This window comes from Microtus pennsylvanicus, chromosome 8 (assembly GCF_037038515.1).
Source record: "Microtus pennsylvanicus isolate mMicPen1 chromosome 8, mMicPen1.hap1, whole genome shotgun sequence".
Taxonomy (NCBI): Eukaryota; Metazoa; Chordata; class Mammalia; order Rodentia; family Cricetidae; genus Microtus; species Microtus pennsylvanicus.
The window spans coordinates 46,809,083-46,953,261 of NC_134586.1; the positions used below are offsets into that span (position 1 = coordinate 46,809,083).

At 45.5% G+C, this 144,179-nt stretch overlaps 1 protein-coding gene and 1 long non-coding RNA gene across 4 annotated transcripts; one reads left to right on the plus strand and one right to left on the minus strand.

Annotated features, from left to right (window-relative positions):
* Window positions 1-14,766: 14,766 nt before the first annotated feature.
* Window positions 14,767-23,757, minus strand: LOC142856220 (uncharacterized). Its single transcript, XR_012911603.1, has 3 exons — window positions 23,427-23,757; window positions 18,341-18,494; window positions 14,767-14,872 (listed from the first exon to the last, which is right to left on the minus strand). It is a non-coding gene; the product is annotated as an uncharacterized LOC142856220 (long non-coding RNA).
* On the plus strand, window positions 20,538-88,556 carry Eif4e3 (eukaryotic translation initiation factor 4E family member 3). Of its 3 annotated transcripts, XM_075983362.1 has the most exons (8): window positions 20,538-20,662; window positions 21,112-21,256; window positions 39,398-39,470; window positions 50,587-50,681; window positions 52,136-52,196; window positions 55,399-55,465; window positions 59,479-59,634; window positions 64,648-66,412. In XM_075983362.1, exons 4-8 carry the CDS (start codon window positions 50,656-50,658, stop codon window positions 64,692-64,694), a joined length of 357 nt encoding a protein of 118 aa, XP_075839477.1. In that variant the 5' UTR covers window positions 20,538-20,662; window positions 21,112-21,256; window positions 39,398-39,470; window positions 50,587-50,655; the 3' UTR covers window positions 64,695-66,412. The 3 variants fall into 3 exon arrangements, with proteins under 3 accessions (XP_075839477.1, XP_075839476.1, XP_075839475.1); XM_075983361.1 differs by lacking the exons at window positions 20,538-20,662; window positions 21,112-21,256; window positions 64,648-66,412 and adding exons at window positions 23,828-24,012; window positions 88,429-88,556; XM_075983360.1 differs by lacking the exons at window positions 20,538-20,662; window positions 21,112-21,256 and adding an exon at window positions 23,828-24,012.
* The last annotated feature ends 55,623 nt before the right edge of the window (window positions 88,557-144,179 follow it).

Consider the following 144,179-nt stretch of genomic DNA (forward strand, 5'->3'; position numbering starts at 1 on the left):
CCTAATGGAGAGAGCTAATCTTCAGAGAAGGTGTGGGAAAAGAATCCATAGTTCCCTCGTGCTTTATATTATATATAAAAATGTGTTTATAAAAATAGTTTTTTCTACTGCTGCCTATTTAGTCTGATGCGCTTCTCTTGGGGATCTGAGGTTTGGTTTAATCCTTTACACAGAATCAAGCAGCAGCAGGACATGTGAATCATGACGGGTAGCGTTCATTTGTCTGCAGCTTTCATTCTCAGCGTTTGTCCAATAGATTAATACTTACGGAAAAGCCATTAACATTTCATCGGCCAGGATCGACTTGTGTTCTTTTCACTTCAGGCAAGGCTTTTTAAATATTTTCTTATGCACCAAGTTGAATGTCTTATGTTAAAGGCAAATGAGATTTTTCTTCCAATAAAATTTTCCATTGTGTTTATAAGTAATTCTGCATATAGACAGGAGAGTTGGAACCCCCTCCATCAGTCATATCACCTCTTCGATGCACATGGTGTGACTGGCTTGGAACAAGCCAGCTTGTTCCAAGGGACTGATTGGCACAGTTTGACACATGCAGCTGTGGCCATGGGTCCTGTCATCATGGCAGCCATCTTGGCCACTGCTTCTGGTTTCTGTCTGGTCATTTGCCTGTGGGTGAGAAGGTTGCATTGACAGCCCCATCTTGACTCTTAGAAGCAGTGAGGCAGAGTCTGGTCCCATTGGATGTTGGGTCATCAGATCATAGCATGGGGCTGCTCTGTGGCAGACAGCCATAACTTCAAGAATGCAAATAGGCTTTGGAATTAGATATACCCTAGCTCACACCCAAATCAGCTGTTATCTATGTACCCCTGGGAAAGTTCTTTCTACTCTGAGCCTCTGAATCTCAAAGGCCTGTTGCGAGGAAGAGTCAGTTAAGGGAGACCTACTGATAGAAAGCAGAGCACGAGGTATGTACACGGATGGCGTGTAACTAATTAGTGGTCACTGAAGATGATGACTGGAGACAGATGTATCAGGTGCCTTGTACAGCTCAGATGCTCAGTCCGGCAAACAGCAATGACGGAAGACAAGAACAATTTGATCCCAGCTGACAAAACACCAGATAAGATAGCCTACATGCATGCACACACTAGCTTGAATGACCATGTATTGTAAAATACATGCACCAGATTTATGGCGCTCTTAAAGAAGCAAGGAGCTGCCATGAAACCTGGGGCCACATTACCCCACCAACAAGGCGAGACAGAAACATAGTCAGAAGTTAGGTTTCTAAGGAGCAGTTCTATCCCCCTTGATTTTATGGATTTACCTCTGTGTTTGTAATGCAAGTATCGGAAACATACTGTATGACAAGGTGCCTTGAGTTTGAGTTGGCATAGAGAATATATAAGTGGGCCAAGCTACAGTTAGTTAGGGCACCAGTCAGGTAATGTCACATGACCACATACAGTGGTCACTGGTTTCATGCCACGAGTGCACAAGCCTTGTTCTCTGCAAAGTCACAGAGACAAAGTTAGTTGAGGAGGAGATTGGAGCAGGGCTGGACATGGCTATAGCATTTGTTCAAAGAGTGGTGAAAATTTTCTGAAATCAAGTAATGCAGATAGTTATACAATCCCATGAATGGCCCAAGAAAAGAGAATTGCAAATAATACAATATAAGACCCAACTTGTATTAAAGTAAAACCAGCACTATGACCTGATTAAAAGCTAGATTGTTGTCCAAAAGTGATAACACACTTCTGCTCATAGCCTGGAGGATCTGACTCCTGGGACTGTCCCCGGTATAGCCACAGAAGTCAGTCACGTTTTCTGTATGGTCGCACGGACAGGCTTGCCTCTTATGCGGGCTTCAGGATTTGCAGCAGAAGGAGGATGCTCATGTAAGTTTGGGAGGACACAGAGGGTTTCAGTCAGTACCCTCCTATCAGCATACATACTCAGGATCAGGAAGCTGTTGTGTGTTTAGATGCAGTGATGCACTGGGGCCTTTTGTGTGCATCCTTTAGTTACTTCTCCAAGAATACCCAACTTCACAGAGTGGTAATTGTGTAAGAAAAAGTGGGCAGTTAAGGTGAATATCTCAATTCTTTTTTTTTTAAAAGATGCGGGGTGGGGGGTATATGTACTGTGTGTTGCAGGTGCCCTCAGAGGTCAAAGGCATGGGAACCCCAGGAACCGGAGTTATAGGCAGTTGTGAGCTGCCTGATGTGGGTGCTAGAAACTGAGCCTGAGTCCTCTGTAAGAGCATGTACTCTTAACCGCTGAACCATCTCTCTACTCCTCAATTATTAACAACGGACAGATAATTGTAGGAAGCCATCAACAGGTTGTGTGTGTCAAATACACCGTACCCCCGACTACAGTGTTGAGAAGGATAAAGAAACAGCACTGTATTCTACATATTTCTTAGATCACCTGAAAATGTTCAGAGACTCAAGGTCCCCGTCTACAGTTGCATGCAGTGTTTTGTAGCATTAGGGAGCAGATGCAAAGCACCCTCATGCACATGCATCTGAACAGATGAGAGCTGTTCTAAGAGGCACACTGCAGTGGGCAGCTACTTCCAGCATTGAAAGGGTCATGCAGGATCAACAGTGATGTGTCCTTGCCATTGAATTTCCACTGCTGATGCTTGTTTAATGTGTTAAATTCTCAAGTGACTTAAAGCCATGCCTCCACACGAGGAAGAATGGCTACAGTTTTAAAAACAGGTTTTTTTAAAATTATTATTTATGTTATTTTCACCTTCCCTTTTCTCCCTCTAAACTCTCTCATGTACCTGCCTTGTTCTCTTTTAAATTCATGTCCTCTTTTTCTTTAATTGTTTATATATACATCTGTTCAGACAAGATGTATCTTTCAGGGCTGTCCATTTCAAGGTTGAGGCCTCCCGAGCTTTCCCCATGCACATTAGCACGTCTGTCGGTATTGTCCTCATTCGGGTCATTGTTAGGCAGCCATGCTGGTGATACTTCATGGGTGTAGATTACCTGGCATTTCTAGGAGACACGATCTCACAGCAGACTTCCTGTTCCTCTGGCTATGACGATCTTTATACCTGCCTTTTCTACAGTGATCCCTGAGCCTTAGGTGCAAGGGTTGTGTTGTAGATGTATCAGTTGGGACTTGGTTCCAAAACTCTGCATTTTGGTTGTGATTTTGGTTTGTTATTTTTCTGTAATGGTTTTTATCAATTGCAAGGAGAAGTTTCCTTGATGAAGAGGGGTGAGAACTAGACTTATCTGTGAGTTTATACCAGGATAAATTTTTAGAATGTAGTTAGAGATTATATTGGCTTAGTAAAGTGGTGGTTGTAGATTCTTCTCCATGGTCCATGACATCTCTAGCCACAAATCAGTTGGCTAGGTTTCCAGTACAAGGCATGGTTTCCCTCTTGTTGAGCAGATCTTAAGTCCCACCAAAGAGCTGTTGGTTACCACCAAGTCACATGTACTACACTGTTAGTGTTATTTACATGCTGGTCATTGTTGTGGTTTTTAGGTGTCATCGGTGGGTAGGACTGCTGGTTGCTTCCTTCCTTTGGAAGCTTGCATGGTGCCCTCTAGTTCCTGAGAGCCAATACTCATGGAGGAGGCATTTGACTCAAAACCACCTTGGGTTACCAGGGCACTGTGTCTGAAGTATGTGGTGTCTTCAGCAATAGGGACTTATCTTCTACCTCTCGGGGATAACCAAAGGCAATATCCTATAATGTTTTGGGAGTCTCTTAGACAACCCTGACTAACAGCTCAAAAGAGGGCTTCACAAAAGAAGACTTTTCATGCCTCATGCTGGGATCTTTGTTAGTCTATGATCTTTGAAGAGAGTATTGCCAGCCAAGATGAGAACATTTCATTTAAATTATATTTATCTGTGTATTCATTGACTTTCATGTATTATGGATATTTTAGGTAGATAGTTAATTATATTCTTTCTTAGGGATTTTCAGACATCTTTACTGTTGTTTTACCCTCAATTTGTATTTAACTCCCTGCCCATCCCTAGTTAAAGCCCCACCCCATATTTTCATCCCTCCCATTAGATCACTTGTACCCTATTATTCCCTCTCTCACCCTTCTCATCCTGCTCCCCGACCTCCACAATGACCCCCTTTTACTTTCCTGGTTCCTACAATTACTTCAGGTTCCTTGCTCACATCTGAAGATCTGGAGCTTGGAGGCTCCTCTATTGTGACCCTTCCAGTTTCCATTCCACTCAAAAGCTGAGTGGACTCCCTCTAGTGGTTAAACTAGCTAGTGTTGTGATCCTTGCTTACTTCTGAAGACTCTAGCAGGTCAGAAGATTAACATAGCAAACTCCACCATCAGCCCTTGGATGCTTGGAACTAGCCATGGCTGAGACCTCAAGTCCTGCCACTTCATCTTCTCCTCCACTTCCTTTCTTCACTCATAAACCAGCTAGGAACTGGGAAGATAACATATTTGGTAAAGTCATTGCCTCGCAAGCAAGCAGACCTGAATTCAAGCTCAAGACCCATGTCAAAAAGACGGGCCTGGTGATATATGGTTATAGTCCCGTCACTGGCTGGCCAGCCTAACCTACAGTAACTTCGCAACTCAAAGCCAATGAGAGAAGATGTCTCAACAAACAAGGTAGGTAGTGCCTGAGGAATGACACCCAGGGTTGTCCTCTGGCCTCTACATTTATGCACACTCCCACATATAGATGTACCCTCCAACACACATACACACAATTAAATAGTGCACGGAATATGCAATCATCTATATTTTCTAAGGTGTAGCTTTTGTGGCACATTCTTTGAAAGCGTTTTAAGCTATGGGACCGAGAGGTCCATCATTCAGGATACTACTATTTGTGGATTTTTCTAGTTTGTTGCTGTGCTTTTAGATTTGGTTTGTGTGTCATCGTTCCTCCACTCCCAAGCCTTCCAGTGTTGGAAGCTTGGTCCATAGTGTGGTGGTACGGGAAATGGAGTGGAGGCTTTAGGAGGTAGAACATAGTGGGAACGACTCAGGTCGCTGATGGCATTAAGCTTTGGCATCTCTCAGAAAGCCTCCTGATGCCACCTTCCTTCCCTCCTCCTATCACTCCTGTCTAGTCTGGACCACTCTGCTGCTGTCTCATCCCTTCCCTAGTTGTGTATCGGAGCTCCCAGACAGTGTAGCTCACATCTTTCCTTTTTTCCTTTGACCTCATATTCATGTGTTCTGTGTATGCCAGGCGATTCCCGAAAAGATGCCTGGGAGGTCAACACTGAAAGACTTTAGATGTAGCTGATAGCATAGCTATATAGGCTGGAAATAACCAGTATAGGCAGTCTTTCTGATGCTTATCTGCCATTTTTATATATCCTTTACTGATGAACTTAATGCATTTTTTGCCCATATTGTGAACAAGACTGTGTGTTCTTACTGACTTTTGAGAGTTGGCATTCTTGAGGACCATCATGTTTTTGAATGTTATTTATGTCATGGATGTAGCTTTTGTGGCTTGAAATCGAACTGCCTTAGAGCTCCTTTTGTGTTGTAAGCAAAACCCAGTGGGTACTGTCATGGTGTCCTTTTTCTGCATAGTCACCCAATGCCCCTGACCTAGGACTAAGTGTGCGGACAATGATCCATGAGTCTTAGGAGTGTTTTTCCTAGTAAGCATAATTCATATAAGTGCATGTATTTTCTCGTTGTATGTATTTTGGTTCTTTGTTGACTTTTGACAAATGTCATTCGTGTGTGTGTGTGTGTGTGTGTATGTGTGTGTGTGTGTGTGTATACCGCAGGTGCCACAGCACGTGTGTGAAGGTCAGAGAACACCTTGTGGAAGTTGTTTCTCACCTTCTACCTTGTGCTTCCTGGTGAACAGACTCAGGTCGTCAGGCTTGGTAGCAAATGCCTTTACCCACTGAGCCATCATGCCAACCCCTTTAATGTATTTTAAATAGCAAAAGATTTTAATTTTTTTTCAGGTCTCATTTTTTTATTTTGACTATTAAAGGTTTCTGATTCCCAGGTGGGTCTATATATGTTTTTCTTTGGATTTTGGCTTTTTTTTATGTTCCACATTTAATTAATTTTACATATAGTCTGAAGTACAGATTAAAGGTTCTTCTCTTTCCAACCCTCACGGGTATTCAGTTGCTCTAGTATCTTTGGTTATTTAGTTGCTTTTATATCTTGGTCAAAAACTAATTGTCCATCATCTGTGAGTCTATTTCTGAACTCTCTTCTCTGTCCCAGCTATCTATTTCAGGATCTTAATGCCATATTGCATCGATTATTGTGGTTGTACAATGAACCTTAAAAAGGAGTGTTCTTTTTACTCAGTTTTCTTCTTTTTTCCAAAATTTGGTTATTTTTGAGTCATTACTATTTAAATATGTGTTTGAGAATAAAGTTATCAACTTCTGCAAAAATGCCTGCTGAGATTTTAATTGGGATCATGCAATGAATAATTAAAATCTTCAGAGCATTGTCTCCTCCTAAACAAGGAGGAGCTTCTCATTTACTTGGTGAGCTGCTTTGTTTTTTTGTTTTTGTTTTTGTTTTGTTTTGGAGACAGGATTTCTCTGTGTAACAGAACAGCCTTGGCTGTCCTGGAACTCACTCTGTATACCAAATTGGGCTCAAATTACAGAGATCCACCTGTTCTGCCTTGTTCCTGATTAAAGGTGTGGGATTAAAGGTGCGCACGAGCATTGCTGGTGAGCTACTTAGTTTTAACTCGACACAACCAAGAGTCACCTGAGGTGAGAGTATTAATAAGAATTACCTAGATCAGGTTGGTTTGTGGGTATGTCTGTGGGAAATCCTGCAGACTGTTGATAAGGTGGGAAGACATACCCTGAATGATGGCATCACTTCATGGTTGGCCCCTGGACTGTGTGGACATAAAGGAAGCTAGCTGAGCTACTGAAAGCAAGGGGCCATGCCTTTCCTGTCTCTGCTGGACTGTGTGTGAGACACTGAGTTCCTGCCTGGACTTCCTTGCAGCAATGGGCTGTAACTTAGAATTCTGAGCTGAAGAAACCCTTTCTCCCCTCTGTTGCCTTTTATCCACATATTTACCACAGCAACAAACGTGAACCCAGGACCTTTGAGTCTTTACAGATCTGTGCTTGTCCATGTTCAAACACAGATCTGTGTTGTTTGTCAGATTTACTTGTCAGAATTTCATGTTTTTCTTTATTTTTATTTTTTATTTTTCGAGACAGGGTTTCTCTTTAGCTTTGGAGCCTGTCCTGGAACTAGCTCTTGTAGACCAGGCTGGCCTTGAACTTGCAGAACTCCGCCTGCCTCTGCTCCCGAGTGCAGGGATTAAAGGCGTGCACCGCCACAGTTCCTGTTTTTAAACTACTATAAATAGCATTTCAAGAGCTGTCCCCTTCCAGTATATATATAAAAAATTGGATTGAATTTTGTAAATTATTCCTGGTTTTGAAACTTCCAAACTCACCCACTCTAGTAGCCCTTTGAGGAAGTCCCGTCAGGTTTCCTATGTATGGATTATTGTCTGTGGCTGAAGATGATTTTAACTTCTTTTCCAACCTAGAAATTATTTTCCTTTTTCTTAACCTCATTGCCTTGGGGATCGGCTCCCACATTCTGTTAAATAGGTGGTGAGAGCAGGCCTCAGTGGTCTCCCCCTTATTACTGGGGAAGGGTTTGGTCTGTCGCAGTTAAGAATAACATTAACTGCGAGATTTTGTAAATGCCTGGGTGTGAAGAAGCTCCCTCACTTTGCTGGGAGTTTCTCCATTTTTTAAAGTTTGGGTAGAAATGTTAGGTTATAACAGATCTCTCCTTTGCATCTATTAGTAGTGCTTTAGGAATATTACATTTATTTACTTTATGAGCGTTTTGCCTGCATGTATATATGTGCACTCTATGAAGGGGTCAGAATATAGTGTCTGATTCCCTGGAGCTAGAGTCATGGATGTTTGGAAGTCAGCATGTGGGTGCCGGGAATCGAACCCCTGTCCTATACAAGAAGCAACCGGTCCCGTAAACCACTGAGCCATCTCACTCACCCCACACTTACATTCCCAGTTTGTTGTCAGGTGTGTCGACTGACCCTTACATGGTATGTCAGTCACGGGTTTCCAAGATAAACTCCGCTTTGTAGTGAAGAATTGCCACTTACGAATTGCATGTGCATGCTTGTTAACGTTTGTTTAGGATTTTATATTCATCAGAGGTTTTTTATCCCCTTCAGGGTAAAGCTGACCTAATAGAGAAGTACTTATACTCTCTGTCTCTCTCTGTCTCTCTCTGTGTCTGTGTCTCTCTCTTCTAGAGTTCATATGAGGTTAGTGGTTTTTTTTTCTCTTCCTTATGTGCTGTGTAAAATAAGCCTGTGAAACCATTTGGGTTGGGAATATTCTTTTAGGAATGATTAGTTATATTCCAATTTTGTTTTTGCAAATACATCGCTGTTCTAAATATCTGTTTCTTTTTTATTAAATAATATAGCTTGTGTCTTTCAAGGAGTTGTTCCTGTCCTGTGTTTTACTAGCTCAGTGGCATTACCTTCTGTGTATCTATAAAAACAACATTGATGTTACTCACCTCAACTCTGACATCGGTAATTTGTGTCTTCTTGATTTTTCCAAGTGCTGTAACTAGAACGTAATCCATTGTTTAAAACCTTGAAGAATCACGTACTGGTTTCATTGATTTTTTTTTTCCTGGTGGTGTTCTTGTTTTATTGTTTTCTGCTCTGACCTTAGTTTCCTTTCTCCTTAATGTGTGTTCAGTTTTGTTTCCTAGTTTACATGGAAGCCGAATCCCTTGACTTGAGGCCTTTATTCTCATGACATAGGTGTGTCATGCCCTGTCCTTGATTGTTTAAGGAGCATCCCATGAATTGATCACCGCAGAATGCTTCTAATGTCCCTCTGATAATTCTACTCAGCAGAGAAAATACTTATGTGGCTGAAACTCTGTTAAATTTATTGGCGCCAGGTTTATGGCCTGGAATATGTTGTGTCTTGGTTAAAAAAATAAACTTCACTTGCATTTGACAATAATGTATTATGTGTATATTGAGTGGAATGCTGTATAAATGTCAGTCAGATCAAGGTGATTGACATTTTGTAAAATCTTTCTGTTTGTTTCTCTACTTTATTGATTAGTGCGAGAGGAGTGTTAAGTCTCTAACTCTGGATCACCATATTTCTTCTTGACTGATAACCGTTGGGTTGTGCATTCTAGAGAGCTTCTGTCAGGGCCCTGGTGCTTCTGTGTCACTGGTGAGCTTCATTGCTGGTATTAAAACAAACATCCTTAGTTCTCACACATTCTTATGTGGCATGACATGAGAAAAACTATGGCTAGAGCAAAATGACTGTGCATGTATTGGTCACACACGTATATACACGTGCACACACATGCACACGCATTGGTCACACACACACACCACACACACACACACATGCACACGCATTGGTCACTCACACACACACACACACACACACACACACACACATATGCAGAGAGAGAGGGAGGGGAGAGAGAGAGGAGATTGAGATCCCAGGCCTAAATTGCTGGCAAAAATAAAAGTTACATTGATTTGTTTCTTGTTTTTTGATCATATTCTGAGTGTTTTCCTGCTATAAAACTTTTACAATAAATAAAACTGAGAAAAGACTCATGTCTGTACAGTTGAAAACTATGGTAATTAATTTTTAACTGACTTTTTTTTTTCAAATGACATCTGGTAGGTAGCTTTCTACTGAGTCTTGTTTGTTATCCAGTTCACCAGTCACTACCATGCAGTTGGAATACGGTCTGTTTCCATTCATGAGAATACTGATACCATAACATTTAAATCCATCTTCTCGCTGTTTGTTTTCTGCCTGCTTTGCTTGCTCTCCTTTTCTGAACTTTGGTCTTCCTTTCGATTTCTTTTTAGAGCCTTGGTTGGATTATTTGCTATACTTGGCTGTGATGTTAGCATTTTCCTTAGGGTCACAGCATGCATCTGTAACTTATCACAGCCTCCCCTCGCACTGCGAAAGAACCCACAGCATCCCCAAGCGTCGCCTGTATGTGGCTGTCACAGGTTTCTATTATGAAACTCACAACTCACTGCTGTTCCAGAGAAGTTCTAGATACCACTTGTGGGCTTGTGTTTCCTCGGAAAGGCTCAGTGGCATTCTCATGGTGCTCTTCTCTTGGGGACGACACCTTTTAGCCTTTGGCATACTTCAAAGTAGCTTTCCTTGTTTCTCCTGGCTTTTTTAACTTGATTTCTTTTTTTTGAAATTTCTCTCTTAATTTCTCTGTGAATGCCACATTAAGTAAGTTTTGTTGCTTTTTCTTTATGTTTTTATGCTTTTGATTTTTTTTTCTTTTGTCTGCTTTGGGTTGACTCCCTCCCCCCTCTTCTCTCCCTTCCTCCTTCCATGCATCCTTATTTTTAGGAGACAGGGTCTGAGACTGGCCGAGTTACTCTGTATGGATTCCCCTGCCTATTGGGCTTCTGAGTGCTAGGATGATAGGTGTGAGCCACCATGCCCAGCCTTGAGTCCCTTGATGGAAGGATTTATGCTCTTGGTGGAGGTCTTTTCACTTCTGGTATAGGCATCTAATACTATGAATCCCCCTCAGCAGTGACTCAGCTGCTTTGACAGATTTTTCTCACCTTACGCTAATTCCGGTTTTTGTATATTTTCAATTTAATTGCTATTTTTCTCTGTGTGAAAGCTGTTTAATTTTCAAGCGTTTGGAAACATCCCGTCTGTCTGTCTGCCTGTCTGTCTGTCTGTGATCTATGCACATACTGATGTGGGAGTGTGGACATGTGGGAGGGGTGTACATGCCTGTGTGCACATGAAGGCGGGCAGCTGACATCCACTATCTTTCTCAGTTATTCTCCACTATTTGGGGAGACAGGAACTCTTAGTGAACCTGGAGTTCACTGAGTTGCCTGGGCTGGGAAGCCTATGGCTGTCAGGATCAGCTTGGGTTATTTATGGTCTGAACCCTGCTTTATGCTGTCCATCAGGTCCTTATGCCTGCACATCAGCCACCGACTGAACTGTCTCCCCAGGTCCCAAATTTTCTTACTGCCTTTCTGTTACTGTTTTTTTTTTTTAAATATCGTAAGGCTTGTTCTATTGTTTAATACATACTTTATCTTATTGAGCCATTGGAAATATTGTCTAGTCTGTAAAAATGCTGTGTATATCAGCTAGGTCGTACTGGCTGGTCTTGTTCTTTCCTTCAGTACCTTTGTTGGTTTCCTTCCTTCTTCCAGGAGTGGGAGGCCCACATCCTCGGTTGTAATTGTAGGTGGCTGTTTCCTCTCCTGCCCATCAGGCATAGCTTCATGTATCTTAAGGCTTTGGAGCCCAGTTGTTGAAGCACAGGTTGAGACATCGTCCTGCCAGGGGATGCTTCCCAGTGTGCTGTTCTTTTCCTCGTGGCCAATAAACTTTGCTCTGCATTCCCTGACATTAATGTAGCCACTTCCGTTGCTTTCCCTTTTACATTGTTGTGGGGGAAGAGTGTCTTGTAAACAGCCTTTTGTTGGGCTATGATTATTTTAATTTGTATGTGTTGTATATGATGTACGTGTGTGTGTGTACCTGTGGAAGTCAAATATCAACCTTGGGTGTTGTTATTCCTCAGGCACAGTCCACATGGTTTTTTGACATGGAGTCCCTTGCTGGCATGGAACTCACAGGTAGGCTAAGCTGGCTGTGTCAAGCTGTTTCCACCTCTAGAATGATTGACAGATATTCCAGATATCTGCCCATGCACCATCTCCCTGCTCGGGGATTACAAACATAGGCCACCGCTCCTATCTCTTTCTCGCCTGGGCTCTGGGGATTGAACTCACACTGGCCAGGCGAGCTCATTACCGCTTTACAGACTGCAGTTTCCTCAGCCCCGCTTTTTGGTTCGCTCATGCTGCTGCTTGCTGGGTTTCAGTATCTGAGCTCCCCGCTGGTGTTGCTGGCTCGGGTGGCTGCACAGTAGCAGCTGTGTCCTTTGTGTTCGGCTGGTGGTGTTGTCTGTAAGCTTCCTCTCTTGCCAGCTCCTCCCTTCCTGGTCCTCTGGCTAGAGAAAGCCCTTTCTTACAGCTCTTCTTTCTGTGCTCACGGGCATTTCTGGGTGCCAGTATCTCCAGCTCCAAGAGTGGGGAGTAGGAAGCAGAGGAAAACCCAGGGAGCATCCTGCCATATCAACCCGGGTGTCGAGGCTGCCTCCTGCCCAGCCTCACTGTCATCTTGTGGTTTACTTATGGCAGTTAGGGGCTCTGGTGTGCTGGACGAGAAGAACTGGGAAAGCGTGTTCACTGTCTTTCTGGTAAAGATTCCTCGCTTTTGCAATTGAACAGTGATTTGCTTGGTGCAGAGTCCCAGATGGGCAGTCTTGCTTTATCTTCTCATTAAGTTGCAGACGTTGTTCTTTTATTCCACTGTTTTTGCACCCGAATTATCTTCTCTGAAAAGAACTCTCTAACTTTGCTCGTGCTCTTTTCCACATAATTTTTCTGGTATTGAGCTACTTGATTATGTTTTGGTGTGATTTTTTTTTTCATTTGTTTGTGCTTGGGCTTCGTTGAGATTTTTAAAAATTAATTGATTGATTTTTTTTAATATGCTGAAAACATAATGTAATTTTTACACAAATCTATAGATGAACTCTGAATATATTTCCCCATTCCGCTTTTATGCCAGGCAAGCACTGAGCCATACCATCAAGTCCTACTAACTGAGATTGTATCTGTGGGCTTACGATGTGTAAACAATCCTTCTCCAACAGCAGATGACTCAACTGAGTCTATGATAAATAACAACTTTCTTTACCCTGTAGCCTGATGTGTCCTCTACTGTTTAGAGGGTGGGTATCCACGTTCATCAGGTATAGAGGAACTGTGTTCCTCCACCACACAGAAGACACAGAGTTACTTAAGGAAGGGAGGCGTGTGGAGGAATGGGCAGGTATTAGAGCACAGGCTTGGAAGCAGGGAGTTGAGTTTGAAGACCCCATCTGTTGCTACATGTCGGAAATGTTATTAAAATCTGGATAGTCCAGTGTATCAGACAGGGTAATGTTACTTGCCCAATAAGCTAATATGTGGATTATGTAAGTGAGTACAAGACATGGATGGCTAAGTCCTGGTGAAAATGGAGGTGTGTGTGTGTGTGTGTTCACACACCTGTGCATACTCATGGGAATGCAGAAGAGGGCATTGGGTGCCTTGCCATAATTCCTTGAGATTTGGTATCTTACTGATTCCTGATTTTTGAGGGGAGGAGGCTAGGCTTCCTAAACAACATGCTCCCACAATCTACTTGTCTGTGCCTGTCAGGGCTGGGGTAACAGTGCTCAAGTTATCCCAGAATTTACCAGGGACTCCAAACTCAGGTTTTCATGCTTGTGTGGCAAGTACTCTCTTACTCACTGTGGCATCTCGACAGCAGACCAGGCTGGCCTCTGATCCATGATCCTCCAGCCTCTGCTTCTTCAGAATATCCTCTGGCACACACTGTCGTGCTGACAATTTTACTTATTAAAATAATTTGAATTTCACAGCAAAATTTGGCGGGAAATACAGGGGTCTTCCTCCGCATGCATGTCACCCCTCCCCTTAATGCCTTGTCTCACACCAGAGTGCATCTGTAGAGCGGAGCTGCGGGCAGGCCTGCTTTTCGTCCCGCCCGGCTCCCGCATGGTTAGCTTTACACCCGAAATAACAACGCACAAATTGTATTCTTTTAAACACTGCCTGGCCCATTATATCTAGCCTCTTCTTGTCTGACTCTCATATCTTGATTAACCCATTTCTATTCATGTGTAGCACCACGAGGTGGTGGCTTACCAGGAAGATTCTAACCTGCGTCCATCTCGGCTCAGAGAATCACTGCGTCTGCCTTCTACCCAGCATCCTGTTCTGTTTACTCCACCTACCTAATTTTCTGTCCTATCAAAGGGCCAAGGCAGTTTCTTTATTAAACAATGGAAGTAACACATAGGCAGATGACCCTCCTCCATCATGCATCCTCTGAAATAACAGTTGTTGGACCATTGCCACACATCACCACCTTGAGCTCTGCTCTTAGTTTAACGTCTGCTAGTTTTGGCAGATACGTAATGACATGTGTCCACCGTTGTGGTAACATAGAGAATAGTTTCGTTGCTGTAAAAGTCCCCATGTACTACTTGCTCTTTCTTCCTTCCATGAGCCCGCTCATCTTTAACTGTCCCCATAGTTTCCTTTTCCAAAGTGTTACGGACTTGGGTTCACACAGTGTGTGGCCTTTTCAGATTGGTTTCTTTCAACAAATAAAGTGTGCTTCATGTTCTTCCATGTCTTTTAATGGTTTAAAAACAAGCACACTTCTCTTAGTGGTCAGTACTCTCAACTTACCCGCTGAAGGCCTCCTTTTCATCTGACTTATGGCAGTCACGAGTATAGCTGCTGTAAGCCTTTGTCCGTGGCTTCGTAACTCAAATAAAGAACTGGGGAGCCATTGCTGGGTCTTCTGAGAAGAGGACTCCTTGCTTCGTAGGGTGCTGAGGGTTCTTTCAAAGTGGTTGTACCATTCAGCAGGCCCAGGAATGAATGGGAGTCCCCGCTGCTCCGTATCTTGGCCAGCATTTGTTTGTATCAGGGGTCAGTTTTGAGGTTATAGTCATTCTAATAAATTATGTCATTGTTTAAATTTGTGGTTTCTTAGTGACATGGGATGTTGGGCATATTTCCATATGCTGCTTGCTGCCTGTATGTCTTCAGTGAGATGTCCACTGTTTGTTCTCTTTCTAGTCAGGTCATTCATGTTCGTGTTGATTTTAAAGTGTTCTTTATGTTTGTTGGTGCTGTTTCTATTTTTATTGTAATATGTTATTATTGTCCTGAGTGCCCGCACCAGGGATGCTTTGAGACCTGAGCATAGCTGAAAAAGAAAACCCACATATAAATATTTCTCTTTTTTTGTGAGAGAGATAGAGAAATTATTTTTCACCTGGAAAAGACAAAGAAAAGAAACATTGTTTTTCTCAGTTGCTTTGATCGAGAAAGATCTTCAGGCTGCCTTGTATAAACAGCCCGCACTCCATGTTTCCAGCCATGGATGACTAGTGAAACCAGCTCAGCATTCCCTCCCTTTTATAAATCCACTAGGAATTCAGGGCTGACATGCGACCTGTTAGCAAGTCACCTTAACTTCTAGACAGCTATTCAAACTAGCTGCTAATGCTACTGAAGAGGAGCTTGCCCTGTAGTGGTAGGAGGCTTTATATTTTACTCTCTGGCTCCCACTCTTCCAGCTTCAAAGTGATGGGTTTATATTACAGGGCTCATTTTCATTTTATGTCTTTTTATTTACACACCAATTCTTTTGGAAGTAATTTTAATTCTCTGTTTTATGAGAGAGGGGCTCTGTGTCTGTGCATTCCTATATAAAAGAAAGAAAATGATTGTTTTTAATGCAGATTTGAAGGGAATATAATGGATTTCAGCTACAACAATTTCTCCTCATTTAGAAGAGATGAACACCTAGTTAGATGAACAATGTCATTCCTCCTATAATCGGAATACGTCCTGTTTCCATGACAACCTGTACTTACCAGATTGCCTGGTAAAAGAAGTATTTTGATTCTGTCTTTGATAAAGGACTTGACCACTTTCTTCATTCTGACAATTTAATTCTATTCAGGTCTTTTTCCCCTACCTTTAACATGGGCTGCTTTTGAGAGTTAGGGCCTCGAGCCCATTTTAGAGGTGAATCTCCTCCAGAATGAAAGGAGAGGCCTCCCCAGGCAAATGCCGATGACCATAGGAAATGAGAATGCTGCCAACGGTCAAGTCATAGTCATTTTCTGGAATCTTCCCATTAAATTAAATCAACAGCCACAATGCCCCAACTTATTAAGATGCTGTTTGATCTGTGAAGGAATGAGTCTACTGTTCATTTCCATTTGGACTCTCTAAACGGGAAGCTCCTCTCTCTGCTACTAATTTATGTCTGTCTTTATGAATGGTCTGTGTCCTCTTACAGCTAAATTCTGTTCTTGAAAAGAACGTGCTGTTAATGATTTTCTCTCAAAATGAAAAATAGGGAATTATTTGCATCATTAACAATGCTTTTTCAAAATTTGAGAAATAACAGCCCTACATTTTATCGACAAGATTATGTTTAATGTAACATAAAATATTTAAGTTCAATATGGTAAGAAAACATGACCCTTGGGCATTTTAGTAATACAGGGAATTGAACAAAAATGTGGGAGTATTCAGTCTAGTTCTGAGGGGTCTATTGGGTTTGGGAGAACAAAGTGATTATTTGGTATCCCCAAATACCAACAATAGCAGTTCTTTATGGCCTGAAAAAGTCAATATGAAGTCACCAGAGGGCCACCAGGTATCTCATTGTCTATCAGACATGATGTTTTGTACAGACCTCCTTTGTTAATAGGTACAGGGTGATAGCCTCTGAGAGTTACTAAGAAACTTTTAAAGCAATGGTGCAACCCACAATGTAACAGTATGTGTATATTATGTAAGGAGGGAAATAAGAACAAGTGAGACATCATCAGGCCTCTCTCTATCTATCATTCTTGTTGATATTTGCCCCAGGTCAGGAGACTTCCTAACGTAGAGGTTCCCCCAGCTGAACTCTTTGTCAGCTTCTTCATGATTAGCACTTAGTAGGGAAGTTACAGGTCTGAAAATGTTGCACAGTTATATTATTTTTTTAAATGTTGCTTCATTTTAAATCCTGCTTTATTTTTTTTAACTTATTGATTGCCCATCAATGGTGAATCCTCAAGCTTTAGTGTACTCAACTCTTCAGAAGTAAATGACTGGTCTGGACAGATGGCTCAGACGTTGAGTACTTGCCCACACAAACAAACAAGTTCTGAATCCTCAGCATCTACATAAGCATATGAGCACAGACATCTGAGCAGAGACAGGAGGTCCCTGAATCTCTCTGGCCTCCCAACCTAGCTGAATCAGTGAGACCAGCTCCAGTGAGAGACCCTATCTCGAAAAGGTGGACTGGACTGGGACTGCATATGTGAACCTATATAAACACACACTAACATACACCCATGCCACCACCACCACCACCACCACCACACCAAGGGGAGAAAGAAGACACATGATATAACAGGATATTTAAACAGGTGCTTTGATGAAGGAAGGTATCCTTCTCCTGCAGGGGCACTATTCAGACATTTTCAAGCGCCTCGCCATAAATATTACTTTATAGTATTTTTTTTTTTGAGGTCTTCAGAGGCAAGCTCTCACTTCGACTAACTGACCTACAGGCTGCTTCTAGCTGATCAGCTACTTCAGTTTGTCGGGTTTTCCAGGGCAGGATACTAGGACATACCATTCAGTGCTCAAACCAGCACAGTCTTGGGCAAATAAGGTCAGAAGACTTAGTAACTCTAAAGTAACTAACAGTTCATAGAATAGCTATGAACTGTTATTCACGCTATGCGGCCTTTGCCAACGCCTCCAACTGGGCAAAGGAGAACATGTTTATCCCATCTACCAAGACTCTAAAAGACTGGCCCCAGCAGCAAGAATGACAATGTCAGACCACCATGCAGTCACAGCACAGGTTCCTTCCTTCCTTGAAGTTCCTAAGGCTAGGCAAATGACCCTTATTTCTACAGCAACAACTAAAACAGTGTTAATTCCCAACATCCAGTGTAAGTGTTTCTAAATTGAATACTTTGTGTCCCTGCTTGGCAATCCTCTGCATCTCTCTGTATCTCACACAATGAATGGAATTTTCCCAGACCCTCAGAGGGTGGTTAGAGATTGTGAATGGCAAAAAGGAACAGTCTCAGGTATGGAGGAGATGTCAGCACCGCATTGTGGGGACCAAGTATAGAGTGGGCAAACCAGACCAGTAGATCTGATTCTCCCATGAGCCAGACAGATGCTGGGAACTGGGCTGCAGGAGTGGGAAGGGGCCAGGCCTGTCCCCATGAGCTCTCTCGCATGTTAAGGCTAAGCTTAGACACACCAAGGGAATAGAGGCGGGTTTGCTTGGATTGTGTATATTTTCAAATATATTCAATATATGTTTACATATTTCCAAGAATATGTAAATAGAGGTATGTGTATGCACCTCTATTTATATACACACGAGTATATATCCACATACATTTAGAAATAAACTTCCAACTGTGTTTGGAAAGGTGGGAGGAGGTACGGAGGATTCGGATGCTGGACTGGAGAATTCAGATCTCAGCCAGGGAGAGAAGGCCAGTTGGGGCCTTGAACAAAGAAGGAATAAAACAAAGCACATTGAAGGAGGTGAAAATATTATCCATGGACAGGAGGAGGAGTGGTCACTGAGAACAAGACTGTCACCATCCTTTATATACCTCTTTCAATTCCTTACCAAATCTTGGTGGCGTGCCAGCAGGTGGCAGACCTGTGCAGTGTGCTGGGACAGACACAGGAAGAAGAGGGTCCCAGACTTCCCCTCGGGGTCCAGATACTCCAGTGTGGTCGATGCACACTGTAGTAGATTCAGGGAGCTTGTGGCATGGGCTCTGAAAGAAAAAAACCAACAGAAGGTGAAGTGAGAGACAGGGCAAGCTATGAGGAGCAGAGGGATGGTCAATAATGGGACAGATGCACAGGTATTGTGCAGCCCTGGAGAAGTTCTGAGCTCAGGAAAGAGGACAGCTCTGTCATGGAATCGGTGTTTGGAGGCTTGGACCTAGGCTGCTGTGTCTGTTGTTCAGAAGACATTTGGAGGTCAGAAGGCTGGCCAAGGGAGTGTAGTTAGTGCTCTTTCTGTTCTTTGCTGAAACTCAAGAAATTAGGAGCAGGAGTGGGTGGCATCCTCGAGAAGGAAGGAGCGCCAACTCAGAAGGTGTGGAGAAGACAGGACATGGCCCACAACTGGCACATGGGTGGCGATGGAGTTCAGAATGCCCTGGCTTCGTTGCCCCATTTTTCTAGGCTCAGTGATCAAAAGACCACATTCTTCAAGTCCAGTGCGATTTCCTTTACACCTCTTTTCATTTGCCGCTCAGAACCAGACCCTCGGGGGCCATTAGAACCTCTAACAGTGGTTGAGGTCCATAACACTGGTTGAGCTTTTACTGTGTGCAGCTTATAAAGAGGACACTCATACCAAAGGGAACTCATGTTAGCATCTCTTTTTCTTGGGTGAGACATATGGGCCTAGCAAGTTTAATGTCCGTGGAGTGCAGCTAAATCCTAGTTCAAACCCAGGTACAGCCTCTGCTGTTAAAGTGCACTGTAGTCTCTCCTCGCCCCATTAGAGTCCCCAACTAGTTCCATGCCCCCACCCCTCAAAGCTATGCCTTTAAAATCAAGCAACTGTGGTTTTGCTGGAGGCTCTTTGCAGGTCGATGCCCCAGGCTTGTGTCTTCTTTCACCTTGTGTCTGGAGAGTCTGGGGCCCGCCACCTAGTGGCCACAGACATCCTTTTTCTTTGGAGTTCCTAGGTGGAAGCAGGCCCAGGTATTTATAGCAAGCACCACAAGCTATAAACAGGAAACTTCTCAGCCTCAGAGAAGGAGCCCAGCAATGTAAACAGCATATCGCCAATGCAGGCTGATGTGGGATTCCCCTCTGTATGCTGTGAATACCATTGGTTAATAAGGAAACTGTCTTGGGCCTGCGCAGGGAATAGAGGTAGTCAAGGGAAGCTAAACTGAATGTTGGGAGAAAGGAGGCACAGTCAGAGAGAAGCCATGTAGCCCCACCGGACACAGATGCCGGAACTTTTCCCGGTAAGCCACAGCCTCATGGCGATACACAGATTAATAGTTAATTAAGTTAAATTAAGAAGTGTTAGCCAATAAGAAGCTAGAGCTAATGGGCTAAGCAGTGACTTAAATATAGTTTCTGTGTGATTATTTCAGTTCTTGGTGGCTGGGACAAACAAGCGGGCTCCTTACTACAGAGGGCCTGTACCCATCCAACAAACACTTAACCTGCGACTCCAGATCTAGCTGTATACTTGCATACACCCTGGTCGCTGGGACACAGGTTTCTCCTGTCTATATTGTTCACTGGTGATCTCAAGAGCCTAGGATGGTGGCATGTGCAGAGCAGACGTGCAAGCATTCTATTGGGTGGAATATTGGCGGCATCTTTGGGACTGCCCTGTGATGTGCACGTTTTCTCATTTAATGACGGCTTATGGGATCAATGGCTTAGAATGCCCATTGCTCACATGTGGAATCTCGGCACCCAGGACTCGGACTTTCTAGCCTCAGAGACTCCACGTTTAACTGCTGGGATCTACTCTGTGCTGAGTTTTGTGGGTAGCATTCCCATTATGTAGACGCACGGTAGAACTGTCTCCCATCAAAGAAACCACCAGACATTTACACTCGCTTTCTGACATTAGAGTAGAAGGCTTACCTCCTGGTGCTGTGACAGCATGTGTAAGTGAAGGGACTGTCACTAGTTTGCCCTCAACGGTATGACTTGCACAGTCTCTCCATGCAGCCTTCATTGTTCAAAGGATGGGACTGAGTTAGCATCCTTGCCTTTCCTTCCCTGCCAACTCCAGCATTCTACTGTTTCTGTGCCTCCCAGGGAGTCGGATATGAGTGGAAGAGAGAGGACCACTTGTTACTAGGCAACCAGCACTCGCCTCACCCATGTTGCCATGGTGATGATGAAAGTTGGGCTGATGGGATTACCAGCTCCTGCTAATTGCACATGAGCACTCAAGGTCTCTGTCTTTTTCTTGCTTGCTCACTGGCTTCGACTCTCTTGTTCTTCTAGGAACCATAAAAAGAGCTTCTCTCTCATCTGTAGTCCTCCTGGGGCATCCCTGGTACACTAGTGGAAAGCCACTGGAAATGGAGTTTGGCTGTGCCTCTGAGCAGCTGTGTGACCTTGGGCAAGTTACCCAGCTTCTCTGGGCCTCCATTTCCTCATTTGGAAAATGAAGGGGTTGGAAATGCTGAGCCCTGCTGAAGGTTCTTCCTAGCTCTGGAATCCTTTGATGCCTAGGGAGCATGTCAGGGGAACAGACCACACTGTTACCAGGCAACCAGCAGGCACCCTGCCCAAGTTGCCTTGGTGACTGGATACTGGAGGGGAGGGGAGTCACTGCCGCAGCTAATTGCTTAATTATTTATGAGTGCCTCAAGTCCTCTCTGTTGTTTTTGTTGCTAGGGGCTGTGGGGTCACCTTCTCCTCTCTTCTGCCACCCCAAGGCATCTGCATTGTGTGTTACGCAATGAGAGAGCACCTTGGCCTGGACCTCAAGCGACCCACGTCCTAGTTCTGCTTCTGTAATGTCCTAGAGCAGTGGCCTCAGGTAAGTCAGTTCACCTCCCCAGGCCTCGAGTTTCCTTTCCCGTAGCCGTGCGTTTGTTTAGGGGAACCCCAAGTGCCTCATCGACCCAGAGGTTCTGGCTCCTGCCATCTACTTGTGAAGCGAGGAATACAAGCAAAATGTTCCTGATTTGTTTTCAGCGAAGTATAATTTTGAAGCATGTCGAGAATCAACATGTGCTCGGTGGGAAGGGGACAGGAGTGCTCGCCGTCGCTTCTCCTTGCCTTGGTCGTGCTGCCTGAATTCCTTACTCACCTGAGGCCACTTATATTTTACTCATTATGTACCACCGACTTCCCGAACAGATTTTAGGCCTTCACAATATAAGATACAGTTAGGCCATTATAGGATAAGTAGAGACTAATGTAATTTTGAGCACCTTGGAAGCTAAGGCAAAAGAGTGATATATAATGCAGAAAAACTTTCAGACTTCTTCCAATCCTAGAAGGGGATTTATCATGTGACTTTTTATTTTATAGGAACTGCGCATAGACATTTAAAACTAGACCTTTCTGGCTGAGTGATTGTCACAGGGGGTGAGGAAGAACCAAACCGCGACAGTCTGGCTAGTTCCGATCATTAGAAAGCAGCCATCCTTCCTACTGACATCTTAGAATTTCATACAGATAAATGTCACTTAGTAAGTTTGAGTCCTCAGAGTCTGGAGCTATTTATATCTCACATGCATGGATATGTGCTTATCTTGTACGACTTGGCAACATGTATCAGATTTTTAAATGCAGGCAGCTGTCCCCATCCCCCGAACTCATTCTGAAGTAAGCCTGTACAGATGAGGTTGTAATTATGAAGATGCCCATGGTGAAGTGAACTTAGAAAAGAAAATGGCTAGCAAGTACATACTGTTGGAGGCTACGTCTTTACAATAAGTCCTGGTGACACCCTAGTGGTGAGGTAGATCTGTGTGTTTTGATATGGATAAATGTTCAGAGACATAATGTTGAATAAGAAAAGAAAGTGCAGCATTGATGATAAATGCATATTCTTCTCTATAAAAAGACTGGGAGATACAGTTTATAAATTGAGATGTATGTTTGTATGCACAGATGTGTATTTTTCCAGAAGCTGTGAGGAGCAGTTTCCTCTGGGAGGCAGATTGATCGCCTTGGGAGGGAAAAAGACCTCTCTCTTCTATGACTTATTTTTACTCTCTAGACCTTTATTTTTTATTTAGATGGGCAGGAGAGCCTGGCAGTGGAAACCCTGAACTCTAGAGTTCAAACCCCGGCTCTGCCATGTTCTAGTCATGTGACCGTAGGTTAACCTGCCTACTCTGTCTCGCATCTATAAGATGGGTGGACGGTACCCTCCACATCACATTATTGATGGGGTACACAAGCTAATAGGATAGAGCTCTCAGAAAGGCTCTAACAATGCTGTGTATGTGCTCTTGTGAAAAGGTTAAAGCGAGATCAGGCAACAGATGCATCTGGTTGGGTGGATCCTAGGACCTCAGTGATGGAAGACTCGATCAGATAGTCAAATTTTCAGAATCTTGCACTACCTGGAAGTTGCATTTCAAGAAGGGATGGCAAAGCACACATCATATTCTGTTGTCATTTGATCTTACCTTGGCGAGTTCATGCGGAAGACTGAGGTCCTGGGTTCAGAACAACCAGTCATGAACCTATAAAGCCCCTGTCCCATCATGTTCTCCCTCAAGCAGAACGCAAAATGAATGCTGTCAAGTAGAAAATGGACTGGGTGACCAACGCCGTGTCCCCAGCTATCGGAGGCCAGAAAGGTACTATCTTCAAATGTGTGTTAAAGAATTGTCCAGGGCTCCTAGCATGCCTCCAGGCCTTTGCCTTTCTCGTGGAGAGAGTAACAGAGGCCTAGGAGGAGCCTTGTTAGAGGGTTCCTCTTATTGTGAACTCAGGAGTCTGATGGCTACAGCGACTTCCTGGATTTTCACATGTGTAGGCTGTTATGTACAGAACAGCAGCTTCCTCCCCCTCCCTCTGCCATGCTTAGAGGCAGACCTGAAGAACTTTGACCGACTCTGAGGAGAGGGAAGGAAGATAGCCCTGGCCCCTTAAACACAGAGATAGGCAACTTTATTCTCACCACTATGTATGCAAAGCTTCAATACTCCACCGTCTCAGTGTTGCCAGATTCCATCTTTGTCTAATACCTTGTTTCTGCACTCTCAGACGCTGGAGCCTCTTTATCTGTTCGGTCATTGGTCCTCTCTCCATCTATCTGCCATTTCCAACTGTGCTTCCATCTGCCCTTCCATCCCTCTGTGCCTCCTCTAGCCATCTGCCAGCCTTCCCATCCATCCAGTCTTCAGATTGTTGGTATGTCAAGCCCACTCTCCTTCCTCGCTCGCAGTGTTGGACTCTGAGACTCCATCCGCACTGATCCATTGACCAGACCTTCCATCTGCCCTTGGTCCCAGCTGTGCGGCCAGCCGGGAGACTGTTCTTCTGCCCTTCTCCCTCTGGTCCCCGGCTCGGCCCGGGCGGGGTGGCCTTTGTTGGGCTGGGGCAGGGCCGAGGCCGGCCGGGGCGGGGCGGGGCGCGGGGCGGGGCTGGCGCCGGGAGACGACCAGGCTCTCGGGTCCTCGCGTCCGCGGCCTGGCCGGCGGAGAACATGGCGCTGCCCCCGGCCGCCGCGCCCCCCGGGGCTGGCGAGCCTCTCGGCCTGCCGCTGTCGGCTCTGCGGCCCGAGGCGGGCGGCGTTCCGCTGCACTCGCCCTGGACCTTCTGGCTGGACAGGTGAGGGCCGCGCCCCGCCGCTTTGTCTCGACCGCGTCCTCGCCCCACGCGCGCTGCTGCCGGGGGGGTCTCGCGCGGGCGCAGCCAGAGTTCCGCACGTCCCCGGATAGTATCCAGGCAGCCTGGCCCAGAGTCGCGGCGGGCCGCGAGAGGCTGACCCGCGTGTCCCCCGAAACGCTGGGCTTGCTGCGACCTTCGCGGCGACTGCAGTCAAAAGTCGTGCGGCCGGGCTGGGACCTCGCTGCGGGCACCTGCGCCTCTGGCCCAGGCGGGGGGTCTGGAGTAGTCAGGGGCTTCAGTGATTCAGGACAGCTTTGTGGGGGACAGCTCAGGTCCCCTCGCCTCCGAGAGGCCTCAGCGGCATCCCTGTCTAAAATAGAAACTTCTCTTACCGTCCTGAGTCTCCATCCTGCCTTGTTTTTCTTCACAGTGCTCAACGCCATCGCGTTCTTCCAGAGTGAAAATAAGTTCTTCCAACTTATTTTCAGTTTGTTCCCAGCCCTCCATTGCTTGCCCTGAGCGAAATGCACAGAGCAGGGGCAGACTTTTAATGTATGCAGAGTCCCGCACCTAGTACTGTGCCTGAGTGGTGGTAGGACACCTAGTCTTGATGCGTGGATAGATGCGTGGATATCCTGTCAGCTTAACACCTGTCATCTGTGTGAGTAATAATAGCTCAAGTTGTTTCCAAAAGTGTGTGGGAAGTTTTGGTAAAAACTGTGTCTACCATAGTTTCTGAGTTAGGAGGAAATGTATGTGACAGTTTCCGGAGAGACTTCGTCTTACAGTCTACACTGATATTTTTTTAATTAATTAATTTTTTTCAGCTTAGCACCAAATGCCAGCCAATTTCTTTTTAAACGATACTGCTGTTTTAAGTGAAGACATTTCTTTTCCTAATGGATTAGCACCTACCTCAAAGAATTGACACCTCGAGCCAGTTTGTTTTCCTGGGACCCAGAGAAGTTGGGGTTGGGGGGTGAGTCTCGTTTGCAAAACATTTTCACTTTCATTCTGAGATTCCAGCATTTTACTGTCATAACAAGAGTGATTTTGGGGTTTAGTAGTCACTAGCAAAGTGAAGTCATGTCTTTGTTTACAAATGAGTCCTTTTACAGTGCAGTTGTTACCTGGGCCTCTGGTCCAAACTTCAGACTGGCTGACCAGGGGAAAGATGACCAGGATGGAGAGAACTCCACCTTCGGTAGATTTAGTCAACTTAGAGTGGCACATTTTAGGACTAGTCTAAGGTATCGATGCTGTATTCCCAAATGTGCTATACAAAAGCATCTAATGTCTTTTAACACAAGAATATGTAGGCTGGCGGTGTATCTTGGTGGTGGGGCACATGTACATCACGAACCAGGCCCTGGGTTCCATTCCTAGCCCTGGGGCAGAGAGAGAATAGCCCTAAGAATAAGCTCTAATAAAAGCACAAATTATGTCTTATATTGATTTGTACTCCCCCACCCTCTAAAAAGTCAATAAATGAAATGTGTTCTTTCTGTAGTGCCTGAACCTTTAATAGAGACACCGCATTCATTTAGAAATTATAACTAGTTTCAACATTATGCCTGATCCATCATCTCATAATTTTTATTGAACTTTATTTTACTTCTCTGAGACTCTATGTATTTATAGATGCTCCACCCGCCTGCAGGCACACTCAGGGCTGTGAAAATCTCAAGTTCCAGAAGCTGGGATTTTCCCTCAGGGAAGTGACATTGCAGAGAGTGGGGTGAGAGCCCCACAGGAAACCCAGCCTTCCCCCAGTCTGGAGACGCACAGCATCCAAAGGCCCTGCTACCTGGAGCTTTCTTCTGGCGTCTACCTCTTAGCAAGTCCCACCATCACCTCGCCCAGGCTCACCTAGCTGCACGCCATTGTTAGGGAGTACGACTGTGGCAGTTGTCATACAGGGCTATTGTGAGCCATGGTGCCTGGCCTGGAGTAACAGCTTAGTAAGTGTCAGCTGATGGGGCAGAGGAGCTAGCAGGGCTGGTAAGATGCACGGGAGGTCCTGCATTCCCCTCCGCTCCCCAGGCATGGTGGTGTAGCACTCACAAGTACTCATCCAGTGCATACAGTCTCACAAGTACTCCTGCAGCACTGGGGAGGCAGAGACCAGTGGGTCACTAGCGCTCACTGGCCAGCCAGACTATCCTCACTTGGTTTATGCTCCTGGGAAAGACCAAGGCAGACAGCATTACTGAGGAAGGACACCTGGCGTTGACCCCAGGCCTCTATATGCATACACATGCATCACGGTCTACAGAACAGCTGATATGAATTCAGTATTAGGAAGCCAACATCCTACGTTCATTTCCTCACTAGGCAAATTGGAGGAGCCTTCAGAAGTTATATGCATGAAGCCCTTACTTGGTTGAAAACCAGTGGGCTATGTGACTAAAAGATGTCAGTATGTGGGTCAGGACACCCGATGAAGAGACTTCTTCCCTTCCGTAGGTGTTTAGATCCTCTGTCCCCTCTGTCCTTGCCTTCACTCCCACTAGTGTCTCTGTGTGTTTCCTGGTCATTGTATGGCGACCTCCTTCCTTGTGTTTCTCACAGGACCCAACCCTTGGGCCTGCCCTGCACACGGAGGGCTGCCACTCAGGCTCAAGGCCAGCTTGCAGCTCCTGCTGGGGCAGATGACAGAACACCACAGGTAGAGCCTGCAACCGTCTCCACTTCCCATGCACCATGCCACCTACTTAGCTGCTCGCACAGCTGTCCCCTGGGGTCTTCTGAGCTTAGATATGAGCAGTTAACAGTTAATGCCGTCTCTATCCTTCCAGCTTCTCAGCCCCCAAATCCTGGAGGCGCTGTCATTATCCTTGCCCAGCATAGAAACTGAAGAGTGACTTGGAGACTACGCTCTTTAGTTCCCACTGAGCACTCTTACTGCCCGGCTGCCCTCCCTCCTGCCTCTGCCCTGCACTCCTTGGCTGCCTCGCTCTTTCTCTGATATCCCAAGCACGGGCCTTTGCCAGTGTTGCCACTGCTCCTGCTGCTGTCGCTGTCTGGACTACCTTCCCAAGTCTGCTCTTGGTATCCTTCCAGTTTCTGCTCCTTTGTCGTCTTCTGAGTGAGACCTTCCCTGACCACTCACGTGGAAGGGCACACATGCCTCCCCATGTGTGTCCCTGATGTGTTACATTTTGTCTTTGTAATCACCACCAGTGGCTGGTCTGTCTCTAGAATGTGAGCCTATGAAGGCATAGCTCTGATCCTGTCGCTCACTTCTTGGCTTCTAGACCTGGCATAATGTTCACGGTGGCGTTGAATTCTTACCACAGCGACTGTGCTTTCCTATGGAGGCTCGTTGCACTCTTTCACATCTATGGGTAAACCTTAGTTCTCTTCTCAAGTCTAGACACATACAGCCAAGAACCAGGAGGTCCACAGTCTGGATGCTCTCCTGATTACTCCAAAGGGAGCTGATTTCTCTCCAGCGGCTTCCTCTTCTGCTCCCCCGTGTTGCTTCACATCCCCATCCTACTATCAGCATCTCAATGTTGTCTTCTGTCTGATCCTTAAATCTTCTTTTATAAGTATGCTGTTAGATCCATAGCTATAATTTTGTAGTCTTAACGTCCCTTAGCAAACTTACTAAAGTCTAAGACATCGCCTCTCACTCACTCTTTCTGCTGGCCCTGGTTATCTGTAGCTCCTGCCTAACCCTCTGGAGTGCTGGAATTTCAGGCATGAGCCACCACACCTGGCTTTAGACATGAGCTCGATATGAAAAAAAAATTTACGTGTTTTTGTTTTCTTTTGTTTTTAAGGAAACTCTTACTTACAAGTTATGGTACCAATTTGCGTTTTGCTGTTTTAAGTTCAAAACTCTCCTTTTGGCCTGGCCATTACCTTCTCCAGTTCCAAAGTACTGCCATTTATTTCCCCTGCCTCCCAGTAAGAGCAAACTTCTGGTGCTTGTCTTGCTAGGGACTTCACTGCTAATGACCTTTGTCTCTTAGGCTCCAGCTGTTTGGGATGCAGGATGACTCCTGGTGTACCTAGAGGGCCTGGCTGACACAGTGCTCCTTAGTCATGGTGCTTGCAGATTCTGTTACTCTTTGGTTCCTCCACAGCATTTCTTTCTAGGCAAGCATCTTATTATGGTTAGTTTATCTTTTGTCTCTTATTCTTGATGGTGAGATGCTAATATCTTCAGGTCTGTGACCAAAGGGAGTGCCTGGTACATAGCAGGTGTTTTATGTTTGTGGACTTACATTGTTGTTGTTGTTATGTTATTATTATTGCCGCCGTTGTTGTTGTTGTTGTGTATGAGCCTTTTACTTAATACATGTCTGTCTGTAGAGCACATGTATGTCTGGTGCCCACAGGGATCACAAGAGGTTAAAGCTGCGATGTGAGTGCTGGGACTTGAACCCAGGACCTCTGGAAGAACAGCCATTATTCTTAACTACTGAGCAGTCTCTTCAACCCTGAGCTTCTGTTTTGATCACAAACATGGACCATTATCTACATCTACCATCCTGTCTTAGCTGGACCAAATTTGTGTGTCTAAAGGTGTAATCCTCTCACTCTTACATCAGAATCCCCAGCCTGGGCTGTTAAAATATTAGTTTCTACCCTGCCCAGGACCACTTAGTATGACCTCTAGGTACAGAAGATGATGAACTTGTCACAAATGGTCCCTGTTTCTGAACTGGAATGTCACTTCTCTATGCATTGAGTCTCTGAACTGAACTGTCCCCAGGGGACAGCTGTGCGCGCAGCTAAGTAGGTGGCATGGTGCATGGGAAGTGGAGACGGTTGCAGGCTCTACCTGTGGTGTTCTGTCATCTGCCCCAGCAGGAGCTGCAAGCCGGCCTCGAGCCTGAGTGGCAGCCCCCCCCGTGCAGGGCAGGCCCAAGGGTTAGGTCCTGTGAGAATCACTGATCAATGAGAATGAAGCCATGGTCATGGTGTGGCCTTCCCCCTAGTGGGCCACCTTCATCGGGAGCATGAGTGAGAGTTCGGAAGGATGGCACTCTAAAAAACCTGCCTTAGAGTGTGTGACATGTCCCGATGACTTCTCATGGTGTGGACCATCACCATGAATTTGACACATGGAGGTGGGGCCAGGCTTGAAAAGGAGACCCCCACATAATCTCTCTTCATTGAGTGGCTTGTATGGATGAGGTCAGGAGAGGACACAGGAAGAGAGGGACTCACCCTCAAATATTCCGCCTTTCCCCTTCTTGCTCTTATATCTCCACAGACTCTGAGTGGCTGTGGGTTTTATTTTTGTAGAAGGTTTTGGTATTGATCTGTCTGGCAGTCGATGTCCTTTCCCTAGGGGATGCATGGCTTCTCCACATGTGGACAAGTGGATACTTCTTGCATAATAGCCCAGAGCCTTCAATATGAGCTTCATCCTCAACTTTGATAAGTTACTCATCCTTGGCTGGTAGTGACGGTTCATATAAAAACTGTCTTCCCACTTTGCATATCCTGGATGCTATTGACTTATTCTTAAACCCGAGGCAGTAGGCAAGAATAGCGATGCTGCCTGAGGATGTCTCAGGAGTCAGTCAGTCCTAGCGGGGTCCGTGAACTTGTGTTGTCTGCACCTGACTTCTGGCCCCAAAGGATTAATTGTAAGTCGAGATGAAAAGATCCCCATGGCTACTGTAGAACAGGAGTGACAGCATTTGGAGGGAGGGAGAAATCAAAGCCAGATAAACATGTAGAACGCTGGGCTTGCGCGGACAGCTTCAGCAGATGCATTGCTGTCAACAACAAGCTCAGCCCCTTTTTATGTGTGACTCTCAAACAGAAAACTGATGTAGCCGCAAGCCACAGATCTATCTAAAAGTGATTACAATGAATTCATCTTTAATGGGGTGAATGATGTACGAGGGGCATACTTAATCATGGTGCTGGGCCTGTGTGTGTTTTCTGACAGCTGAGCCCGATGTTGATGGAAATTGCTTGGGAAGGGTGGATTTCGGCGGATGCGTCCCTGGCTTTGAAGCCTTCCCCCTTCAGATTTGTTCTCTGGGCTAAAATGAAATAATCTCCTGTAGGACGTGGAATATTGTCATCATTCATGTTTTTCACCAAGTGTATGTGCAGTGGGCATATAATTGGAGACATCGTACTATACAAAGCTGGAAACTGTCTTTCCCCGTCTTAGCCTGTTAATATGACATACATAGTACTCCTAGATGTTAAACAGTGACCCAAGTGCTGTATAAACTTAAGTAGGAAATCCTCATGATACTGCACTCGATGTCCCAGTGACATCTTACAGATGAAATGCTGAGGTCCAGAGATGTGTCCTGCCCGAGGTCACGTAGCAGTACAGGAGAAACGCAGGACTGGAATAGAGGACTAGGTGGCCACTGGTGATGTGAGCCCCTGACCACTGATCCCTGGGATCAGGACTTCATTCCCTCATGTCTCCTGTCATGCAATGGCATGGGTTTAGAGGTAATTTTTTAATTTCAGCCATTTAAATTCAAAGATGGGAAACTGAGGCCTGCTGTCATGGGAGATAATTAAGCCAAGGACCCCCTGCATTAACATTTGCAGAGACAGCTGGGGGGCTAATTCACTGGATAAAACAATTGCTGTACAAGCATGAGGCCCTGAGTTTGAACTCCAGAGCTCACTCCATGCCAGCCATAAGAACATGTCTCTGTGATCCAGGCGCTCACACGGGGAGCCAGGAGGCAGGCAGAGACAGGAGAATCCCCAGAAACTTTCAGGCCAGCTAGGTTCAGAGTGGGACGCAAAGCCCAAATAGAGACCAACACGTAACCATCTCACATTTGAGTCTGTCCTCATCCCATGTATGTCACACGCATGCGCACGCATACATACACACGTGGGGGGGTTGGTTAATGCAGAGAATAAAGAGAACCCAGTCTGAAACCCCACATCTAAGCCCCCAGACAGGACCATCCTTCATAATTATTGGCCCCGTTGCCTTGGTGACGTCTTTGGGTGGTGCTGAGGGCTCTGTACGAGATTTTTCCATTTTGCTCATGATGCTGCTACTCACTGAACTTTATTACCATACAAGGTGTTTGAATCTTTTGTGATGCTTTATTCAGATGATAATGGCCCGCATGACTAGAAGGAGTATTGGAAACCACAATGACTAAGCATGTCTGGGACCTAGACTGTGCCTGCCTCTTAACAAGCTCCCTGGAAGTGGACTGGTCACACCTCAGGTCATCAAGGTGCATGTAGAGTATGGGAAACCTTGGAGGCACGTTTGCCTTGTGAGAAGATTCACTGAGTATCTTGATGGCTGAGGAGTGGTGCCAAGGCCATGGGTAAGTCAGTAAGAACTGGCTCCACTCCACCTGCTGTGGCCATATCTTTAAAGGTGCATTGTAGCTCTATTCTAATTGGTCTTAATAATAAAAACTTGGAGTCAGATATTGGGGTAAATGCTGAAAGATCAGAGAAGTAAAGGAGCCAGCCATTAAAGAGACCTTTTACCTCTTCCGAATCCTTAAACCAAAATGGGCAAGATCCTAGCTCTACAAATCCTCAGACTGAATGCACTGAACTCTGTCTCTGCCCAGCCATTTCACTCCTGTCTCCACCTCCCTAGTGCTAGCATAAAAGGTGTGAGCTCTGTTCCTCTTTTAGACTGATTCAATCTCTGTAGCCCAGGGTGGCCTTGAACTCACAGAGATCTGTCTGCCTCTGTCTCCTGAGTGCTGAAATTAAAAGTCTGTGCCACCACTGTCTGGCCTCTATGGCCAACTAGTGTGAGTAGCTCTGCACTCCGATCTTCAGAAAAGCTTCCCTTGTTAAGGACAAACAAAATATCACCACAGTGCACCTTCACGGAGAGTTTTCATCTGGAATGTCCAGGTCAGGATTGCAAGATGTGGCAGTTGGGTCCATGCTCGATGCAAGGTGGGTTCTTCAAGACTCATGATGTCAGCCAGCTGTGGCTCAAGTCTCAGTTCTGCCACTGCCAGCTGTGTGTCATTTAGTGAGCTCCTATACCAGCCCAACCTTAGTGATCTTATCTGCAAAGTGAAGGCGGAGCATGACGTGCATGTACAGAAGACATGTCATCATCTCCTCAGTGACTGGCACACGTAACTCGTAAAGAAATAAAGAGGACAACACGATTTCAGACATTGGAGATGTCAGTGAGGGGAGCGTATTCTTGTGAGGAGTCCTAGGCATCTGTTTTAATGAGTAAATGTGGTTTGTAAGTAGCTTATTAAAATCTTGTATACCAGTGGTGCTCTGGTGCCTGGGAACCATTTAAAAAGAACAGCTGATCCAGTCTTACTGAGTTCCCTGCATCTTCCTGGCTCCACGTGAGAAAAGGCTTTTACCAGTTTTATAAAACAGAATCTTAAGATCCCTCTGTGTTATCCTGCTAAATCAGAGACACGGGAATAATAGAAAAGGGAAACTTGAAATTTGGCCTTAAGTAACACAAACAGCTCCCTGACATCTTCACATTAATCATTGACTTGGCAGGCCCCAGGTCCCTTCTGCCTTAACCAATAGTTTCTTAATTAACTAAGTTCACAAGGGACAGCCATGGCTGCAGCCTAAGGCTGGGAGAGTCTGGTGGGTGTCCTCTCTGCCGGCGGACACAAGAGGCTCTCCGCTATTTGTGGGGCCTTTTCCCTCTTTTTGTTGGTATCTCTGAACTGGTGACTTTCTCATCATCTGTCATGTTCTGTCTCTATCTTTTCAGAGGGTGACATTGGTTAACTACTGCAGATTAGATGTATTTTAGACACACTGTGTAAGAGACTTCTACCAGCACTAACTCATGTATCCAGGCAGAAAAACAATAGGTACAGGCTATTTCTAGAGGGGAAAAGTGGAGGATGAGGCTAGTGGCAGAACTGGGCTCGACCTGGGAGCTGTTGATTATGGGGGTAACTAGTCTCTATAATTTTCCTCTCCGGGCCTTTGTTGGGTGTGTTGTCTTCCTCCTATGCCCGTCCCTTAGCAATGATCTAGAATGTTCTTCCTTCAAAGCTATGCTACTTGTATTGCCAGGCATCGATCTGTACGTTGCCTGCTTCAGTGCAGCAAAGGACAGAGAATAGGCAGAAGTAGTTACGTAGGAGGAGCGAGGGATTTGCCACACACCTGCTCTGCGGGTCACTGTGCTGTCAGTGATGCCTCAGTCTCTGTTGAGATAGTGTCCTAGGAGGAAGTCAGGAAGGCCGTGGCTTTAGAGACAGCAGATGAAGAATCCAGATCTGCTGCTTCAAAACGAGCGTGCAGAATCTCTGTTTCCTGCTTTGTAAGTGTAGGTTGTTATGCCAATCTAGCAGAATTGTGTTACGAATCAGAGCTCATACATGATCAATAAAAGGAGGCTGGGATTGCATCACAACTGTTACATAGAGGGCAAACAGATAGGACTTGGATAGAACAATTCAAAATCTGGAGTTTGATTCTAAGGGCATTTTCTCTCTATCCTGTAGATTCCAGAGAATTGGAATACAGGCCTGATCTTAGGTTGTATGATGACCCATATCTGTGGTCTGCTGGGAATGACCACAGTTGACATCCGTACTCCCTTGTCAGGTTTCTTTCCCCTTTTCTCTCCTGGGAAAATAAAACAGGTCTCTACTTTGTTCCTGTGCTTTTAGGAGCTTAGGGATGAGGATGGGGGATTCAGAAAACAAGTGCCCACCCACTGAGACAAGGGGGTTGATCTAGTGGGAGCTCACCAAGGCCAGCTGGACTGTGACTGAAAAAGCATGGGATAAAACCGGACTCTCTGAACATGGCAAACAATGAGGGCTGATGAGAAGCCAAGGACAATGGCACGGGGTTTTGACCCTACTTCATGTTCTGGCTTTGTGGGAGCCTAGCCAGTTTGGTTGTTCACCTTCCTAGACATGGACGGAAGGGGGCGGACCTTGGACTTTCCACAGGGCAGGGAACCCTGACTGCTCTATGGACTGGAGAGGGAGAAGGGTGGGAGGAGGGGGAGGGAAATGGGAGGCTGGGAGGAGGCGGATACTTTTTTCCTTTTCTCAATAAAAAAATAAAAATAAATAAATAAGAAAACAGAGGTGCCATTTGTAAAACGTATTTGCCATGGGACAAGGGCTTTGCCTAGAATGATCATCACTGTCCTCAGCTCCAAAAGAGGTAGTAATGAATCTTTGTAGTGTGATTAACTCTTAAATTCTCAGAGACTCTTCCATGTCTACATCAGGGCTTTCTACACTATGTATTTTGAGCCAGAAGCTTCTAGATTGTGGGACATTGTGTCTTGTGTGTTCTGGGAGGTTCACCTGTTTATTTATAGCAACACAAAATGCCTCCCAGTGTTGCCTTTGATCATCTGGGTCAGTGCTGTTCCAGATCAACACCCTGGTCTGCAGACAGAGGGCATTGATTAGTAGTATTATAGTATTCTGTATAGAGAAAGGGATCTTTGAATTGGTAAGGTAAAAGATACAATAAAGATGGATGTTGCATATGGGGTTGGTTTGGGTAAGAATGTCTGATTTGAAACCTATTATACATCTTTGCCCTTCAGTTGCTTGTGTGGCAGTAGCCTAACTCAGTCTGCACCGACAAACAAGACAGTGCTGAGGATGTAACCCAGTTGCCGAGTGTGCGTGAGACTCTGAGTTCAGTCCTCAGTAGTCACAGTGGACGACAGCAGATGAGACACCTTGAGTCAGCAAATCCAGTGCACATTGACCTGCTTACGAGGCAGGCCACTTGCAAACCTTGGCTGCTTTGCCCTTCTAAAATGGGCTCTGTGACTGTGGCTCAATCTTGCTTGCTAAGGAAGCCTTAGGTTCAGGGGTGAGGTTGAGACACAGCAGTTGTTTTAGTGACTATTGGGAGCAAGTTTGGTGACTAGAACAGCAAACCTGCACTGACCAACCAAGCTAACACAGCCCTGACAATGCTGTTGTATTAGTATGCAAGACAGATACTTATAAAACCACCCAGCAGCTAGATGAGACCCATCAGATGAGAGCCACAACTTCCTTCGTGAAGTAACCGGGAACCTGACTGTCTACTTTACAGTTGCTGAGGTCAAACACCATGATCAAGTGTAACCTGAGGGAGAAGGGGTTTGGTTTTTGCTTAGGGTTCCTGGGAAGCTAGAGTCCATCACAGCAGGGAAAGGCATTGCATGGAGACAGGAGTAAAAAGCTGGCCGATCCCATTCCATCTGTACACAGGGAACAGAGAGAACAGGAGATGGACAAGGCAATAAGCTTTCAAAGCCCACCCCCAGTGATGTACTTCTATCCAGCAAGGATCTACCTCCTCAAGGTCCCCTCACTTCACCCCCAAAGAGTGCCACCAGTTAGGTACATTTCTTCAAACAGGGATAGTTTTCATTGTAACTACCACACTGAGTTCCTGTGGATTCTGACATTTCCTCCTAGCCCTGATGCATTGGTATATAGCTCTTAGCCTATCAGAGGAAGGCTATGGCCATGGATGTTCCTGTTGAGTGTCATGAGGACCTTTCCTACCCCACTTCATTGGAAAGACTGTCTTAAACCATGTCTTCTAATTCAGACATACTTTTGAATTAAAAATAAGATTAAGCAAAAGTAATGGCCGTGTTGAGAACACACCGAGATCCCTTAGGAAATGACGCTGAATAGGGCCAAGGGGCTGGCTCAGTGGCTAAAGCGCTTGCTGTGCACCATGAGGATCTGAGCTTAGATCTTCAACACCTATGTGAATGCCAGGCACAGTGTGCTTGTAAGCCCCTGCCGCTAACCCCCCACCAGCACTGGGGAACTGAGACAGGAGAACTCTGGAGATTTGCTGACCAACTAATGTAGCCCCAACAGCAATCTCCAAGTTCAGTGAAGGACTCTGTTTCAGAAAAATAAATAATAAAAGTGGAGAAATATAGAGGAAGACATCTGACATCAGCTTCTGACCTCCATGCGTGCACAAATGGGCGAGCGTAGCCATGTGTGCGCACACACACACACCGCACATGCAAACAGAAGAAAGGTAGCTTTTTGTTTTTTTTTAGAAATGCATGTGTGGGTGAGAGAGTTAGCGCTTGCTATACAGGCGTGAGGAGTTGGGTGCTGGGGCCATGTAAGAGCCAAGTGTGATAACCATGTCTGCAACCCCAATGCAGTACACTGGACAAGTGTGGGTGAGAGAGTTAGTGCTTGCTATACAGGCGTGAGAAGTTGGGTGCTGGGCCCCAGCACCCATGTAAGAGCCAAGTGTGCTAACCATGTCTGCAACCCCAGTGCAGTACACTGGACACAGGAAGATCCCAGACACTTGCGGATCAGCCAGCCTAGTCAGTTGGCGAGCTCCAGGTTTAGTGAGAGACCCTGCCTTCAAAACTACAGTGGAGAGTGATTCATGGAGATACCCTGGTACACCCGTGCACACACAGTGTATACACTGAAATGGAAGTGTGGAGCTGGGTGCAGCCCAGTTGTAGAGCACATGCTTGGCATGTATGAAACCCACGTTTTGTAATTGCTGTGACGTGACCTGGCAGCTCTGTGATGTGGGATGAGGAGCAGCCATCAGAAGCACATCACCTGGTTTTGTTAAATGTTTGCATCCTTGGGACAGTTGCCATGCCTCCCTGAGCCCCATAGTGCTCACCGTAAAATGGTCACAAGCATCACTGTAAGCTATAGGGCCCCCGCAGGACTGAATCACTCAGCAGCGGGAGTCACCTCACACTGGCTGCCGACTCTGCTGTCTCCCACTGGTGAGTACAGCCTAATTACCTCCTTCCAGATGCTTCTCCTGAGCTCTGGAAACTCAGCATCTTCTACTTGGACAGAGAAATAGAGACCTTAAGTGACTTGTATAATTGTCTCTTTCCCCGGAGTATCAGGAGGAGACCAGACTAGAAACAAGGATTGTAAAAGAGCCCCAGAGACCAACAGTGACTATTGAAAGTTAAATGGTAGCTACCACCTGCATGTTTGATTTGTATAATTTGACATGATAATGTCCGAAGTGAATACTCACATAATATTCTAAGCTATTTTAAATTGAAGAGTAGCTTTGAAAACCAGTGAGAATTTCAAACATATAATTTTATTCTGCAGAGTAAAAAGCTGCAGAATTCATTCACTACCTTAGGCTCTCACCTGCTCGCTTCCTAAGTGCAGCTAAGGAAGGTGTCCTGTCTAACGTGCTTGCAGGATCTGAGAATAAATTTGCTGGATGTACTGGAGAGAGCAGTCATCCAGGCTGCACAAAGAAAGAAAAGCTAGCTGGATTAAGTGCCAGTTGATTTTTATATAAAAGCAATAGACTTTCAAATAGTCCATGCCTGGCAAAAAAAAAAAAAAAAGACTTTGAGTTCTTTCAGTTTTTTCCCCCTAATGTCTTTATAATCTGTGGTTGCAATAACCTGTTTTATGTAGCATGTTTATCTTTGTCCAAGTAGATGCTGTAGTGACCACAGTCCAGACCATCCATGCTGCCTGGTGGGTTTCTTTGAGGTCCAGGCAACTGCTGTTCTCACCAGTGTGTGCTGGTCCCTGTGTGCTCATTGTCCCCATTCACTCAGGTCAGCCTATGTGATACCTGATACAAAAAGACAATTATGTTTATGGTTGTGGTTTTGCTTTTCTTTCTTTTTCTTAAGTTTTTCAAACCAGGGTTTCTATGTGTAGTCCTGGTTGTCCTATAACTCACTCTGTAGACCAGATTGGCCTTGAACTCACAAAGATCTGCCTGCATCTGCCTCCCAAATGCTGGGATAAAAGGTGTGCACCACCACAGCTGGGCTCATGGTTTTACTCTGTTAAAAAAAAATTTGCAGTTAGGAAATAATTATACATTCATGAGTTGATTATTAGAATTTACCTGCCTCATGGGTAATAAGACATCCTTGCCCCTAAACCAGTTCATAATTGCTTCCTTACTGACCTCTAGACAAGGGAACTATGTTCAAAGATGTATTTCAATGTTTTTATTTGTGTGCGTGTGTGATGTATCTATGTGTATACCATTGTGCAAGCCCACATGTCCATGTGTGAAGGCCAGAGGTTGGTGTATTTCTTCCTCTGTTGCTCTCTACCTTATGTTTTGAGATAGGGTGGTCTCTCACTGAGCTTGGGGTTTGCCATTTCAGCAAGATGACTGACCATCAAGCCCTTGGGATGCACTTGTCCCCGCTCTCCCAGTACCAGAGTTACAGATGTCTGTCACTGCCACTGGCTTTCACATGGATGCTGAAGGTCTGGACTCTGGTCCTCATATTTAGAGGGCAAGCACTTCCCCTCAGCTCTGAAGTTTTCATTGGTCTTTTGTGGTCCAGAATGTGGGCAATGGAGCCCTGGCCCCAGGGTCTTTGCCATCTCATCACCTCTGCATCAGAGCTGCTGTGGGTTTTCTCAACATCTCTAGGATATGGTACATAACAAGTCTCTGGAAAGTGTCCCACGTTGACGACCCCTGGGACTGTATCCCTTAGGGTCATTATTAGGGTTAGTGCCTGGTGAAGGGTGTTCTTTTATAGATTCCAGATCCTATTATGTCAATTGTGAGCAGAGTGTTTCCCCTTTTAGCAACCCTTGACTCCTCACCCACAGCCAGACACGGGCTTTTGAGCATTGTTTGTGTGCTGAAGTAGCATCTTGGCCCTGATGCTGACAAGGATCCCAGTGCCTTTGAGCACAAACTGCTAAATCAGCAGGAAGAAAGAGAAACAGTGGTGCTAACAGAACGTCTGACTACATAAAGATAGGCACACCCCAATCCAGGAACTGTACTGGAAAGCCAGTCTAAGTGCATGTTTTTTCTCCCAGAGTATAAACCTGTAGTGTGTTGCCATCTAGTGGAACATATAGAAACTAGACATTAATGTATTATGGCCATACAGTTCACAAGAGCTACTTGCATGAGCTCAAGGGAAACTACAGAGTGTTTGGTTTTATTTTAGGCAAGAAATTCAGGGGTGAGGCCAAGGCTGATTGTTCATAGCATTCTCTAAAATAACTGAACAGTCCTCTGTTTCCCAGGGGTGTGTGGGTATTTACGACCAGGGGGTTATAGGGTTTTAAACCGATCACCCAGAAGAAAAGGATGCATTCTCATTGCCATTGGCAAAGCAGACAGTGTTTTTTTTTTATCTGAAGTCCTGAACAATGCCTTCATGGTCATAGGATATTTTCATACCTTTTACTATGTGGTTTAAAAGTGTCCAGTACCTTTCTTAATTTTTTTCACAGAATAAAAACCCTATTAGGAGAAGAAGCAAACACATGCCTTCACAACAACAACAACAACAACAACAAAGTTTTAACTCTAGCCAGCATCTTCAGATGTCCTGTTTGGAGGCTTTAGACATGTGGGATGCAAACCTGTGCGGTTATATTGGGGCATGTCTTCTGATCACTGACTGGATTTGTTTGCATCTCTGTTGTTTTGCTGGCGTTAGGTCACTGCCTGGTGCCACAGCAGCCGAGTGTGCCTCGAATCTGAAGAAACTCTACACTGTGCAAACAGTACAGGTGAGAGGGAAAAGGGACATCCTGGCTCACTCGGGGGTATAGTACTCCATCACCTACCGTGAAATTTGCTGCTGCTTTGGCAGCCCTTGCTTAGAGCTCCACCCTGGAGTTGTCCTTTAGGTCTATTTTCAGGGCAACTGTTTCTCCATCTACCCCAGAGGCAGGCTTTCTCCGACCCTAACTGAGACTCTGTCACCGAAATCTTTCAGCGATGCGCAGTGAGGCAGATAAGGGTGAAGGTTTTAGAAGGCCTTCATCCTTGCGCCCTGTAAACGTCTACGTGTCAGCCGCATTCGGCCTTTGTTCCTTTATGTTTCTGTATAACTGATTGACAGTGGCATCTACCTCCATTGGTCACTGTAAAGACTGAGTATGACCATGTCTTCGCTGTATTTGGTAGGATGTTTGATGTTCAAGAGACCGCCCCCCCCACAACAAGTCCGTAGTTCTATTTGACCTCTCTCAGTCTCTGACACTGGTGTGTGTCTCTGTGTATGTCTGTCTGTTCATCTCTGTCTTTCTCCTTCCTCCTCCCTCTGTCTTTTCCTGTGTAGTATGCATTCCTGTGCACGCGTGTGCACTCATGTGAAGGCCAGAGTCTAACCTTACATGTCATTCCTCAAGCAAAGGGTCTTTCATTGGCTTAGAACTTGCCAAGATTAGGCCACCTGGCAGAGACCCAGTTGTTTCAACCCCCAGCTCACCATTACTGCGAGTAGAGGTGGGCCCCACGACACCTGCCTTTTTAAATATTAGTGCTGGTGAGCCAGGCATGGTGGCGCATGCCTTGAGTCCCAACACTCAAGAGGCAGAGGCAGGCGGATCTCTGAGAGTTCAAGACCAGTCTGGTCTACAGAACAAGTTCCAAGATAGTCAGGGTTACACAGAGAAGCCTTGAAAAACAAACAAACAAAATATGAGTGCCGGGATCAAACCTTTCTAAGATTGGTTTAGCCGTTTCCCTAGACTTTTTCTTTCATTTTCTACCCCTAAAGACAGTTTTCAAAACCTGATTTACTCTGTTAATCCCATTTTCTGTTTATTCCTAAACAAATTCCACCAAGTTTCTTTCCCTTGGTGCCCTTTCTAGCTGCAGATACAAGGCTCTCAAGGCTACATCGAAGCCATGCTGGCTTAAATGTCCTGGATGTTCTACAAGGCACAGTTTAAAAGCATGTTTCCCCCTTGTGTCCTAAATTTCGTCACATCTTGTAATTCTATTGGATAGGCATACTGATTGTGTCCCGTGCAGAGCAGGCACAGACTTCCCTTTTCCTTTCAGCCCTTGCTGCCTGCATCGGGTTTAACAACTGCGCTTTCATACTCACACAGCCCCAGGTTCCGGGTAGTAAGCAGCGTGAGTGGGCCCTGTGAACACAGCAAAATGGTGTAAGGACACCCCCCAACCACAGACCATTTCTTATCTGCTTGGGAAAGTGGCGAATATGTGAAAAAGAAACTAACAGTGTTGCTCTCAGTGGTGGTGCTGAGTGCGATAATGTGGAGAGAGCCCCGCCCCCAGTCTCCCGGAGAACTTCCGCTTTGCTTCTGTTTGGTGAACTCTTCCCAGGAGCCTCTTTATAAACTGCAGAGCACTTGATTTTAAAGCCTGCCTGCCTGAGGAAGTTCTTCACCCCTGCTGGGATTTTGAGGGATTCCTCCTTTCTCCACTCTTTTGTGACGTGAGATCCTTAGAACAGGGTGTGGGATCTCCTAGAAAGTGGTCTTTCCACCACCGCAAGGTAGCAGTATATGCAGCAGGGTTCGGATCTGCCAGGGACCAATTTAAAGACCGGGGACTGACACACACCAGGGGACAATTTCCTGTGTAGTACTGAGATAGAATAGGCAGGATGCAGATTTTCCAAGTTTAGACTTTTAAAACGTAAGGTGCACGTGCTCCTCACCTGTACACCCTCTTCCCACCAGACTCTGCTCCAGCTGCAGCCAGCACTCCGGTTCTGCTAGTGTAAGGCCTTCCGCCTGAGCCCGGACTTGAGCCAGGTGGAAGCATGCAGTCCCGTTCATTCTCTGCTCTCTCTGACCTCTTTTCATGCGGCCAGTGCTGCAGGGTGGAATGAATGAATGAGGAATGAATGTACGCACGATTTTTCTCCTTTGTACACTGTTCTCATAAAGCTGTACCCAGGGGCGGCTGCACATTCTCAATGGGACACAATGTAGTTCTTGGGAGGTCCAGGGCTAACCCTTAATCTTTATGTGTATGAAGCACAGATGTGTGCAGCCTACAGATAAGCTCAGGGTTTCCCTGTGGTTTGAAAGTTTTCTCAGGGCTGATTTAGAAAGGGTTCCTTCGTGAGGGGACAACAGTGAAAAGGAGGTTGTGAAACACCTCAAGTTCCTTATTTGTACAACTAACATGAGACTGGTGTCTGTTCCTTGAGGATGACCGAGGGTGGGACCGGATGCAGCTCTCTGCAGGGCTTGGGTTTATAGGCCCCTCACAACATGTTGCCAGGTGTTACTAGGGTACTGGGATCTGCCCCTTTGCCAGCTAGGGTATGGGTTGCAGAGAAGTCAAATTGTCTGAGTGCCGTAGCTGACACTCAGCAACGTGTGCACATTTTTATTTCTTTTTTAAGCCTCTGTATATCTTATTTCCTCATCTCTAAAGCAAGACCAGTGGTGACAGATTTTATCATGCTGCAGTGAGCATGGAACTCTAAGGTGAAAATGCCCAATAAGTGGCCGAGGCCAGTAGCACACTGTGTTACCACCCATCTCCTGCGCCGCAGCCTCATGCAAACACCCCTCTGTTCATGTAGGAATATTATATGCACAGCTTCACAGTCACGCATGCCAGGTGGATACTCTTGGAAGACACCACTAAAGCCTTTTATTATTATTATTATTATTTATGAAAACAAATTTGACTTGTGCGTAACTTTTGGTAACTCAGCTGTGGTTGTCTTTAGCATCTCGGGAATGGTCCTTGGTGCTTAAGGAATAGCAGGGGCAAGAGCATTTGAGCACATGAGGACAGGCTTTCCTCTTGCCTTCTTTTTTCCCTGACTGTGTGTTTAAATTCCCATAGCATTTATTTAAACACTTGCCTAAGGATTTGGGTCCCCTCCCCATTATGTCTCGATGAAGTTTTAAGAACCACGTGCTATGAGTCATGACTTAACATCAGATATAATCTCTTTTATTATGTTGAGGATGTTCTGCAAATCCAACTTTCATAGCAGGGGGTGGGGGATAAGTAGTAGAAGATTACTATTCCAGGGAAACTGAGTCACATGATCCAGAATTGCCGTGGAAGCAGCTGCTCATGGACTCTGAGGCCGGAAGTCCCTCTGCTTCTGCGTCAGCTCTGTTTTCCTTTCCCTGTGTGAGAAAAGGAGTAGGAGAAACATCCAGAGGATCCCATGACCTCTGCCCGGAATACTCGCTGCAGCCACAGGACTTCTCTGCTGAGAGTTAAATTTATCAGCTGCTTTCCTGTCTTCCTTAGAACGTTCCGCTTTTCAGTTCAATGTGTTTCCCACTGTTTGAACCTAGACAGGTTTCTCTCATATCTCTGCATCCTCAGCGAGCAAATTCAGAACAGAACACGCCCTCTGAGCTTGCCCAGCCTACACTGGGGCAATGCCAGAGCTCCCCATCCAGTGTGATTGCACAGGAGGGCTGGCTTGGAGCACATGTTTCTCAGCATTGCCTGCCTATAGACTTTTGACTCCACCTCTGGAAGCAGTCTTTTACAGAATCCACCCCAGACCACGGTAGTTCGTGTTATCACCTTCATGAATCGCCCCTCTGGCCTCACCTCTCCTGTGTCCTACCCAGGACATCCCATAAATGACTTAGAACTGAAATCTTCAGAGAACAGGAACTGTGTGTTTCTTCTAAAAGTGGAATTTCTATATCATTCATCATAACCAGACATCTTTGTAAACTATATATATATATATATATGTATATATATTAAACTATGTGTGTGTATGTGTGTGTGTGTGTGTTTCCCACTAAAGTTGAAAAAATAGTGTAATAGCTGGAGTATATGTGCCTGGGAGATGGCTCAGCAGGTAAAGGCCCCTGTCACTAAGCCTGACCACCTAGGTTCAATCCCCAAAGCCCACATGGTGGAAAGAGAGAACCAACTCCCACAGTTGTCCTCTTACCTCCATACCTCCATATGAGGTGGCTGTGGGCACACACACACACACACGTGCATACAAACCCACACATACATGTATTAATTTTTATTAAGATAGCAGTGCAAGTCCCTTATCCGGAGGTCAGGCTACCTGATTGTGCTGTGCTATTGAAGGTCATTTAATCAGGGCAGCAGATTGCTTTCCAAAGCCCGAGGAACAAAGACTATTCCATTGCAGAGGTTTCCTAAGTCAGGGCTGATGGAGACTATGGGAGAGATTGGTTCATCACAGGGAAGCCAATGGTGCGTCCTGTCATAGGAGAGTCTCGAGCCCCCTTGAAGGAAGAGAAACACCTGACTGGGAAAACAGGACGCGGACTTGAAGCCGATTTTGCTTGTGGTACTGCTCATGCAAACTCAATGTCATTGTAAGAGGGTTCTTCACTCATCATTTCTTTATATTCTGTATGTCTGGTAAATCAACATCTGTAGGAACAACCCAGAACCAGAAACAAGTCAGCTTGCTCATGGTCCTGTGCTTGCTTCTGAGACTAGAGCTCATTGTGTGTGTTAAAGGGGTAGGGGCTAGGAAGTGAATGAGATTTTATATTACAAACTACAAATAATTTAGTCACTTCTGATGTAAAACGTGGAATATTCCAATGTTAAATCTTTTGGGGGGTGCCTGTCTGAATTTTCTCTTTTACCTCTGAGCTGTAGAAGCACCCTGGCATGGGTCAGCTACCCACTACCTTTGGCCCTGATGTGGCCTCAAGTCCTGATGGCCTCCATACATACATCCAGACTTTAGGTCCCACTGACTAGCATAGGTCCCATATGCTTTCTAGCAATCTCCTGCTCCAGAGTGTAGAGGGGTGGAGGGCAGTTAGGAATGTTGTCTACCTTCACTTTACCTTCCCAGAACAAGAGAAGATTTGAGGTTGTGGCAATCCCCTGAAACAAGAATACCCCTGGTCTAGAGAGATGTTCAGTGGGTAAGAACACTGGCTGCTCTTCCAGAGGACCTGGGTTCATTTCCTAGCACCTACATAGCAGCTCACAACTTTCTGTAACTCCAATTCCAAGGGGATCTGATGTTCTCTTCTGGCTTCTGTGGTCTTTACACTTGTGTGGTACATAGACATACATATAGGCAAAACACCAGCGCACATAAAATAAATCTTAAAGATTATTTTAATAATACAGTTCCCTAGCTGGTGTGCCGTCTTTGCGGTCCTTTTCACCTTCATCAGGAACTTCAGCATTGTGGACCGTGTCCAGAAAAGAGGTGTGCACTGCTACGCTTGGGGTTTCCCCAGACTCTGGCTTTCCCCCACCTCCTCAAGGCTCAGACTCCACTCTTCTCTCCTCAGCTCAGACTAAGTCAACAAAGCCTTCTGTCTGCAGTGTGATCTTTTACAAACCAGCAGCTCTCTGCTTTCAAGCCTGGGGTCTGCTGAGTTAAAAACATCCAGCCAAAGAGGCTGAGTTCCTAACCCTGGCTCTCTCCAGTGTCTTGGACTCGGGAGGTAGGGAGCGTGGTGACTAGAGATCCGTTTGTTCACTGTCTCCAAACACTTCCCACCATACACGCTGTGACATGGAAGAACGCCTCACTGATTCCCCTCTCCCCTTTCTCATTCTTTTCTCCTCTCCCCTTTTTTCTCTTCTTCCTTCTCTCCTTTCCTCCCTCCCCCTCCTCTCTCTTCCTCTCTCACTTGCTCCCTTCTCTACTGAACTTTCCCTTACTCCTCTTTTCCTCCCCTCCCTCTCTTCCTGTTTCCCCCTTTCCTTTATTTCCTCATTCCCTCCTGTATTAGTCAGAGTTCTCTAGAGTAACAGAACATATAAAATGAATCCCCCCCTGCTGTGTGTGTGTGTGTGTGTGTGTGTGTGTGTGTGTGTGTGTGTGCGCGCGTGCAGAGGATTTATTGGAATGACTTCCAGGCTGCAGTCCAGCTGTCCAATAATGACTGGCTGTGAATGGAAAATCCAAGAATCCGGTAGTTGCTCAGTCCACAAGGCCAGGTGTCTCAGCTGGTCTTCAGGATATGCTGGTATCCCAAAGAAGTAGATTCTAATGCCAGTGAAAAAATGGGCGAGCTCACAAGGCAAAGAGCAAAAACTTCCTTCTTCCATGCTCATATATGAACTTCTAGCAGAAGGTGTGGCCCAGATTAAATATGTGTCTTCCCACCTCAAAAGTCTGGACTAGAAGTAGATTCACATATTTCAAACCAAACAAAAAAAATCTCTCACAGGTCTGCCCTCCATATTTGATATCCGAACATGTCTTGCATTTTTATGTAGACCTCACACTTGCTTTTAGTGAACTGTTGTTGAATCACTCGAGGAGGTAGCTATGTGGAACTTCTACTGTGCGTGCATGGGGTGTGGGCTTTTGATGACTGTGTGGCCTTTTCTGAGAAGCATTATCTTAAATCCAAATGTTAGACTTTACTGGACAAGGGTCTGACCTGCCTCCCTTCCTCAAGGAGAGCAGCAGTGATGCTGAAAGCCAGTGAGGGACCTGCATGCCAGAGCTGTCCTTCCACATTAACTTAGTTCCATCCCAGTGCAGGACACATGCAGGCATACAGCTGGAGTCTCCAAATACTGACGGAATGAATGGTACCAGCAATCAACACCTGTGCTAGCCCTTGGGTAATCGTCGCGCTTTGTGGGGTCGGGGAGCACTTACCCATCATTAAGAAGCATTGTGCTTAGCTGTACTTTAGTGCCCTCTTAAAGGCTGAAGAGGATTAATTATAAACCTGGGGCCTCTGGAAATCTACTTGCAAAGTCGAACCTGTAGTAACATTTCGGTGTTACTGAGACAGTCATCGTGAATCATTAAACTTGCCCTGCGTCAGTCCTTTGCTTCCTGAAGGGAAGAGCAGGGTTCCAGGAGTGTGCATTGTTCGTTCCTCTCTCAAGCTCCTTCTCTAGCAGACATACCAACAAGTAGACAACAGAGGAGAGAAGTTTGCCACAACAGGAAGGCAGCTGTTCAGTGCCATGTGCTCTCTAAGTGGGTCCCTTCCCACAGGTGTACCTGGATTGTTTGCTCCCATTGTGCGTTCAAGGACAAACATACACAGCAATAAACAGCTTCCGAGTTCAGTCCACCATTGCATCTTGCTAGTCTGTCTTCTTCCTGCCAGATCTGCCAAAGTAAACAAGCTCAGGGATATTCTTGTTTTTATTCTCCCAAGGCTACAACCCTGAACAGGGTCCTTTGGCCTTTTCTCAGTTTTGAGATAAAAGAAATGTGTGCTGTGTGTTGCTCTCTAAGTACTTCAAATGCTATGCAAAAGGTCAGGGCTGTAGAAGACTGGCAGGGATGTCAGGGGAGGAGCTTTGGAAGGGTTGACCTTCAGAGCTGAAGTTTACTGTCAGCAGCATCCTCTTGACTTGTTCTTAGACAGGACTTTTTGGTTTTGCATCATTTTATCCATGGATTCTTCAGAGATCATTGCCGTGTCCTAGCAAGAGTCTTGGGCTAGAGTTATGCCCATCACCAAATTATGTGGAGGTAAGGGCATCTGACTGATGGGAAGACACTGTCAACAGGCATCCCTCCTCTACACATGACTTGTCTGTGACTCCTAAGACTGGAGAAGGATACGCACAAAACATATAGTAGTATCGTCAAAGAAGAGGGCTTAGTAGTTTTTAAAAATTAGGGCCTTGGGGATCAAGTTGCAGCTCTGCCTACTCATGGTACCAGCACGGGCAGAAGCCAAGGTGTTGAGGAGATTTTACTTTGCGGAAACAGAGAGGGCATCAGCCCCTCCACAGGGACACCAGTCTGGTAGAGGATCTACTGCCACACCATGCTAATTTTGTGATTGCCTAAATTAGCACCATTTAAGAAGAAGACTTTTGAAGTGGATTCCCTGCTGATCAGTCTCCCAACACATACTTTATATAAAGCCTTTGATTTTTTTTTCCGTCCATCATTACCATCACTGCCGTTCATCCACCTGTGTGTGTTTGTGCATGTGTATTTATGAAGGCCAGAGAACTGCCTTAGGAAAGACACAGACTTGAAGTCCATATATACTACATTTTGGTACCTTATGGCCTGGCAGCTGAGCTGTTCTCTGATCCCTCTAGGAAGAGCAAGGGAAAGGGGCAGGATCTGATATCCTTCCTCTCGCCTTCCTTTCCATCCTTAGCCCCAGGCAAAGGACTACAGACTTCTTCCTGGCAGAGTTTGCTGTAAGGGAAATGTGGTTTGGTAATCACTCTAAAGGCTCTGCTAAGTACCTGCCTGGAGAGTATCTTTAGCAAGACCCTTTCCTCTGAGAATGCATGTGTTTTAGAACTGTCTCCACTCTTGAACCTTTGGATCTGACAGAGGTTTATGTGGACATGGGTACATAGGAATATAAACTAAGTATGTGCATTTAAAAATTACTGATAATGGATCATAAGAATATTTATCTTAAAACAATTATTTGGCACATATGTGTGTATATCATTTAAGAGAAAGGCAAATATACATACTAATGAGATGGAAATGCTTAATTTTTATCTAAATGAATACATCTTTGCTGAATATTTGATATTGCAGAACAGAGTTTATTCAACATGTTTCAGAGTTGATAGACATTTGTTTTTAAAATAATGCTGAGAATGCCACTTTACATAAACATGTACTACAAAATGGAAAAAGTGTTGTTTTTTAAGATTTATTTGTTTATTATGCATACAGTTGGTGTGGGAGGTCCTTCTGTCTATGTGTTGCTTTTATTGGTTAATGAATAAAGAACTGCTTTGAGCCTGTGGCAGGGAAGAACAGAACTAGGCAGGGAAAGTTAGGCTGTATGCTGGGAGAAAGAAGGGCAAAGTCAGAGACACCATAGAACCACCACCAGAATCAGACATGCTGAAACTTTGCCGGCAAGCCACTGCCACGTGGCGATACACAGATTAATGGAGATAGCAGTGATTTAAATAATAAGGTTTCTGTATAATTATTTGGGGGCTGAGCAGCTGGGAACTAACTAGCGGCTTCCTTCAACATACGGTGTTCTGCCTGCAAGTATGCTTGCACTCCAGAAGAGAGCACCAGATCTCATTCTAGATGGTTGTGAACCACCCTGTGGTTGCTGGGAATTGAACTCAAAGACCTCTGGAAGAACAACCAGTACTCTTAGCCGCTGAGCCATTTCTCCAGCCTGGCAAAGGTGTTTTCACAACCATTTCAAAGTCATAGGAAATGCTGTCCTAATCCCAAGCCAAAATTCATTTTTTTTTTTCAGTGAAATGCAAGCAAGCAACTCAAACAGCAGTTTAAAAAAACAAAACATTCTAAAACATTTTTTATTTCTGTGTATGCATTGTTTTGTCTTTGTGTATATCTTATGTGTGCCTGGTGTCCACAGAGGTAAGAGGAGTGCTGTGGGATAATGCTCTTGTACACTATAAAGATTTGTCACTCATATTGGTTTAATAAGATGCTGTTTGGCCAGTAGCCAGACAGAAAGTATAGGCAGGGGAACCAGACTAGGGGAATTCTGGGAAGAGAGTCAGTCACCAGCCAGATGCAGAGGAAGCAAGATGAGAATGCTGCACTGAGAAAAGGTACCAAGCCATGTGCCTAAAGAAACAAGAAATATGGGTTAACTTAAGTTGTAAGAGCCAGTTAATAATAAGTCTGAGCTAATAGGCCAATCAGTATTTTATTAAATCAATACAAATGACAAATCTTTACAGTTTGTAAGAGCATTCTCCCACAGCAGAGGAGGGCATTGAATTTTCTAGATCTAAAGTTATAGATGGTTGTAAGCTGCCATGTAGGTGCTGGGAATTGAACCTGGGTCCTCCGTAAAATCAACAAGTCCTCTTAACTACTGAACTTTCTCTCTCTCTGTAGCCCTCAAACCAAACGTTCCAATACAATACAATCCTAATATCTACCAACTTGATACTTACATGCTGAGGAATAATGGTAGGGAAGGATTAAAAGTCATGATATTCTGTAATTGAACATTATGCTTCTACCGGAACAGAATAGTTCATATGTGATGGCATACAGTCTTCCCAAATCTGAGTGGAGGTAATCCAGGCTTGCTCATTAGTATTGCATTCTGTGACAGAAAGCCCAGTGCAGAGTGCACATGTCGTGTGTTCTGGAGTCACAGGTGGCTGTGAGCCACCTGATGTGAGTTCTGAGAGCAGAACCCAGGTCCTGTGCAAGAATAGCAAGTGTTCTTCACCACTGAGCCACCTCGCCAACCCCCGATGAAGGTCTTAGAGTAAGATCATGTTGAAATGGAGAGCACAAATTCTTTCTGTAATCTTTCTAATCAAATCTTCAAAAACAAAAGATCTAGGCTCCATATATTTTAAGGTTAGTGAATCAACATATCCATCTCACATGCTCTTGTTACAAGAGCAGCTGAAATCTACATTTTTAACACAAGAATTCCTACTAGAAAAGAACTTTTGTTAGTGTCAGTCCTTGAGGCTGTAGAGATGGTTCAATGATTAACAGCACTTGTTACTCCTGCAGTGGACCCAAGTTCTGTTCCTACACGCACATCATGGCTCACAACCATTCATAACTTCAGTCCCAGGAGATCTGACGTTGACTTCTGACCACTGCAGGCACCAGGAATGCACGTGGTGCACATACATACATGTGAGCAGAAGAGTCATAGCACATAAAATAAAAAAATCTGAGAAAAATAACTCCACTCCTGGCATTGTACATTGCTGTTTTCCTGGTTTTATGGTCCATGTTGCTTAGGAGTACTTCCTTCATAACTATAGCTTTCTAAAAAAAAATAGAACCTAGCCTGACATCTAGAAGGAACAACGTTTTAATGTTCTGCATTAAAAATTTCAAAGAGCTAATGAGAAAACGTCCACTCCAAATGGCTAGGACTTAATGAGAATCAATATTTTTCTTTAACACATTAATTATATAATGTACTGACATTGTTAATCAATACTAGGTATATTAAATGAAGTGTTTTTCTTTTAAAGATATTCTGGAGCGTATACAATAACATCCCTCCTGTGACCAGCTTGTCTTTGAGATGTAGTTATCACTTAATGAGAGGAGAGCGGCGACCACTTTGGTAAGTGTCAGTGGTTCACCTGGAGGTCAAGGTGGGCGGGAAACAGCTGGGCACCTCATGAGGACTCTTTTCCCCTGTGGCGTGCCTCATAACAGAAGTGTGCCCTGTTTATCAAGGCCCAGACTCTCAGAGGAGCCTGATGTAGCTTCCTTAATTGCTTGGTGGAGTAGTGAGGGCATTTGGACAGTTAATTCATCCAGACTGGGGCCTCTAATACCAGTAAATCTTTATATCCTTTAACCTTTCACAGTTACTTACTCATAAGTAACAAAATTCTGTTTCAGTTCATTTCTCAGTGAATGATAGAAATGTAAACCGAACAAAAGCAAAGTGGAATTTTGTGGGAGCCTGTGACTGAGAAGTCCACGGTTAGGGCTGCTGTTCCACACATCTGGCTTTCCATGTTTCATCCGGACTCTGACACTCTCCATGATGTCCCTTTGCTCTTTCAATGTTGGCTGCGTTTTCAGTCAGGCTTTCCTGCTTCTGGGAAAATAGATCTCTCAAGTTCCAGGCATTTTAAGCACTGGGGTTGAACCTAGAGCCTTGCAGCGTGTGTTAGGCAAGCACCCTACCATTGAAATACAGCCACATCCTTGCCCCCCCCCTCCGCCCCAGCCCCCTTTTTGAAGACAAGGTCTGACAGAGTTGCCCAAACTGGTCTTGAACTCACTTTGTAATAATGCTAAGCCTTGCACTTACCATTCTTCTCCTTCTAAATAGCTGGGGTGACAGACCTGTACCACAGTCCTGCTAGCGTGAGCTGTGATATATGTGCTTCAAGTTTATCAGTGTCCGCATTCTCCAAGCACAATAAAATCTAGGGCGCACCACCACTGGCTCCCCACTCACTGTGGATCAGCTCTCCATCCCTGGCCAATCATGAAATGAGGAAGAAACGGTCTCATGAGCAAACCTGGGATGCTAGTGTGTCTTTAAAGCTAACATATGGGATCAGTCCTACCAGAGGCCTCTTACAGGGAAATTGGGATGCTTTTCCTAGACAGGAAGTGTCTATCAAACCACGGTCCGCCACAGCAACACTTAGTAAAGCTGTGACGCAAGTTTCCATGTGAGTTAAATGAGACAATAATAGGAATGTGCTCTAGAATGTGTAGATCTTCACACCTGCAAAGCTGATACATCAGTTGTCAATCCCCAGGGAGTCAAGGAGGCCCTGGGTACCAACTCCTTGAGAATGAGAACCTTGTATCCCTGCACCAACCTTCGTCCCCGTCACAGTTCATTCCATGTAGCTCCCTCTCTTATCTCCATTCCCTTCCTTTTTCATTCTTCTGCTTTTGTTCTCAATCATAAGGCTGGTGAATATTTACTGAAAACTACCTGTGCACTTTTGATTTTCCTATCAGCTGTTGTTAAACTAAATGGAAAAGGCAATACCTCCCCCCCCCCCCGTCATGGAGTGAAACATTAACTGTTGTTCTTTGATGTAGGGAGGAGGAGAGTAATGCAAAGGGTGGCGTGTGGAAGATGAAAGTCCCCAAGGACGGCACGGTAGGTCTCTGCTGAGCATCTCCCAGAACTGTCTTGGCATGGGGTGGAGCATGTTGGGCTTCAGAGAACCTGTCCAGATGTCTCCTGGCAGCCCTAAGTTGAGAAATTCATTTCTAACATTGGTTATGGTCACTTAATAGTGTCACCTTAAAGATGTCTAATTGAAAAAGCCGATATTGTGGTGCACACCTTTAACCTCAGCACTTGGGAAGCAGAGGCAAGCAGATCTCTATGAGTTTGAGGCCAACCTGTCTAAGGAGTGAGATCTAGGACAGCCAGGATCCAGGACTACACAGAGAAACTCTGCCTGAAAAAAAAAAAAGAAAGAAAGAAAGAAAGAAAGAAAGAAAGAAAAAAAGAAAAGGAAAGAAAGAAAAGATAAAGATAAAAAAAGAAAGAAAATGTGTAATTGTGACTCTACAGAAATCATGCAATGGCATCCCTGTATTGTGTAGCCATCAGGGTCTAGAGCCTGTAAACTTTAGGGCAAAGCCAAAGGTCTTCATGGTAGCTGTTTCCTTATTAGGCATGCCTATATGCAAGATGGTCTTCCACAGGAGATCAGGATCCTTCCCACCAAAGGCTCTGTCTTCTTGCCTAGAGACAGAAACACCTCCAGAAGGACCATGGCATGAAAAATGGGGTACCTTAGGGGCTCCTCATTTCATGGGGATTCATGGAGCTGGACAAGCTTTGGCAGTTTAGTTTCCCCAGGAGTGGGCTTGGTACTGAAACGTGAGTATAGGCCTTAAAAATTAGCTTACACAGCCCTGGGAAAATACAAACTCCTTTGAAAAGAGACAAAATAAGTTATCTGGGCACAGAAGTGCATCCCTGTGATCCCAAAAGCTGAAAATAGAGGCAGGAGAATTATGAGTTCAGGTCTTACCTATGCTGTTCAGTGAGACTCTATGTAGAAAACAAACAAAAACATAAAAAGAAAAAATGGGTGGAGGGTTTGCAGGTCAGTTGGTACAGTGCTTGCCATGGAAGCATAGGGACCTGGGTTCCAATCCCCAGAAGCCATATGAAAAAGCTGGTTTGGCTATGAACAACTGATACCCAGTGCTAACAGGCAGAAACAGGAAGATCCTTGGGACTTTCCAGCCAGCTGGTCTAGCCAAAACAGTGACCTTCAGTTCAATGGAAAGATCCTTACTCAGTGCACCCCTTTAATCCCAGCACTCAGGAGGCAGAGGCAGGTGGATCTCTGAATTCGAGGCCAGCCTGGTCTATAAAGCAAGTAGGACAGCTATACAGAGAAACTCTGTCTCAAAAAAAAAAAGCAAAAAAACAACAAAAAAAAAGATCTTTATTCTCAAAAAATAAGGTGGAGACATGATTGAGGAAGACACCAGAAATCAACCTCTGGCTACCACATATCCCTACACACACACACACACACACACTCAATAAATACATAAGGAAGAACAATCATTAAAAATATGGACAGAAGGGCAATTTTTTTCTAGTTTCTTCCATGTGATTATGTTCAAAGAATTACAGTGCTTCTGCGAGACCCCTCACATGTACAGGAGTCATCTCCCCATGAGCGCACAATTGAAGTTACAACCAAACTTGCTGGGCGGGGCTGCAGACCTGGTTGTTACACGACAAACATGAAATACACCAGAGCGGCTAAGCAGGAGCCAGACAAGGTGTATGAACCTCTCTGCCCTGCTAAGAGAGAGCAGGCAGAAAATAGGAAGGAGCGAGATGCTCTTAGATGTTCTTCAGTTTCACTAAGAATGGTTCCCGCCTTTCATGTGTGTTACTGCACTTATTTTCTTGTTTATTTTTGAGGCAATGGAGAGCCACCCTGGGGCTTTACATGTATGTGTCTTATTTAGAATTAGACTAGGAATCACCCTAGACTTGGAACTCTAGTGGAAGCCATCATGATGCCCACACCCATAGAATAGTCCTGTTCCCTCTTGCCAGCTCACTAGGCTAAATTTAGGCATCGATGCACTTTCTTGCCTTGGCTCTTATGTTTCAGTCCCCCACTGGAAGTCTGGAAGGCTACAGCTGCCTTTATTCAAAACAGAAGCATGAAGGCTCCCTTGCCTTGCTCTCCTCTCTCACTCCAGCTTCATCACCCATGGAGCTCAAGATCAAAGTTGGACAGATGGGAGAAGGGAAGGGTTAGGAAAGAAGACATAAGCCTTTCTAGGAGTAAGGGTTCACCTTCAGCTCCCTAGTTAAATGCTGTTGCCTCGATTAAAATATAAGCAGCTGCTGCAAGCTCATTAGAATGTAATAATAAGCATTGTTACAGTTAATGAGTCCTGTGCGCCTGGCATATGATGCATGCAGCTGTTTATGGTGCAGTTTTAAATCCTGAGCCCTCTTGATGCAGTTATTGATGTGTTATACTTGCAACAGCCTTATGAGGTCAATCCTGTTGCTATTCCCTCCAAGATGAAAGCTAGAGAAGCTAATGGCCTGCCCAGGTCACAAGGAGTAAAGTGAGCAGTTTCTCCATTCAGACTGGACTCTGGGAGGCCTCCAAGTCTAGGAGCCATGGCAAGGGGGAACCTAGGTTTTTTTCCAGGGAAAATTTAGGAAAGCCATTGTACCTCCAACATCCTGTGAGTGCATTCTATCTACTTGACAGCATTAGTACATATCCCATAGAAGGAGCTCTGGTGCTTCTTACTGGCAGGAGGCAGAAAGGCATGCAGGCTAAGCATCACTTCCAGGGAAATTGTGTGTGTACAATAGTACATAAATTTATCACTCTGTGCAAACAACCTGTCAGCATGAAATGGAATTGTTCACATCTCTAGCATTCAGTAAGTAACAATGTTTCTTAACATTCTTGACTTGAGTAACATCTTAAGTGGTAACATTTTAAGTACTCCATCAACTGAAATCCAGAAACAAAGAGAAGGATTTTACTAATGGTTCTCAAATGTAATGGGTTGGTGCACTGAATGAGTAAGAGTTAAAGACTTCAGAAAATGAGGTGAGTCGAAGGTTTATGCCCCCCCCCCAGTTCTTTTGGAGTTTATGGGGGCTTCACTAGCAGTTAAGGCCCTGGGCCACTTCGGCTCCCGTACCTGTATGATGGCACATACTCACTTTGATCTGAGGGTGTCTGTAGGTTCCAACTGTGGGTGGGGAACCTGTGTTTCTTTAGCACCTGATGATAACTGCCTAAATATTGTCTTGTTTTTATTTTTGTTCTCTCCTACCTCAGTCCACAGTTTGGAAAGAGTTGTTGTTAGCGACCATTGGGGAGCAATTCACAGACTGCGTGGCAGCAGGTAAGAAGGCCACAGCCCAGTTAACCCACACTCTGGTATGCTTGGTGCATGTTTGTTACTCACAGACCTTTGTCTTTCTACCTGCCTGCAAGGTGTTGGTTTTGTAGCTGTGATGTCATTTAGACTTGTTCCTGTGGCGTGGTGTTTGGTGTGAGATGTGTGTATTTAAGCACCTTGTGCATGTTTACATGTGTGTACAGTCAACCCTCCCTATCCTCAGATCTTGCATCCGTGGAGTCACAGATCAGAAATAGTATAGAGCATGAAGAGGGTCTGAACTAAACACACACATACATTTGCCCTTATTCAAGGAACAGTACAGTGCAAGCAACTTGCACAGCATTTGTGTTAAGGGTTACAAGTAAAAGAGAAATGTTTGAAAATCAGTGTGAGCTGGTGGTATAGCTCTGTGGTAGAACACCCACCTGGTGTGCAAAAAACAAACTGTTGTGAAATAAATACCTAAATAAATACTTTGTGAAAATATTATGTGCAAATATAAGGGACTTAAGCATCCATGGTATGGAGGGGCTCTAGAACTTATTGTTCATAAATACCAAGGGCTGAATATATATTACATCTATAAAAACACATGTGAATATATGTACATATATATATGAAATATGACAGTTACAGACATTCATCCCATATAAATAGGCAGAAAGAAAAGAGAAATCTTTGTCAGTGGGGCAGCATGAGTAGTAGATTTCCTGTAGCTGCCTCATCTCCTGGAGGGGAAAAGTGTCTGCCATGCCCAGTGGGATCTGTGGGTGGATAGGAACAGCCCCTTCCTTCTCTCTCACTTTCTTTCTTTCCCTTGTTCTCCTGGCTCTGCTCAGAGAGGTTGACCCTGGGAGACAAAAATGTCTCATTTTTCCTGCCCACAATCTCCCAGCTAAGGCTGAAACAAGAGCTTCAGGAACTCACCTTTGGAGAAGGCTTTGATAAGGCTTTCATAGAGCACCTCTGAGAGCAGTGGTGTGTGTGTGTGTGTGTGTGTGTGTGTGTGTGTGTGTGTGTGTGTGTGTATTAGGGCTGGAACCGTGGACCTTCTGCATCTAACCATGAGCTCTCACACCTCCTTCCCTCTTTGAGCCATCTTAGTTCACCATTGAGAGGGACTGCTTATGTTGTGATCTCTTTCCTCCTTTGGGCACTTCTACCCAAAACTTCTGGGGGTATGTTTAAAGTAAAGATTTGTGGGGCTTTTTATTTTGTTTTGTTTTTGTTGTTGATTTTAGGGTTTGTTGTTGTTTTGTTTTTCATTTTTCTTCCATGCTGCTTTTGGTTCTGGGTTTTATTTGCTTCATTTGCTGTTTTGTTATTGTTTTTTGTTTGTTTAAGTAAACTGGCGTGGATCAGTTTACACCCAGACTTAGGCTGTCTCTGAGAGCTCTTATCACCTTGAAGGTCCCATGACCAATCTCACACTTACCTCATGGGGGTGGGGGTGGTGCTCAGCCATTCCGCCTTTCACGCCACTTTTACTCACTTCAGACAGATTGTGTGTTATGACGAAATGGTTTTACCAGTTCAGGTTTCTTTTGTTCCAGTGGAGCAAAGCTAACAACTTTGTTCTGCACATTTCAAAGCACACCCTGTGTGTAGCTATAAAGACAGAAGTCCCTGTAAGTAATAGGAAATACCCAGTAGTGAGCAAAGAAGGCCAGTTCTTCTGCGGCTGACTAGAAAGGAGGACACTATTAACTGTTAACCTTCAGCACGTCTGCTAACCAACTCTGTCTGTTGAAGCTTCCAGCCCATCTTCCTCAGCCTCACTTCTCGAGCATCTTTAAACCATGACTCCTCCAGACTCACTGTCTTCGGCTGCCAGGGCTCTGCCGCCATCCAGGTGTCGCTGGCTGGTTCTCCATGTGAACTTTATGTATTTCGCTATGGAGCTGCCTTCTCCTAAGAGCCCGGGCTTTTGACAACACTGTTTGTCAATGTTTGTCAGAAGCCACGCCAGAGTGAAATAATGACCATTTGCCCTGTTTGGCATCTGCTGATTACTTCACCCACTGCCAGCAGTGTAGGAAAGGATAATCCCAAAGGATTGGGGACACTCACATCTCCCCTCCAAACTGGGTTCTTGCTGTCCTGGCCCCTTCTTGAGAGTGAAATGCTGGATCACCTCTTTCTTTGTGTATTAATTTTATTTTCACATGAAATTTATCATCGAGCTCTGACAACTATATTTTACATCAACGAACACAACAGGAACAGTACTTTTCTTGGAGACATGAGAGAGTCTGAGGTTGCTCATGAGCAGATGTGGTCCTGCTTTTGTTTTTACTTATGTTTGATTGTGATGGGTGTGCAGAAAAATCCCAGCATTATAGCTGTGGAGCTTGGCAATCATGCCAGCTTAGAGAGTTTTCTATATTAAGCTTTATATATTAAGAAGTTTTATATATTAAGAAGCAGGACATCAATGTCTTCTTGCCCACCAATCTTCCTTCATCTTTCTCTCCTTCATAGGATGCCATCAGTTCAACTTTGAACACCATAGTTTCATTTTGCACAATTTTGAACACTATACATGCTCATGAAGTGTGAGATTATGCATGCTCCCATAGCCGTGATCAAATTCATTCATAAAGGAAAACAGGCAGAGAGGAAGGAAGGGAAGGGGGACATGGAGGGGAAGGGGGAATTATTTCATAGAAAATAGTTTCTTTGGATAGACTGGGTATGCCGCTATGTAAATCATATTCAACATGTAGGTCCCAGCAAGCCTCTTTTTACGTGGATTCTGGGGATCGGACTCAGGTCTTGGGTTTGCAAAGCTAATACTTTACTGGCTGAGCCATCTAGCCAGTCACCACTACCTCTACTGCCACTACTACCATGACCACCACCACTTCCACCACCTCTGCCATCACTGTGACCACCCACTAGTAGATAAACCTCATGTTGTTTAGTCATGCAGCAGTTTATGAATATATGGGTTGTTGCTTTTGGTGTTGTTTTTTTTCCAACATGTTCAAATGCCCAAGTAGAAAAATTGATGGCTTGAACATCTCAACTTACAGGGGATGGCAAATTAGCAGCATGTATTAGCTGAAATAGAGTTCTCTAACTGCAGTAATGCCTCTCTCTTGCATGCTGCTTATTGGAGCAGAGTAAGCAAGTACAGAGAGCTGACTCTGCTCCATGAATGTGTCATGAACATTCAAAACTTGGAGTCAAACGCCTCTGCTTCTCTCATTTTTGTTACCAGTTAGTGTGAACAGAGTGACTGCACAGGAACATTGTGATACATGGGCATGTCGTGCAACCGCTGTGCTCAAGTGTCTCTGTGGCAGCCCCATGTTGGAGAAAGCCCATAGTGACCAGTGTAGGTTGATGCCTATTGACCATCCACTGGCGGTCATGGTAGAGCGTCACTTAGGGGTCTCTCTTACTTGACCTGTAGTGCTGACAGGTGGTTGTCAGCTCTTTAACCCATGGTTCAGCCCAGTCAGAGGGGTGACTGCTAGAAGGAAGCACCAGAGGGCAGAGCGAATAGGAAAAGAGCAGACAAAGCAGAGGAACCACTGGACACACAGCGACTGGGTCCTGCAGGTTTCAAAGCAGATGGTGCTAACAGCCTCAAGGCCTCTAAAGGCTTAGCAGGAAGTCATATACTGCTCTTAGAAGCAAAAAGTTCATCTGAGTTCACTTGGCTTTCAGAGGGCAGAGAATTATGCAACCTATTTTAGAAAAAGTCTCATCAAAACAGAGTCAGAAATTGACAGAAAGCTTTGGGTAACGTGTTAAAAAGGGTAAAATTACTTATCTGGAAAATTCATTTGGCTTGAACACTCTGTTTATCGAGTCCCCGGCTAAATATGATGCAGCTCTTGCAGCGTCTGTGCCGACTTGACTTTCTGCAGCAGTCCCCCACGGAAGCAGTCACTTCAAGTGCCCTTCTTACCCATAAGTCACAGCTAAAGTGATGGGCGTTCGGTGTGGCCAGACTGGCTTGTGGTTGTTTACTCATTCGTGCCTTTTCCTCCTCTTCCCCCCAGACGATGAAGTGATAGGGGTCAGTGTGAGTGTCCGGGACCGAGAGGATGTCATCCAGGTCTGGAACGTCAACGCCTCACTAGTGGGCGAAGCTACTGTGCTGGAGAAGATCCAGGAACTCCTGCCCCACATCACTTTTAAAGCAGTGTTTTATAAACGTGAGTGCTTCTTTTCTAGTCACTTTTTCCAAGGTTCTTCTACCAGACTTCCAGAGAGAGAAGCATATTGCAAGTGAGGGGAAGGCAGAACCACTCGGAGCTCTATCAATGCAGAAAGCAATTCAACACATCAAGTTTAGTTTCAGAAATTAATAGGAGATTCTGTTCTTGCCAAAGTACATGGATCCTAAAAGCAAATACACATGGTATTTGTTATTTCAAAAATTTAAACCTGAGCTTAAATTTTTTCAGAGAAAATTTTATTCTATTGGAAATAATAATAACAAACACACACACACACACACACGTCAGTCAGTGAGATGGCAGGCAGATGGTCAGGCGTCCTTTCCTACACAGAAATCTATAATGTCTAACATCTGTATGTATAGGGGAGTTCAGGTGTGATTGACAGGCCTACTGAAATGCCACCACTTCATCATTCTGGTGACTGTGGCAGAGTCACCAGGAATTCACATGCAGTGGTACATCAGCTCTTGGTGTGAACAGGTGTGTGGACCCATTGTTTCCATTGTGATTTGTGTTCATTGCTTTTGTGTGCTTTCTAGAAACAGTCATTTTTTTTCCCATAATGAAAACATCTTAGCACTTTTGGACTGGCGTGTGGTAGTTCACATGGTGGGCTACACGCTCAATAGTGAGATAAGGGAAGGATTGACAGCCGCACACACATTTGTGATGGATTGTCTATGTTCCCAACCGTCCTGGCAGTCACAACCCCACTTTTTTCTTACTATTGTATTCCATTGAGTCTAAGATGCTCTTGATCATAGTACACCCTAGTATCTTAGTGTTTAAAGGAAGAACAAGTAATCAAAGGTTTGTAGTTAAACCAGGATGCATTGTTGACTCTAGAGGTTTTGAGATTTGCAGGGGTACAGAGACAGGGGGCATCTTAGAATCTCCGTAATATACGTCATCATTGTCTCACTAGTCCTGGTCCTTGTCGAGAGGCTAAACACATTTAAATTTTGTGATTGCCCTTGTGCTACAGCACATAGGAAAACGCAGGCCTCCCTGGGAGGAATTCTGTAGCCCGTCCAACAATCAGGGTCCACACAGGGAAATGGATCCTGTGCTCTGTGCACTTAGAGGGTGCTGATCCTCAGAACTGTGATAGAAAACTTAAAATGAAAGAGACAGAAAATACAGTGCAGTGTGGTCAGGGCAGGCACATGGATACCATTAGTGGTCCAGAGGGACATGTCAACTCTAGTTCACCCCAGTATCAAACGGTCTCCAAAGCCCGTAAGGATAACTAGCAAAAACTATAAAAGGAAATGTGAGTTAGTGCCAAGTTCAAGTGGGCCCACACTTGAGTCTGCCCGTGCTTGACTCCCAGGAGGAGAAAGCGGTTGAGAGTCGTTGGGTTTTTAACCACACTTTACCAGCGTGACCCTTGACAGTTTCACTTTCTTACCTGTGTCCAGAAGGTTGGTCTCACATGATCTCCAAGGTTCCTTCTTCTTTACAATTCTGTGAGCAAATTGACAGGTCACAAACTGGTCAGCAGCTCAGCATGAAGTCAGTGTCTACTTAGGTAACTCGGCTCCAGCCTTGGGGCCAAGGCATAGTCACAGAAGAATGCCCAAGGGCCGGGGATTCGCCACTTAGCTGTTGGAGTGGTGGCAGGAGGTAGGGAGGGGGTTGGGGGGAGTCAGGCAAGGAGAAAGGAAGTTGCACCCAGGCTAGCCGAATGACACCTGGATAGACATCCCGAAGGTAGGTGACAACGTCAGGTGTGTGAGTCAGAAGAAACTAGCTGCAGCTCTAAGCAGAAAACTGCCCTTTAATGACACCCTTGAACACTTCAAAGCTCAGAGTGTGCAGTTTAAAAATTGGAATTCCCTGGATTCGACATGAAGCAGGCTGTCCTTTCCTTGGCACAGTTGCCCGTGTCTATTAAAGAAGTGACCTGGGAAAATGGGGTCTGGACAGAAGCTGGTTCACAGGGTAAGGGTCAGTCCTGGGTGAGCTAGGCTGGAAGGGGCCAGTTCATGCCACCTTTGTCTTATTAATGGGATCCTGGTGCCCTGGAGTTTGTAGAAGTTGGCTGGCCAGATGACTGGGATGCCAGGAGAATGCCAGAATAACCAGTCCTGGCCTCCGCAGGCAGATGAAGAACTGGACAGTGGCACTTAATGTGATTTCCATCCAAGACTGAAGATTTGAGGGAGATAGTTTATACACACCCTCCCTGCTTCCATCAAGTTCCTTGGACAGCTGAAGGACAAAGGCCTTGATCTGGTGTGAGCGTTGTGTAGGACAGGGATTGGAAAGCCAGGGACTGAAACGGAGCCAGCTTCTTGACTCCCTTTCCCCCACCCCCAACTCAGTCATTCCATGTGAACGTTGCCGAGAGCAATCTCTACATTTTCATATGATTGGAAAAAAGCAAAACTGTTTTGTAACACATGAAAATTATATCAGTACCAAGCTTCAGTAGCTTGGTTGCATAAGGAAGCACTCATTCGTGTCCACATTTTCTATAGCTTCTTCAGCCACCAGGAATTGTGTGGATTTCTACTAAAAGTCTGCTGGCTCCTGGATCTGAAATCCTCTAATGGTTTCCCCAGTCGCTCCAGGGGTGACAAATGGCCCTCAGTGCCCAGATGCTCACAGTATTGCAGTGTATCTGCTCTTTGACACTTCAGTGCTTCAGCTGTGGCTGTCCTGAACCTCCCCTCCACCCCCGCACACCTAGACATGAGAAAAGCCTTTGCCTCGACCCTGCCTTTGCATTTATAAATTGCAAATCAGCATTGCTAACATTCTTACAGTTCTTTACATTGGCCCTGAAACATAGTATATTTCACTGAAGACCAGTCTATGTTTTATTTGGTGTCTGCCCTAAAACATCTTTATTAAAGATAGAAATTAGGGCTGGGGAGCTAGTTCTAAAAGGACCTGAGTTCAATCCCCAGAACCCACATTTTAAAATAGCTTGGGCTAGGGCCCAAGGAGATGGCTCAGCAGTGAGGATTGTGTACTGCTCTTACAAATGACCTGAGTTCAGTTCCCAACACTGTGACAGGTAGTTTATAGCTGAAACTTCAGGTCTAGGGGATCTGACACCCAATTCTGGACCCCACAGGCAACCGCACTCATATACCCCCACACACAAGTACATGGAGTTTAAAAATAAATCACTAAAGAAAATAGCTAGGGCTGGAGAGATGGCTCAGTTAGCAGCAGCACTTGCTACGCAGCATGATGACCTGAGTTCACATCCCAGCATCTGTATGAAAAGGTGATCATTGCCACACACACTGCAATATATACGGGCAGAGACAGGAGGATCGCCAGTGCTTTCTGGCCCTATGCCTGTCCCAAGTTCAGTGAAAAAGTCTGTCTCAAAGAATATGTCAGAGGTGACAAAACAGGACACCCAGTGCCCTTCCTCAGCCTGTAGACATGAGGCATAGGTACAATCCGGTACCCATATAGCATGTACACATACCACACACACACACACACATACCACACACACACACACACACACACCACACACATACCACACACCACAATGCAGATGCACACATACCATGCATGTCATCTACACACACATACACACCATACACACACATATACATGTAGACACACCTACACATACAGAAAGCTGAGTGTGGTTGTATCAGCTTATAATCCCAGCACTGGGGAAATGGAGCCAGGTAAATCTCTGGGGCTTGCTGGCCAGGCTATCCCTGAGCAAGGTCCAGGCCAGTGAGAGATCTTGACTCAAAACATAAGATGGATAACACCTGAGGACCAACAGCCAAGACTGTTCCCTGTCCTCCCTCTCCTTTCAGTCTCCCTCCCTGTCTCCGCCCCTCCCCGACACACACGCACTGCCCCCTACACATGCATGTGTACCTTCACATGCAGACACATACTCAAATAAAGAACGTACTTTAAAAATCAAATACTTAGGAAATTGAAACTCTGACAGATAAGCAGTGAAACTTGAGTAGGCACCAGGTCAACAGTCCTAGTCACCCTGGGAGTTAGAAGGTGCATCTTTCCCAGTGGTTTATCTAGAAGAATTGCTGCTTGGAGTAGCTACCCGAGATGATCTTAAAGGACCGCTGATGTGCTGGCCTCACTCTCGGCGGTCTATATTAAAAGTAAGAATAGGAGCCGTATGGAGGTGAAGTGGGCACTCAGTTCTGCCTCCCTTTATTGCCTGGATGAGTGAGTGGATGTACTTGGACTGAATAGCCCTGGCTGTATTAGACCTTGCCTCGTGGTGACATCTAGACAACACCTGACTTAAACTTGGCCCTTTGCATTGCAGCTAATAATGTGTGTCTCACGGGCCTCCCATTTCTTGTCTTCCAGTTTAAAAAAATTAAGTCTTTGAAGAGCATAATTTTTATTGTCAGTTTCCTAATTAGTAATTCTACAGGACAAACTATGAAACCCCTGAGGTGTAGGGTGAGGGTTGGGGAAAATAATAGAACCATCAATTTTATGAAGCTTTATTTCCCACAGAAGGTGTTGAAAAGCAGGGGGCACGAGATGACCCACCCCCCTTGTATGGTTCTGTTTTGTTTTGTGTTATTCTTGAAGGTAGGCTTGGGAATGGCTCTGTCTTGGGTCACAGGTTTCCCCCTTCCCATGCATTTTTGTGGGGCTCATTTTCCCTGTAGCGTATGCCTAGAGCCCAGCATCCCCTCCTCATCAGCTCGTGTGGATGAGTCATCCCCATCCCCCCTCCAGGCACAGCAAGAAGAAGCAGGCAGCATGCCCACAGCTTGCTTATCCCTTGTTTTCATTTTCATTATTACGTTTCTCGGGAAATGCACGCCTTAGCTAAAAGTTAATGGCAAAATTTTAAAAAAAGAAAGGAAGAAAAGAAAAAGTAAAAAAAAAAAAAGGTATTTGAGTTCTTGCCAACATCTGGGGAAGCTGAATGAGATGCCTAGAGGGGTTGGCCCATCCTTTGCTTAAAGTTTTCTTTCCTTCTTTTCCTTTTTGTTTTTTTCTGTCCTTTAGCCCATGAAGAGCATCATGCTTTTGAAGGTGGACGTGGAAAACACTAATTGCACTCTGTAAAGAATTCTTTATCCTTTGCTGATTGGTTTTGGAAACGGTCTTAACAGGAGGGAGAGTGAAGAGAAGACTTGCCGAAGCCCGATGCTGGTCCATTTAGAGTGGGTTTCTGTCCTTGCGGACAGGGGCGGTTAGGACTCCAAGCAGCAGGTGGGGTTGGGGAGAGCCTGTGGGTTTCTGCCATCATATCCTTGGGTTTTTTTTGTTTTGTTTTGTTTTTTAAGAAAACTTTTTTTTTCTTTTTTAGCTTTCTTAATTCTCTGAGCTTTGCACTCTTCCCCTCCCCGTAAGATTCCTTATTCAGGGTAATTACTGTTTTCTGCACACCCTTTCATTGAGGCATAAGAATTGGGTTTCCCCTTCAGTAGCTCTACTGTACCTTGTTAAGGAACATCTGCATAATCGCCACAGGACTGCCTGTGAAACCACAGGGCACCAGGAGGAAGCCTAGCCTAGCAAAACCCCCTTTCTGATAAATTGTTGTGACACTTGCCTGCATACTGTGAGCTAGGCATTGGTTCCTTTGTCTGTGTTCCATAGAAACCATGCTCATTGATGGCCCGCACATCTTAAAACCCTTTGAAAAAGCAGTAGAAGGAAAAGAAATTGTTGGTTTGCCTAACATGAAAACTTTCATCACAATTGAGTGTCAGGCTCAAATCAAACTCTAGGATTTGGGGGCCTACTGTGCTAGTATTTCTAGCCGGAATCCCAGTCTGGCCTTTTCAACCCAAGCAAGCCCCATGATTTGTCCAGAGAGGAAACCTCATGTTTACCCACTTAGAACTTTCCAAGTCAATTCCCACACCTGTGTGAAGTGATCCCTGTCATGTGTCCTCTCTGAAAATGGGTGGCAACCCTGGCACTCACACAGTGGAATTGGAGTGCATTTTTTTTCCTCTTAACTGTGTTATTAGCTGCAGGGTTATACTACATAAGAAATATTGGTTGCAGTAGAAGAAAACTTTTCAGAGCATTGCAACTCCTTCCTGGGCTCCTGTTTCCCTCTCAACCTCGCCCCAGCTCCTGGTAATTTTCCCGGTAAAAGGGCCTCCCTCCTCTTGGCTTGGGTTTAGAGCCACGGGACCAGTGCAGTGTCTTTACCTATCAAAGAGCAAATTTTTAATTCCCCTTGCAGTGTTGGCCAGCAGAGAGATGGGGCTGCGCCAGGCCTTCCACGTGTATTTGTAAATAAAATTTCCCATTCCCATATTTTAAATGGCTCTCAGTAACCTCTGTTTATAAAAGCCGTGGCCTCCGCTTGCATTGCTAAACACTCCGCCAAAATAATCAGCTGTCAAAGTTTAGGAGTTACTTCTTTTCTGAAGTCCCTAGGCAGTTTCATCTGGGTATTGGATACTTCTAGAAAAATCCCAGGATGCATTTGTCTAAATGACGTGTACTTCTCTGAACAGTTTCTAAACTTGTTTTAAAAGTATAACTCAAGGATTTAAAACTTATTCTGGACATGAATTGAAATTCCTTTTTATACTATAAGTATTTTTCTGATAGATTAGTAAAAAAGGATATAATTGACTTCCTTATTATAATTGTCATATATATATTTCCATAAGTAAATAAATTTTGAGGAATTTTTATTTTTGAACTTTATTTAAAGCATTTGTGATGACATGTTCAATTTTTGCATGTATGTAGCTTTTGAAGTAAAAATAAAATAAAATAAATAGGAATGGTAGGCTTACGTTAATGCTTCTGAGTTTCTATCATTTATAAACATGAAACATGACAAGCACACAAAGTAGATTTTCATCCCATGAACTTCTGTAGCTGTTTCTCTTTGGAAAACACTAAACATGAACAGTATTTAGCTGCTTAATGTTCAAAACCTGTCATCTGGATTACTTTGAGTGGAGTTTGTCAAATTTTGCTTTGGAAATGGTTTTAATTGAATATTTAGTCATAATTGACTCTGTGAGAACTAATCTGACTTAAGCAGTTTAAAGCCTTTCACTGCCTCCTTAAAGAAGCTGATGCTCTGGGGAGACAGAGGCAACGTTTGGGGGCATGTGACTTGGTGTCAGAGCAGTTCAGCCATCTTCACTACTGCTGGGGCAAGTGTCAGTTCCAGTAGCTTCTTGGTCCTTTAGCCAAGTCCTGTGAGCGCAGTCCCGGTCTGCTCTGCAAAGACCCACACAGAAGCCAAGGGCTTGCTCCAAGGGCTTGCTTTCTTGAGGCAGAGCCAGGAAAGCTGGTGGAAACCAGTGTGTTTTCTCCTCTATCCTATTATCCCAAATTGCTGTATTACAGGCCTTGTTTACACTGGGAAAGATGCACCCGCTGAATCAGGACACGCAGTAGCCGTGAAAGCCTTGTCCTTGAAGCGTTTCCATGACTTTTGTAAACACTTTCTGAATGCTTTTAAGGTTTGCTCTTTCACCTCCGCTATCTCCCGTTTCTGAATCGACCCAGTAAACCTGCATTGCTGTAATTTAGATTCATGGTTCCCATGACAGAGAACAAACATGAGAAGGAAAACAAGATTCTGGGAACCCATAAGGTTAAGTTCTCTAGACCCTCCTTTGCTTTAGTAGCATGTCTACTCTGCACGTACAGTCATAAAACTTCATTGTCAGAAGGAACTTTAGATGTAGTTGCATCCAGTAGACACAATATACAATATAGTAGCTGAGCCTTGACTGACTTGTCCAAGTTTGAAGGATGGAGACCTAGACAACAGGAGAGCTGGACACCAAAGTCTGTGGATTATAATCTACACAGGCTTCATGTGGGGAAGACAATGTGTCTGTCACAATTAACTCTCCTCCCCCAATACGTTACCCTGATCAGCTCCAAGTCTCTGCCCACTCTGGCTACAGTAACAACATACACTCAGACATTCTCACGTCAACAGCTGCTTATTCTTTCCCACTCAGTCCCCCGACTGAATGGCATTAGATTTGGGGGTCTCGAAACCTGTAGTGTAACAGGAAGATGCTCCACTCCCCAAGCATGCCAACGTTCATCCTCTCACAAAACTGACAGCATCCGCAATGATCACTTGGTGGCGCTGCCTCCCAGCTGTCGGTCAGGACCAGAGCAGAATGAGTTCTGCTGTGTGTAGGCGATTATTTTAACATCTTGCTGCGTGCTGCTATAGGACATTACAAAACTTTCTTTACATACAAATCATATTTAGCGATAGACATTTAATTCTTATACATCTAATAAAAATGAATCACAGACATGCTTTAAGAAAAATCTCAGCTCCAAGCCTCTCCTTGGTCTTTTAAATAGTTGTAAAGAGAAAAAAAATAAACATAAAGAATATAGGGAGCGTTTTGTCGATATTCGATTATCATGACTAATGATGACAAACTATTAGGTGTCCTTTCTTTTTAGATAATTATAGAATCCCTTTAAGAATGTAAGTTTGCCCTTGCCTTTCCCTGTGTTCGATGAAAGTAGAGGACTGCCTGTGTGGGGTTTATTTCTTAAAGTTGAGATCACCTCAGTTTACTCTTTAGAGTTTGGTGGCTCAGAGCCGTGCAAAGCCTGGATGGGTATCTCAAGAGCCAGGAAGAGTCACAGAGGAGGGGCGGGGAAAGGGAATGAGTAGAAAATCCCTTGAAAAATGAGCTGCTGGGGCAGGAAGATGGGTTTCCTTTCACCCCTCTCAAGGAAAAACCCAAACTGATTCCTTAACCATCTAACTAGACTACCACAGGTTAGCTTTATGTTTTGTTTTGCTTTGTTTTTTAATGAAGACTTCTTAACATTTAGTTAATCTGCTGAGGCTGGAAGTCATCATCCTTCATGGTGCTGACAGGAGTCAAAGTTTAAAAGAAAACCCAAAGACATGGAATTTGAGAGTGGAAGGGACCTTCGAGATCATTGGGCAGTGTGCCTGACTGCATAGCGCGCAGCAGGACCACTGGGGTGCTAGCTCATCAGGTACATTCCCCAGCTGCACCCTGGAGCTTCGGGCATCAGCGTTTTAAGCTAGCACCGTTGCAGGTCTTTAGACCTCGTTTTGAGAACCTCTGATTATATCCAACCTATGCATATGACAGGTGAGGCCCAGATACCTGATAGGAGGGTAAGCACCCACAATCTTGGGGGGAAAACCATCACAACTTAGATAGAAGATACTCATTAATAAGAACTTTGTGCCTAGGACCACAGCAATCATAGGTAGCCCATTTCTGGACGTCCATAATATAAACCTTTAATACAGAGCCACGGCTTCTCTCTTTTCTAAATAACATTTCAGCCTGTTAAGAGAAGGAAAATTAATGTTCAGAAAAACGTAGCTACTCCATATGTGCGGTAACTACTTTTCTATAATGTCTTATGGCGTCTGGGGTTCAGCATCATTGAACAAGATTAAATGAATGTTACAGAGCTATAAAAGCGCATGTAAAATACCGCAAAACTGTTCGGAGGACTATCAAAGTAGCCTGGGAATGAGCTTCCACTAAAATTAATTGTCACTTTCTAAACGTAGCTTAGCCAAGCTGTTACTAAACTGGAGGGAGTCTTTAATACATGCAAGTGTTAAAAAGAATCAAATAGGCACTCCCCAAAGCATGCGGATGGGAAGCCAGAGGTCATCATGAAGTCAGTACTTCTTTGTCCATCATCGCTACTGAAATCTACAGTCCCATTGTATCTGTGTGTGTCAGATGTGCGTATTAGAATATCCAATAAACTGGCCTTTGGATATTCTATGCTCTGTGTCCTTCTGGAATCATGGGTTTGCAGGAATGTGTGTTACATGTTATTGTTTTGGTTGCTGCCTGAACAAACAACAACAAAAAGACAGTTGACTTTATCCATAGAACCAAACAAATTTCCAGTTTCAACTTTGACCGTTAAGGTTGGATTTTTTTTTCTTGAACATGTTTGGGAAGAAGTGTTTTGAGATTTGTTAAGCTGGCAACTTTGTGTTACAGAGATGATCCTGAAATTGCTTCTGAGTTTCGGGTGGGAAGCTAATGTGTGTATTGCCTTGCTCCGTGCAAAGAAGCAGTTCTTACTGAAAGTGTGAGATGGAAAAGCAGAGTGTAGTTTATCACTATGTAATAAATGGGCGCTACTGAAGACTTTGAAGACCTTAACACACACGGAGCAGGCTATTCTCAAGCGCAGATGTTTGGGGAGCGACTATTAAATTCCCTTCAAATTTCTCAGACTGTAACCAGGTAATGGAGCCTTCTCTCACCCACTGTGGGTGTTTGTAAGCCCTGTTGATGCTGGCTCCTCTGGTATTCACTAACCCTAAGTCACCATGACCTTGCACGCACCCTCTGGGAGCATCTGTTCCCGTTGGATTAGTACACAAGAGAATTTCAAATTTAAACTCACTGCACACACTTCAGCTAGAGGCAGCTAGCAACATTTGTCTCCCGTTTCAAATCTTATCAGCTGGCTTGAAAGCGAGTCATTATTTCAAGCCGCCGTCTTACCTGTGTAAGCCGAACCGGGTTTGCTTGCCTCATGTTGCAGATGGACTCGCGCCCCTCCCCCCTCCCCCATCACCCCATTTTATACCATCTGTGCCCTGTGCAGTCTGGGACCCCTTCACATCTGGCTACAAGCTGGTGTAATGCCCTTCCTTTTGATCTGGTCTCATCTAGTGATTTGCTCAGTATTTTTAAGGTCAGACTGAAAACTTTTTCTGTTCTGGTTATTTTTGATTTTATATCTCTGTGTGTTTGATGTTCAGATACATGTGAAAGTTGCTTCTATGAGCCAGTAATTTTTATTCCAGCCTTTTGCAGCGATAAGGTAAGTTGAGCCTGTGTTCTTCTCACTCAAAAATGTAGTGATTTATATGTTTGGTGCAAATGTTTATTCATACCAGAGTCTTTGCTGTTTTTGCATCTGGGACTCTATTGCTATGGATTTATTATAGTCCTTCTTTTTTTCAAGAAAAAAATTAGAGCGTGCTTAAGAGTTACTGCATCTCGGGACTTGATGTCGAGATATTTCCTCATCTATTGCCACTAATTCTTACTCTGGATTTGGGTTCTTGTCATTTAAAAAAAATACCTTTTCATCTTCTGGGTTTAAAATCTCACGCAGTTGCATTATCTTGATCTTAACCGTGTTTCAGATATATGTATGGCGGTTGTCCTAACCCTGGTTGTTCCAGCACAGCTCTCTAACAGACAGCTGTGCTGTGCTTGGAGCTCCTTCCCAGTGCCCAGCCTGTAGCAGAGTCTCTGGCTCCTGGTTTCTGGTGTTTGAAATGAACGCGCTTGCCAGAGGACTCACCTTGGCCTTGTGGAAAACATTTTGCATATTCAAATTCCTTTTTGAACCTTTTATTCAGGAGAGCTTAAGTACCTTAAGTCTACTACTTGGGTGGTTCAGGTGTCCCACCTAAGGAAGAAGGAATGTATCGATTCTTTCTTTCTGGTTGTATAATACATCCCTTTAGAGCAAACAGAACCACCTGAAAACTCTTGTATCTTCCATTCATCTTTACGGTCTTACAGTAGGAGCAAGCAATTCAAGAATATGCATGTGATGCCCAATTAATTTTAACACAGCGAATTTAATGAAATCTGTGAGGGGCAGGGCACAACACAGAAGACTTTAAAATGTCGTACTGCCTCCTCATATTGGAGTCTGATTCCGGTGGCTGTGCGTGCTCTGTTGACGTTAGCATCTAGTGGGTATGGATGTACTTTTGGAACTTGCTGTTGCTCGTTCTGTTAGTACAGGCACTGCCTTCCCACCTTACATACCGTGTTTAGGAGGCTAAGACCATACATGCATGCCTTTTCTTTCTCAGTGATTCTTTCAGTGTGATGATTACTGTTGAGAAAACAAAACAAAAGAAAAGAAACTTTTAAATGCTTCCACTAGTGAACGCACTAAAAAAATGTCTGGAATCCTTACAGGCTGATGGGTCTTTTGTTATAGGAAGAAAAGAAAACAGTAGCTTTTACAAGGCTCAGCAAGTTCAAATATATATCATCGAAATATATTTCTATTTCCCATCATCTGGCTAGGCTACGGTGCTGACTAGCTTATTTCTTGCCAGAGAAAATAAGTTTAAATCATAAGCATATTTAACTAGCAAGCATAAATCATAAGCTTTTCTAACCGTAAGCATGCTGAACTCTGCACAGTTTGTACAGATGGCGTGGTTGCCTCTGTACCCCTCCCCACGGTGAGGATGTGGACAAGCTCCTACTCCCCAATTTCCTGTGCAGCTCAGGGAACTGAAACCATTTGTTTTACTGTGCATACAGGATTCTATAAAGTCTGGACCCAGAGCAAGGTTTAACATGATCCTCCTTTCCTACTGAAGAGTGATGGGGGTGAAGATGGACTCTCTTTGGAAGCTGTATCCCAAAAGTACCCAAGTGACAAAAGATAAGATGCTAGCTAGTTTTTTGAATGCGTCTTCTTTAAGAAAAAAAAAAATGGCTCGGAGGTTTATGGGCTTCAAAGAGCAACTTCCAGGAGGTTGACTTGATGGCAGCTCTTTTAGACTCTGCATACAAAATTCTGCTTGTGTTTTGTAAGCCCTGGCTGACCCTATGATTCAGTGTCTGGGCAAAGTTCAATATGCCTTGGCTGTAGGGTAGCTGCATTTCTATGCTCACACATATAGTGTCTGTAATAATATTAGCGTGTATTGAGTGGCTTCCCATCTAAGCACACAGATGACTCCCCATGCTATTACTTCCATTTTCTGTGTGTGGAAGTGGAAGCTAAGGCAGGTGGAGGAACTTGCCCAGGGTCTCACAGGGAGTGCACTGCAGAGCTCAGATGTGTCTTCATTGTTCTCCCTAGTTCCTATGGCTTTAGTTTGTTCTAATGCTAGGACCTTGATAGAAGTTGAAGATTCCCAAAGGCAAGAAGTTTGAGATTCCTTATGCCTCCCCCCCTTTTTTTTTGGATCTGTAGCTTTAGGAAAAAGATGGAAACATTGCTGGCCTTCTAAAATGTTCTCTTTACAGATGGGGCAATGATCCAGAGGCATGAAACATGTGCTTAAGGTCACGTGAGCAGTTTGTAGAAGGGCCACCACTGGATCCCAGAACCTTTGCTGCAATGCCTTACCCCCTCTCCCCTCCAAAAGTACACATTTTCTCACCTGTTTTTTGCAGCAGATCCTTGTGAGCAAGTCAGTCTTGAAAATAGTTTCCATCCCGGGCCCCCTCCATGCACTTGCTTATTTTCTCAAGGTTTTAACGGGGAATTAAAAACACTTACATCCGAAGCTTGCTTCTCTGTCTCACTTATTGAGTGCCCAATCTGTAGACACACATGCCTAACACTCTTCTCCGGAGAATGTACAAGAATAACACGTTTGACTGCTGTGGATGGCAGGTGAAAAAGAATTACTGCTGTAGCGTGTAGGCCCTTAAACATGTTCACGGCCAACTCAGGATTATCCCGGCACAGATGGATCAGGCAAAACTCACTTCCCACTGTTCACTGGTGACCTTTAGCTGTTTGTGTTTGTGAAGGCTTCTATAGAAGCCTAGACAGGAGAACGGAGATGCTACAGCTTGATTCCTTGACCAGAGGACCAGGGTCCTGATTCAGGTTTTAGCGGCTTTCCCGCTTAGGAGAGTCTCTGAATTAAACCCGCCTGGGATGCACAACTTGGCCTTGGTTGTGAGCTGTCAGAAAGCAAAGGGGATGTAATGCAGGGAACTCAATTATTGGGTTCAGATCCTATTAGCTGGTGCCTAGAGCAAGTTTCTCAACTGTTCTGAGTCACAGTTTCCTCATCTTTAGGAAGGAGAAGGGAATTGCTTTGAGACAACATAGGAAGGGGGCAACTGGGGGCTCTGCACTGGGTAGAGGATTAGCAGGAAGCCCTTCCCTGGGGTCGTCCCTGTGCTGAGAGTGGCTGATACAGGGAGACTTGCTCACTTGACGCTGGAGGTGCCCGCCCAGCTTCCCTGGTTAGGATACCACAAGAGCCTTTGGTACTCTGCCCAAACTTACTGACCACTGTGCCTCGTCATGCCATCTAGGCAAAAGCAAATTGTCCCCTTCATTGGGTTCGGCGTACCTGCTTACCGAGCTGATTTGCCATGAGTAAGTTTAAAACGTAAATAAACTTTCCAATCAATCACTTTTCCAACAATATTATTGGCACTTCTGTGAACTATGCAAAGGAAGTGCAGTCTATAAAAAGGTTTTCTAGGCTGAAGAAATTCATGGTGACATGGAAGCTCCATCCGTATTGTCCACTGTGAATTATAGGCACCCAAATGTGTAAGGTAACTGTTGGACAGTCTCAAGGGTTCTTTGTATTATGCAAATGTTATTATTCTCATCACCATTGTGTACGTGTGGAGGGGTATGCATGCATGTACGTGCGGAGACTAGAGGCCGCCTTAGGTTAGTTCCCAGGAGCTGTCCGCCTTGGTGTTTGGAGACAGGGTCCTTTATTGGGACATGAGACTGGCCCCCTGGACTTGTCCTTTGCTGCTTGTCCAACGTGTACAACTACTCACGGCTTTGGTTGTGTGTACTGGAGATCGAACTGAGGTCAGAAAACAAGACATTTATCGACCGAGCCCTCAATGCCCAGGCTCCTGCTTGCATTTATTCTAGTCACGGACGGCTTAAAGGAAAGCTGGTGGGCACTTGTATGGCATATTTCTGTATGCTATATTGACTCATTCCCTCATGAAGTTTGCTGGTCAGCTGTAGTGTGCCAGGCCCAGAAGACACAAACCTACACAGCACATCCTCTCGACTTGGTGGAGCTTAGAATTTCGAGAGAGATCATTAAAATGGGGCCACTAGACCTAAAGAGGGGGAAGAAATGAACTCAAACATTGAGTTCCCACATGTGGCCTACAGTACAGACTCACTGAAACATTTGGATGTTGTCAGAAGCAAAGTTTACTTTTGTTTTTGATTCAAAATATCCTTAGCTTTCTAAAGCTGAGTGAATCCACTAAGCTCCTTATTATTTTAAAATTCTCTAATAACAGTTTAGACACTGGAGTCAGTAACCACAAAGGCTGTTTGTAATTTGTTGGCACTTCCCAGACCTCTTTAAAAGCCGAGCAAGCCCCTGACTTTTGCTCCCTAATTCACTGGGTCTTTATGTATACACCTGAGGGTAACAGTCATAAAAAGACCCATGCACCAGCACGTTAACTGTGGGGTTCTTGCGCTGTGGAATGTATCAAGATGGCTTACTCTGTAATTTTTAAAAGCCCTGTAACTTCTTATAAACCATCTATAGCACCTGAACAAGAAATATGACGCTAAGACCAGGCTTAAATATCTCAGGGCCACTACCTTATGCGTTTTCAGCAAATCAGGAACTCCACTAAGTGCCGGTTAACAAGACCAGAGCTTCGTAAATGAGCATCTGCCCCGTGACCCAGCGGGAGACCCCTTCCATATTCATTCCGGAAGCGCTGGCTGACCCCAGTTCGGCACTATGGCTCTCCCGCTCTCCGCGGGCTTTTAAGATTGGCTGGAGGTCGCATCCCACCACCCCTAGGCTTTGCAGTATCTTCACATGTACGGGGCCTAGGAAGCCCTGTAGCCCTGCTCACTCTCTTTTAACAAAGACAGCAAAAGGGAACCTTTCCCAGGGAGAAGCCCACTTAGAACACTCGTGTGGAAAAGGTTTTGAAAGTAAAAGCGGCAGCATCGGTGTGAGCAGGCTGTTGTGCCTCCGTGCACTATTCCCTGGGACACCACCACTGAGTCCCCTCCTGACCTGGGCCTCCAGCCCAGCTCCATCCTTCCACTTCAAAGGCTTGGCTCTGAGCGGATCACACATTTTGCTTGATGACAAATTAATCAAACTTGATTTCTTGGATGAGATAGATACTAAAGAGCTACAACTCCCTGCGGGCCCCGAAAGTCAATACGGCCCTTCTGGCTCCGATTAGAGTAACAAAAGGATATCTGAGAGCCATCTTCCTCCCGGCCTGGGCTGAGGGCTGGAGCTGAAAGGCAACGGGGCTTGTAAAGGAGAAGGGCCTTATTAAAACACATTTCAGCTGTGGCCAAGTGCATGGCGAGCCCTCCTGATGACTTTGAGAGATGCCCACCTCGTCTCAGGAGCAGCGTTTCCGCTTCAAGCAACCTAGAGGAAGCAGTATATTAAGCGTCTGAAATGTTTATGGATCGCCCCCTTTTATGTTCCTGCCGTGAAGATGAGTTTAAAAAAAGAAAAGAAATCGGCCTGGGAGATCTGGCAAATGTTAGAGATAGCTCAAGTTTGGATAAGTAAATTTACTTCCATGGGGGTTAAAAAAAGAAACTCCCAGCGTCCAGGGAATTATTTATGTACCTGTGAAGGCAGGCCTGGGACAAGGTGAAGTGGTGAGCGTCAGAATGCAATCATTGCAGCCCACTCACGTGAGGGAGCAGAGGGAGCCTTCTGCTAAATCGGGGAGCACAGGATTTCAACGCAAACCCCTCTCAGCAGCTTTGTCTTCCGCCTGTTCCGTGGAGCATCCAAGGACATCGCTTGCCTCCTTCGTGTGATTGCTCTGTGGTCTATATTTAGAAGAATCGCTGCTGCACAGAATATGGTCCCCTGACTGCTCTGGGGGTGCTTTATGCCCTTTCCCAGAAGACTTCAGAAAAGGGGTTCCTACCTTCACTGCACACGGCAGTGAAGAGTCCATAGGTGGTCCCTGTAATAAGCAGATAGACTGCACCGGCCTATGTCAGAGCGGGTTCCTGTTATACAGGACTGACTTGAGGGTAGCCAAACCCTTGTCAGCAGCAGGCACAGGCGGGCAGGGGTACTCCGGGGATGATTGAGAACCCTGAAGGAGGCAGTGAGGTCCCAAGGACCCCATGCTTCTCATTCCTGACATTTGTCTTGAAGATCTTTCCCCCAAGTATCTTTCTGCTCGCAACTGCAGTGCCCAAGATGTTTGTACCACTCCAGGATGCTTAATAACTTAAAGCTGTGTTTTAGATTCAAACAAAGAGCAAAATACATGGAGTTCTGCCTCCCTCTCCCTGCGAACTCCTCCAGCACCATCTTGCCTGGTTCTCTGACATGTGCACTCTGTGCTGTGGCCACCCAGCCCTGTGTCCCTCTGGAGCTCTGGTCTGGATCCCCCACCTGTGTGCCCTTAAGGAGACCCTGGGGAGAGTCAAGAGCCTCCCACCGCAAGCCTGTTCTGCACTCTCTAATGGGGAGCATCCTTCCTTTCTTCCAATGGGTTTTCTTCTCCAATGGGTTTTCCTGTGGCCTCCACCATGACCCCTGACCTGTTCTCCATGATGTATATGACTTTGTCAGTGTGGTCCTGAACATATCATTCACAGCCCTTCACAGAGCTGGTTGGTGGCAAACAGAGGCACCAGCTTTTCGCCAAGCTCTTCACAGATCCCACCCAGGTGAGCGGATCAGTTTCTGACTGGGGAGATCAGCGTCTCCCACACTCTCTAGACTCTTGTCTTGTGAGGTCTTATGATGGGGGTCGGGTGCACTACCTGGCTTCCTGTCTGTAAGAGGAACAAGGAGTGACACCATCATGGAAGGTGAGAGGAATTAAAAACCCGTGGAGGCCTTAAACCAACTCCTCTGAGCTGGCCTTGCAAGTCTGAGAATCAGCATCTTGGTAGCATAGTTCACTGGTCACAGTCCACCTAGGTGTTAGCTACAACTGGTTATTTTAAACTCATATTCTGAAGCAGGGTCCAGATACTAGCACCCTTTTCCCACAAAAAGTCCTTTTTTAAGGATAAAAATACTACATGATAGTTCTTCCCATTACAAACAATAGCCACGGCTAACATCACATGTACTCCCCCGCCTCACCCCCTCCCCCACACCGCAAAATGTTAAAATCAATTTCTACGCTATTGTGATATATGTGGTTGAAACTCCAGCATTCAGAAGACTGAGGCAGGAGGTTCAAAAGGTCAAAGCCAGCCTGGACAGTCTAGGAGATTCTGGCTCAACAATCAGAATGTATGAAAAAATAAATAAATCCAAAGTGATAGTCAGAGGAAGCAACAAGCCCTGTGACTATGGAAAGATGTGGGAGGCCCAGTGCAAGACATCAGATGGGCCACTAAAGACGATAGATAAAGAGATAGATAGATGTAACACCCGATTCTGTGTTACCCCCTCGGTACAGTTTGCGCGCCACTGTACCGTATGTGAGTAGGGCAAGGGCCTGGAGATTGAACGAACACACAAAGAGACCTGGGTCATTTGAAAGGAGATCAGCCGAATGCCATTCATTCAACCTTGGGGAAATCCTTATATACCTAGCTGCTGCACAAGGATTTCAGGTGGGACATTACCACACCAAAGATGGAGTCAACAATGCCCTACAGCTAATCACCAGGCGGGGCAGGGGGAGCACAGGAACAAACAGAATGCTTTAGTTAGCTGACCAGAAACTGTCCTCAAGATGAACCCCAGGAACAAGGGCAGACCTGGGCTCTACAGATAGATAGAGAGGTAGATAGGTAGATAGGTAGATAGGTAGGTAGGTAGATAGATAGATAGATAGATAGATAGATAGATAGATAGATAGATAGATAGATAGATAAAAAGGACTAGGTTGAGGTGGCGATGAGGCCTTGTCCAGGTGAGCCTGCGGACATAGTTTATTAGCAAAAACCTGTCTCCTCCCCACTTAAGATGTTCTTTACTGGGAAGGTAGCCATTATGTTTCCTGTCAGGGAGTAGGGTGTCTCCTGCACACCCAGAAGGCTGCCTGGGCTCCACAGACAGAGTCTCCGAGAGTAGTGAAGTCACCCTTAGAAGGTGGCATTCTTTATCTTCCCAGGGTTGGAAAACTGTTGGTCCTGAGGCTTCATCAGAGGGTGCTCAGTTTAACTCTAGGGAGTCTTGTCACTGTTGTGATGCAGAGCGGTCCTGCAGAGCGGTCTATGATTCTTGTGTTGATATGGCAGAGTCCTGCCTGAGGCACAGTGGGAGTTTCTGCTTCTTGAGTATGCGTCAGATTCCTGGAGTAGAAAATGGGGGTTAAAAGCTTTGATTTCTCTCTCTCTCTCTCTCTCTCTCTCTCTCTCTCTCTCTCTCTCTCTCTCTCTCTCCTTTTTGTTCTGCTAAATAGGCTGTTGTGTCTCTTTGCTCATGGGATGGGGGAGGCTCAGCAGCCCTAGGATGTCAATCAAAATGAAAAAACTAAGATTGATGGGCATCAGGAGTCCTCAGGACTAAATCAATGGGAATGTTCTCCGGTGCCAGTAGCATCGCTGGCTTCGGACCGTGCCCTGGCCTGGTTCTAACAAGTCTCCATAGTCCCTTTATGGGGATATTTTATTTAGTTTTAAACCTCTTTTAAAACCTCATGTGTTACAGACAAATACACGTAATTAGTTCAAAGCCTGAACTGTTGGAGAACAGAATGTATTTGTCTGTGACAGTACAGGTTTTAAAAGCAGATCCTGTTAGAAGTGACAGATTTCCTATCTCTGATTTTTCTTACTTGCATTGTAAGAAGTTCACAATAGGTGACAAGTGTCTATTTTTAGCCGCTGTGGCAATGCGCTGCTTCATTTTTAGCAGGTAAATAAAGCCCAGGAACATGGGGTTCTTTGTAAGTCACCTCTCTTGTGCTTCCCATCAGGATGTGCGTGGATGACCTCAGCAGCATTGCGTACAGAGGTCACTAGGGGCTGCCTGGCACTGTACTGGCTGATGTGGTCTTAGGAGAACCAAAACAGTGGAACCCTTGAGACCCGTATTAAAGGCTGGCGTTATGTTAGGGAGTGAGCTTTCTCGGGGGCTCAGGTGGAGGCCCCTCATTGCTTTTAGGCCACCTTCTTCCTCCCAGGGCTTCCATGACAGGTTTCTAAGACCCAACTGAAGCTGGTCCTCTAAAGACACTATCTGCACCGCCCTCCACTCCTGTCCTGTTATAGGCCCAGGCCCAGCAATGGCTTTTCTTAGAGCACTTGCAGTTCCCTGCCAACCCTCTCTGACCTTTGTCTACCCAGGGCTTCCTAATTCTCCCTTTGAAATATTCAAGGCAGCTGGGAAGGAGGCCAGAAGCCCAGCGTCCCTTCTTCTGTAGTTTGGGCTAGAGAGGAGAGGACCCTTGTTCAAGGTCACAAACCAGATGAGCTCAGAGCAGCATTTACTCCCATCTCTCGGCCACCGCACTTCTCCACACACAACTATGATTATACATCTGCCCAGGAAGCGCATCTCTGTATGCTGTACTCTGCTTTTATTTTCAGAACTGAATTTATTCTGAGGATGAATTTTTCACTTATTTTTTTACAAGTTCGGAGGCAGAGGTAGGCGGATCTCTGTGAGTTCGAGGCCAGCCTGTTCTACAAGAGCTAGTGCCAGGACAGGCTCCAAAGCTACACAGAGAAACCCTGTCTTGAAAAAACAAAAACAAAATTTACAAGTCTCGAATTGCTAGCTTGTAACATTGGGGATAAGAGAAGGGAGGGCCACTGTGAACATCTTTACCATAACAGTACTTTGTTGTAAGAGATCCTGACCCCCAAAAGCAACTAAGACTCTCATTTAAAAAAAAAAAAAAAAAAAAAAAAAAAACGAAAAAAAAAAAACAAAGGGCCGGGCTGTGGTGGTGCATGCCTTTAATCCCAGCACTAGGGAGGCAGAAACTCACGGATCTCTTTGAGTTCCAGGCCAGCCTGGTCGAAGGGGCGAGTTCTAGGACAGCCAGGGCTACTCAGAGAAACCCTGTCTCAAAACAAATAAACAAACAAACAAAAAACAAAACCAAAAAGACAAAAAGAGAAAAAAGGTTTTTGACCTAAGTGTGAAGGGCTCTGCTCTGCATGTTCCCTGGTTCATCATCCTTAGCTTGACTCCCGTGCCTGCCTTGGCGTTACTCTATCTAGTTCCTAAGGAAACCGTGCTGCATGACCGCATCCTTCGGACCGTGTTCTGCTAGCTCCCGACTCCTCCAGTCCTCCTTTTCGTATACAGTGTTGTACACTTGTGTATATATGTACACACACTCTCTCTTATTTTAAAGAGATGGGCTGGCTCTTGACTCAAAGAATCAATATTTTAATCCATAGATGAACTTTCCCTCTGTTTGTGCTTGAAAGCCGCACAGGACACCCATGTCCCTGGCTGTATTTTTTAGGGGAATTTTTTTCTAGGAAGGAATCAGAAATGTAAAAGAAATACAACTATGAGAATGGGGTGGCTGGTGTCCTGGCTCACCTCACCTCGGCTTCGTCCAATGGAGGAGCAGGCTTGTGAAGAAAAAAGGGAAATCCGTCCATGATGAATTTTCTAGTATAATTTTTTTTTCTGTAGTCAAATTTGGTATTGAATATTCACCAGCTAGATTTCAAGAAATGCTACCTTCTTATAAGTGCCGGAAGGAGACAGCGACTTCGAGTTGGGTGGGAGTGAGTGCCCAGCATCCGAGGAACCAATAGCCTAGCCCGTATGCTTCAGGCTTGGCTTTCAAGCCATTTTCCCTCACCTTGTGCCCCCCACTTGCCTTCCTGGGGACTGGCCCTTCTTGCTGGCTTTTGCTTGTGTTTGCTGGAGAGGGAAAACATCACCAAGACATCTGCAGAGTCTCCAGGCTTTGAAGTATCCACAGGAAGCTGCAGCAGAGAGCGATCCAGAGTTTCTCTGTTGCTGGATGGCTTGTTTGTTTGGTTTAGTGTTACAGCAGCTGCTAGTGCAGCCGGAACCGTGGCCTGGCACCGCCGGAAACTAAAGTGCCCTCATATCTCCCTTCATTTCTCTACCCAAAATAAATAAGGGCCTTTAAATCTTCTTCTTCTTCTTCTTCTTCTTCTTCTTCTTCTTCTTCTTCTTCTTCTTCTTCTTCTTCTTCTTCTTCTTCTTCTTCTTCTTCTCCTTCTCCTTCTCTTCCTCCTCCTCCTCCTCCTCCTCCTCTGCCTTTTCCTTCTCCTCCTCCTCCTCCTCCTCCTCCTCTGCCTTTTCCTTCTCCTCTTCCTCCTCCTCCTCCACCTCCTCTTCCTTCTCCTCCTCCTCCTTCTCCTCCTCCTCTACCTCCTCTTCCTTCTCCTTCTTCTCCTCTTTCTCCGTCTCCTACTTCTTCTCCTCCTTCTCTGCAATTCAAAGGAAAGGAAAAATTGAAGCCCATGTGGAGAGAAATGTTCCATTGTCCCTTGTTCATGTGGACATGCAGGGCTTCATATGCTTTTCAAGTATACATGTGTGTTTTGAGCACCCCCATGTATGCAGCCCTGAAGAGCTTACAAAGGGTAGCCTCACATGTTCTTTCTAAAAATGTTAGTTCTCACTCTGTGGTTTGAGTGTGAAGTGTCCCTCACAGGCTCATGCATCTGACACTTGCTCTCCAGGCCCGGTAGCTAACTCCTGCTGGACAGGCCAGATTGACATAGCTACAGTGTCTGCCCTGCCGTATTAGACTGAAAACCTCGGGCTTTCAAATTGTTTCTCTCAGCTATTTCACCACAGTGAAGAAAATCATGAATACTTCTGTGTTGCAGGTAAACTGACTGGGCAAGAGTGGGAAGGACCGTTCCTAGATCCCCAGCCTAAGGGTGGGCCATCACAGGGCTCTGGCTTCATAGGGAGAGCTCTCCAAGCCAGGGGACATTTCTTCCAGTTTCCTGGAGGCAAAGTGATCCTGTACTGAGCCATACCCCCCTCCCAGTGCCCTCATATTGTGGAGTAAGTTGCCTCAGGGTGCACAGGACAAACTAGAAACAAGGAATTACATGGTGATTAAAATATAATAATAACTTAGTCTTGCTATGAATTGTGTGTATTAATTAGCCTGCTTAATCCTCATAGGAACCTTCTTTAATCAGAAAGATGAAGTGACTTGCCCATGGTGACTTAGTAGGATTCATTGCAGGCATCTTGACCCCACGCCCACCCCACCATCCCTTGTCCAATCCGCGAAAAGCCAACGCATTTAGAAAGCATCGGGACCGCAGTCTGAAACAGGCTGCCTGTCTCCCAAAGTGGGATCCTTTTGTTCCAACCATGCCAAAACAGGCCATTTCTACCTCAGTGCATAAAACTGCCTTATGTATAAAATTGCAATAGAGCCCGTGGGGGGTTGGCTTGATGGTGCCTAGCCGGGGAGGGCTTGGGAAAGAGGCCCTGCTGGCGTTTGCAGTCTGCCTCCAAGGAGCCAAGGGGTCTTTTCTGCCCTTCTCACTGAGGTATCTTCAGCTCTTGTCAGATGGGGAAGTTGAATACTAGAAAGGCCAGAGTATGTTACCCAGGGGTGACAATGTGCTCTAAAAAGAGCTTGCCTTACGATATGGTCTCCACACAGTGATATACCCAGGATGACACTGGCACACTGGGGGAAGAACTGGGGTTCCCACTTGATATTTGAGGTCCAACCCCCCATTACCACAGCACCTTAGCCTCACGCTTTTCCTTTCCTCTTCTTTAGCAACTGAGAGAAGTTACCACCCACTGTCCTCGCAGGAATTTATAAAGATTAATTGGATAATCTCAGAATAGTTCTTTGAGCCACATGCAGAGGAGGTGCCATCGAGAAGAACAAAGGAAAATAACAATAATAATTATAATATTTAAAAGTATTTATGAAAGTCTCTGTGGGGGCAATTAAGAGGAGACCAGCTTATACTTGTAGAAAACTCACAAGTTGAAGAGCCAGCTGTAGCCGCTTCCACGGGCTGGCTGGTGGGGTGAGAATGATGGGATACCGGAAGGAAGTGCAGGTGCCACGCTGTGGGGCCCTTGGAGCTGCAAGCTGAAGCCACTCTTTGGCCTGTACCAAAAGAACCTGTGGGCCCGGATGAGGCCTGCATGGGGTAGCACCTGTCACTGTCTGGGGCTGCTTGCCACCAACGCAGCAACTTCCAAAGACTGCAAAGAGCCCTGGCCTCGGCGAGCCCTGGTGTGTGAGTGATAATCAGTCACTTGCCTAGTCACCCCAGGGACAGACAGTTCCTGCTGCTTCACTGGGGCACCTAAAGGGACCCCATCACTTTTCTGTGTAGAGGTTTGTGTTTGGCATGAAGGGGCTGGCTGTGGCTGAGCTCTTGGGGTCAGGGGATCTCCTAGCTGAGGTCCCTGACTATTAACGTCTGGTCTACTGTTTGCAGGGTGGCCTTGATTAGCTAAGCAAGATGTTCTCTCCACAAAGCCTTTGACCTTCCAGACCAGCTTTCTTGCTCACACACCCAGGCACATTCAGCTTCGGCAACTCTGTGTGAATTCACAACATTGCTTTCCTCCCTCCCTCTGTCCCTCCTTCCTTCTTTCCTTCCTCCTCACACATTCCCTTCCCCACCCTCAATTCTCTCTCTCTCTCTCTCTCTCACTTCCTTTCTACGCACAGATAGCCGGTTGTGCTGTGGGAAAGCCTGAGTTCAGATCTAAGCCCCTAGGCGAACCCTTAGTAACATTCCTATGTCTTTCAACTTGATTTTCTGCTCATACCAACCCGTGACCAGCCCCTGTCCCCACCAAGTGTGCATGGAGCCAGGACTACCCCACAACAGGGGTGCTCCAAATAGCAGAAGTTGCCGGGCATCTGCTCAGAATTCAAGGCCTCAGAATCTGGTTTCAGTCTCCGTGTGATGCTGATGTTGATCTCTGAGCCACATACAAAATGCCACATCCTAGGCTACCTTTGGAATTAGCAATGCTCTGGTCACCCCAAGTGAGGTCTCTATCTATTCCTGCTCCTCTTCAGGAAGTGTGACTGCCCGATCCCCTACTCCTATGGAAGCTGTCTCTTACCCTGGGTGACTCCTTCATACTCAAATGCTCAGAGCTAAGGGAGAAGCAGTAAACAAAAGCTGTAGACTGCCTTAGAGGGTATGATACAGGATCTGTTGAGACCACCACCTGAGTATCATGTTCCCAGTGGTTGGGCCGTTGTAACTTTCGATAGATTCTACCTCCCAAGAGACTCTGTGTGTGAGTGTAAATATCACACAGCTTGGATATGGAGGTCAGAGGTCAACATCGAGTGGCTTTCTTAGTCATTCCCTACCTTATTTCTTGAGGCAAGGTCTCTCATTAAACTGGTAACTCACTGGTTCAGCTAGACTGGCTGCCCAGCAAGTCCTAGGGACCCTCCTGTCTTCACCTCTGTAGCCTACTGTTACCAGCACAGGGCAGTACACCTTGCTGAGTACTGGGGACTCAGGTCCCCATACTTGGATGACAAACATCAACTAAGCTATCTCCAAACTTTTAATAAAATATTTTATTTGTTTGTTTGTTTGAGACAGGATCTCTCTACATAGCCCTGGCTGTTTTGGAACTCACTACATAAACCAAGCTGGCCCTAGACTCAGAGAGATCGCCCTCCCTAAGTGCTGGATTAAAGATGTGTGCCTAGCTTGATAGGATTTTTGTTTTTTATTTATTTAGTTTTCATATATGTGGTTTTTTGAGACAAGCTTTCTCTATAAACAGCCTTGGCTATCCTGGAACTCGCTTTGTAGACCAGGCTGGCCTTGAACTCATAGAGTCCCACTTGCCTCTGCCTCTCAAGTTGCTGGGATTAAAGGCAGCGAGCTTGACTGTTGATAGGATATTTTAAAGAAAGAATGTTGCTGCTCTTGCAGAAGACTGGAGTGTAATCCTCAGCAGCCTTGTTGGGTGGCTCACAACTGCCTGTAACTCCAGTTTCAGGAGATCATCTTCTTCTTGTCGCCAAGGGCATGCACACACATTCACGATGCACATACATGCATGTACATAAATAAAAAGCAAATAAATCTTTTTAAAAAAGAAATATTAGTGATATGAATTTGATATTGAATCTTTTCACACATTCCCTCCCTCATCCCCAGAGTTTACACAATTCCAGTTCACTGTTAAGAATGCCGGGACCTAAAGACAGTGTCAGGATAACTCATACTCAGGAAGACAGGCTGCACCCAGGCCCACTCGATTCGATTCTGCAGCTGACAGTGCAGACCACTCCTTCATAAGTGAGAAAAATCATTTCTATGTATGAGCTCCGATGGCATAATTAAAACCTTCCCATCCACCACTGAGCACATGTTTGCCTCTTAATGAAACCTCAAGGGTGGCATTCAAGCCGAGCCGTGACATCTGACATCTGTGACAGAGTGGCATGCTGTGGGAGGGTAGAGCCTTGGTGATGCCTTTTGTGGGCTCTTGGGAGTCTCTCGCTGACACACCCTGCTTGGCAGATAAGTGTTTGTGAGTTCCAAGTGCCTAGATCCACATCCTGGGCCTATATCGTGATTTCATCCTTGCTTGTAGCCTTCATCAACCTCAGTTTACTTACGTGTAGAATGGATCTATCACAGTGTTACACCCAGTCCAGGGTAAACTTTGTGTAATCCTCTCCTGTACATGAGAGCCTTGTTGCAATGTGTACAACAAGGCACATAATATCAAAGAGAGTACTGCAGCCCTTGCTCTAGAAGACTTGGTACCTAATTCTACTGTGAGCTATGGAAACTTGTTTGGTTTTTGTTTTAAAGATTTATTTATTTATTATGTATATAGTGTTCAGCCTGCATGTACGCCTGCACACCAGAAAAGGTCACCCGATCTCATTACAGATGGTTGTAGCCACCATGTGGTTGCTGGGAATTGAACTCAGGAACTCTGGAAGAGCAGGCAATGCTCTTAACCTCTGAGCCATCTCTCCAGCCCTGAAAACTTGTTTTGTTTGGGTTGGTTTTGTTTTGTACTTTTAATTTTGTCTTACATTTATCTTATTTATTTATTTATTGTGTGTGTGTGTGTGTGTGTGTGTGTGTGTGTGTGTGTTATATGCTAGAGTGCTTGGTGGAGGTCTGAGAACAACTTTGGAGGGTTGGTTCTCTCCTATTGTGTGAGTCCTGGGACTCAAACCCCTCCCCACAGCCATCAGACTTCACCACAATTGGCTTTACCCCCTCAATCATCTCACCAGTCCCAGCCTTAAGGCGGGGTTTTGTTTTTGTTTTGTTTTGTGAGACAGGACTGCTTGGATATTCCAAGCTGTCGTTGATTTTATAGTCCACCTGCCTCAGCCTCCTGAGTGCTAGGATTATGGCCACACCCAGTTTATAGGGGTTTAGTCTTTTAACTGATGTAAAATACCAAGGAGTAAGCAAATTGTCCAAGCTGTCAAACTGGCCCAGACATTGCATGGTGATGTCCTAGTGGGGTCCTGATGTGTCTGTGTTGGGCGAGTGGCAGCCCAGCTCATTGTGCTGGGAAGATTTGGTGTTGACAGTGCCTGACTTCACTGGCCTGGGGGTGGGGTCTTGGTTACTTAATAGATCAAACATATTTACCCTTCCTCTATACTTAATGCTTATCAATATGTTTCTGCTTGAGGTTTGCGCTGTCCCCCAGGTTTGCCCCCCCAAGAAGCACCTAATCTCCTTGGGATCCAGCAGGCCCCCTACAGTGTGACTCATGGATTCCAGTCCCCACCCCACAGCTTCCCACAGCCCAGCCACGCCACTATATCAGGGAGTTTTCTAGCTACAGGTTGGTGAAGGTTTCCAGGGCAGGATGTTTACAACCCCTAGAGGAATGGGCAAAGAACCAAGCAGCCCTGCTTGGCAACCCTTGGCTGTTCTCTGCAGCCCAAGGCACTCTGCCAAGCCAGCTCGGGAAGGGAGAACATAGCGAGCGCTGGTGTGCCTTCATTTTACATGGAGCATAATAAAAGTTTGCAGGGTGATTTATTTTTCTAAACAAGAAGATACAATGGGCCCCATCCATTACCCGCACGCTGCTGATAACCCCTGCTGTCTGGCCCAGGATGATCCAAGGTGTTCAGCACGAAGCACGAAGAGGCAGGGAGCACACACGCTCACGGCTCCACAATACCACGATGATGGAGAGTAACTCACGAGGCAAGAAGATTTAATGCTCAGGAAGGATTGTTGCCATCCATACATTTGTCCAAGGGCATTGAAACAGGGGTGGCTTTAATGTTAGGCAATTGACTTCATAGGAAGTGATTATCTATACCCAGGGTTGGTTTCTTATAATTATTATTTTGTATATGGGTGTGTGTGTGTGCGTGCGTGTTTGCATGTGGGTGTGTACATGTGTGTTCGAGTGTGCTTAGAGACCTAAGGCAACCTTGGTATCTCTCCTCAGGAGCTATCTACTTGACTTTTTTGAAGCAGGGTCTCTCAATGGGACCTGGAGCTCATTGATTTGATGAGGCTGGTTGCCTACTGATTGCCAGAGATCCTCCCGCCTCTGCCTCCCCAATGCCGGCTTGTAAGCGCCTTCACATGTAGCCTTTTAAGTGGCTTCTATTCCTTATGTTTGCTTTACTAACTGAGCTGTAAGTTTTACAAAGTGTATTCTTTTCAACTGTCATTACTAAAAGCCTATGGGGCAGACAGGGTGAAAGCAAGCTCTGTAGCTGTCCCCGTGAACATAGGCACCTACATGTATGGGAAACCCAAGGTGCCCAGACACCAGTGCTTTCTTTTCCCTTTCTACCTGGGAAACTGGGTGCTTAGAATGGCAGCTAACCAGGAAATGGAAGCCGTTTTGTTTTGGCTCTAAGTGCCCTTGATAGAGTAGTAAAAATATGCACTTTCTCATTCTAGATGGAGAATAAATGTTACTAATTTCCCAGTTGGTTGGTGATACCATGTATATTCAAATGGATATTAACTTTTAAACAGTGGTGCAAATGGCTTATTTTAGAGCCAGCATTATAATCAGGTATTGATGCTGCTAAATACAAATTCTTTTGAAAATGTTCCAGGTTGGGGATGGAGATGAGTGGTAAAGCTGGAACTTAGCATGTATGAGAGCCCGGATTCCATCCCTAGCACCGCGGAACACATACACAAAACTTGTCCTTCCATCCCAAGGTGTCGAGGTAGTTGTGGACTAAATGAGTGCGTTCAGATGGAGGAGAGCTGCAGCGAGCACTGCGGAGCTGGTCATCTGACCCTTGTCTACGTTGTCTAGGAGATTCTGTGTCTTAAAAGAAGAGGGGCGGCGGAAGTAAAAGCCATTTTGGAATCTAGTAAATGTTCGTTGTTGTTGTTGTTGTTGTTGTTGTTTTTTGGCTATGAAAATATAAGCATTACTGAAGTGACTTCAGAAGGAGCAGCGATTCTCAGCTCTGACCCAGAATAGCCAGCGGTGGGAGCTGCTGGGGCTTGCGCTGTGATGGTCTCATTGGGTGACCCGAGATACGCTGGTTAACCTCCCGGCTAGGCTGTCATTCTTTAGCAAGATGTAAAAGACTTCAGTGGTTTATATGAGGTTTCTACTTTGGATGAAATCCTAAGTCTGGTGGGTAGCAGAAGAGATTTTTGTGAGAGAGATATTACAGCCCCCACTTCACCCCCGCCCCTGCCAACCCAAAGAAACAAACAGAAAAACCAAAATATATGTCAACGTTAAAAACAAAAAAAACAGGATGGGGAAGTTAAAAAACAAACAAACAAACAACTTCCTTCAGCAACCCACAGGCGGCATTGAGCATTAATAGCAGAAAGTCTTTAAGAAATTCTCGCATCCTTTGCGTACATGTTGAGTGTCTATCATCGCTAAAGCAGCAGCAACAGTTGCCTTCCACAATTCCCAAGCTGGCAACACCTCACTCTGCAAGCAGCCGTGTTGAGTTTTAAAGGTCTTTCCAGCCAGAAGAAGAAGAAGAAAAAAAAAACTTAAAGGAAATATGACTAAAATCAATAGGGTATAAAATTGAACCCCAGGGGTCTCCTTCGAAAGAATTCTAAAAGGTAGTTCTAAAATTCTGCTTTTCTCTTCGAAGGGGCTCCTAAAATTCTTTAGGCTTAATTCCGCCATTCCCTACTTGCAATATCATGTTGAGGATTATTCTAAATGATTCTGAGACTTTCCACAACTCTGCCTATTTCAAGTCTGTTCTCGGAAGATGGTACTCCACAGAAGGCGGTTCGCATGATTTTTAGTCCGAATCTATAAATAATTGGTGTATCCATTTTAGCCCCCAAAACTCCCATCTGGTTCTCTGTTCACACAAGACACTGGGCCGAAAGCTTGGAAGGATAGGATAGTAAATCCTGAGAAACAGGAGCATCGTGGGGTAATTGCGATCATAGTAGACTCTCCTGGCTTCTGGCTTTCCAAGGGCTTCGGCTTAGCTTTCCCACGGTGCTTTGTACCTATGGTCAGGCATGGGGGGGATATAAACATCCCTTCTTGATGGGTGTCTATTAAGTCTTTTCTGTCCAGTTTCTCTCTGTGTGCATTAAAACTCCGATAGCTCCAACCCGGGTAGGTCTGACCTCCTTCCCATTGAATTAGAGATTTTTTTTTTTAATAATTCCTGTCTGCGAGAGAGGCAGAAGCACACAGCTTGTTTGGGGGATCCCAGATGGAGTCTGCAGGATGGATATTAGAAAAAATCAGCTTTTTGGGGTGGTAAATGGAGAAATTGAAATCAGAGCGGCGATGAAACCCCATCCATGTTGGGAGTTGGGGTGGGGGGGTGAGGCAACCCATACTGTTACTTCTGCGTTTGTAAACAGCCACTTTGAGGGCTCCATCTGCACTTGAAGAATTCCTAATGGGTACAGTCAGTTCAGACAGCGCTGTGCCGTGTTGGGAGTCTCTCTGATCCCACTCTTTTTGTTAAAGGGGGCTGTGGGTAAATAACAGACACACAAACATATACTCGGCAAAAGATGGTGGAAATATGGGCACCAGGCACGCCCCTGCAGATGTAGGGGTGACAGTGGAAGAGAGAACATTCTCAGTGCAGGGACGGCAGCAGGATCAGCCTCCCCAAAAGGAGGGGAAAGGTCAGCAAAGGTAAGTCTCTAAGCGACACAGAGTTGGAGTGGGGGTAGGGAGTGGGCGGGGGGAATAAAATGGGGGCTAGACAAAAGTAATAGCGGCAAGTAAGCCAAACCCACCATGGCTTATTGGGCATGTTTAATTTGAAATTGTGATCCCTACAATCACCGAAAGTGGAGCACTTAAAAAAAGAAAACACTTCTATTGTGACAGGGCAGGAAGAACTAGAGAAATATTTGACATTTGGATGCCTTTTTATAAACTGCCTTTGTTCCGTGCTTCTTTTGCATTTAGTTAAATGCATATTAATTTTTTTCCTTCATAATGAATCACCGTGTATTCTGGGTTTTCTCTGTAGAGAGGAAAGGGGTGCCCATGGACTGGAGGCTGCAGGACACCCTCCTTGTCTTGTTTGGTGGTTCAGACTTTTAAGTTTGATCTCCGTAGGCGTGGGGAGGTACTAAAAGAGTTGACCTGGAAAGAGATGGCGTGAGCAAGCAAACCTTCTCAGCTCTGCTCCCACTTGGGACGCTTCGTCACCGGTGCCACAGGATGGGAAGTGACTTTAGTAGAACCTTTGCTAATACCACAGATTGCGGGAGCGGATCGTTCTGGTTACCCAGAGCCCCCTAGGCAGACCTGCAATTGGAAGCCTTTCTTTCTCCTTGTGTGTTCCCGAGAATGACTGACTGGTGGCGTAGCCACAGAACTGGCAAGTTCGGGTGAAGGAATTAAATTCAGGCCCCTTTCACAATTTGACTTGTGGGTGGAGGAGGGAGAGGAAATAAGCCTTAAAGCCTCCCAAAATTGGCAGGCAGACTTCCGGAAGGAGGCTTCTCCAAGGAGGCTTGTCTTAGAATTAAGCTGGGAGTGAAATACATGTATAAATGATGGGGCTGAAAAGTGGGCTGGCTGGCCTGGTGTCGTGCTGGTGCAGGACCAGAGAGTTATGTGGGTTGGTTTTTCTTTCTTTTTTTTTTCCCTAAGATGAGAAGCGAGAAATGTTGTGTAATGTGAACTCCGAGCCAAATATTCCAGGCCGAAAATCACTGACTTATGGCAGATTTTTTTTTCCCCGCTGATACTCTCTTCCCAAATCCATCATGAAATTCACAAAGGAAGCTGCTTCTAAATGTCGGTTCGGGCGCTGACGGTTTGTGAGCAAGGACATAAATGCCTCCGAAGAGATTCTCTCACTGCCTTTAAGGCTGGTGGGGCGCATCCATCCTTTCTGTGGAGTTTGGCCTTTGGCCTGCCACACTGCAAAAGCTTTCTTCTTGTTTATAGATTGCCGTTTTGACTTGTGTATCTGGTGTGATTCGTTAAAGTTGAAGTCAAACCCATGGATTCCTTCAGAACACAAATGAGACGGCCCCAAGTTTTTCTTTCCATGAGCTGTAGTCGGAAACCACCATGAGATGGCAGTGTAGCATAAATTATGGGGAAAAGCGGCTCTCCGGTACCGGGGCTGTGGGTGTGAACAGGGTGCCCTCCAGCTCGGCAGGTAAGCATGGGACTTGTTCCCCCCAGAGGTCTATTCACGAGGACACACGTTAAGAACTCACTCCGCTTCCGTGAGCTTGAACTGGCAAGACGCTCGCCACCATGGATGGCCCTTTTAGAATCTCAGAGAAAATGAATTTGAATATAAAAATATAAGAAAGAGAGAAACCAGAGCACAGTGCCAAACTGGAAAGGGCTTTTGTTCACTCTGTGTTCTGTCTGAGATATATAGTAACCAGGGGCAGAGGGAAAGCCTGTTTCCGTTCCCCTTCTCCCATTCTGCCTTCCTGCCCTGTCCTTCTACCCTCGGCGGCATCACCAGGCCCACGGTGCCTGGCTGTGGAGTCTGAACGGTGGCGCCAGCACGTTTGCCCCCTCGTTTGTCACAGCTATCGCCTTTCACAGATAGACATCGAGGAATAAAAGGTATTCTGGGATGGGAGGCAGCAGGCATTTTTTTTTTTAAAATCTTTCCTTCTTCTCATATTCCAAGAAGGGCTGGGTCACAGCTGCCTCTGTCAGTGTGGTCCTGGGTTAGTGGCAATTCCTTGGAGATTAAAGAGGAAAAGGGGAAGAAAAACCTCATCCCAGGCCCTTTGTTTGGTCTCCTTAGCTTCAGATACAGTTGAATATAGCAGCCTTGCCAACATGTTCTCTGGCTTTGTAGAAAAGCTTAAAAAAAATTGCAGTTTCTTAGAGCTCTTTGGCCATTGTGACAGCAAGTGAGTACTCCTTGACTTGGCAGAGGCCCAGATGCAAGCTTTGCTCTACTTAGCAAGCAGGTATCCAGGCCTGCTCAATCCCCTGTGCTCTGAGGATGTGCAGGATGCCACTGGAACATCCACGAGTAAGGCATCTAAATGCTCAGTGTACCGCAAACACATGACTGCGCTTGCTGAGAGGCCTTTGTGGAACCTGCTGTTGTGTGGTCAAAGAGGCTCTTGGAAGAATTAGCTCCTCTTTACTAAAGCAGAGGCAATGTCAAGAATGGTTAATGTTGCTCAAAACCCATGCGTAAATATGTCCAGGGCTGGTGAGATGGTTCAGCGGGTAAAAACCAACAAGTACCGTGCAAGCCTGACCACATAAGTTCGAGCCCTAGGACCCACTGTGGAGAGAGCTGACTTCTCAAGGTGGTCCTCTGACCTCTGTGTGGACACTGTCACATGTGCACAGTGCAGTGATACACACACACACACACCAAGTACACAGCACACACACTAATAGTAAGTCACATGTCTACATACAAACACACATAGATGTACATTTGAAAAGTCAGGGGTGTGGTATTCTAGGAAGTGCCATGGCAGTCTGGCCTCAGGAGCCCATGGAACCTGACTTCCAACAGACACCCAAATTGGGTGACTTCCCCTTGGGAGCGTGGGGCTGCAATTTGGAGAGAACAGACTTATCCAGCCACATGCCCAAGTACATGAAAACCAGAAATGACCGTTTTGATGGTAGCTGTAGACGGGAGGACAATGCTGGTCTCAGGCATCCTCCGAGATCAGCATGCCCTGAAGACGGCTGTCCCTCAGCCTGGCAGGACCGCTGCAGTTCTGTATGGAGCCAGGGAACAGAAACGACTTGCTTCCTAATAAGCTTGTGTCCTCAGCTCTCAGTAGGCCAACATCTGCTGTGGAACCACACACAGTTTCTTCCCTCAACTCCTTGATTCTTGGAGGACATAGAACTATCCTGATTGTCTTCCTAAATGCTACTTTAAAACGCTCTCCTTCTCCCAGTGGGCAACAGTTTTTTTTTTCCTAAATGAAGATAATTATGATTTTGCTCACAAGTATGTGAACGTTCATATCTAAGGATCCCAATCTCTCACCCAAGCCTTTGGTGGTAGATTTTAGGATTCGATAGCACTGGGCTATGGGATTTTATAATACATTTGCCATGTCTATCTGCCATTGAGCTGAGGGTAGTATTGCTTCTGCAGTGAAGCCTGTAAATACTGAGCTGATCTGGGAACCTTGCTCTCCAGAAAGAACACCACATCAGCTCCAGACAATATGGAGTCCGTGTTCTTTTGTTTGGCTGAGTTAATTTCTTTCTTTCTTTCTTTCTTTCTTTCTTTCTTTCTTTCTTTCTTTCTTTCTTTCTTTCTCTCTCTCTCTCTTCTTCTTCTTCTTCTTCTTCTTCTTCTTCTTCCTTCTCCTCCTCCCCCTCCTCCTCTTCCTTTCCTCCTCCTTCTTCTTCTCTCCTCTTCCTCCCTCTTTTTGAGACAGGGTTTCTCTGTGTACCAGCTCTGGCTGTCCTGAAGCTCCATAGACCAGGCTGGCCTCAAATTCACAGAGACCCACCTGCCTCTGCTTCCTGAGTGCTGGCATTAAAGGCATGTGCCGCCACCACCCAGCCTAGGCTGTGAGTTCTAATTCTACCACCCACGTAGAAAAGTAAGCATAACTACATATGCCCATAACCCAAGCGCTGTGTGGGGTAAGGTTAGGAGGATGGCTGGAGCTTGCTGGCTGACAGTCTAACCCTAGGTTCAGCTAGAGACCCAGTCTCAAGGGACTAAGCTGGAGAGCGATAGAGCAGGACACCTAAGAGTCTTCTGTGGCCTTTGCACATGAATTAACATATACACCTGCACAGACACATGCGCTTGCACAATAATAATGGGACATTGTGCCCTAGATCGCTTGGGATTTCATAATTACGATTAAGGGAAGGTGGATGTCTATTTAAAGTGAACGTGCGTGTTTACCTTTTAGAGAAAATTTGATGTAGATGTTATACTCACAATCTATGGATGGTTGTCTAAAAAAACAAGACTTTCCGAGATGTGGCACTGAAATTGCATGCACTGAAATTGCTTGTCATCCCAGCCCCGTGCATGTCCATTGCTTTCAATGTTTTCTTTCTCAGTGATGGAAAAACCCCAACCTCTAAACCAGGGTGTTCAACCCCTGGGTTCTGTTTAAGCAGCTGAGGTGATCACGGTTGGAATGAGTAGGGGTTTGAAAATAGAGACTGGGGAGGACCAGCGCACAGGAAAATGCTTGTACCACCCAAAGGAGATGCAGAGGGCTGCGGCGTGGGAAAGTTCCCTGGGCGCACTACTTCCTGAGAAATACTAGAGAAAAGGTTGAATGTGCTGTTTTCAAAGTCAGTGCTGACAGACTTCGGTGCAAAGGATGTCACTTAGATCTGCTCCCCAGTCACTCAAAACCTTATGTGGTTTTAACGTGCAGATTATGAAAACGAACCCACATGTATTACCGTATCCTCTTCACCAATGGCCAATGCAGTGTTCCTCCGGTCATTTCCACGCTTGCACTGTTGCCATACAACTGCTGACATCCGTGGTCCGGTTTTCAGCCGTGTGCTGGATGCGGCAAAGCTAATCCTGCATTTCCACCTTGACCCCGCACTGTTCCTGTGTTCTGGCTCTCTACCTGTTGGCAGTGGCAGACTCAGGATGACTTCATGGCCCACTCCTGTCTTCACCCACCCTGCTCTCACCGGTCACAGCTCCACAGAGTCTAACTAATGACGCTTCTGGTGGCTCTCCCACCCCTGGGTTTACTTTTAGTCTGCCCTGCCGGAAGCAGACTGAGCCCCTAAGTAACAAATCCTAATGGGTTCTTTCTCATTCTCGAACTCATTTGCATCATTTGACATGTTCCGTCCTGACCGTCCCTACTCCCCACCCCCCCGTGTTCATTCAGCCAGTCCTGTGGCCATCATTTTCCATCTCCAACATTCCGTGGACCACACTCCATTTTCCTCTGCTGGGTTCTGGCCTCAGCTCCCTTTTCCTTTGCATCCCACTTCTATGGTGTCTCCTCCATCTACAAAAGTAGACATTTCTGGATGTGTCCCCTTCCTGGAGACAAGCCCTAAGATTCTGGTTGGATCTTCTGCAGCCTCGTAAAGCTCAGCCTCTCTCACTCAGAACCCTGAACACCTCTGCCATCAACACTAACTCTTTCCCCTGTCCTCTTTGCCTGCTGATGAATTTCACCAGGTATCAGTGACCCAACACTTCTGACATCCTGCTGTCATGAGAACACTCAAGGCTCTTTTAGCTCTGCTGGCTTTGCCTCCCTCCCGCTATCACACCATCCCATCCTCCCCGCCCCCCTCCCTCGCTTGCTTTCCTTGCTCTCTTATGGGTCCAATATTTCCCAAACCCAGTAAGAACCAGGTTGTTCACCTGTTATCTAAGTGGCTCCACACTAAAGTCCACTGTATTTTCAGTGTTACTGACCGTAACTCCCATTTATAGATTTGATCATCTGAGCAGCTTATGTACACATCCCATATCTTCTGATAAGAAATGTGTTTTTCCTTGTTCTCTAAAGTGGAGGCTCACTTGACGACCCAGAGGCTAAGATGTCATTGCTAAAGTTAGATCAACGCATTATAATAAAAACCATGAATTATTATTTTTAACGTCACCTCCGTTTGGAATTCCTAGGACACGTTATGTCTTCTGTGGACTCTCAATAATAAAATTATTATTATTTTATACAGTTCATGGCTGAAAGTATATTAAAAAGGAGAATGCGTGCGTGCGTGCATGCGTGCGTGCGTGTATGCGTGCGTGCGTGCGTGTGTGTGTGTGTGTGTGTGTGTGTGTGTGTGATTACTGGGTGTGGGTATGTCACAATGCCTGTGTGGCTGTCAGAAGACAACTTTTAGGGCTTGGTTCTTTTCTTTGACCTTGCCGAGACAGGGTTTGTCTTGAATCTGTTGATGTGCTGCATACTCTAGCTAGCTGGCCCCAGAGCTTCTGGATGATTCTCCTGTTTCTTCCTTCCATCTTGTTACCAGAGTGCTAGCGTTACAAATGTGCACCTCACACTCGGCATTTTTATTTTTTTTAACGTGAGTTCTGGAAATCACACGGGGGTCCTTGGGTTTGGGTGGCAGGCGCCCTGCAGACTGAGCCATCCCCCTCCCCAAACCCCTTTTAAAGCTCCTTGTGTTATTTCCCAAGCAAACTTAGAAGCTGTGTGATTTGGCTAAATAAAAATAACTTGTGTTGCTATGAGTTGCCCCTTGATGATGGATTATGCTGTACTCCAAGCCATGATCACAGGAAACATCAAGATTCAATTCTCCACTAATCATGGCCATCAGCAGTGTTTAACAGGGCCGTGATAACGTAAGCATAGTTTCAAAAATTGGACACGTTACTGAAAGACGGCTTTACATCAAGTAGATGGTTCGTTCACAAACCTCAGGGCAAGAGGAATTACTGTATCTGTTGGAAAAAGATTTCTAGCTTTGGGTTTAAGGTGGGATTTGTTAGAAAATGCTATTTGTACATCACCGGGGACATGATAGTTGTCTTCCCTGACTGTCATTAGAAATAAAAATTCCATGTGTTTTGCCAGCACTCAGAAACAAGAATTTCATCATTTATTTCATCTGTCTTTTCATGATACAATAGCAATAAAGATGATTCTTTTCTTACCCTCGCTGGAGACAGGTGGAGGCCCACGTCCTCCAGGAAATCTGTATCTGGAGGTGGTTGATGATTTAACACAGCATCAGGTTAGGAAAGGATTTGGGGGAGTTTATTCTGACTACAGTCTTTTCTACCATTTTTTGATAAAAAAGAATATGGGGCTGGATAGGTGGGCCAGTTGTTTCTAATGCTTGCTGTGCAATCAGAGGACCTGAGTTGATATTTCAGTATTCAAGTGGTCCAGTTACATGTAAGCCTGCAGTTCCAGTGCTGAGGATGCTGGGACAGGAGGGTCCCTAGGGCTTGCTGGCTGGCATCAGCCTAGTTGAAAAGCACAAACTCCAGGTTTAGGGAAAGACTTCGTCTCTACACATGCACATAGGCACATGTACCTGCACATACATGTGCTCATAAATCACATACATGTCACTCTGTCATGCACAACCACGTGCACACATATAACACATCGCACATGTACATACTACACATGCGAACACCACATACATGGAGCACACAAACTACATGCACACCTCACATATACATATATATCATACATATACATTACAAACACCACTCACATAGACCACATAACACACATACATATACCACACACATACTCACATTCTGCACACTGCACACATCAATACCTGAACATATACCACATACATATACACATATCATACTACCTACACAGAACACACTCCATACACACACACCATATAATACTGCACTGGCATCATAAACACACACCACACATATAAATACATTACGTATATCATGTACTACACATATAATACATGCATACATACTATACTACACACACACACATACACACACACACACACACACATACACACACACACACACACACACACACACACAGGAATTCCTCATCTGACTTGAAAAGGTAGTTTCTAACCAAATGATGAAATTCTGAAGAGATAAAATAAATCTTTCCTTGTACAGTTTGACTTGAATTCCCAGCATTTAAAACTCAATATTTTTTCCCCAAGTAGGCAACTCTATCCTAGCTTTCAAAGTTCAATTTCCAGCCTAAGTAACTGGAAATTCTCGTGCCTTTCAGAGACGATTCAGTTCCTTGACGTACTGTTAATGCCACATTCGGCTAAGTTAGCAGCTTCCATCTCAGCCAGTAGGATTCAAAAGGCAGGATGAGTGAGAACAGGCTGTGCTTCTCATGAACCATGGACACCGGAGTACACAAAGACCTGCCCAGCTTGTACCTCTCAGCTCCGAATTACATGGCCTCTTTGTGTGCTGAAAAGTTCATTTCCATTAGGCTCAAAGTGGTAGCCATGACTCTAGTTGACTAAGACCTGGAGATAGTCACAGAAGTGTTGGGATGTAGACAACAAAAGAATACGATACATAGCCAGGTACGTGTCGGGTGTGTGTGTGAGGGGGAAATGTATGCATGTGTGCATGTGTGGATACATGTGCTTGCACTATGGAGGTCAGTTACAATCTTTTATCACATCCCACCTTACTTTTTAGACAAGGTCTTTAACTGAACCTGGACCAGCTCATTGGATAGTCATGGAGAATCCTCCTGCCCCCGCCTCCTACGCTAGAATCACAGGTGCATGCTGCCATACCCAGCTCCTACATGGAGCTGGGGGTGTGGACATATGCACTTTATTAACTGAGCCATCACCCCAGCCCATCAAATTTTCTACTAAGATCATGCCCCCCATGTTCTATCCTTGAAGCTGAGTGGCCAGGGAAGAACTCTCTTGTCTCTCATGACCCCATCTTGTATAGCTATTCTTTTTTTTTTTTTTTTTGATTTTTCGAGGCAGGGTTTCTCCGTAGCTTTTAGTTCCTGTCCTGGAACTAGCTCTTGTAGACCAGGCTGGCCTCGAACTCACAGAGATCCACCTACCTCTGCCTCCCGAGTGCTGGGATTAAAGGCATGCACCACCACCGCCCAGCTTTGTATAGCTATTCTATAGGTTGTCTATGATTAGCAGTTCCCAAAGACCGGCACAGAGCTGAGATTATCAAGATCTGGTACTTGAAGATTATTCTGTGTGGAAAACATTTGTAGGCTGAGGATAAATTGCTGTCGGCATCTCATCTCAGTGGCCATAATTCTCCCTCCTCGGAAGCCCCCATTTTTCTTCCAGTGCTGCGGGAGTTTGAATGGAGGCTGGCGACTCTGAGGCATAGCAGCAACGCCTGGATTTAGACAGAAGCACTTCTCCTGGTTCTCAGGCTGATTGATCCTCACGGTGGCATGCCACATCTGGTCGTGTCCCTTCTGTTCTGTTTATATAACATGACGCAATGTCGAGCGGGGCTGGGTTTGGGCACTCCTGTCCTCCGCAGAGATCCCAGGAGATCACGGGCATTATTTCTGCAAACTGACGGCCTGTTTTAAAATGTGTTCAGACTTACCTGCAAGAAATGAAAGTATTTATTAAGACGACCTGTCTTCTTGAAAAGTCTTGTTCAACAAATGGATACTTCACAGATGAGAGGGCAAAGAGTTTGGTAGCACACTTGAACGAGTACTGATTGAGGCATGACTGTGGGCCGGGTACTGTGTTTGATGCCATGTTTTAGGGGATGAATGGGAGTGAGAGGGACCAGAGGCAAGCATGCTGTCCATCAAAGGGGATGGTGTGCACATGGTGTCGTGTGCACATTTGTGTCTCCAATTTCCATCTCTCCCTTCAGCCCAGATCTAGCAACTCTAACTGCCTATTGGTGTCTTCACTCAGGGACCCAGGTGCTGTTTCCCACAGGTGCCCACTAGACACAGTGAAATAGGGCTTACCAGGAGCGGGGTTGGGGGAGTGGGGGAGTGGGGGATGGGGTTGGAGAATGCAGAGTCACTGTTTGATGGCAGTGTGAAGTTTTCTATTTGTGACGATGGAAGTGGATGCTAATTATGGCCACACTGTGTGTGACTTGTGTGCTTCACACCGTATATTTTATATACGTTTTACCACACGCTTGAAAGGACTATATATCCAAAGCCCTTAACGTCCACACCCATGAGATGAATGCTCTATTTATTTCACTTTCCATTTTCACACGTGTGTGGTATGCACATTTTTGCATGTGTGTTGGTGCCTGTGCATGTGGAAGTCTGAGGTCGATGTTGGCAGTCATGCTTGGGTCTCTTAATCAAACCTGTAGCTAGCTCAAATGGCCAGTCTTGCCAGCTAGTTTATTCTGAGGATTTGGGGGCCGCAACTATAGGCAGCTACCATGGTAAACCATCTTCCTAGCCCAAGGCTTCCATTTTCTATATGAGGCAAGATTCTCCTTCATCAGCAAATCCAGTGGACCAAGCAGTGCATAGTAGCTTCCCTGGTCTTTTGTCCCTTTGGGTCAGAACAGATTTGCTCTCCACCAGTGATACAAGCCCTCAGCTGCTCAAAGACTACAGGGTACAATGGTAAGAGCCCTTGCTTTGGCCTTTAGGTGACGCTGTGATCCTGACTATGCTACCTGTTGTTTGTGCATTTATGAGAAAATTGCTTCATCTACATGGGCTTTGGTTTCCTCTTCAGCAAAGTGGGCACAACGATGCTGGTGTCACTGTATTGTGAGAATTGAAGAGGACCCAAGGAAACATTCTACCAGTCAGGGCCGATGGGCATCCCCGATAAAAGGTGTATGTTGAAGAAGTAAATGTTCCAGTGGCTATGCCACATTTTAGGCCTTGTCCTGTGCGTGGGACTGGGCATGAGGTAAATGGCTGACATACTCCACTTAAAGTGAAGTCCGATGTGATTCCAAGCACCAGAAATCAATTCTGGCACAGTTAAGGAACAAGGACATCTTTAGGTGTGGGCTAGCGGGCACTTTAACAAACTTAAGGAAGAGATGGACAGCTGGGCCTGGAGAGTCAAAAGCCAGGGTGAAGGAGAGGGGTAACCACCTGTCCTAGGCACTGTGGTGAGGACAGGACAGCTACAGGAAGCTTCTAGCTCTGCCATTTCACACAGTTCCCAGGGCAGCCTCTGATTAGCCCAAGCTAACACACATGTAAGTCACCCTTAGCCAGTTAGTATACATCCTGAGCACATAACCATTGTAGACAGCATTGCATCAACATATTACACCCGGGTGCCTTGGACCCTTGCTATCTTCCGATATTTACCAAGCACTCGGCATGAGCTTTGTATTAGGCTCTTGGTGCGAAGGGTTGCAGCCAGGAGCTCACAGCTGAATGTGACTGAAGCAAATAGGTCCTTCTCATCATGAGGTCCTTGTCCCATACAAATGATGCAGCAGGCAAAGGTGGCTTTCCAAAGGAAATCTGAGCTACTGTTAGAAAGAATCAGCAATGTGTATTCTAATGTCCTTAATTAATGTCAGCTAGTCCTTCCTCCCCAGCTGAGGTGTCCCCAGCTGTAAAATGGGTGTGTTAGCAACACATACATCCTGGGTGTGTTAGCGATGTGTGTTACACATACATCATGGGATTTGTTTGCAGGTGAAATGAGTGCACATCTGTAAGGTTTGGAGACTATTCTAGAAGATAGGCTCTTCTGTCCATGCTGGCTGTCCAGCATGCCCACTTCCTAATCCTTTGACCTGTTCATGTGCTGTTTTCCTAATAGAAACCCAACAGCTGGTATGTTCTTGGCCTAGCCACAACCCTGGAAGCAACTGACTTTTGGGCCACAGGAGACAAGGGAAGCACTGACATTTTCTTAGAAACTTGGAACAGACGTTTCTCAGGTTGGCTGGCATAGGTTTTTGTCAACTTGACACAAGCGAGGGTCGTCTGGGAAGAGGCAACCTGCGCTGAGAAAATGCTTCCATCAGATTGGCCTATAGGCAAGTCTGTGGGGCATTTTCTTAATTAATGATTTGGAATGGGAGAGCCCAGCCCACTGTGGGCGGTATCACCCTTAGGCAGGTGGTCTTGGGTTATATAAGAAAGCAGACTGAGGACCGAGTCAGTAAGCGACATTCCTCGGGGCCTCTGGTGCAGTTCTGGCTTCTGAGTTCCTGCCCTGACTTCCCTCAAAAATGGACTGTGATCAGGACGGTTAAGCCAAGTAAACCCTTTCCTCACCCAAGTTATTTTTGATCAGAGTATTCCATCACGGTAATAGAAAGGAAACTGGGTTATCAGGTTTCTCCTCGCACAAGGGTCTGCAAAGTGAACGCTTTAAATGACAAGTTGAGCTGAGGCTTGGGGCTGAGACCAGGCCCTGCTCTACAGAAGGTTCCAGGCCGGTGGCTTTGATCCAGCCTCATCCCTGCACATACTCACCATGCAAGACTGCCTGGGAGTGATTGAAATGTAAGTGTCTGCTGGGCTGAGATGCTAAATTCAGGATTGGGAGCATATGGACGGCTCCATATTTGTTTTCTGCATATCTGATGTTAGCAGTTCGGAGCATCAGTGGGACGCTCCCTGGAGAATTTCAGTTCTGTAAATGAAACAATTATTTTGGCAGTTTGGGAGAGATATATTCATAACTTTCATGGTATTTAAAGGGGAAATGCACCTTCTCCGAGTCCCTGCTTCCCTTGCCAGATACAAAGAATGAAAGAAGAGCGCCTAGGGAATAGGCGGCATCAAGTAGAAAAATCGAGAATCAAAGTGTCGGGCTGCAATTCCCAAGAGCAGCAGCAAGACAGGACATAAAGAAGGTTCTCCAAATCCAGGCCAAGAGAAGTTGCAGAGAGCACCGTGCCTGGGTAGTCCGTTCATTCAGTCACTGGCTGAACAAGCAGCATCTTGGATAGCTTCCTGTCAAAGGGTGTCATGCAAAGGCGTCGTGCTTGTCCTCAATAACTGCTCATAGCTGAGACTGCAGAGTTAGGGACTGTTTGGTTGCAATTTGCAGAAAGCGACGAACACCAAATTTGAGCAAAATAAGAGAAAATTCTTATGGTGCAGTGTGCCTCTTTGAACCAAAATGATGGTAATCCATCCAAACTTTGGACCCAGAAATGGAAAAGTATAGAGCCCTGGCTGGGGAGCTGGCTTAGTCGATAAAAGTATTTTCCATGAAAGTATGAGATCCCAATGCCCACTTCAAGAGTCAGGCATGGCCACGTAGGCTTGTCATGCCAGCGCTGGGGAGGCCGAGACAGGCAGATCCCAGAGTCTCGCTGGCCAGCCAGCCGAGCGGAATTGGTCCCGGTTGGAAAGACTACCTCAGCAATCCCAGTAGGATGATTGAGAAAAACACCCAACGGGGGCCGGAGAGACGGCTCAGAGGTTAAGAGCATTGCCTGCTCTTCCAAAGGTCCTGAGTTCAATTCCCAGCAACCACATGGTGGCTCACAACCATCTGTATTGGGGTCTGGTGCCCTCTTCTGGCCTGAAGGCATACACACACAGACAGAATATTGTATGCATAATAAATAAGTAAATATTTAAAATAAAAACACCTGACTTTGGCCTCTGTTCTCCAGGTGCACGGGCTCCTGTAGTGAGAGCACCCAGGTGGGCCGGCTATGCGGGCACCCAGGTGGGCCGGCTATGCGGGCACCCAGGTGGGCCGGCTATGCGGGCACCCAGGTGGGCCGGCCATGCGGGCACCCAGGTGGGCCGGCTATGCGGGCACCCAGGTGGGCCGGCCATGCGGGCACCCAGGTGGGCCGGCCATGCGGGCACCCAGGTGGGCCGGCTATGCGGGCACCCAGGTGGGCCGGCCATGCGGGCACCCAGGTGGGCCGGCCATGCGGGCACCCAGGTGGGCCGGCCATGCGGGCACCCAGGTGGGCCGGCCATGCGGGCACCCAGGTGGGCCGGCTATGCGGGCACCCAGGTGGGCCGGCTATGCGGGCACCCAGGTGGGCCGGCTATGCGGGCACCCAGGTGGGCCGGCTATGCGGGCACCCAGGTGGGCCGGCTATGCGGGCACCCAGGTGGGCCGGCTATGCGGGCACCCAGGTGGGCCCGCTATGCGGCTTGTCTCAGGTGTCCTGCTCATCTTTCCTTTTCTTTCTGGTTCTCACTTTTTCTCATTTCTCAGAGCAGAAAATGGTGACCTTCCACCCCGCTACCCTTACCCCATGGCTGAGTTTGTAGCTCTCTACATTTGTGTGGACAAATTTGAGGTGCAGAGTGGGGGGGGGGGGGTTCCTGTCAGCTCATCTGTTGGGCATCGCTGCTAAGTGCTGTTAAGTGTGGACCTAGGTATAGCCTTGTCACTCAGACGGGTCCCTGGAACATCAGCAGCGGGTCTAACCTGGAAGTTTATTTGAAAAATGACTCTCAGGTTCTCCTGGAGATTCTCAGGCTCCACCAGGCTCCCCATTTTCACGGGTTCCCCCGGCACTGGGTACAGGCTAAAACTGTAGAAGCAACATGGCAGCCTCTGTGTGGCTGAGGTTGGGCACGCAGGAGGCGGGTATCCAGAGTGCTTCTGCACCTCCTCCTGACGGAAACAGCGCCTCTTAAGGACATCTCTAGAGGACGTTTGTCGTGATAGGGTGTTGCCCGTCTGTGGGATGCTCCTTTGCCATCTCTGTTATCTCTCCTTCCGTGCTGGCCTAAAATAAGAGTTCTCTAATTTTGCCCAAGTCTAGGGGCTAGGGGGATGGCTCAGTGGGGAAAGGGCTTGCTGCACAAGCGGGAGGGACTGAGCTCCATTCCCAGAGCCCATATGTAAAAAGCCTTGAGTCGTGGCCCACACTTGTAATCTCAGGGTTGGGGATATGGAGACAGGGATCATTAGTCAGCCAAATTTTCAAGTTTAATGCAATGGGAAACCCTCTCAAAAGAGAAGGTAGACAAGGACACCCAAGGTTGACTTCTGGCCCCTATGTGCCTTTAAATACGTATGCAAACACTCATCCACACGGGAGCGCACACACAAGCACCCACACTCACCCACGCTCTCCCATTCACCCACACAAGTCTGTAGAGTTTATACCCCACACACTGACTACAGTGGATTAGCAGACCTCTGGTGACAAGACAGTCCCCATGTGGGGACCAGTGGCTGGTCTGTATCAATCCTATGGAATCAGGACTAGCTGTCAGTGCCTTAGACACAGACCCTGAGAGCCTAGACCTCTGGCCTGAGTTGCCTCAGGTTGCTTTGAGTCCCGGAGAGCTAAATACAAAACAGGTGCTTCCTTCATGCTACAGGATACCAAGAGCCTGGCACCTGGAAGGGAAATGCAGCTAAACAAGGGTTTCCCGGTCAGGGCTTCTTAATGTTCTAGTTACTCTCAACAGGGGCTCGCCCAACAGCTTTCTGTGGTGGCCAGAGATAAACTGCAGTTGACAAGCACCTGAGGCTATAGCCAAGAGAAGAAAGATATGATGCTCTAGCCTCGTTATTGTGTATGTCCCTACTTGATGTACATGTAGCCGTGTTGGCGTGCCTTAAATCCCAGAATACATTAGAACAGTGGTGCATGTCTGCATGCAAATGCATGCACACAGGGACTGCATGGTCACAATTTGTCTGGTAAGATTATAAGGTCAAAAGAGTTTGAAGACCCCCTAGTTTAAGATATACCTGGCTGAGGCAGCGCAGGGCATTGCTTATTTAACAAACATTTCCCCCAGCACTTGCTGCATGCCCAGCGAGCTACAAGTGCATACTGCTGTCTTCGTACATTTAGTCTTTATAACTTCTCATTAGAGGACTTTCTATCAATCTCTCGTTTGAGGAAACTAACACACAGAGAAGTTAGGTAATTTGCCTGAGGTTGCCCAGCTAGGCAGAGGAAGCTGGAGTCACACCCAGGCAGTCTGGCTCCAGCCTTCAGATTCTCAGACACTAATTAGTCTGCCCCATAGTAAAGTCTTCCATAAAGCCAAACGTGCTAAATAACAGAGATGCTTTTGTTTGCGAAGGGTGAGGAACATCTTGTCCTTCCCCCACTTCCTCCTTCCCTCCCCGTCCCTCTTTCCCTCCTTCTGTTCCCTGTCTCCTGAGACCCCCTTCCTTTCTCTAAGTGCTGAGTACCCCAGGGAACCCAGTTTGCCAACCGTCCCCCTGCTCATCCCACGTTGGGCCACTTTGCCTCGCAGGAGCAAGGCGGTGATGTGGTTGCTATGGGTGTAGGGCTCCTCCATTGCGATGCAGAGGTCTCTCTGCCAGCCCGAGGAAGGCAGGAATTGAGTGAGCCCTGTGACTCTCTCTAGCGTCTGCCCCTCTGGGGAAACATCCCGCCCCCTGCTTCCTTGAAAGCATGGCAGAATGTAGGAAGGCCTCCCTTTTACATTGCCTAAATTTCTCGATTCACCTTCTCGTTCCTTCCTTTTGCTCAGCTCACTAGTTTTGCCAGCTTTATAAATAAGACTATTTCAGATGCTAAAATCTGAGGACGACAGACCAGGCATCTAAGAGTATTGGTGTTGAGTCTCCACTTGGGCAGAAATAGGCACTCACAGTCTGTGTCCAGGGTCCCCTTAGTCACATGAGTGAGCTTCCATAGCCACTGTGGCCTGCTAGAGCCGCCGTACACACCATGACAGCCCACTTACAAACATTATTTGTGATTTGCACCCTGCTATCAATCGAGATAGAGAATATTGATCGTAACTGATTGCCGAGGACCAAAATAAAGTGAAAGGGTAATTGGCTGCCATGTCCCCCATCGATCGGATGCCACAGTTCATCGCCACGGAAATTATTTTCAAGTGCTTTGGTTTATCATTCCTAATAAATATAGAAATTGAGTAATCAAAATGACTTACATTCACATCGAACCAAAAGCTTTTAAGGAAGTGTCTACGTTTAAGTGAGTCTGTGGTCTTCTCTGCATTTCCAGTTGAGCCCCAGGGTGCTTTTCTCAGAGCTGGGAGGAAGCCTGAATTAGGGAAGAAATACGGTGTCCTTGTCCTCCAGCCCTGTCCCAGGGATTCCCCTGCAGTTGTAGCCCAGGGGCCTGGAAGGAAGACCTCTGCTAACTAGCCACTCTGTCTGTCTTTGTTATAAATTAAACGCAGTTTCCTAAAGCAGCCAACTCCATGCTTAGCTCTTCACCCTGGCCTTGGTCACGTGTGTTCTCAGACTTGGAGCTGTGTTTGAAGTGCCTTGTTAAACATTGGTGCTGTACGTGCAGAGTCCATGGCATGCAGTCCACAGATCTTTGTTCTCTTTGAAAAATCATTGTGGGGTTTTAGTTCATTTTATTTTTGTCTTTTGGAGACAAGGTATCACTAAGTGTATAGCCCTGTCTGGATTGGAATTCACTGTGCAGACCCGATTGGCCTCAAACTTAGACATTTGCCTATTTTTGCTTCTGCACTTGATCTTAGCCAAAGGGTTAGAAACCACACCTGGCCTCAACAGACATTTTGTTTAAGACTTTATTTTTATTTTATGTTTAAGTGTGTTCTGCCTGCATATATGTCTGTGCACCATAACTGTGCAGTGCTTACAGAGGCCAGAAAAGGGCATTTGAACCCTTGGGACTAGAGTTATAAAGAGGTTTGAGCTGCCATGTGAGTGCTAGGAACAAAACCAGGGTCCTCTGGAAAAGCGGCCAGTCTTCTTAACCACTGAGCCCTAATAATAATTATGTGTGTTTTATTGTTGTTTTTTTTCTTTTCTTTTTCTTTCTTTCTTTCTTTTTTTTTTTTTTTTGTAGTAGGGGGAGCCGGCCACGTCCTGCCTCCCATCTAGCTTAACCCCCAAAATAACCACAAAGAAATTGTATTAATTTAAATACTGCCTGGCCCATTATTTCTAGCCTCTTCTTGGCTAACTCTCACATCTTGATTTAATCCATTTCTAATAATCTGTATTTTACCATGAGGTTGTGGCTTACCTGGAAAGATTCAGCATGTCTGACCTGGTGGCTGGCTCCATGGCGGCTCTCCCTGTCTCTCCTTTCTTCCTCCCAGAATTCTGTTCTGTCTTCGCCACCTACCTGAATTCCACTCTATCAACTAGGCCAAGGCAGTTTCTTTAATAATCAATGAAAACAACACAAATACAGAAGGACCTCCTACATCTTTTTGGGGGGGGGTGGTTCGAGATAGGGTTTCTGTGTGTACCCTTGACTGTTCTGAAATTAGTTCTGTATAGACCAGGCTGGCCTTGACCTCACAAAGATCTGCCTGCCTCTGCCTCCCAAGTGCTGGATTTAAAAGTGTTTACCACTATGCTCAGCTAATGATTGTCAGATTTATCTTTTATTTTTAGTTACTTTTTATCTCTTTTCTTTCTTTCTCTTTCTCCTGTCTTTCTTCTCCCTCTTCTCTTCCTTCCTTACTTTTTCCCTCCCTTCCTTCCTCTTCTTTCCCCTCTCCCTTTTCTCCCTTCCCTCTCTTTTTTTCACACCCTTCCCCTTTTCTTCCCATGCTTCCTTTTCTCTCTTCTTTCTTCCTATTCTCTTCCTGACCTTCTATTGTCTCCTTCCTTCTTTCTTTTATTCTCATTTTCTCTTTTTTTTTACTTCTTTCTTCTGAAGTTTGTTGTATAGCCCAGGCTATGTATAGCCCAGGCTACCCTTCAGCTTACTCTATAGACCTGGCTACCCAAGGATTTTCTATCCTCCCGGTCCTCCTGCCTTAGCTTCTCATGTCAGAATTACAGGTATGTGCTGCCATGCCTGGCGCCATGGCTGGTTTCAGAGGAAGACATAACCTCCTCTGTAGCTGGTGACTAGAGTATGATAAAGATGCTAGAGTCAGCTTTGGGGAGTGAGGGCCTGCAGCGGAGCACTGTGCAGTCAGAACTTAGATCTAGGACTTTCTCGCCTGGTATTGGAGACATGCAAACTTGGACAATCAAAATGACAGGGTTTGTGTGAAAAGTGGGTTAGTACCACAACAATCCAACGGAAAGAGGGTTGGAATCCAAAAATTGAGCAGCTCAGTTTTATGCAAGGGACACAGTACAGAAACGTATGTATGTATTTGTATATATCTGTGTATATGTTTGTGTTTGTTGTATGTGTTTATGTGTATGTTGTGTATATGTGTGTGTTGGTGTGGGTGTATAAGTAAGTGGTCTCAGTAATAATGTTGCTGTTAGTAACTGAATGTAAAATGGTTTGAAGAGGTCCTGTGAAGTTGTGATGGCAGCTGTGGTATGTAACCACTGTGGGAAATGGGGGGTATCTTAGCTAGGATTTCTATTTCTGTAAAGAGACACCATGACCATGGCAACTCTTATAACAGAAAGGATTTAATTGGGGGCTGGCTTACAGTTGAGAGATTCAGTACATTGTCATCATGGCAGGAAGCATGACGCATGCAGGCAGACATGATGCTCGAGAGGCAGCTGAGAGTTTTATATCCAGAGTGCAGATAGCAGGAAGAGAGTGAGACACTGGGCCTGGCTGGAACATCCGAAGCCTCAAAGCCCACCTGCAATGACACACTTCCTCCAACAAGGCCACACCTCCTAATTATGACACTCCCTATGAACCCATGGGGACCATTTTCATCAAGCCACCACAGAAGGCAACTGGTGGGTGTCTGAAGAGCTTTGTGTTGTTGTCACATTATCCCATCATATATCAGTTGGGTTAGAACAAAATTGCATTTTCAAAACAAGCTTTGTCAAAGAATCTACTGTCTTGTGATCTATATGTGGGAATCTTCTGTGTAATTTGAAACTTTCTGATATCCACATCTAAAAAAAGCAGATAAAATTAGATAATATATTTTATTTAATCTAATGTATTTCATCTACTATACCAAAGTACCATTCCACATACCATTTCAAAGATTACTGAGATAAATTGCACGTTCCTTTAACTCTCTGAACTTGTATACATGCTTTTACCTAAAACACGTGCTATTTAGAATGATTACGTTTTGATGGTTCCCTAATCACACATGGCTCACAACTGCCATGCTGCACAGCAGAGGGGTAGAGATAAGAACGCTAGGTAGTGAGGTTAAAAAGAACAAGAGAGAAAGGTGCCTCAGGGACAGGTGTCCCTACTTGTGGTGACCCAAGGTAGAAAGTAGGCCCATAGTGTGTCTTCTGCTTGGGGCGGATATGCAGCGACACGCACCTGCGGAGGAGATGGAGCGAGGGGCTGCGCTGAGAGAGCAGACTCAGGAGAGTCCATGGAAAACATGCACTCTGGGTAACGGTGACGTGTGTCAAAGCTGTGCCAACCTTGTGATCTTCCCTAGGGCCAGAGTTATGCGTGCAGAGCAACTTGTCCTCGGGGCTTGGTTAGTCCAGGCTAGACCTAGAGTAGGTTACAGGAAAATTTCACTGGGCTGACTTTAGCTCCTCTGTTGGGCTGTCACCTGCTGCCTAGTTGAAGCTCTTGCTTTTGTAGCCTTGGCTGACCTTGGATTTTTCTATGTCGACTAGACAAGTCTCAAATTCATGGGAGGCCTCCCTTACCCTTCTAAGTACTGGGAGTACAGGTGTGAGCCACAACACCCAACTTAAGCTCTTAAATGGCAAGACCAGAAAAGTCAAAATAGGGTGTTCCTTTGGACTGCTGTCAATCACCTTTCATACATCCATTCAGTCAGTCACTCACTAGTATGGATTCTTCACTGGAGCCCCATTGCTCCCCACCTCTCCTATCCTCCATGCCCTGCCCAGATCTCTGTCCACTTTTGAGCTATCTATGTTCTTTCTCTATCCTCTTGCGCACGTGAGCTTAGATATCTTTTTACTCTCTATTGTTCTCTCAGGACTCAGCTTAGACACAGTACCCACAAGAGTCCCCCTGGACCCGTTGGCCTTGAGCACCCACCTCTTTCCACTTCTTCCTGGGTCAGCGTCCACCCTGCTGTACTCCTTCATCATTGCCTCTGATTTGTAGGTGTCTGGTGTTTGACCAGAAGCTTTGAAAGGCATAGATCTTCCTTAGTTTCACTTGCGGCTGGCTCACTTTGAAGGTGAAAATTGTGGATGCTCTCATCCCAGGGTGATCAAGGAGCGTGCAAGGTGGATAATGGGCCAGATCACAGAACCTCTGAGCCTCCAGTCCTGAAGTCTTCACCACTGTTTCCAGAGCACAGTCACTGACTTTGAAAACTGCCAACTGTATTGTAGAACACTGGTACTTAAGCCTCTGAAGTGGCTTCTTGTGGCTTTTAGAAGACCCCTCGCTTTATAGGCTAAAAGTCTTCCCAGCCCCTTCAACCTCCACCAAACTTCCATGGCCACTGAGCTTCACCAGCTCAGAGTTCCTTTCTGCTTCTTGAGGGTTGAACTCTTTCCACCTCTGGGCCTCATCTTCGCCTCAAATACTCTTCCTCTATTTTCAGGTCTTCAGATGCTTGGCCCCTTCTCTATCCACCCCCCTCCTTCCTTTCAGTGTAAATTCTTGGGTAGCTGAGCCTCTGCCTGGCCCGTCTACATTTGTTCCGAGGCACTGAGGGGATGCAGGCTGCTGGTAAGATCCTTACACAAAGGCATGCATGCTTTGTGCATGTGATCATCTGGAGTGAGAGGGAGGGATTTCCGGCTTACACTAGAGAGTCATTTGTCCCCAGGTTGGCTCTCCACAGAAGCCATGTTTATTAACAGTCCCTGCTGCTGTGAGAAAATATCTGGACCAAAGCAACTTAGGGGAGAAATGGTTTGTTTTGGTTCACTGATCAAGGGTCCAGCCCATCATGGCAGGGGAGGGAGGCAAGGAGGCAGGGGCCCGAGGAGGCAGCTGGCCACATAGATCTTGAGAAATGAGTGATGGTACCTAGCTTGTGTTCTCCTTTTTATTCAGTCCAAGTCCCTAATCCATAGGAACAGTGCCACCCACATTTAGGGCGAGACCCTTTTTGATTTAATATAAGCTCCAAACTCTCTCAAGGATGTGCCTAGAGTAGCATCTTCTAGGTATTTCTAGATGCTGTCAGGATGACAATATTAACCATCACACGTGGTCCCTGGCATAAGAATTCTTATGCCAGTAGCTTATTTGAGAGGTGTTACCAGGAAACACTGGGAAGCAAATTAGTCTGGGGCCAGGGATCAAGTCTGATGCCTTTTGGGTAACTAAACAGGCCTCTTGAAAAGTCAGGATCTCCCACCTTCCCCACACCCTTTCCTCCTGGAGGAGCCTGAAGGAGGCTGAAGGGAGGTGATGATATAGCAGAAATTAATGCAAGAGGGAAACGTGATCCTATGTCCTGGCAGAAATCAATAATTTGACTTCATGGGTTTCTTTGCAGCCCCTAAACAAATATATTCTCTTACATTTTAAAGTGCCCGAACATCTTAGAAACACAGAGGAAAAGTAAAAGAAGGTCAGAAGAGAGTGTTCGATTCCCCTGGAGCTGGAGTTACAGGTGACTGTGAGCTAGCCAATGTGAATGTTGAGAGCCAAACTCAGGTCCTCTGGACTAACAATATACTCTCTTGACAGCTGAGACATCTCTTTAGCCCCACACAATTGTCTTTTGAACTTATCCTATCTGGTCATATCTTGCTGGTGAAAGCATGTCACATGTCACGACCTGCCATCAGGAGCTGGGTCTAGGTACTCCATCCACACAGGTGGTAATGGTAGAACATGGGTATTTTTTTGACCAGTAATATAATGGACCATCTAAGATTCTGCAGTCAGAACAAGGAACTTGAGAGAGTTCTGGCTTATTTCCTAAGATGCATGGCACGGATGTTTTCTTATATTCAAGGTTTCCAAGCCATGGCAAAGTTGCTGTTGACTTAGCCCCTGTATGGGCAGTTCCAAGAACTGACTGCTCTCTTTTCCAAAGAAGCCAGATAGGGATTTCAGGAATTGTCAGAGACTTACCTCTGAGAGGACCCTAGCTTGTAGTGAGGAGGCAAGCAGGCCTGCTTTTCATCCTGCCTGGCTTCTGCATGGCTAGCTTTACACCCGAAATAACAACACACAAATTGTATTCTTTTAAAGACTGCTTGGCCCATTATCTCTAGCCTCCTATTGGCTAATTCTCACATCTTGATTAACCCATTTCTAATAATCTGTGTAGCACCACGAGGTGGTGGCTTACTGGGAAAGATTCTAGCCTACATCCGTCTCGGGTTGAAGAATCATGGCATCTGACTCACTTCCCTTCTTCCCAGCATTCTTTTCTGTCTACTCTACCCACCTAATTTTCTGCCCTATTAAAAGGACAAGGCAGTCTCTTTATTAACCAATGAAAGTAACAGATAGACAGATGACCCTCCTACATCATTAGCTTTGTTCATTAAACTCCCCTCCTGGTGCAATTCAGCTGTGGTTTGGGGAAGGGGGTCTTATCTTTGACTTTCTTAGCTCACTTCAGCATGGTAGGAGAGTCAAGACGAGGTGTCACAAGATGCAGAAACACAGAGAGTGTCAAAGACTTGGGACAGTTCTAGCTCCTCTTTCATTGTGGAGGTTCACAATTCTCTATCTTATGCAACTTAAGCTTATTCATCCACACAAAGCAAGGGGATAAAACACGTTGCTACAATGACAGGGGCTGATCAGTTATCACTGTTGAAGAGGGTGAGTAAAAAGACATTTTATTTGAATATTTGCCTTGGAGAACTGGGGTCTGAGAGTCAACAATGCTGTGCTAGAGTTGGGCAGCTCAAGGGCTGGTCTCCTCTCATTATAACTTTTTCAATGACTATCAGAACCCAGAAGTTTTCTTTGTGGATGTCACCTTTGCCAACAGCAGTAGGCACATGGTCATGGCTGATGCACTTCATGAAACTGAAATGGATAAACTGTGTAATTGAAACAGAACAACCCACGGAGATAATAAGAATAAGAATGGAATATTTGACAGAATCTTGAATCTTACAGGAGGAAAACCTTGCATCCCCCCCACTTTAAATGGCATGTAGAATCAAGAATACATGATTTTGTGCAGTACAGGGAATTGCCTATGTCTGCAATGATACCTGTCTTAGTTTCTTTTCCTGTGTCTGTGTTAAAATATCCTGATAAAAGCACCTTGGGGGAGAATATGTTAATCTTGGCTCACAGTCTGAGGTTACACAGGCCATCACAGCGTGAAAGTGACAGCAATAGGAGCTCAAGAAAACTAATCATATTCTATCCACAGTCAAGAACATAGAGAGGTGAATGCTGGTGCTCAGCTCCCTTCCTTCTCTTTATGCAGTCCAGGATCCCAGCCAAGGGAATGGTTCCACCCACAGTGATTCCTGCCCACAGTAGGTGGGTCTTCCCATCTCATTAACTTATCAAGGTAATCCTCCACAGCATGCCCAGAGGCTCATCATCCCGGGCAATTCTAGACCTCTTCAAGCTGATAACTGAGAGCAGCCATTACATCATCAATATGGTTTTATCCCCCTTAAAATATCAGATATAACCAGGCAGTGGTGGCATATGCCTTTAATCCCAGCACTCAGGAGACAGAGGCAGACAGATCTCTGTGAGTTCCAGGATACCCAGGGCTACAAAGAGAAACCCTGTCTCAGGAAAAAAAAATCTGACATTGGCCAGGAAGTGGTTACACACATGTTTAATCCCGGTACTTGGGAGGAAGAGGCAGGCAGATCTCTGTGAGTTCAAGGCCAGCCTGATCTACAGAATGAGTTCTAGGACAGCCAGAGCTAAACAGAGAAACCCTGTCACAAAACAACAATGATAACCTCAGATATAGAATTTTGTAGACACTGCAAAACAGGATATTCTTCACATAAGAAATTCTTGGATTACCTTCCTCTGGCTGATAGCTAGGCTGATGCCAGGCCCATCACTGCTGAGAGAGAGAGAGAGAGAGAGAGAGAGAGAGAGAGAGAGAGAGAGAGAGAGAGTTACTTACCCAGTTATGCTTATCATCCAGATTTCTGTATCTATTGAGAACAGTGGAGTACTTTTGAGTTCATGTATGTGTGCATGTGCTTGCCCCTGTGCACACACACACGTGCATGCTAGTGTATAAATACATGTTGCGTGAAGGTCGGAGAACGACCTTGGCTGCCACTCCCCAGGATCACTATCACTCCTCAGTCTGTTTTTTTGAGCCAGCCTCTCCCTGGCTAAGAACTCACCCATTAGGCTAGACTGGCTACCCAGCAAGTCCCAGAGGCCCTCCACAGTGCTGAGAAAATAAGCACATATTCATGTGCGCTCGTGTTTTTAAGAGTGGGTTCTGGAGAGGCGTCTTCAGGCTTTATGTCTGTGCAGCAAGTTCGTTGCCACCTGATGCATCCCTCCAGCCCTTCCGGGGGTTTTGTGGGCTCCATGTGTATTTCACTAGAGGCACTGAGTATAGTTTTTGTATTTATGCAAAGCTGCTAATGTGTTGCTGGCTACATCATGAGCAATGGGCTTCTGACAGCTCTGTTCATTAGTCAGCTTGGGGGAAAAAAAATAAAAGAAAACACATTGATATAGAAACAGAGTGTGAGCCAGCAATTATCCTCAGAGAGCACAATTGAAACCACATTTTATTTAAATATTTATCTTGTGAATTGATTCAGACAAAACAAGGAGCTGTTTCTTTCTTTCTTTTTCTTTCTTTCTTCTTCTTCTTTTCTTCTTTTTTTTTTTAAATTTGTGAATGACTTTGCCGCCAAACTGGGAAGCGCGAGATTGCTGCTTGAGTTGGGTCTGCTGCCGTCCGTGGCTCAGAGCGGAGAAAGAGAACCAACATCCAATTATTCATTGTGATGTGGCATTAGGATTACCATGTGTGAAGGCACCGAGTTGATAGCAAGTGCAGCTGTTCAGTTAGCAAGCCCAGCGCTGCCTGGGAAGGAAGAGAGGACGCCTGTAGAGAACTGTCAGCAGCAACAATAACAAGGACAGTAATAATAAAAAGCTTCTCCTTGCAGACTGCTCAGCAGCTGCTGTCCCGGGGCATTGCCTGCTAACACTGTGAGTCAAGGACGGTACCTGCCTCAGTTTCCTCACCAAGCTTAGAGAGCCAAGGAAAGATTCCCAGAGAGGGGCTGATGGGGCCATCTGTTCCAAAGGCAGGATTTCTAGCATTCAGCTGACCTGACTCCTGTCCATTTCCGGTTGCCATGTGATAGTGACTGGTCACTGTGCTTTAAGTATTAATGAGGCACAATTTGGGGACCTATGTCTTGGTGGGGCCTCTGAGAATAGCAACTCCAGGCAGCTTTCCAGTTTGTTGGCATGCATGTAATGGCTCATTGAGGGAAATAAGGCCAGGAGCGCCCCAATGGCTGGAACCTCTCATCCATCTCTGTTTTGACAGTCCTATGAGTGCTGCTTGCATTGACCACCATCTATCTCCAACACACAGAGAAAGAACACAGGGCTCACCTTTGCGTGGCAACCAGATTGTGAGCGGGAAATAGAGGAGCAGTTGCATCCTATGGAATCTTGTATAGTTACAGATCCTTACTGTCCATCATGCTTTGGTTTGGTTTTGCTATTGTTTGTTTGTTCATTTGTTGGAATCATCTATTATCAGATATTGGAGTTATTTGGAGCTTGTCAACTTTATAAAATACCAACCACTGCGAGGCAGTGGTGGCACACACCTTTAATCTCAGCACTCAGGAGGCAGAGGCAGGTGGATCTCCATGTTCCAGACCAACCTGGTCAACAAATTGAGTTCCAGGACAGTCAGGGGATGTTATAAAGAGAAACCCTGTCCCAAAAAGCAAAAGCAAACAAACAAAAAATGCCAACTGCCTTTGGATGGACTGTTTTGCATGCTTACCTTACCTTACTATCAGGGCTCCTTCCTCACTGACTGGGACACTGTTGTGTCAGGTTCTTCGTATACATTAGGTTTGCCCTTCGGAAAGCTTGAACCTATTTATTTAGATGTTTCTGTGGTCATTCTATGAGTCAGATGCAAAAACGGAAACGCAGGCTGCTGAGGGAATGAACCTGGGAAGCGGTGCAAGCACGCGTTCAGTCCTGGAATATCAGGAGCAGTAGCGAACCTGACAAATAAGAACTTTGGAAAGGAATGGAAGCTTTTTGGTGAGATGTAGAGAGAAATAAGATAAGCCGACGAAGGGGCTCAGTTTATAATTTCATGTGAGCACATGAGAGACGAAGCGACTCTTACAGAGAAATAGGCGCTTGAGAAAGACAGCATGAAAAGAAAATAGTGACTGTAACCTCTATAGGTTACAGAAAAGAGAGGCAAGTCAGGCTGTGGTGACACAATCCTTTAATCCCAGCACTCGGGAGGCAGAAGCAGGCGGATCTGAGTTCAAGGCCAGCCTGGTTTATAGAGTTCCAGGGCTACACAAAGACCCCCCCCCACCTCCCACCCCACCAAAATAAAAGGGAGGCAGAGCGGTTTTATGTGTGATGTAAACAAGTAAAGCTATCAGTGGAGGGAAGGAAGGTCCAGGCTTCTGTTGCATGCTTTGGACCTTAAGCGTTTGTACAGAGCTCCTAGCAGGAAAGCACAGCGACTCCAACACACTTGACCGAAGGAAGACCAGGTCTCCTCTATTTGGTGTGGAGCATCTAGAGAGACACACACAGAGCAGTGAAGGAGGAGAAAGAAGATAGTGGCCAAGGCAGCCAGATCAGCTGCATCAACCCTGGCGATCGACGGTGACAGATGTCGCAGCCAGACCGCCCGCACATCCCTGTTGCATGTGTTGGCAGGAGCCTTTTGGAACAGCTGGGCTATGTGGCTTCCGTGTTTAAAGCTGTCCTGTTGGAACGCAGCGGGGTGTGGCTTCACTTCCTTTTTGGTGCTGCCTTGGATATTCAGTTTGCTAAGTATACTCAGAAACAGTATAACCTAGGCACTAACTCATAAGAGGCTAATGTAGAAAGCCAGAAGGGAAGATTTTATATAATGCTATTTAGAGTTACAAAAAAAATTGCTGTATCCTCAGTGCTCACCATATTTTCTGTCCCTATATGTAACAGAACTTTCTGTGAAGCCATATGACTAGAAGTTGCTTCTTGTACCCGGACAAGGTGACCTTCTGGTGACCTTCAAAAGTGGTGTGTGCGCAGAGACTCATGGAGAGCTGAAATGAGAAAAGTGGCCTGGCTTTGTATTTGTATTTTTATTCCAATGTATTTCCGAATACACTGGAAGAATGGATTTGCTTGTGTGATGGAGAAGTCAAGGAGTTCAGGTGCAGTTGGCTCCAGGAATTCTTTGTAAAAAAGATCTTGTTCCTCACCCAGTTCAGTCCAGGGAAGGATGCTGACTATCTGCTGGGAAGAAGTGTGACTCTCATGGCCACCAGTTTCCAAGCAATGTCTCCTCAAGAATTTTTTTTCTTAATATTCAGGAAACAAGCTTTTGATCCAAGACAGTCTTAACTCAGGCAGTACTAAGAAATAACCCCTGAGTTTGTCACATGACAGAAACTCCTCAGAAGACTCACAGTAGGGCATTTATTCCATGGCCTTTGTCTTGGAGAGCCCATGCAGCAGGCTTACTGGATCCCAGTGGAGTGGTGTCTAACCAGCTCTGCAGCCATGCCTGTCTAGGAGAGCAGGGGACAGGAGCTGATGGAGACCAGCACCTCCCAGATTTCACAGGGCATGTGAATCCTTTGGGGCTTTTTGGCAGAAATGCAAGCTCCGATTAAAGGATATGTGAGGGGACCCAGATTCTGAATTTTCTACCACTTCCTAGATGGGAAACCTGCCCTGCGTCTTCAGCAAGCACCCCAGGAAGCATAGACTTAGAGGCCGTGGATTGCCATTTATAGTCAGCCTTGTGCTTCTGCAAATGCTGCATCACTGAAAATCACCATGTGGGGAAGTGCACCATAGTCTCTGAAGGCCAAGGGGACCACTAAGCATGCTACTGTGCAGAAGGTGACTCCACACACAGTCACAGTTCCACCATGCTACCCCTCCCAAGCTGTCAGGTCACTCAGCTGAGGACCTGCCCTGTGCACACAAATTGTGGGTACCCACAACACACCTGAGTCAGTGAAAACTCCATGAGCTGTCGTCACCACCTGGTCCAGACCCCAGGGCGGAGCTCAAGTCTTCTTGTTTGGATTTTAGCTTCTGTTGAAGCACTTTAATGACATGTTAGCCAGCTCATTCCTTCATGGAACCCCTTCTTGCAGGATCTCGAGCACAGCATGTAACCCACTTATGTGAGGTCCTCGTGTCCATTCCCCCAGGTTCCTTCTCATAGATCATATCTTTAGCGTTCTAAAAAATCCTTATTTTAAAATTGGTGGATTTTAAATACTATTTTATTTTTTGGTGTATGTATATATGTAGATGTATGTGGGGGCATGTGGTGGGTGCTTATACATGTATGTGCACATGCTTGTAGAGGTCAGAGGTTAGGTGTCTCCACCTTAGTCTTTGAGAGTGAGGGTCTCTCACTGAGCCTGGAGTCCCTGGTTTGGCTAGACTGGCTGGCCAGCAAGTGCCAGGAATCTTCCCATGTCTCCCTCTCCAGCTCTGGGATTATCAGTGCACGCTGTCACACACAGCTTCTTATGTAGAGGCTGGGAATCTTAATTTAGGTCCTCATGCTTGCACACCAAGCACTTTATAGGCTGAGCCATCTCTCCAGCCCCCAGCTGTCAGTTTTCTAGTACATAGCCAGTGAATATGCATACAAGTTAAACAATACAAAATAGTGTGCATAAAACAAACTTCCCTCAGTCTCTCCCCTTGCTCCTAGCCACCTCCTCTCCTTCCCAGAGACCACGTTGCTCACCACCACCCTCTTTCCTTTCTTTCTTTGTTTTTGTTTGGTTGGATGGATGGATGGATGGATGGGTGGGTGGATGATTGACGTATGCACACCTGAGTGGTTATCGAGATGATAGATAAGGAATTTCCAGGTCATTGTGTCAGCTTCTTGGGGTTTCTGTATGCTTGCCCCAAACTGGATAGCTTAAGACAACAGAACATATTCTCCCACAGTTGTGGACCCATGACGTTCAAACCCCAGTCAATTGGCAGGGCTGTTTTTTTCTGGGAGTTCTAAGGTGACTCCATCTTGCATTTCTCCTAGCAATCCTTGGGTCACCTTGGCTTGTAGACACAGCTCTCTAATCTCTGCCTGGGCCATCCCACTGTGTCCTCCTTCTGTGACTGTGTAGAAACTTCTCCTCATTTAAAAGAGTAATCCCTTGAAGAGGCCCCTTGATCTGGTAGGATCACAGCTGAGCCTGTTCCCAGAGATGGTGACTTTCAGAGGGACTGGGTATGAAAAGGCCACTCAAGGCCTCACACCACTGCCACCAACACCATTTTGAGTCTTTCCTTAGTCCCCCGATTCTTGTGTTTTGGACACTGATCTACATCTTTCTGTGGGGATGTGTCCTTGAACACTATGCAAGAATTGGTAGGTGGCTGTACCAAGGTTATCTCCAAGTCCTCTCTGGACAGAAGTGTAGGCTTTACCATTCTACTTCAAGGTCAAGTGGTCTAGGAAAACAAATGCCTCCCGGATTTCACACAGCCAGATCTTGCAGGGTCCCAACATGGTGGCGAGCTGCTTACTCGGCACTCACGAAAGCACTGTCATTTCATAGTATGGACTCATCATTTTAGCACTTATGACTGAGTGACGATTATGGTAGCTTTGCACCCTCTACGGAATAGGCCCCACCACAGCCAGCAGGTATATTTTGAGAAAGCCTCTCCATGTTTTCTGTTAGACACTAAGGTTTTTAGTACCTTTGTTGTGGCTAGTACTAGAACGATGGAGACACATGGGCAATGGTACTTAGGAAGTCCATGCTGTCTTAGGGCAAAGAGCCTTGAATAGATTTCTCCCCCAGGAAGCTGTGCACACACAGCCCAGGGGCAGACATTAGATGAGATGTTATCAAGAGACAACGTGCCACAGCTGACAGTTATATGGTGAACGGTGATCAGCAGAGCCACTCGGATCAAGTGGGAACATCCAGACCAAACGTTCTGCATGAGCAAAGGTCCAGTGGCAGAACCATGTGCAACATGCGTGTGGGAGCCATCGTTATAGGTACTGTTGGCACACCGTGAAGGAGGTGGGATGAGAGGGAGGGAGGGATTCTAGGCGAGGTAGCCAGTACAACATCCCTGCCATGTTTTTCTTTCTCCCCCTGAGTCCCATACAGGTGAAATAGCAAGCAAACCAGGGCTTTCCCCCCAAGGCCCACTCAGGCAGAGATGCTCCTTCTGCATAGCCATCCTAGGACAGTGAAGATGATGGGTCTCTGAGCTTTAATCTTAGCAACTTGATTGCTGGGACCAAGGTGTTGGCAAAGAGGACCCAAGGACCTGGTGCCAGTAAATGCTAGTGCTGAGACTGGTTTGCCCCAAGAAGAGCAAAGCTACAGACGTGGGAACAGCATCCCTTACAATCCCGTCCTTGTATTTTAAGAACAGCGATGATGCAAGCCTCAGGAAGAGGCTGGGGGAAGGTGAGAAGCACCCTGAGCCGTGGCTGTATGGAGGCTGGCCATCTGGAGCCGAGTCCGCCCCATCAAACAATCCCTAATTGTTTTTAATAAGGTGCACAAGTTATGTTTGGCTTCCTCCGCTCTTTGCCGTCTCCTGTTGAGTCTGTTTTTTATTTTCTTATGAAACAATAAGGCCAATATAATTAAAAAGCAGTGAACATATTTACCTCCCTGAGACTGGGGCAGGTAATTAAGAGCTTCTTATTGGATCAGGGCTGTTGATTTTCTTTCTTTCTTTCTTCATGGTGTCATCTTAACAATGGAGGAGATCAGCAAGAGTGATATGTAAGTTCTCATGTTCATCTTCCATTTGATTTGAAGCTGTAGCCAATCAGAAGAGGGTGAGGACAGAAACTTGGGCTCTGGGATCACTGCATACGCCTGGCCTAGCATGATCCCTGTGCTTTGAGGACATTTGATAGTGTTTACGCATTGACAGACAGCAGGAAAAGGAAAGGCAGGCATCTTGGGTTAGCACATTGACACCAGGGAAAACCTTATCACAAACACTGTGCCCTTGAACTCTCTCCAACATCCTGTAGAGGTGGATGCATTTTTAACTGATCCCAATTGGCAAGTGGGAAAGAAAAAGCAAGATCTGGAGCCTTGGAGATGGCTCAGTGTACATCAGGCACTTTCTGCACGAGCCTGCTAATCTGAGTTTGATCTGTGGAACCCACATGAAGGTGGAAGGACAGAACCGACCCCTCAAAGTCGTTCTCTGACCTCTGTGCATTTGCTTCTATCGTGTATACTAACGGAGCAGCAACAACAATACGTGGCCTGCCTGTCTCTCATCTGCTTGCTCAAATGAGCTACTCCAGGAAGGAAAGTAAAGAGAAAGAATGGAAAAATTAAAACATCAACTTTCAGAGCACAGTGAGGGAGCCATGTGTGACAAGAGACTCTGTCATTTCAGGCTCTATAAAGTGATGAGAACAAGGAAACAGCTGGTGTCATGAGTTCCTGAGGTATAGGCCTCTGAGGAGGGGCAGGGGCATACTTTGCTGGGATGTGGGGGTTCTGATGGGTTTCTTCTGCTCTTGCTATTTGAACCATGTTGCATGTCAGGGCATGACATATGTTGGAACATGTTGTGATGTTTACACCTCCTGAGCACCCTATGGGATATGATTTGTCTAACCCAGTTCTCTGATGAGGACACAGAGACAGAAGGTTTGGAAAGGGGGACAGGTTTACACAGCATCAGCAGATTGGGATCTGAAGCCAGATAGAGCATCTTTAAAGGTCGTGGTCATAAGCTGTGCCCATACTGGTATCCCACTGTATCTTAGACAGAGGAGAAAGATGGCTTTGTGTCAGGTCACGGTGCCTGTATGTCATGAGTTCCCAATTGGGAATTCGGTCATAGAATTTTGATTTATTTTCTTTGAGGCCCATGCTGACCTCAAACTCACAATCCTCCCACCTCACTCTCTCGGGGTCTGGGATGGCATGCATGTCGATCACAACCAAGTAGTCATTGATTCTGTTTTTCAATGATAGCACATCTGAGCATCTTGACTTATTCTGTCAGGAGATTGAGACGGGAAGATCACTAAGAACTGAGGCCAGCCTGGACTACATATTGAGTTCCAGGTTAGCTTGGGCTGCATCATAATACAATAATCCAAACACGAACATCTACTAGTGACGTATCCCTACATGTACTCATTCTTTCAACAGTATCTTTTTAATACCATCAGGGAGTAACGATAAATGGAACAAGAACCCCGCGGGATTAATGGCTTAGACTTAATCTCTCAGAACTAAGAAGATAGATAAGAAAACCAAATCGTGTGTCACTGTGCCTGCCACAGTAGGCCTGCAGGGGTGCTGTGTGCCTCCATGGCAGCCCGAGCTTTTTGGTATACAAGGTGTTTAGTTAGTGCATTATAGAGCATTTGATCAAAAGAAAGGGTGATGTTTGAGTCATCAATGGAAGGCCAGTAATGGCCATGGCAGATAGGAAGACATCCAAGCGGTGGTGGGGCAGGAAGAGGGCAGTTCTGAGGGTGTGCAGGTAAGCTTATGATCCAAGAGAGGGGCAACAGGGCCAAGGCTGGCCACGGGTTTCTAAGTCAGTGCCAGGCAAAGGAGCCTGGACTTGCTGGGTGACAAGAAGCTAGGGAAATATGGTTCTAGGGATCCAAAGGGTAGAGGTCTGAAGTAATGAACTCAGTGTCTGGACTGCTGGCTGTGAGGGTGCATTCCATTTTCTGTGATGATCAGAACTGCTTCATGGTCAGTAGTGGGAACTGACCCTCATTTGGCTCCAGTACAAAATAATCAACGGGTTACAGTAAAGTCCAGAGGAGGGGTGGGGATTGATACAGGGCTAGGCCGGGATCTTTCTCTCTCTCCATCTCCAAATGAGTACCATTCTTCCCTCCCCTCCCCTCCCCTCCCTTTCCCTTCCCTTCCTTCAGCTCCCCTCCAGTCCCCTCCTCTCTTTTCTTCTCTTCTCCCCTCCAGTCCCCTCCTCTTTTCCTCCCCCATCTCCTTCCCCTTTTTTCTCCATTCTCTTCCCCCCATCCCTTTCTTCTTCTCTCCTTTCTTCTCCCTTCTTGTCCATTCTTTTTCCCAGCCCTCTCCTCTCCTCTCCATACCCCCTCAGCTGCTTTTCTTTTCCCAGCTGAATTCTACCCTCCCCTCCCAGCAGCATCTATGCCTAAGTCAGTCTTTCTCAACAGTCAGCCAGCTTTCTCACAGTCTAGATTCAATGGCTATGATTGGCTCCCCAGCCCATCTTGGAGCCAACTGCTATAGCTGAAATGGTGCAGAACTCTGCTGAATTAAGCTTGGGTTCCATCCTACTCAGGGAGGATCCCAGCTGGCCCAGAGAAGCTTTGGTTCCTCTGAGGGGAAGACAATCAAAGCCACCACAACCCTAGGTTGTCATCCAATGAAGAAGGGACCTGAACCTGGCCGACCAACGCAACAACACCTTTGAGAAGGCAGAACATCTGGGAGTACATAGCAGAGGAACTGTCCCCAAAGTGTGAGGGCTGGAGGCCTCCTTTGTGGCCCCTCATGTCTGATTTCTATTACAAAGCAACAATGCCTGTGGAGGTTTGGAGGTTGCTCATGGGGCCCCTCAGAAAGAGACCAGGCAGGTGACCAAGTGGACTGGGGGCTGCAAGCAGCGGGACTTCTTCCCTCTGGATGTAGGAGCTAAAAGGTGGAGGAAGCTGTTGACACGCTCATCTCTGCAGTGTCAGCTCTGCAGCTGCCAAGTCAGAGTAGCATTTGCTGCCCCGTTTCTCATGTACAGTGTTCTCTGGAGGAGCCTACACCCACACTGGCTGTGTCCTACGTTCAGAGCCTTCTCTGTCAAGCCCACATCCATGCTTTTCAGTTTGTGTTTGCTTCTGAGCATCACTTTCTCTTTACTCTTATGCTCAAGTCTATGTTAATTTTTATTGTATTTTACAGGAATATATATACATATACATACATACATATATATACATACATACATATATATATATATATTATTAAGGTCTACAGTTTTCTCTGTTCCCCTCCCTGTCTCCTCCCTCCCCTTCAACCCTCTCCCAGGGTCCCCATGCTCCCAATTTACTCAGGAGATTTTGTCTTTTTCTACTTCCCATTTAGATTAGATCTATGTATGTCTCTCTTAGAGTCCTCATTGTTGTCTAGGTTCTCTGGGATTGTGATTTGTGGGCTGGTTTCCTTTGCTTTATGTTTAAAAACCACTTATGAATGAGTACATATAATAATTGTCTTTCTGGGTCTGAGTGACCTCACTCTGAGTGATGTTTTCTAGCTCCATCCATTTTCCTGCAAAATCCAAGATGTCATTTTTTTTTCTGCTGTGTAGTACTCCATTGTATAAATGTACCACATTTTCCTTATCCATTCTTCCATCAAGGGACATTTAGGTTGTTTCCAGGTTCTGGCTATGACAAACAATGCTGCTATGAACATAGCTGAGCACATGTCCTTGTGGCACAGTTGAGCATCCTTTGGATATATGCCCAAAAGTGGTATTGCTGGGTCTTGAGGAAGGTTGCTTCCTAATTTTATGAGAAATCACCACACTGACATCCAAAGGGGGCCGTACCAGCTTGCACTCCCACCAGCAATGGAGAAGTGTTTCTTTTTACCCCACATCATCTGCAGCATCAGTTTTGATCTTGGCCATTCTTACAGGTGTAAGATGGAATCTCAGAGTTGTTTTGATTTGCATTTTTCTGATGACTAAGGATGCTGAACATTTCCTTAAGTGTCCTTCAGCCATTTTAGATTTTTCTGTTGAGAGTTCTTTGTTTAGGTCTGTACTCTGTTTTTTTTTTTTAATTGGGTTATTTGTTGTGTGTGGAAATGCACATGCGCAAAGGCACACAGGTGGAGGTCAGAGGACAACTTCTAAAACTTCATTCTCTCCTTCCACCATGTAGGTCCTGTGAATTGACCTCAGGTTGTCGGTGTTGGCTGAGCCTTCACCTGCTGAGCCATCTCCATAGCCCCCCTAATATATCTGCTGATGGAGCTGGAGAGAGTGCTTGCCTAGCATGCAGGAAGCCCTGGGTTCAGTACCCACTGGGGCATAAACCAGGCATGGTGGTGTACTTTTGTTATCTTAGCACTGCAGAGGAAAGGAGACCCAGAGTGCAAGGTTAAATGGTGAGTTGGAGATTAGCCTGGGATACATGAAGCTCTGTCTTAAGAAAGGACAGAAAGAAAAGGAAAGGACCCGTACTAGAGCAAAGGTGAGACATGGCCTCAGGGGGCTCGAGCTTGGTCCGCTCTGTCAGACAACACTGACTGTCCCCTTTACTCTCACCACCTCACACACAGGCACCTCTGCCTGGCTCAGCAGGCAGCGGCTGGTCGTTCTCCACAGTGCAGTGGACCCTCTGCTTGCTGCTCTCTCTTGTGACTCTCCCTCCACATACAAACACTTTCTGTGCGGTGACACATGGTTACCGCAGCTTTTCTCCCCCTTCTCTCTTCTGTCTTGTGTTCTCTCACACCACACCACTCTGGAGTGGGGGCGAGAGGGACATCTGCTTAGGCCCGAGCCTCCGGAGGAGGGCCTAAAAATGTCTCGAGTGGAGCTGAGTTGGAGACCAGAGAGGCGGCGTTGTGTGAAGGCCCTGGACAGGCCTCTCTGCTCCAGAAGGATAGGCTAAAAGAAGCATTAAGTATCCTCATCTTGTGGTTACGCTATTCCTATTTCATAAAGGGAGAAATATTAAACTCGGCTGTTTAGGTGCATGGGGAGGGGCCTGCAGGTAGCTATGGAACTTTTCATTAGCCAGTAGGAGATTCATTCTACTGTCCACGAGGGATGGGGGTTCTGAATTAGGACCCTGGCTGAAGTGTCCCTGCTTCCTCTAAATGTCCATGGATTGTTTCTATAGAGTGCTCTGTGTGTTATCAGAAAGGGAAGGAAGGAGAAAAACCATGACAGGACCAGGCAGGGTTAGGATTTCCACATTGTTCCTTTCCTGCCTGTGTTTCTAAGGAATTATGCCTGGAAGGGCAGAAATGTTGCCTTGGAGAGCCTAGGGAGTAACAAAATCTTCTCAAGTGGATCAGTGAAGTCCTGTTCTGCTTTCAGCCCCTGTTGTGATTCAGGAAATGTTTTCTGTATCTTTTCTTTAACAAGTCATATGTTAAATCCTATTCTCTGTGAAGAGCTTGCCTGTCAAGTAGTTGTAAAAACTCAGAGTCAGTCTGCGGAGTGACCTCAGTAAAGTGTGTGCTGTACAAGCACAAAGACCTGAGTTCAATCCCCAGAACATGCATTAAAAAAATGAGCCAAGTCATGGTGCCAGCACTTGGGAGGCAGAGGCAGATAGATCTCTGTGAGTTCAAGACCACTTAATCTATAGGGTGAATTCTAGGATAGGCTCCAAAGCTACACAAAGAAAGACTGTCTCAAACAACCAAAACCAAACACACAAACGAAGCTGGGTGTAAGGACGTGTGTTTGCCATCTCAACACTCAAGACAGAGGCAGATAGATCCTTGGGTCTCACTGGCCAGCCAGCCTTTTCTAATTGGCAAGCCCCACACAAATGAGAGAGCCCGTCCTTAAATGCAAAGAGGATAGCACTTAAGAAATGACCTCTGGCCTCTTCACGTGTCCACATACACACAGCTAAAATTTTAGAGGAACATACTGTCTGGGGGCCATTTTGAAAGAAGACAGAATAGTGAGAATTAGGTTTATGGGGACGGGGTCCTGTTTTATCTCTGTAGGTATATCAGAAGACATCTTTGTACAGCTGTGCTTCAGTCTCCGAAGGGAGCCCCTTGATGGTGATGCTGAGGTGATTAAGATGAGCACATACTGATTCTGACGTATTCATGTATATGGAACAGCAGCCACCAAAGCCCAAGTCCTCTCCTCCAGGCAGAAGGCAGGGACAGCAAACCCAGCTGGCCAGTTATGGCCCCTGACTTTTTATTACTAGGCTCTCCCCATGATTCTCTTAACCAGCATTTCCTGGTTTAAAAAGAATTTTTTTTTGATGTTTCTAGCCCAAAGCACACAATTTTCAAGTCAAATGTTTTCTAGGTGACATCTGTCCCAGTCAGCTTGTGCAAGCTGATGACATGTCCCAGATGGGCAACAGTTACTTTCTCCCATATTTGGGAGGGGAGTGCTTTCTCCAGGAGACGTCTACTAGGGAGTGGATGTTTTTCTTTTAATAAGAAATAGAACAAAGTCAGGATGTGAAAGAGGTGGAATAAAAATAACTGGACTGGGAGGTTAGAGCAGTCAGAGACAGGACAGGAGCTGGGAGATTCCAGAGTTTTCTCTTGACCTGTATGATCACACTGTCCTTCATTCAGGTTCCACTCCAGTGTGTAGTAGAACCTCCTAGAAGCTTTTCTGTGCAGTGGGAAAGGAATATATACCTCCCGGGACCCAGTGGCTTAAATGGGGACCTGTGTGTACACCTGCCCGCTGTGCATGTCCTGACCTGTCACTCACACTGATGGACGGAATGGGAGGTGTGCTGCTGAGGTCTTTTTAATATGCAGTCATACTACGTGTGATATCATCTGTAGGATTTGTAATAGTGTTTGTGATGGGAGCAAGAATACCTTAGCCAGATACTGATGTGGTACCCATAGATCCCGTAGATGTCTGGGCACACCCTGCAGATGGGGCTTTGCATATACACTGGGCTGTGAACCTTACCGTGTGGGATTTATCCTTGATTATTGTCTGCTCTACTCACAGCCTGGTCTCATCCGGACTTCCTGGCTGTAGCCAGGGAGAGTTGTGAAGACACACAGAAAGTCAGAAAGACTCAGGGTTGGTGGTCCTAAAGAAGGAGGAAGACAGTTTTAGTTTATTTTCTTTGCTGTGGTAAAATATTCTGGCCAAAGGCAACTTCGTGAGGGTGGAGGATGTGGTGGTTTAAATAGGAATGGCCCCATAGACTCATGTCTTTAAATGCTGGGCCTATGGGGAGTGGCATTATTAGCAGGTGTGGCCATGTTGGAGGAAATGCATCACTGTGGAGGTGGGCTTTGTGGTCTCCCATGCTCAAGCTACTCCAGTGTGGAACACAGACTCCTTCTGCTGCCTGTGGATCAAGTTGCAGAACTCTCAGCTCCTTGCCTAGTAACCATGTCTGTCTGCATGCTGCCATGCTTTCTGCCATGATGATAATGGACTGAACCTCTGAAACTATAGCCAGGCTCCATTAAATGCTTTCCTTTCTGACAGTTGTTGTAGTCATGGTGTCTCTTCACAGCAATAGAAACCCTAAGACAGAGAACTTATTTCATCTTATATATAATAGTCCACCATTTACAGAAGTCACAGCAGAAACAATGGATGAAAGCTCACTCCCAGGATCACAATCAGCTAGCCTTTTTATATAGTCTAGGGCCACAAGCCCAGGAATGCTTACCACCACAGACTAGGCCCACCTAAATCAATTAACAATCAAGATAACCCCTGGAGATATGCCCATAGACTGATCCCTAACTGATTAACAATTGAGATAATCCCCACAGACCAATCCCTAACTGATTGACAATCAAGATAATCCCCGCAGATTTACTGTCAAAGCTTGAGGACACAAGTTTGCTTTTCCAGCTTACACTAAAAATCCAGATTCCAATGAGATGGTGGTGGTGGCCTTTAATCCCAGCACTTGGGGAGGCAGAGGCCAGGGGATCTCTGTGAGTTCAAGGTCAGCCTGGTCTACAGAGCCAGTTCCAGGAGAGCCAAGGCTGTTATATAGAGAAACCTTGTCTCAGGGGAGGAAAAAAAAATACAGATTCAGAAAAATAAACACATACATTTAAGGGCTGGAGATAGTTCTGTGGTTGAGGGCACCTGATGCTATTACAGTGGTTCTGGGATTGATTCCCAGCACCCATATCTGGTGGCTCACAACTTTCTGTAATTCAAGCTCCAAGGGGTCGTCTTCTGGCCTCCATAGGCACTGCATTCATGCATATTAATAAAATAAAAATTTAAAAAAACCTCATATTAACTACACATGCCTATAATCCTAGCAGAGGAAGGAAGATTTTGGGGGCCCGATAGCCAACCAGTCTAACTGAATCAGTGAACTTCAGAGAGACTATCTCCAAAAATAAGATGAAGAAGGATGATAAAAAGACTTCAGATGTTAACCTCCAGCCTGCACACACACATGTGCACATGTGTAAACACATCTGCATACAGAAACATACTTGCACATGCCTAAGACATACCGCTGAGTTGGTGGTACTCTGTCAGAGCAGCGGGAGCTAGCACATACGGTGGTTCTGAAACTGTCAACTCTCATGCTGCCCTCCCTATTGACTACCAAGCCACTGCACAGGGTTTCGGTGACTTAACAGTTAACTGCAATCCACAATGCTAAATGTAAAATTCTGGAAGCAAACCATTCATAAGTTTAAAGCTGTGCCCCATTTGGAGGAGCATAGGGACATCTCTTTTATTATCGTCTACTGGCATGGATGTTCTACTTTATTATTAATCTCTTTGAGTGCTTGATTGAGAAATTAAACTGTCTCAGAAATATGTAAGTACAGGGAAAAGATATATTTCAGGTTAGGTGCAATCTGAGATTTTTTTTTGTTTGTTTTGTTTTTTTGTTTTGTTTTTCATGATGGGATTTCTCTGGGTAGCTTTGGAGCCTGTCCTAGAACTCTCTCTGTAGATCAGGCTGGCCTCAAACTCACAGAGATGCACCTGCCTCTGCCTCCCAAGCACTGGGATTAAAGGCCTGCGCCACCACTGCTCAGCTGCAATCTGAGATTTCAGTATGTCACTTAGAGACCTTAGGACCTATCCCTGTGGATAAGAGACCTTCTGTGTATATGTTAAAAATGCTTTGAATTCAGCGAGAAATGTGTACTTAATGTTCTGGAGAGACGAGACAAATCTAGCCTAGGTTCAGCTCTGAACCAGAGAGCAACGCACATTCATGAAAGAAACAAAGAGATCGTTTTCATTGATTTCTTTAAACTTTATATCATGTAAAATCACAAAGACACAACTTGACTAAACTTAGAGGTGATTATTTCACCCAGTCTGATTCAGTTTTTGTTGATGTTTTCCCACTTTGCTTTTCTCTCCTCCTTTCCCTCCCTGCTTCTCCTCCCCCCCTCTTGTTTCTCTTTTTTTAAAAGCACAAGTGGGTGGGAGTGGGGGGAGTGGTGCGTGCGTGTGTGTGTATGTGTGTGTGCGTGTGTGTGTGCGTGCGTGTGTGTGTGCTGCGTGTGTGTGCGTGCGTGTGTGTGCGTGCGTGTGTGTGCGTGCGTGTGTGTGTGCGTGCGTGTGTGTGTGCGTGCGTGTGTGTGTGCGTGCGTGTGTGTGTGCGTGTGTGTGTGCGTGTGTGTGTGCGTGTGTGTGTGCGTGTGTGTGTGCGTTCGTGTGTGTGTGTGCGCGTGTGTGCGCATGTGTGTGCGTGCGTGTGTGTGTGCGTGCGTGTGTGTGTGTGTGCGGGTGTGTGTGTGTGTGTATTTGTATGGTGTAGGCATACTTGAATGTCTGTGGATTCATGTGTGGGTTGGGGGATACGTGTGCCTATGTGTGTGCATGCATGTGGAAGCCCAAACTTGATCTGAGTTGTCTTTCTTGGCCACACTGCACTTTATTTATCGAGGCAAAGTTTTGCCGAACCCAGGGCTCTAGCTGGTTTGCAGCTGGTTTAGCTAGCCAGTTTGTCCCAGGGATCCCTTACTTTCCCCCTGAAGGCAGAGATTCCAGGCTGTGCCATGCCTTCCTGCCTTTAACATGGGCTCTGAGACTCTAAACCCCGGTCCTTACATTTGCACAGAACTTTACTACTGAGCTATTGCTCCAGCCCGCTTCTATCTGACACAGGGTCTCACTGTGTAGTCCCTGCTGGTCTTGAACTCTTGATTTTCCTCCAGTCTCTTGAGTGCTGGGATCATTGACGTAAATCATGCCTGGCTCTTTTTCTTTCCATTTTTTTTATCTTTTTTTTTGTTTATTTTATTTTTTTTAGTTGTTGCAAAAAAAAATTTCGCCTCCTCCCCATTTCCCATTTCCCTCCCCCTCCTTGCACACATCGCCCCCTCCCCCTATTTTTCTACCCCTCTCCACCCCCCCATTCCATTCCTCCTCCCTCTGGCGATGGATCTTTCCATTTTTTAAAAAAATTCTTTGTTTATTTTCAGCTGAAGTGTTTGAAAATAAATTATAGTAATTATTATATCTTAACTCTAAATAGTTCATTATGTAGCTCTAAAATGATGTAGCTGTAGTATTACTCTCAAATCAACAGAATTAATATTTATTCCCTCGTATTCTCTAACACCCATATTCAAATGTCTACAATGTCCCTAAAAGTGTTTCTGTAGCTGATCGTTCATAGCGACAAAGCCAGGCCTACACACGTCTTCCCTGGGATTGATACCCTTCCGACAACTCTGCTCAGGGAGAGATGCCTCGTCCTGACACCCTCCCTTTATTCCATGGCTTAATAAGGAGGAGGCGTGTCACCTGTGCCTGTGGAGGAAGTGTGTCTGTGTCCGTGACCATGGTCTCTTGGTCAGCCTTTGTCTGTTTTGCCTTGCTCACCGTTTCCTTAGGACTTGGAGAAAAGGGGAAGTATTGTGCTCAGACTATGGGTTGTTTGTCTGGTTCTTTATCATTTTAACATTTTCTGTCCCATACCCACTTATTAAAAACAAAAACAAGAGCAAAAGCACCTTTTATTTTGTGCTCACTCTGTCTTTTCCTGCTTATCAGCATTTCCCGCACTCATATGGCAGACTCCCTTCCCCCACCCAGGAAGTCACTAGGATTTTTTTTTTTAATGTGTGTGTAGGTGTGTGTTTTTATGAGTGTCTACCACATGTATGTGGGTGCCCAAAAAAGCCAAAAGAAAAGTGGGGTTGGGTTCCTAGGAGCTGGAGTTACAAGTGGTTGTAAGCTGCCCGATGTGAGTGCTGGCCCTAAAATCAGATCCCTTGGAAGAACAGTAGGTGCTCCTAAGCACTGAGGCATCTATGCAACCGCCTCACTGCATCTTAAAGAGGAGACTTTCTTATGTCTCTCTTGAAACTATCTTTGAAACATCAAGAGTCCTATTGTCATAGGGCTTCTGTTGTTGTGCAGGGACACTATGACCATGGCAACTCTTCTAAAGGAAAGTATTTAATTGGAGCTGGCTCACAGTTTCAGAAGTTTTGTCCGTTATTTATCATGGCGAGAAGGATGAGAGCATGCAGACCGACATGGTGCTGGAGAAGCAGCTGAGAGTTTTTCATCTTGAACCACAAGCAGCAGGAGGAGTCTGTGTGCTGCACTGGGTGTAGCTTGAGCATAGGAGACCACAGTGACACATTTCCTCCAATAGAATCACACCTCCTATTAGTGCCATTCCCTATGGGCCCAGCATTCAAACACATGAGACTATGGGGACCATTCTTATTCACACCACTGCACTCTACTCCCTGGCCCCCATAGGCGTGTAACCATAACATAATGCAGAAATGTATTCAGTCCAACTTCAAAAGTTCCCATAGTCTTTAAACAGTTTCAACCCTATTTAAAAGTTCAAAGTCTCTAGGCCACATATTAAAATTGTTCTCCTCTGAAACCTCTTGAGCCAGGTCCCCACAGTTCAAATTACCCTTGGCACTACTGTCTTCCATGCTCCTACTAGGGTGTCCCATTAAAGCCCACTTAAAACATTCCTATGCTTTCTTAACTCAAAAGTCCCAAAGTACAAATTCCGCCCAACAAAAACATGGTCCCACCTATCACAGCAACACCCCAGTCCCTAGTACCAATTTCTATCTTAGTAGGGTTTTACTGCTATGAAGAGGCAACACACCCATGGCAGCTCATATAAATAGGAAAACATTTAGTTAGGGCTGACTTAGAGTTTCAGAAGGTTAGTCCATTATTTTCATGGCAAGTAGCATGGCAGCATGCAGGCGCACATGGTACTGGAAAAGGAGCTGGGAGTTCTACAGTCACAGTGAGCATAGCTTGAGTATATAGGAGACCACAAAGTCCTCCTTCACAGTGACATACTTCCTCCAGCATGGCCACACCTGCTAATAGTGCCACTCCCCATAGGCCCAGCACTCAAACACATGAGAAAATGAGAGTCATTCTTATTCAAACCACACAGCTATATTCACTTTTCTTTTTTCTTTTATATGGACAGCTAGGTGTTGACTTCAGGGCCCTGCATGCTAGGCAAGCACTGTGTGATAGAGCTATTATAGTCCCACTTTTAAAAAGAGAGTTCTGGCCAGCTGGTAGTGGTACACACCTCTATCCCAGTACTTGGGGAGCTGAAGCAGGTGGGTCTCTGTGAGGTTGAGGCCTGGTCTACAAAACAAGTTCCAGGACAGCCAGGGCTACACAAAGAAACCCTGTCTTGATAAACCAAAAATAAATAGATAGATAAATAGAAAGATAGATAGATAAAAGAGTTAGTTCTAAGAAGGAGACAGTCTGTCAAAGTTATAAATCTCCCTTTCTACACGCCAGTGTTATCACTACCTCCAGAAGACTAACTTCATTGTGTGTGTCCCTGTGTGTGCATGCACACAGGTCTGGATTTGAGTCTAGGCACATGTGTGAGTGCGGGCATGTGAAGGACAGAAGTCCCCTCTAGGTTTCTTTCTCAATCACTTCTTTTGCTGATGTCTTGATGAAGAGTCTCTCACTGAACCCAAAGCTTGCTGATTCAGCTAGACTCTTTTGTTCAGCAAGCCTCAAGGATCCTCCTGTCCCTGCTTCTCCAGAAATGGGATTCTGGGTATGTGTTACCATGCCTGACTTTTCTTCTGTGGGTCCTGAGGATGGAAATCAGGTTCAATCAAGCGCTTTTACTGACTGAGGCTCCTTTCCAGTGACCTGCTGCTCCATTGTTATTGAGCTTCCTTAAGAGTCAGAGTGTCACCACAAAACCTTTAAGGTGATTTTCATTGTTCACTAACATCACAACTAACAATGACAAAAGGGTGGCTCAAGGCAGTGAACTGTGCAGTCCAAGGCCTGACAGTTTGAGTAGCAGAAAAGCATCTGTTCAGGCTGAAGCGATGGCTCAGAGGCTAAGAGCACTGACTGCTCTACTCTTCCAAAGGCCCTGGGTTCAATTCCCAACACCCACATGGCAGCTCACAAGTGTCTATAACTCAGGTTCCAAGGGATCTGACACCCTCACACACATCTCCATGTAAATAAAAATAAAGAAATTAAGACCTGTCTTTTTTAAAAAAAAGAAAAGTGTCTGTAACTTAGACCCTTGAAATTAGATTTCCATGAAATCACTGTCAATTCTATGACCTGTTGTTATCTAACTGACCTTTGATTTTGTGATGTCAAAACAATCTCTCTCCGGTTTGCCTATGATGCCAAAATACCAGGGAATCTTTCTATAATCTTTCTTCCTCAGTGTTGGAAAAGAACCAAGGTCATGTGAGCCTCGATCATCAGGCAAGGGATTAGTAAACATATAAAAGATCAGATAGCAAATAGTTGTGGTATGTGTCTCTGCCATAACCGGTCATCTCTGCTTTGCTCAATGGCAGTGGCAGAAGTACTCAAAAGGAATGCCTTTGTTCCAATAAATCTTTATTTATAAAAATGGACAGCGGGCTGGATTTGACCTAGGAACTGTACTTTGCCAACTCTTCTCCTAAAGGGTGAGAGCGGAGTGGTAAACTGAACTTGTGATTGCCTTACAGTACTCAGCCATTTGCAAAACTGGGTCAGTAATTTTGAAAATGGGGTATTTTATACAAGGACAAGTCATTTCTATCTTGATTGGAAGGCAGGAGAGCCTAGAATTTGGGTCTTTGCTGCACAATGGATAAGAGACACACTAAGAGGCACAAAGCCTAAATCATGTCCAGTCACCTGTGCCCAGTGACATTGGCCTCTAATGAAATGGAGAGGCTTGGAGTTTATTGCCTATGAGCTCATGAGCAGCTGCTCCTGAAGTTGCCATGTCCTGTCCAGCAGGTCTTGGCCTCACCCATCTCTGTTCTCTGAGACTGTATTGTATGTCCTTGGCCATTCTTATACTGGTTGGGTTTTCTCATTGTTTCCACCTGCTTGGTCCCTATAGACACAGGTGTATACACCAAGGCTATATTGGAAGAAAACAAGGAAGGATGTTTGAAGTATGGAAGGGTATCTTTCCATAGACAGTCTTTCATCTAGACTGTGAAACTGAAATATAGACCCTGTAAGGGAAGAAAATAGAGCTCATAAGACTTGAAGGGATAAAGAAGGTTGGAGGTGTGGGTATGGTTTCATGGAGGCTCATGGAGAATGAGAAAGAAGGAATAAGGAAAAAATTTAAAAATATATTTTGTTTAAAAATGCCATCGTGAAACCTAATACTGTTTATGTTAATTAAAAACAAAACAAAACGAACAGATAATACTATGAAACAAAAAATAATTTTGTTTTTCGAGGCAAGGTTTCTCTGGTAACAGTCCTGGCTGTCCTGGAACTCACTCTGTAGACCAGAACTAGTTTCAGGACAGGCCCCAAAGCTACAGAGAAACCCTGTGTCAAAAAACCTAACCAAAAAACAAACAAACAGAAACAAAAATAAGAACTACCTGAATCTCTTCCAAGGGTTATAATCAAATGACTTCATCCACTGCAAGCAGGTGTCACTTCTCAAGGGTGTCACTACCGCTCACATTTCCACACTGGACACCAAGCTTTCAACACATAACTCTTGAAGGTCAGATCTCATCTAAACCACAGCAGTGTTCTTTATGAACTGGTGTGAGCTAAATTGAGGTAGCTATGGGCTCAGAGAACACAAAGTGAGAGTAAGCCTTGGGTGTAGCACATGCTTGGTTGATGCTTAATGTTCCACTATTAACATCTGCTACCTGCGGACGTGGGATGAACAGCGAGGAGCAAGAACTGTTTGTGACAGATGGGTGCTGCTGAGCCCTGCTCCAGCTGAGCCTGACACCTACAGCCTGGTTGCTCTCACTGAGCCACACCTCCCTCCAGGCACAGCATGGCTCTTCCCACATCTTTCCCATACCTGGGGCATTGCTGGGGATATCTGGAGAGGGCTGTCCCCAGCTCTGTCTGGGTTTCCCATACATATGATGCGATCACAGAAATTGATGGCCCAGCCACTGTGCTGCTCAGTACACTGCAGATATCACATTTCATTGAGAGGAAAGTCTCAAAGGTTGCCCACCTGGCCCTGTTGACTTTTCCTTGCCTCTGCTTACATTTTCCCTCTGCTCTGGCCACATAGTCTTCACTCACTCTCCCTCTAGCACAGCAGGCCCACATTGGAGCTTTTGAACTTTGTAGTGGTTGACATTGTCAACTGACAGGGTCTTGAGTCACCTAGGAAAACAAACTTCTGAGCATGTTTTTTGAAAGAGTTTGGGGAAATGGAAAAAAAAAAACAGCCTGGAGAAATGGCTCAGCCGTTAAGAGCCTGCTCTTCCACAGCTCCTATGCTCAGTTCCCAGCAACCACATGGTGGCTCACAACTGGTGCCCTCTTCTGGCCTGCAGGCATACATGCAGGCAAAACACTGTATACTTAATAAATAAATAAATCTTTTGAAAGAAAAGATAGAAGGAAGAAAGGGAGGTACGGAGGGAGGAAGGAAGGGAGGGAGGGAGGAAGGAAGAAAGTTTGGAGTCTCTAAAGTGGGCTCATTTGAAATGTAGATGGCAGTATCTCACGTGCTGGGGTTCTAGGCCAGATTAAAAAGAAAAAGCAGGCTGAGTACCAAGCATTCATTTTTCTCTGCATCCTGATTTGAGAGAGAAAATATGAGCAGCTGCCTCAGGTTCCTGCTGCCATGCTTGCCCCTGTGATGGACTGTCTCTTAAACACTGAGCCAGAATCCACCCTTTCTCTTAAGTTGCTTTTCTCTGCTATCTTTGCTGCAGTGGTGAGAAAGCTCCGTGCTTGCTGCTGTCTCTGCCTAGAACATCCTTCACACAGCAATTTTCATATCTTCGTCTCTAGACCTTTCCATGTCGTCCTGATCAAATTATTTCTATTGCTCACCCCCTCCCATTTTTTCTTGTGATGTAGTCCAGACTTCATTGCAGCATCTTATTCATTCTGTCTCCTCCACGATAAAATCAGCATCTTCAGCTCAAGAACTTTTTCCTGTGATGGTTGACCACTGTGGACAGCAGGGTACCTGATCCTTAATAAAGACAAACATGTCTGTGTGTGTGGGTAAATGAATAGCATCTAGTCTCTCAGGATCTTCCTCAGTGATTTATACGAACTCCTTTGGTTGGTGTCAGAAACAGAACCCAAGTTTACACTGATTTCAAGTAGGCATGCCTATTCGCCTTTGGGCAAATGATAAGGACACGTAATCTCGGTTTCTCTCCTCCTGTGAGTGGATCCCCTGTGGAGCACAGAGCTTACACACAGGAGATGAAGAGTGTCTCTTTACATACAAGATTTATGATAAGGGAACACCAGCATTTGGAATCTCCCAGGACCACAGGCTCCATGGACTCACTCTGCCATTGTTTTGTCTCCTAACTGCTGTCAAAAATACCTTGGCCAAAGCAACTGACGAGAGAATGGGTTTATTTGGCTCACAATGCCAGGCTCTAGTTCATCACTGTGGGAAAGTCAAGGGGGCAGGAATTTGAAGCAGCTACTTAATTACATCTGTAGTCAAGAACAGAGAGCCGGGAATCAATGTATAACACAGTTCAGAATTCCCCGCCTAGGGAATGGTCTTCCCATCTCAGTTAACCTAGTTAGTATAAACCACCCCCCAGACATGTCCATAGTTCAATATTATCTATACGTTATTAATATTAAATATTAATATCCCTCATTAAATGTCTTTCCTAAGTGATTCCAGATGGTGTCACGTTGTTAATTTAACCATCATGCCCAATCCTAGTGACCAATGAAGGATGAGAGATGGTGACAAGCCCATCTGGAAGGCAGAGTTGGTAAACAGAGGCATGGAATACAGATAGGGCTTGCCCCCCCCTCCCCGATTGGTGTGTGCCATAGGTACCCTCATTATATCTGGTTTGTGTTCTATCCAGATCGTGGCATCCTCCCCAAACCAACTAGTAGACTGAGTCCTGTATGTAAAAGCAAAGAGCCTTTATTCTTACATAAATTTGCAAACTCGGACTCTCGTGTGTCCAACATATTGGAGTGGTCTGAGAACCTCTGCAGTTAGAGGTTCAGTTAGAGTTGGGTTTTTATAGTAGCAAAGATAGGGATGAGGGATTTCCAAGGTTAAGGACTCCTGATTGACTGACATTTGTTTAGGGGTGTCCAGGTGAAAAGTGATGGGCAGGTGATGCTATCTACAATGGTTGGAATGTTAGGAATTTCCTTTGGATGGTCTGTTCCTGGGTGGCACCTGGGTGGTCTCAGTTTGTGATCTTTCTTGGAACCAGATATTACCTCAGGGTAAACTACTGAGACTTGGGTTGGGCCTCTATTGAACTTGTCCTGGCTGAGTCCTACAGTTTGCTTACTTCCCCACCCCCCAGCCCCCAAAAAACCCTACACAGCCTTCCAGAAAAGGACTATATTCTCTGTACACATTGTCTCCCAAACATGGTGTCCACACCCGTGTAGCATACAATATGATCTGCTGGGATGTCAAAGGAAATAGTAGAACTTCTTTTATCATTTATATTTAATCTCATGCTTTAAAATCTCATTTTAAATGTGTGGTTTATAATGCTCACATCAGCATTGTACATATACATATTAGTTTATATATACATCTATAATTCATAAATAAGTAAAAATACATATCATATATTTGTGCCAGCTCAAAATATTTTACTGGTAGGTGTCTGTGATTGTAAAGGCTTAGGCCACTGCTCAGTGTATTTTTAAACAGAGAACAAGATCAGATCATAGTATCTTTATTTAAAATGACAATTTATTATGATGGTGTGTGTGTGTAGACCAGAGGTCATCTTCAGGAGCAGTCTGTCCATCATGTTTTTGAGAAAAGGTCTCTAACTGGCCTGTGTCTGATGCACACAGGCTTTGGGCCCTGGTTATTTCTGTCTGCTTTTTCCCTGCCCTGGGGTTACAAGAAAGTCCCACCATGCTCAGCATTTTATGGGGGTTCTATGGATCATGCTCAGGTCCTCTTATTTGCAGAGCCAGCCTTTACCAGTTGGATGATCTTTCCAGCCCCTTTATGTTTTTATGAACCACAAGATAGCCATTCCCCACAGTCGCAGTCTCGAGCCCCAGCAGATGGTATAGAGGACAGGGGTAGAGTCTTTCATTTAGTATTTTTAGTATTTGGAGGAGGACTTTCCCCCTCTCTTTGTTGTTCACAAAGTTTGAGTAGCATCATTATAAACAACAGTCTTTCAAATTAAGATGTGTAGCTCAAGCGGAGATCCGGAAATGTTTCTGGAGAAGACACAGAAAGACTTAGAAAGGTGGAAGGTGAAATGGTGGCAGGGTGCTGCTGCTTGAGATAAGGAGGAGGAGGGATGGGGCAGGGGGCACAAATGGGGAAATAACCAAGACCCAAAGCCCGGGTGCTTCTAGAAGAAGAGCAAATGTGGTTAGCTGACAAACCATCTTCAAGTCGGGAATATATTCTGAATTATTGAAATTTGAATGACTCTCATATTCTATTAAAGAGGGAAAATGGCATTAGAATAAATATTAAAAGGAGCCAAGATCTGAGGCATTCATCTTGCCTGAATATCATTAGCTCCTTTCAATGCAGGCCTCTGTCCTTCCCATAAACACGAACGGCACCGCGACCCCCCAGTACTCTTGTGTTATAAGCCTCCAAAGACAGTCATAGTGACACATACCTGTGATCCCAGCATATAGGACGTAGTAAGATCTCTAGTTCAAGGCCAGCTGGGCTACATAGTGAGACTTTGTTTCAAAAACCAAATCTCAAGACAAAACTGTCTGTACAGGACAGGAAAACCGCAGGTGAAAAGCAGAAGTTAAGCGGATGTTTCTAGGTTATAGAAGACTAGAGTCTTCTAGTCTCCCTTCTACGAGACCATCTGCACCATCTCCTGCAGGACCTATCAGGTCCCTGTCTGGCTTTGGAAACAGATGTGGCCTGCCCCTTACCTCTAGCAGCTGAGTTGTTAGGAAACCAGGACGGAGCAGAAAGAACAGACCCACCATGTGCTAAATTGTCCCTAAGAACAGAAAGGAAGAGTTGTGGGGACAGCAGGGCGAGTGTTGGGAAGTAAAAGTTAGAGTCTGGGAAAACCTCACTGAGGTATTTAAGGATGGGAAGGATGTTTTTGAATGAAAAGTATGAAAACAGTAAAGTCAAGCAGGGAAGTTAAAGAGACTCCAGGGGAGAGAGAAGAGGTGTGTGTGTGTGTGTGTGTGTGTGTGTGTGTGTGTGTGTGTGTGTGTGCATGCGCGTGCGTGCTAGAGCCTGCCCTAGAGGTGGTGATGGGTCATTGGCCAGCATTTGTTACTGTTTAAGCAGGAGACTGATATATGCAGATCTAGTAGACATTCAAAAGACAAACAGAAACCAAGATAGGGTAAGCCACTTAGGAGATGACACAAACGACCCATTAAGACAGAGAAGTCCCACTGGCCTCTGGAGGACAGAATCATTTCATTACAGACTGATCTCACGTGACTCACTCATCACTGGAGCTACAGTGATGGCTACATCAATATGGCAGGAAGTCTGGGGACTCAAAGTTGGCTTCAGTTTGCACTGTTGGTTAACAAAGAACAAGAGAGGAAGGGTGGATTGTTAGAACAAGGGGAGGGAAGGATCTGAGGGATTTTTGGTTGTTTTATGTTATAGGGAGGTGTTAAAAAAGGTGATGGTTTTGATTTGTTTATGAGTTACTGTCTGTGATAGTTTGAATGTAATTGACCCCCCCCATAATCTCACAGAGAGTAGCACTATTAGGAGGCGTGGCTTTGTTGGAGTGTGCATGGTCTTGGGTGAGGAAATGTGTCACTGTGGGGGCGGGCTTTGAGATTTCCTATTCTCAGGATATGAACCAGTGTCACAGTTGACTTCCTGTTGCCTGTAAGATGTAGGACTCTCAGCTATTCCTCCAGCGTCATGTCTGCCTGCGTGCTCCCCACTGTGATGATAATGGACTGAATCTCTGAAACTGTAAGCAAGCTACCCCAATTAAGTGTTTTCCTTTATAAGAGTTACTGTGCACCAGGGAGGCAGGTGGACATCTGTGAGATCTGTGAGTTCGAGGCCAGCTTGGTCCACAAAGCAAGTTCCAGAACACTCAGGGCAGTTACACAAAGAAACCCTGTCTTCAAAAACAAAAACAAAGAAAGAATTGTGGTGTTCATGGTGTCTGGTCACAGACACAGAAAGATACTGCCTTTGAGTTCAAATAGTGTAAATTTTAATTTTTTGATATGCAATTCTCGTGAGTTTAAATATTTCCATGGATTTATACAGCCACTACCATAATCAAGGTACAGAATGGAATTACTACCTCTAAACACTAAACCCTCGCCATCTTACCACTTGGCAAGGAGGGAAATTTCCTTAGCCTCCGTGATTCTGTCTTCTTTCAATGTCATATTGTTGTGATGAGCGGCGGGCTGTGTTCCTGCCCGGCTCCCGCACGCCTGGCTAACTTATGCCCCGAAATAATTACACGGAAACTGTATTCTTTTAAATATTGCCTGGCTCATTATATCTAGCCTCTTCTTGGCTAATTCTCACATCTTGATTAACCCGTTTCTATTAATGTGTGTAGCACCATGAAGTGGTGGCTTACCGGGAAAGATTCTAGCCTACATCCATCTTGGAGAGGAAAACTATGGAGTCAGCCTCACTGCCTTCTTCCTCCCAGCATTCTGTTCTGTCTACTCCCCCCACCTAATTTTCTGCCCTATCAGGCCAAGCAGTTTCTTTATTAATTAACCAATGAAAGCAACAGATAGACAGATGACCCTCCTCCATCATCATATAAGTGGAATCTGCACTGTGTCCTCTCTTGAGACTTGCTACCCCTCATAATACCCTAGGCATAAGGCCTTTCAAATCCATCTGAAAGGCTGCTGCATGTATCATTAGCTCTTTTAATGGCTGAGTATGTTTCCATGATACAGCTATACCATAGGTCATGTGTTCATTGTTGAAGAACATTTCGAATGTTTAAAGTTTTTGGCATTCGTGAATAAAACTGCTTTACACTTTTCTGTCTATTTGAAGGCAGAGGTATATTTTCTTCCTTTTCTACTGAAATAAAATGTAAATAATATAGAATTTAACCCTTTAAAGTATAAAGCAAAGACAACAGGTAATAATCATCTTTATGTGAATGCAGATTTTTTTAATTTATCTATAGTAAATACATATGAAGGGGATTGCTGGATGTTTGAGCAAGCATTTAAAATCAATTAGAAATTATTTAAGTGCTTTCCAGAGAGGCTGTAATATTTTCGCATTCCTCCCAGCGATGTTTGAGCATCCTTGTTGCCGCCTTTTGGTATTGGCAGGTCCTGCCTAGCCCCAGGCAAACAGATGTAGTGGTGTCTCTTTGTGGACTTGATTTGCTCTTGTCTGATTGAAAAGAGGTTGAACATCACTTGTTTGTTTCTGCTATTCATGGACCTTCTTTGTGAAGTGTCTGTTCAAACTTTTCATTCATTTTGTAATTGAATTTTTTCCCTTTCAGTTGAGTTTTCCCGTTGCTTGTGTTTCTTAGATTGAAGTCCCTTATTGGCTAAATAATTTCCAAATATTTTTTTCCTAGTTAGTAGCTTATCTTTTTATATCTTTGCATATAGTAAATGTTTTAAATTTTTATGAAATCCAAGTTATTGATTTTTTTAAAGAAGTATTATTAAGAGCTGTATGTAACAGCAAGCCAATTTTTTTCTCAATGTTTCTGAAAGCTTTATCTTTTGCTTTTTATCCATATAATTCACTATGAATTAATTTGTATAAGCGATGAAGTTTTGTTAGAAATCATCCTCTTATTTTCTTAAATATGCACATGTCCATATCCTCCAGCATCCATATGGACAGGAGTACCATTGTCGGAGTCACTTGACCATATCCATTCTGTGATACTGGAACACAACACAGCACAACACAACACAACACAGCACAACACAACACAACACAACAACAACAACCTTTAGGGATATCGACTGGCAGTCTTTTTAAATATATGTGGCAGCTTTTAAAGGATTGGACGCTTGACTATTCTGAGTCCATGAACATGG

What these genes read in the sequence shown, in the direction of transcription:
- Eif4e3 (XM_075983360.1), top strand. Translation starts at nt 23,888, where the DNA reads ATGGCGCTGCCCCCGGCCGCCGCGCCCCCCGGGGCTGGCGAGCCTCTC. An exon ending in TGGACCTTCTGGCTGGACAG is followed by an intron (nt 24,013 to 39,397) that starts GTGAGGGCCGCG and finishes TGCTGGCGTTAG; the next exon opens with GTCACTGCCTGGTGCCACAG. An exon ending in TAAAGCAGTGTTTTATAAAC is followed by an intron (nt 59,635 to 64,647) that starts GTGAGTGCTTCT and finishes TCTGTCCTTTAG; the next exon opens with CCCATGAAGAGCATCATGCT.